The sequence below is a fragment of the Lygodium microphyllum genome, chromosome 13 (assembly GCF_053477565.2).
Source record: "Lygodium microphyllum isolate KBCC chromosome 13, Lygodium_microphyllum_v1.1.10, whole genome shotgun sequence".
Lineage (NCBI taxonomy): Eukaryota > Viridiplantae > Streptophyta > Polypodiopsida > Schizaeales > Lygodiaceae > Lygodium > Lygodium microphyllum.
In genome coordinates this window covers 97,145,897-97,290,075 of record NC_141147.1, presented here as the reverse complement: position 1 = coordinate 97,290,075, position 144,179 = coordinate 97,145,897, and positions in this window count along the sequence as shown.

Below are 144,179 nucleotides of genomic sequence, written 5' to 3'. Positions count from 1 at the left end.
TGGTACAACTGCATCCCTCAACTTTGGTCGTGCAGGCGAGACTGGTGTGCTTATGCTTGAGAGATCATTGATCTCATATTCCAATATGGGTTCAGCATCCTTTAGGTGCTCTTGGGCTTCTTTCACCCACTCATTGACCTTTTTGATGGTCTTGAGTTGGTATTTTGGGTTGGGATACTCCCAATCTTCGCACTCCTCTTCTTGGTCGTCTTTTGCGCTGACGTTTCTGCCTCTGTGTCTGTCACCTTTTTCCTGGTAGATAGCTTTGTGGCACTTTGGATTTTTAGCGTCAACTTTGCATTAACTTTCTTTCTCCTTCACCTATGACTTTTCTTTCCAATTGAGGCTATATCTAAGTTGTTGGGTCTAGGTAATGACATGGTGGCGTGTGTTGTCTGCACTAGGTCATGACATGTAGCAGGATGGGTGTGTCCTCTCCGTTATATTTCTCAACTCCAAATAGCCCCAATGGCACATATGGTTCGTTTTTAACACTAGAGAGTGGTCTTCGTCTAGGGCATTCGACAAACAGGTGAGTGATTCCACATTCTGGGCATCTAAGATTGGCCTTTTCCTGATTAGCTTGCTCCCATTCATGGCAGCATGAGGAGATATATCCTGGGTGTCCACAAGTCCAACACGAGATTGGTTCTTAGGATTGCCCTCTAAAGCCTTTGCCTCTACCTCTACCTAACATCATAACCGGTAGTACAAGTTGATAATCCATAAGGATTGCATTGCCATATTTATCATACGACATTTAGGGATGCACATAAGGCTCTTCTCATTCATCTCCTCCATGTAGTGGATTGGAGCATCGCTCGGTGGATGGGTTACATAGGGTTGAGGTGGTCTACGTATGCATGTGGGGTTTATCTCCATCCTAGGAATGGCTGGTTTGGCATCATTAGGTGTCGAGAGAGCCAATGAGGCTCCCCTCTTGAAAAAGTTTTGTGGCATATTCACTAGGTAAGGTTGTTCGTATGGTTGTGAATACAGAAGTCTCCTCGGTAGGCTGCAATGCAGAATATTATGACCGAACCTACTGCAGTTGGTGCAAGGTTAGGACCTAGGGTCCCGACACTTGGCTGGCAGATGGTTTTCGCCATAATATATGCATTGGACGTGAGGGCATGTTGGTTGTCTCATCATTTCTTTTACTTTTGGCTAGCTTCATCTTTGTCTCTCCGCTAGCTCATGACTTGCATTAGTGCCCTTTCCTTTATCCTAAGAACTTGGGCCCGATCTTTCACTTGACGTTGAAACTCTCTTGGATTTTTTAGCATTTGTCTCCTCTTGAGTTGAGCTCTTAAAGCTTCTCTCTTTGTGATGGTTGCCCACTCTAATTGCCTTGTCAAAGACCCTAGCTAGCATGTCTCACTACAAGCTTGAATTGCCTACCAAGGCCTTATAGAGTTCCTTATTGTGTATCCCATTGATGAAAACTGTGGAGATTGCTCTTTCAGTGGGTCGCTCACTAGTTGGAATCCTCTTGAAGAGACTCCGCACGTTCTCCTTGTCCTTTTGCTTGATGTTCATTAGCTGCATTGGAAGGTTGTTCGAGTACCTAGGCTTAGAGAATCTCTTAATGAAGAGACTCTTGAGGTTGTTGAAGTCAGTCCGCTCTGCAACATCTAGACTTGTGTACTAGTCCTACCCTTATCTCCTAAGTATAGAGCAAAAGCTTGTGAGCACAGAATAAGATTGGTGAGGCCATTGGCCTCGCAGACTTGCTCAAACTACTCTACGAAACTATATGGGTCATCGTTTGGCTAGTACTTGTCTAATTGCTTAGCCACAATAGGGATTCTTAATTGGCTCTTAGAGCCCTGGATCCTGCAAGAAACAAGGTTACCATTTTAGCAGTGCTCTGCTCTGCTGATGAGTTGTCTAGCAGTTGCTTCGTAAGAAGCTTGTTCAATGCGAGATCGCCTTCTAGACCTCTTTCCCTCTTTGCATTAGGGCTTGTCCTATTTCTACTTGCTAGGGCTAGCACTCACTGAATCTCGCACATTTCTATGCTCTCCCACAAACGTTTGGCTTGTTATTCCTGATTGTAGGTCACTATGCCATGTAAATCTTCCCGCGCTAGCCTCCTTTCCTCTTTGAAGTCTGTTTTATGATATCCTCAGATGTCCTACTGTGGTGGTATGTCCGAGTCTGTAGGGCGTAATTGTTGACTAGCTGTTGGATTTCTGTCAAAAAACCTCCTAGGTCAAGCTCTTTGCCATCTCTGTGGTTAGTGCTTGACTTTGTCATATTTGTGGTCTCGTGCTCCACTAAGTTTTCGATGAGATTGATCAAGTCGGGTAGATCCACTCCTCCAATGGTGTCGGTCCTTGCAGCATTTGACTCTTGGGTCACGTGTGTGCTTGGTCCTATACTTGGGGTTCTCGATCACCCGACTATGTTTTAGGGTTTTCTCCTACTAGTGGGTCTGTTCTGATTGTTAGGTTTGAGAGAGTTCCTTATTATTTACAAACAATCCTCAGTTAAACTTGGTGTGTGTGTGCTTGCTCTCTTCAGTGCACCATGCGAAATCAGTCTTTCAGCTTTTCTTAAGTGCACTTCAAGTGTTGAAAAATAATGTGGGTATGAATACAATATGATGTTTGTAGCTCTCACACTCTCGTCAAAGTTCTCGATCTAATGGGACTTTACGCTCAATTACCAGTTGCTTTCTCTGGTCTCTATGTTGTTCAGCGTGTTCAGGGTCAAATGGGGTTTGTCGGGTAGCCTACAGCTCTAATTGTATCGAATATGCTGTTATGAGTGTTAGCACTGTGCTCGGCTATTTGATTGTAATTTCTAGGGTTAGATTTGCTTGTAAGGCTTGTGGTGAATTCTCCTCTTGTGATTTGCACTCTTTGTCATCTTAGACACACTAAATTTGTCAATTTTGATGTGTTAGGAATTTGGGCCAATTCTATAATGTCCAATTTTAGGAACCAGATGTTTAATTTTGGTTGGTCCGATCAATCGATCGAACAGTCCCAGTCCGAGTCCGAGTGGTCCCGATTTTGGATCCGATTTTGGGATTTATCTGATTCTCAGAATCGGACCGGTCAAATCAAACGGGCCAATTCTCTTGGGCCCGACAGTCGATTTTTGATGGGCTAATTTCACTAATCAGACAATCTGATTTTGTCATCCGATTTTCAATCATGCGAATCAGATGGGCTGATTTGCCCCCAAGGAAATCGACCAAGTTGATTGTCTGATTCTAGGAATCGGACGGGCCGATTATGCATGGTGATGAGTTTCCAAGGATGACAAAAATCAACTCGATTCTAATGATTCCTTCAATTTCTTGGTTCTAACCTACTCCAAATGCAACAAAAATAAAAAACAAAGAACTAAATGCTTTTTTCTACTTGTCTAATCATAAAAAAACCAAAATACTTGTTGCCAAGATAAAAAAGACAAAACTTCCTACTTATCTCAAGCTTTGATTCGGGGATAAAACCCTTACTTTGTTGCTCGATTTGGGGCGTGCTAGTGCTCAAAATTGAATTTGTTGGTCCTGGCAATGTAACCAAAATGTAGTGGGAGCTCACACTCAACCACCAAGACCCATGGACTGCTTATTGTTTCAAGCATTTCAAGCGAGCACAAATGGCTATCTCTTACCTAACCAATGCACTTTTGATCCTACGAGTGTAGTGAGCTTACATTGATACTCGATGGAGTAGCCTCTTCCCTCAAGCCCTCTGATAGCTGTACGATTTGAGATGCAAGCTCAAGCATCCTCAATCCTCCGCCTTGCTCTATCCTCCATAGCAGCGTGCACAAGATGAGAGAAGAGAAGAAGAGAGGAGAAGATAAAGAGCTTCTCCACCACGGTCTTTCACCCTCACGCACTCACTCCCTCACACTCTCACACTCCCTCTCTCAAGCACAAGGACAAGCAAGCAAGAAGAAGAGAAGGCAAGAGGAGAAAAAGAGAGCACTTTATCCACACACCAAAGTAATGAGCTCCTCATTCACTTTTCAACTTTATATACAAAACCCTAAATGCCTTTTGTGCAGTCATTCCCTTATCCCCTTTTTTACATTGGCGACCACCTAGGCCCTCTTTCCCATTGTCCTCTTATCTTCCTAGCTTACCATATGGCAAACCATAAGGCCTCAAAAGCTAAGTCAAAGGCAAAAGCGCATTTGTAAATGCAAGGATATATGGTTTTCCATGTAATGTTGCAAACCTTGATGGTCAACAAAGAAGGTAAAGGGGAAGATAATGATGGAACTTCTTTACAACAAACCATAGCTAGGCCTTTCCCTTTCATTATGGAGTAATTCATCTCTACATCTGTGAGTTGTCTACTGGTGATAATTGAGATTATGTTCACTAGGTTGACACAAAACAGCTCCCATGGTGATTTTTGATGCATCAATGTGTACATGGAATGTTATGTTCCAATCTGGGGCTTGTAGGATTGGTGCAAATCATAAGAGCCTTCTTTAGTTCCTCGTAGGCATGTTGGTATTCCTAGGTCCACTCAAATATAATCAGCAATTTGTAAAGGGGTCTAGCAATTAATGCATAGTTTAGAATGAATCGCCAATACTATCGGTGTGTCTAAAGAAGCTCTGAACTCCCTTATAGTTTTTGGGTAGTGGTAAATTGACAATGACCCTGACTTTGGAGAAGTCTGTGGCAATGCCATTCTTAGACACTACATGTCCTAGGATGCATTTGTGTTTTACCCAGAACTGACATTTCAAGGGATTTAAGGAGAGATTATATAGTCTACACTACTCAAAGACTGCACGAAGATTATCTAGGTGTTCCTTCCAATTGGAGTGGACACATAGATCATCAACGAACTCCTCCAATTCTTGCCCACACATGTCCTTGAAGATGGCACACATGAGATGCTAAAAGATAGTTGGTGAATTTGTGAGCCCAAATGGCATGACTATGTAAGAAAATACGTCCCATTTGATCGCAAATGCTGCCTTATGTCTATTGTCAAGGTGCACCTGCACTTGGTTGTAGCTTGAGAAATCATCCCAAAACCATCTAGAAAATTGTAGGCTTCTTTTTTTGCTACCCTTTTGAGCATGTGCTCTGTGTAGGATAGTGGATAGTTGCCTCTCTTAGTCACAACATTAACAATTTTATAATTCACACACACTTGAATCTTTCCATTCTTCTTCAAGACAATTACTATGGGTGACACCCAATCCATGTGCTTGATTTCATAGATGAATCTGGCCTTCAACAACTTATCTATCTCCTCCTTAATGGCATGTGCATGCTTCAGATTCATTGGGTATGGTTGTTGCTTAATTGGTGTCACATCGGGAGTCATAGGGATGCTATGAGTCACAACCCTCGGATCTACTCCTTGTAGTTTATCTAAGATCCAAACAAACATATCCATGTACTCTCACAAGAGAGTGATGATATTAGCCTCCTTTTTTCTTAGTTAGGTTGTCTCCTATGAACATGGGTTGAGGCTTTTTCTCTTTCCCTACCAAGTTAACTTCCTTGACCTTAGTAGGCCCTTCTATTGGTTTGCGTGTATGTCCTTGGCTCTTAGATCCTAGTAAGATCACTACCATGTCACCCTTTTTGAGCTTCATGAAGCGCTTTGATAGATACTGGGGATTTCTTTGCTCTTCGGCTTCTGACTCCTTTGACTACCTCCTCTTTTCCACCTTCAACTGACCGCACCTTAGGTGGATTGGCAGGTCTCCTTTGGTTTGTTTCGTCTAAGGATGTCGGGGTATTTCCAGATCACTTCCAGAGCTCAGTTCTGACTTAGAGTTAAACTCACAATCTTCATTAGAAAGAAGGAGTTTCCCCTGGTGGTTGTAGCTCTAAGGTCGATTCAGTTCTAACGAGTGGTGTGGTACTAGATTGAATTAATCCAGCTTGCTCATAGTTTATGACACCTAGATGATCCAACCAATTACAATCATATTCCATCCTAAAGACTCCTCTTTCAATCCTAAAGATATTGGCTTTTGTGGCTTGGAGTCTACTTGTATCTGTTCAATCACTTAGCCCCGTCTGTATTGTACTCTATTGTCTCAGCTTCTTCCTCACTTTCCTCATTTGTAGAGTAGTAGTCTTTGTATTTCTCCTTTGAATCATCATATTTTGACTGCTTGTCATTTCCTAGGCTTCCACTCTTATCCCTCTTCTCATTCATGATTAGTGCCCAATTGTACAATAGGTTCAAGTCATGCACTTTGGTCCACTGCCACTTTGGCTCCTTGATGAGGTCCTTGAGGGGTTTGAGATTGGCAGCTTGGTTACCAATTAGTTCTCTCAACAAGTGTTCAAGAATTCCCTAGATTTTGAATTTTTTAGATTGAACGTGGAAAGGGACAAGTGTGATTGACTATTAGAGCTTCCGCCGATCATGTAGAGTGCTATTGATGGTAGGGTCCTACTCTTTGGCAGCTATGGTGGTGTAGCTTTGTGGGACTCATTGGCTATCCTCATAGCTTGCTTATAATCCTCCTCATCATTTGAGAATGACAAAATGATGGTGGCTAGCACATGCATCCAATCTCGCTTATCCTCGGGGCAAGGGATAGACTTCGTTAGTGGCACGTAGAATTTTTGAACTTGTGAGTCTCCTTTAAAGATGGCAGAGATGGCTTTGCGGTCGATCGACATAGTCTTCTAGGTGTCTATCTTGACTCTTACAACTTTCGATCTATTGCCTAAGAATATTATATTGTTATCCCAATCTTCTATCACTCGTGCGTTTCGTATCCAGGGTCGGCCTAACAGGATGTTATAATCCACTCCCTTCATGACTATGAAGCTCACTAAGAATTGAGCTCTTGCTATCTTCAAGGACCAATCTTTTAGTACTTCAAATGGTCTAACCTTTATTCTGTTAGTTAGCACAACATTAAACCTTGTAGGCTCCACAGGTGGGTTACCCTAGGCCTACAAGACTGCATGGTTGAGCACACTGACTCTTGCTCCCATATCCACGATTCCCTTTCTTGTGGTGTCTCCTAATGCTATGATAGGTAAAAGCGTGTACATTTCTGTGCCTTCTCAAAAAGCATTTATACGCAAGGAATTAGGCATTGAGTTTAGCATTAATCTTGGTAATTGTGTTGCTATGTTGTGGGCAAGCAAGTCAGTTGGTCCAAGCTCATCAGGTCCTTTTGTCCAGTGCTTCAACACTTGCCATAGTGTTGGGTTTTGCCTAAGTAGCTCTCCTAGAGGTAGAGTCACATGGAATGATATCAATATCATGAGTAGATTTCCAACCACTTGCTTTTCATCAAGCTCTATGCTCTTTTGCCAATGATTTTGGGCGGTTTGCTTGCCTATGGCATCTAGGCTTTGTGTAAGTAGTGCTACATGCGATGCAGATGCATCTCTCGATCTTATCCGCATAGGTGAGATTGGTGTACTCATGCTAGAGAGATCATCAATCTCATCTTCAATGATGGGTTCAACATCCTTTAGGTGCTCTCAGGCTTTTCTCACCCACTCCCTAACCATATCTACTACTTCTAATGGGTGCCTCAGGTCAGGATACTCCCCAATCTTGGCACTCCCCTTTTCTACTATCTTAGGAGTAAATGTTTCTACTTCTCCATTAGTGACTTGCTTTCCCTTGTTGGATAATGTGGTGGTACTATCTACCTTGAGCATAACCTTCACCTCAGCTCTCTTTATCCTTCTCCTACGGCTCTTCTTCCTCCCTATTGAATCTATGTCAAGGTTTCTAGGTGTCCGAGTAATGAAATACTAGCCTATTTAGTTTGTGCTCTGGTCATGACATTCAAGGGAATCGATGTGGCCTCACCATCAAGTATCTCAACTCCAAAGCCCCAATGGTACAGATGGCACGATTTCCAAAATAGTGGAGGTTTTTTTCTTAGGGCATTCAAGTGTGCGATCCCACACTCTAGTTCTCTAAGATTGGTCTTGTCTTGATAGGCTTGCTCCCTTTCAGGATAGCAAGATGAGATATGCCCTAGGTGACCACAAGTCTAGCATGCGATGGGTTCTTGGTTCTATCAACCTAGACCTCTACCTCTTCCCCCTGTGCCTAACACCATCACTAGCATTGGTCTGAAGTCCATCAAGATAAGGTTACCCTATTTGTTGTATGAGACAAAAGGGTTTACGTACACTTTGTCCTCATTTGGCTACTCTACGAAATTTATTGAAGTGTTGCTCAGTAGATAGGTCACAATGGATCCAGGTGGCTTGGGTATCCCTGTAGGGTTGATCTCCATCCTAGGAACCGTTGGTTTTGAGTCATTGGGTGTAGTGGCCTATTCCCTGGGTATAATGGTTGATTGTACAGTTGCGGGTATGGGAATCATTAGACCACTATTGGAGCATTTGGGGTTGAAAGTCTACAAGGGGGTAAGAGACAGTAGGGTAAAGGGAGATTTAGGGAGAAGAGTAGATAGAAGAGAAGGGGTTTAAAGAAATAGAAGGTGTAGAAGAATACTCATTGAGTTGAAGCTTGTCAATTTATTTTTGCATCCTGAGAAGATAAATCTTTTATAGAAAAAAAATGTGCATAAAACAATAGCTTTCTCTTTGTTGCTTAGACCACCAATCTGATACCTCCATTGGCTCCAAAAAGGGGGGTAAAATACCAAGATACTTGGTCAGAATTCTCCCAGATCACTCCTTCTTCTCCCATTTAAGAGTGCTGTTTGCTATCTATAAACTACGATTGCGCAGTTTCGCCAATCCTTTCTTTTGCATAAAATCCCCCAAAAATGGTTGAAAGCCACTTGGATTTTTTTTTACATGTCATCCTATTCTAGAAGTTGTCTACAACTTTTGGATATTTACAAGAAATCATATCCAAAATATAAAAAATAGGCTAAACTTGTCCAAAAATCTAGAATTTTTGAACCATCCACACTATGGACACTGACACTAATGACTAATATGGCATTGACTCTCTAGATCAATAAGATGTTAGATATGATCAATGCCCCACCCTCATTAGGTGCTACCAATGATCCATGGTGCTCAAAGTTGTAAGGCCCCCATTATGAGAAGAAGCCAAATGTGAGCCCGGACATTGGTTGAGTCCTGACTTGTATATCAGATGAGGTCTATGTGACCGGATGGCAAAAAGGTGACTGTTGTGGGTCTAATCTTTGGGTTAGACGGAGTGGTTAAGCTGGTAGCAACTCGAGGCACATTGCATTGAGTTGCGTGGTAAGGGAGTTAAAAGGGGCCCCTATTGTGGGGTCCGGGGGCCGCGGAAGCGGCCCCTGGCTGGGGGGTCCCAGGGGGGCCAGCGGCCCCCCTAGGTGGGGTCCGGGGGCAGCGCCCCCGGCCCGATGGTAAAGGGAATATTCCCTGGCCGACTAGTGGAGGCTCATATGGTAGGTCGGTCAGTAGGCCGACCTAATGACCTTCGCGGGCTATAAAAGCTAAACCCCTTCGCAGCCATCTCTCACTCATCTTTCACCCAGTCAGAGTTGTTGTTCCAGCTAGCCTTAAGCTCTTCACCTATCTTCTGTCTAGATCGCCATCTAAGCTTCACACAGTGGAAGCGCACGGGTGGACAGAGCCATCTTTGTATCAGTTGTTTGGAGTTAAAGAATTTACTGATTCTCCTCTTATCTGTTGTGTACTCTCTATCTCTTTCTCAGATTCTGTTCGCTGCACCGTGTAATATTTTACATAAGAATGCTGAATGATGATGCACTCTACAGTTTTTCACATTGTGTCCGTGTAGCAACATGACATCCACCCCCTCTTAACCTACACATCCTCTGGCATGTGCCAAAGTCTTATGGATCTACATTGTCATAAGAAGTATCCTCTGCCATGTCAATGTCTTCATCTTCTACCTTTTCTTCTTGCATATTCTCATGTTCATGCTTAGTATCCAACTCCTTCAACTCATATGCTAAAGATTCCCTATGTTTAAAGAGCTCGATACGTTTTCTAGCCATTGGATTCCTTAGAGATATCCCATCCATCTCATTTAATGCATAGATAGCATTGCTAAAAACAAACCTTCCCATATATGGACCAAACCACCCCTTTGCCATCTTTCCACTGGCGCAATGCTGATTTTCCAAGTTGCTGTCATAAATTAGCACCCAATCCCCTTCTTGTATAGCTCGTGGTCAAAGCTTGTGTTGCTTGTCAAACCTCTTCTTATTCTTGATCCTGATAGTCTTCAGCTTTTTCATGGCTGTCTCAATGTCTTCAGGACTTCTTTCTAACTGTCTAATGTATAGGACTAGCAACTCTTCTCTATTCAAAACCTCTTCCCATGGTAGAACAGTCCAAGTAGCAACAGTCTCCTCAATAGGCATGATTGGCTATTGTCCATACATTAATTCAATGGGTCCTATCATCCCATAAAGCAAAGGGTAAAATTCTTGGCCACTATTTCATCCTGCCCTTGCATGAATTTGCTAATGCCTTAATGATAAGCTGATGATCTCTTTCACTTTTGCCATTTTCTTCATGATTTAGGTTGAAGTTAAAGCCAGCCTAATACCCAATCAAAAAAAGAAATCACGAGTCTCATTCATATCAAATTCTCCTCTATTTGCAACCACTTTACCAACACAACCATATTTGCAAAAGCTCGATGATTTGTCAAGTCTTCTCATGCAAGGACAATATATCTCATATTCCATAAACCTGCCAGGAAAGTGCTCCAAGTGCCAGACTTCGGACCAGGAGTCTGCAAGCACTTTTTTTTCAAAAAAATAATACATGGTAACCAAATCAAGTACCCATTTGTAATGCATAGACAATGGATAGGTTGGTTGCAACCTATCTCTATGCGTTACCATGGAATACATCTGACATTCACTGCATGATTCCACATAATGCTCCACATCTTTATACATGTTCTGCCACCAATACTTCTCTTTGATCTTGGAAAATATGCCGCAAACTCCTCTATGTCCATCCCACAAACTTTCATGAAACTCTTGCATCACCTGTTGTTGAGAAGTGTTATCTCCCAATACACGTACTAGAGCTCCTCTCTTTTTCTTTGCATACTTCCATAAATATCCATCTTTTAAGAAAAACCCATAAGCTTTTCTTTTAATTCTTTTGAATTTAGCCTCAGACCAGTCGGCCTTCTTTGTCATGAGACTGAGATATTGGCCTATTTTTAGCCAATCATCCTTATACAATTCCGCAAAAAATTGTGTTCTCATTGAAGCATAACACTGATGATGCTTTCTCTCTATTGTCCATCTCTTCTCCATGGATGTATGTTTTTTTCTTACTGTTGGAATCCCTTTTACAACAATTGTATACCTAATGTATTTGCTGTTATGACACTTGTACATGTATTAATGTCAGTTGTCCTTATGGTTTTCAGATTTGTACATGTAATAACATCACCTGCATACTCATTTCTTGCTGTTATAAAGTCATTTTTAGCACCTATCATGTCATCCTCTTCATCTTCCATCAGCTCCTCTTCATCTTCAAACCTTGCTCGTGAAAGCATAAGGGTTTTCTCTACTTGCAATACGTTGAAAATCTGGGTTAAGTGACTTTATGTATGCAATCCATCGTAACATGGAAATATCGTGAGTTAAGCAATTTATTGTCATGCCCAATAGAGATAGACAATGAGTCTCTACCACTACATGAGCTCCCATAAAGTACTCCCTATCACATTAAGGGCTGTCACTACACCCCAAAGCTCTCTTTTGACTTGAGAATACCACTGTGGCCATCTATTAAGAACCTTTTCTCCAAACCAAATGGCATACCTATTCCCATTAGCATCATCTTGACCCACTGCCCAACCAATGCCGATTGGGCTTGTATCCATGGTGAGAATAATAGATTGCCCATTCTCATAATTTTCTCTCTTTAGTGTTGGGGTTGAAATCAATAAGCTCTTTAACTTTTGAACTGCCTTTGTATGTTGTTTACCCCACCATAACTTTTGCCCTTTTCTCAAGAGCTGATATAAACTTTCAACCGCATGAGCAAAATGCGGAATCCATATCAACTAAAAGACACAAGCACCCAAAAATCTTTTCACCTCGGATACATTCGAACATGTCTCCCATATCTTGCTTATGGAATCAATCTTTATTGGTGAGGGCTTTCTCCCATAGGTCCACACATGTGCCCAACAACTAATACTTCCTCCACTCCAAAAACTGACTTTTCTCCTGATAGAGTCAAATGCACTTCTTCAAGACGGCTCAAAATCTTGTCACAATTAGCAATATGATCAGCCACAAATCTTCTATATCCATGCTCATTCAACTCTTCATTTTTCTCATAGATATCACATCCTTTGATTAGCACATCATCAAGAAAGGGTAAGGTCAACTAAGGAATATACTCCCTCAAAATTTTATGCATAGCATTCATCATATGTGCCATTGAATTGGTTGCTCCTTGTGGAAATGTACACATCTTAACCAATCCAAGCGGTGTCTTCATGGTAGTGATATCCCAACTTTCTAATGCAAGCTAGAATTGATCATATCTTGAATATAAATCACCCATAGAGTAAATTGCATTGCTTACAAATGCTTATGCAAATTCATCCACTATCGGGCCTAATTCAACATTCCTTATGGTGACTTTATTGATTGGTTGTAAATCCTGTATAAACCTTAAAGCACCATTCTTCTTTGGAACAATAAACCATTGATTCAAATATGGAGCTGAAGAAGGCTCCAAAATCTACATATTTTGATCTTCTCGTTCAAAAGATCCAGTAGCTTAGGCAAATATACTCGGGGCACTAGAATAGGGTTTAAATTCCATGGCACATGAGGTACTGTAAAGATCACCATAGGTGCAACTATGGTCAGATCAACACATCCAATTTCATCATGTTGGAACGCAAGGGCTTTCCCATGCCTTGCCAACATTTGGAAGAAATGAGCTTTTTCTATAGGCAAAAGGAAGCTTGTATCACCAATTTTCAGCTCTTGTAAAGTTTCATCTATAAATTTATGTTCTACCCCATGTGGATCCCGTAAACTAGGCTATTGGGTCACTTTTTCAGTCAACCCATCACTTTTAGGTAGTAAAGGAAAAGCCATAGGCTTAACCTTCTTTGCAACTATTTTGTACTTTGTATCCACCCTTGCTTCAGTCCTATTTTGTAGCCCATAACATTCATGCTCAATAGAATCTTGAATGACTTTATACATATCTAAAGTGTCAACATAAATAACCTCATTTTTTGCTTTGTTTTCAACATTGCTACAAAAATTTTAGCCACTGTATCAACATCAACCAACCCTTAAAACAACCTTGAAATACCTTTATTTTTAGCCATCAAACCATATGTCTTCAGCTCGTTTTAAACCCATCCTACATATTTCTTTTCAGCCCTGCACATGGCTAAAATTTTCTTTTAACTACAAAGACTACATGTTGTCCATTCCTACAATCCATACACAAACACAATTTTCCCCCTTCTTGGAGGCATAATTATCTTCTTAGAGGCATTGCTATAGCCTCCACTTATAGCAGTGCTGTCTAAAAACCCTTAAACTCTCGTGCATTAGGTGGCATGGGATTATTCTACAGCCTATCTTGATTGTGGGGATGATTCACACAAATAGTGAGAAATTGTACAGCCTTTCTATTGTCTTTACTCTGAACCCAAGCATATGAAGAACCATCATCCAAGGCTTTTGTTTCCAGCCTTGATTTTGAAATATAGGGATGCCCCAAAATCAGTGGATAACTACATGAATCGTGCACAAAAAAATGATATTCATCCCTAACATCTCCAATAGTCACGGGTACATTCAGACAAGTCGCACAAAGATTCCATGCTGAATTGTTTGCTACCCACACATGCCATCCCGGATCTACATCAATCGATCAACCTCTATTCTCATACAAGTTGCGTGTCATAATATTGATTTTGAGACCATGATCCAAGAGAGCTATGCAAAGCATCTCTCTTTCTCCCACTTTAACAATTGTCTCTATTCTAGAGAGCATGAACCCAATGCGTCCGTAAATAATGACTACTTGGAATAAAATAAGCATCTTCTTCTTGATGTCCTTGTTGACAGACATCCTCATTATACATAGCCTTCTCTCTATGCTTACTGCTACCCATAAGACTAATTTCAGCCACAAGCTTGCTGTCTACACTCCCATTTAACCCATTTTCAACATCAACCTACTCCAAATCAACATTACATGCATCATAATATTCCCTCTCAAGTTGTTTCTCTATGTCTTTGACAACCTGCAACAATGCTTGCAAAACTTCACTATCAAACTGTCATTTTCTTTTCAGCATATCAATGATTGTATTATGAAATTCACGCTTTGCAATTCTAAGAACTTCGCCATGTGTGAATTCCACTCTATTGCCAAGTGTGTGATCTTCCAAGAACTTTTTAAGGTTTGTGGGAGCCTCAAGATCCAATTGGAACATGTAATTGGGTTGCTTGCCCCTTTTCTTCCCTTCTTGTTTCTTCTCTTGAGATGCATCCTCTATAACATGCTCAGGTATGGCTTTTTCAACCTCTTTCTGCTGTTCCATTTTACTTTGTGTTATGCTCAAGTATGGCTTTTTCAGTCTCTTTTTGCTACTCCATTTGGCTTTGTGTTATGCATTTAGAAGGGCCTGAAGAGGAAGGACCAATAGTGTCCTCATCTGTTTTTCTCTTTTCTTCCACAAGAGCTTCTTGATTATGAACCTCAGCCAAATAAGCATAGGTTGAAAATGAACTCACTGGTGCACTCCATCATATTCTCCCTCGTATAATCTGACTTGCATCAAGCAATTCAGACTTTGTTGTTTTACATTTTTCCATGCAATCTAATGCTTGCATCCAAATACAAGATTTTGCTTTAGCCATGTCTCCTTTACGAGCTTCATCATTCCTTTCAATTCTCAACCCATATGTGGCTACATCTATGGCAACAAATGCTTTCCTTGCTGCCATCTCTTCCAACCTCTTCTGCATGCCACCATTTCCAAAATTTGCCTCTATTGGAAGACTAGTTTTTGTTGCATGTATTTTTCCATATTTCCAAAAGACTAACCTTTTTGCTTCTGCTTCACTATAGGTTGTATAGTCTCACTTTTTATGATGTAAATTGTCACACCAAATGCATCTCCTCTTGTATCCTTCTTTGTATGGCCTTTGGGCTGTTGCTTGACCCTTTTCTTCTATCTTAACATCAAACTTTTTGACCTTTGCATAGATTTCTCTCAAATTCAGCCTCAAATCATGTATGCCTTTGATTAATTTATCCATAGCACCACCTTTAAGAGCCGAATCAACAGGTATAGCTGATTGTTCTGCCATAGCCACAAGCACCTTGGTTGCAATTTTAGCCCCCTTCTCAGCACTAGCAAGTGTGATGCTTATACCCCATCTTAATTTCATCCGCTCTCTCTTTACTAACATATGCACTGCCTCACTTACATTAGCCCAATCTAATTTCAGTCCCATTTCTAAAAAGGCATCTTTTAAATGATCAGTTAGCTTCTCTTGCAAGATAGGATCCGCAGCCTTAAAAACAAATCAATTTTTTGACTCTCCAATGATTGCTACTCATTGGCATCCAACTGCGCATACCGACTTTCAAATTCACAGAGCAAAGCTATAGCAACCAACCCTTTCTTGGGTTTTTCAATCCAATCTATAAATGTATTTTTAGTTACCAATCTTGCATCTTCCAAGAAAAACTCTTTTCTCAAAGCTTTCTTAAAAGCTGCCCAATCAGCATCTCTTCTATGTAACTCATCAATCCGATCATGCAATGTATGCATGGCCAAATGGGAGAAATACTGATTCCATGCATACTGCGATACCCCTTGAAACAACATCTTTTCTTCATACAACTGGATGAAGGCTGAAACATTTTGACCCTTAAAATACTTCAATTCTGATCCCACTACCTGCAATGGATTCACAATTAAGGAATCAATTCTTTCTGCTTCCTACCGAATTTGCATCTACTGTTGTAACAATAACTGCTATTGTTGTTGTTGTTGCAACAAAGCAATCATCTGTTGTAAAGCATCACCCCACTTGAACTTGTAGAATCCCCCATCTTTACACACTTGTTTGCTGACTTTTACATTGAGTTTACCACTGTTGGAGTGTTTGGGGTCAAAATTATACCACAGGGGTAAGAGACAGTAGGGTGAAGGGAGATTTAGGGAGAGGTAGATGAAAGAGAACGGTTTTAAAGAAATAGAAGATGTAGAAGAATATTCATAGAGGTGAAGCCTATCAATTTATTTTTGTATCTTGAGAATATAAATATCTTGTAGACAAAAAAAGTGCATAAAACAATAGCTTTCTCTCTTCTACTTAGACTGCCAATCTGATGCCTCCATTGACTTTGAAAGGGGGGTAAAGTACCACGACATTATTCAGAATTCTCCCAATCACTCCTTCTTCTCCCAGTTCGTAGCGCTGTTTGTTGCTTGTAAACTACGATTGTGTGTCGCGCGATTTTGCCAATCCTTCTTTTTGCATAAAATCCCCCAAAAATGGTTGAAAGCCACTTGCTTTTTTTTTTACATGCCATTCTATTCTAGAAGTTTTCTACAACTTTTGGATATTTACAATAAATAATATCCAAAATATTAAAAAAAGCCTAAACTTGTCCAAAAATGTAGTATTTTTGAACCATCCACACTATGGACACTGACACTAATGACTAATATGGCATTGACTCTCTAGATTAATAAGAAAGCCGAATGACGATGTACTCTAAAGTTTTTCACACTGTGTTCGCATAGTGGCACAACAACGTGCTTTTTGGTAGAAGCGTCGATTATATAGCATGCTTTGATAGAGGGAAAAAAGGTAGTTATTTGGACATTGTTTTTGCAAATGCCATAAAAGAAGGTGGATGATGATGAAGGCAAAGGAGTTTCTATGGATGAAGTGATGGCCTACAAGTCATTAAAGGACAAAAGCAAATAAAGAATCTCAAGGCTTTTCTAAAGCCTAAAAGTTAGAAAAGATAGCTTTTAGAATTTTAACGTAGGAAAAAACTATATAAGGATATGAAATTAAGGAGTAGGGTCCCTTCTTTTATTTTTTGCTGAAGTGATAAATGTGAGGAGAGGAGGGTCATACCCAAGCTTTTGGAGAAGAGTTTATGATGTTCAAATTTCAACATTCAAGGTGTGAATAGCTTGATGTATCACAACCATAGAATTTTGAGTGTGTTATGCTATCAATACATAGAAGTATTTTGGAATTATGAAAGTGTCTTGGTTATATCTTATTTTTGAGACATGTTTTAGCTGAACAAGAAATATTTGTGGTTATTTTCCAAACTCAAGCTCTTTTGTGGATAGTTGCTCTGCATTGTATGTGCTCTGAGGCTACAAGAGGTATAGTAGTTGTTTTTTGAGGATAGGGTTTGCTGGTATTTGGCCATGTTTTGTTAAAGCTTGAGTAGAGTTTAGAAATTAGACAAAGTCTTTCACTTTAGTGGCACTCCTTGTTGTCTCATTTTTGGGTTGTGTGTAAGGGGACAATCCTCGATCACCCTTCATGAAACAACAAAACTTCCTCACCTGCAACCAAGTACCTCTCATGCCTTGACTATCTTTGTATGCTCTCTTTGCTTTTAATACAAACCGTGGATCTCAAGATGGGCCCTTGTTTTTTTACATCAAGTTCACTTGTTGTATTGAATACCATGCTGTGTTACGTTTCCGTGAGCCATTGGGACCGCTGGGTATTGGGTGATACCTCATGAGGGTTGTTCCATGGGGCATGCCACCCTTGGCGACCTATAGGTGGTTTTTCACACTTGGTATTAGAGCAAACTCCTTGGTGGGTGCACAAGAGCCTTGGGGAGGGAGAGCTGTCTAAGGAAAATGCCCCCTATGAGAAAGTTGCATGTTGAAAAGTTGAAAACTGAGATTGAGAGGATGTATATAAAAAAAAGGAATCTTCTCCACGATCATTATGCCATGGAGATAATCAAAGGGGATATTGGAGAAATGAGGTGGACTTGTTCAACGGCAACAAAATGCCCCTTGAAATGGCGCTGTCAGAATTGGACTACCACATAGAATGGATCTAAGAAGACCTTCAAAGGATAAAAAATGGTCTGAAAGCTCTAAATGTTGAAATTGAAAATTGGCGTGATTAACTCATTGAATAGGATGACTTAGATACCTTGGAATATGAAAGCATCCTCAAGCGAGGGCTTGCAAAGGACTATGGTGTAGAGATTGTAGTTGGTGCCGTGCTTGCAAACCCTGCAAGTTAGAAGATATATCAACCCTCAAGCGAGGGCTTGCAAAGGACGATGGTGCAAAGATTGTAGTTGGTGCCATGCCAGGCCCTACAACTTAGAGGATATATCAACCCCATCCAAGTGAAAAGCATGTGACTAGGTTGACCCCAACTTCCCCCATGGAGTCGCATGCTACCCCCCACTGCAATGAGTTGTAGATGTGAGTGAATAAAGAAACTGAGGCCATACGATGTCTACAATGGCACAATGAAGAGATTGTGGCACGCTATGAATATCTACAAGCTGAAATGGAGAAAATCACTAAAGCCATAGAAGAGCTGGAGGAGCTGAGGGAGGAAAGAGCTCACGGTACGAAAGAGAGGTGGAGAAAATAATCCAAGAGGCTGCCACAGCACATGAAGAGTAGCAAAGGATAAGGATAGAAATGGAAGATCAAGAACAAAGGCTGACAGTGCTAGCTCAGAGGCAAGGGGAAAGCCTCGAAGTTATGAATAGGAGTGCAAAAGAATGGGCTAATCAGAATGAAAAAGAGTCAAAGCCTTGGCACATCCTCTCGCCCAAGTCAAAAAAGAAAAGGTACTTGCTAAAAGTAGAGCAAAAGCCACCCAAATGAGCTTTCAAACCCAGCGACACGCCTTCTTGGATACCCTATTTTACATCACCCAAGCAGAGGAGGGAGAGTCCACTGAGGCAATGAAAAAGAAACTGGAAATGGCTCATAGGGAGCCAAAAGCTGGACTGTAGATGCTGCCACAACCTAGTGGAGTTGGCCCAAGCCTAGAAGAGCAATGCCATTATCTCCTATTGGCAGGCCTAGCCTTGCAGGAAGTGGACGCACTCGAGTTCTTCAAAGAAGAGCAACATGAGCCAAACCAAGAGAGGGAGGTGGATGTGAACTTTGAAATGAGATCATACAAAGAAGAGCTTGTCACACCACCTCCTTCCCTGTGGACTGAAGAGCAGCAACACACAGATATATCCGCAGAAAGAAAGGTAGCACTGAGAGAAAGAAGAAAAAAAATGGTGGAGGACATAACGAGAAAATGGAATGCCAAGGGAGTGAGGGCACCCTAGGAACCTATCCCACCATGTGAGGATGATGCCCTAGTGAGCTTCCACGCTGACCTTATAATCTAGGAGAGGTAAGAAATGTCCAGGAGTCCCTTGGACTTTAACTTCTAGTTTCCCACCACCTAGCGTAGGGTTTTGCCCATCAAGGTGGTGGAGGGAGTGATTAACATCGGAAGCAGGCTCGAATAGAAATGGTGAGAGGAGAGAGAGAAGAATCCCACCTTTTGGGCCACTGAAGATGCTGAATTTTGACATAATAAGGTTTTTGAAGTGCCAAGGTCAGTGGCCGGCTACGAATGTCAACCTCAACACTCCACCCTTCGAGCGGAATGACCCAACCTTTATGCCTTACCCTTGAAGGGTGGGAGTGGATTTTGACTCTAGTGTCCACGGCTGCTACGAATTCCTAACCTTTATGCCTTACCCTTGAAGGGTGGGAGTGGATTTTAATTCTAGTGTCCACGGCCGCTACGACTTCCCTATAACCTATAATCCTCATTGTACTACATATGAAGAGGCCCTCATCTTCACTTAAGAGAACTTGTATGATACTCTAATCCAATTCACTAATGAATTCTCTTCATGCCCTGATCCTGCCTTTATTACTACTTGTAATTACCTTAGGCTGCTCAGGATACTCCTTAGGCAAGACCCCACCCTGTAGGAGCGCAGCCTTCTAGTGCCCCATTTTGATCCTAATGCTATAGATAGTTGCGCGATGGCCCTACTAATGATGGGAGTTGCTCTATTACCTTCATTTTTATTAGCCCTTCTAGAGGACATGAAAGATAGCTGATTCACCGGCTACAATAATCCATTCCTCTCCACCACCACCCTTCGTCCACCTAAACCTCAAGGGGTATCTCCAAAGCCACCAGTTTCTCAACAAATCTATTAAGCCCCCTTCTCCACCTCACTCTAATATGAAGAAGATTAACCTCTGTCACGACTATGTAACTTTAAAAAAAGAAAAAAAGAAAAAGATATCACACTTAGACACCGCAAGCTACACATCGATCACAGTCCTCATTGGACCTAGGGGTCCTCAAGTTAGGTTCACTCAACAGTCTCGGTCGGCAAGCTCTGTCCCTAACCCCCTAGCCTCATTTTGATTCCCCACTTCATGCTTAGGGCACATCAAGGGAAGGACACAACTAGCTAGGTAACACTCACCTATGGGTAGACTTGTCACCCTAAGCCCCTTGCACTGTCACGATTGTGGGAGAGAAGGAAGGAGTCTCACTTGTGGCTTTCTTGCTTGCACAATGGGGGAAATACACACAAGGATGGAGGCTGAAAACAATTTTCCTCTTCTTAGTTGTGTAAGCCAAAAATAACTCAAGTACATAGAAATAGAAGAACCCTATATATGGGTCTCAAACCAAACTCAACTAACTAAGGTGGCATACTAATTGAGCCATGAACTAGAGTAGATAAGGATAGCTATCATCTAGCTATTATTCATAGGCGGTGTACCAACCACATCTGCAACTGATAAGTCGGTGACATAAATGCACAACGGTCACCTTGGCATATCACGAGTGGAGCTCGATATCTCAACACTCCCCCTCGAGCTCAATCCCAATTCCTGCACACCAAGCAGGTCTCTGAACTTGCGCAGCTTCTCTGTGCCCAATGCCTTCGTGAATATGTCAACTACCTGATCCTCTGTGCTGACATAAACTAGATCAATAAGACCTAGTAAAACCCTCTCTCGCACATAGTGATAATGCACCTCAATGTGCTTTGTTCTAGCATGATAGATTGGGTTATTTGCCAAGTGTATACTACTCATATTATCACAATAAATGACAACTGGCCCATCTATAGACTGATGCATATCATAAAGTAGCTTATGCAACCAAGCTACTTCACATGCAGCAATGTACTTCACATGCAGCCATTGCTGCACCCCTATACTCAGCCTCTGTGCTCGACAAGGCAACTATAGGTTGCTTCTTGCTTCTCCAAGTGACTGCAGCACTCCCAAAAGAGAACACATATCCACTGGTAGATCGTCTATCAGAAATACTACCAGCCCAATCAGCATTAGTGTATCCATGCAATTGTATCTGAATTCCAGTCTCATAAAATAGTCCATACTGCAATGTGGACTTCACATACCTGAGTATGCATCTAGCCGCATCCAAATGTGGTTTCCTTGGAGCTTGCATAAATTGACTTACCAATCCAACAACATAGCTCAAATCTGGCCTGCTAATAGTCATATAAATCAAACTTCCTACTATGCGTCTGTACATAGTAGGGTCTTCCAGAAGCTCACCTGCATGTGCGCTCAGCTTCACATTCTGCTCCAAAGGAACTGAAATAGGCTTACAGCCTGTCATCCCATATTTGGACAGCATGTCCAATCCATACTACCTCTGCAAGAGCCATATCCCACTTGGTGATGTAATCACCTCAATGCCCAAGAAATAACGCAGCTCTCCCAAATCCTTCATCTCAAACTTCTGCTTCAATAGCATTTTCACATGAAGGATATCTTCACCATTATCACCTGTGATAATCAAATCATCAACATAAATGACAAGTAGCATAATACCTTTCTCTATTTTTCTCACATAAAGTGAGAAATCTGCCTTGGAAATCTGAAAGCCAATAGTGACAAGATATTGTCCTATCTTGTCAGACCATGCTCTAGGTGCTTGCTTCAAGCCATACAAGGCTTTCTTCAACCTGCAAACAAACTTAGGATAAACATCATGCACATAACCTGGTGGCTGCTCCATATAGACCTCTTCTTGCAAATCACCATGCAAGAAGGCATTCTTTACATCCATCTGATGTAAAGACCATCCCTTTGATGCAGCCATAGTAATGACTGCTCTTACGGTTGCCATCCTTGCAACCAAACTGAATGTTTCTTCATAATCAATGCCATATGTTTATGCATACCCCTTGACTACTAATCTTGCCTTGTATCTATTCACAGAACCATCTGCATTGTGTTTCACCTTATAAACCCACTTACAACCAATTGCATTTTTATCTTTAGGCAAAGGTACCAATTCCCATGTAGCATTTGCTTCCAAGCCATCTATTTCTTCATCCATGGCTTTCTCCCATTTTTCTTTTCCCATGGCTTGCTCAAAAGAAGTGGGTTCTGGTTCCTATATCACTTTGACCATATATGCATAGTGAATGGCTGTAAATCCATCATATTTCAGCCTATCCACAGGATACCTAGCTCTGGTAGACCTACGCAAAGTAGGTGCACTCCTAGGTGCTCTCAAAATATCCCTGGTCTTCCTTACTCTAGGTGTAATAATAGAAGGAATACCCAACTCATCATCAATGCTCTGTTCTGAGCCACTGGATTTACCATCCACATAAGAGTGACCTACATTCACATCAAACATGGGCTGATCTACCTTCTCTTTTCCTTTTCGTGATACTTGCATACCACTATTTGAATTCTTTGAGAAGATTCTCCTGATCTCAATCTGCCTGTCCATGGCGAAGAATATGAACCACTGCTAGAGGACGCTCCAGGTCCACTAATATCTTGTGACTGCTGCTGTGAATTCTGTGCAGCATTACCATTTTGTGCATCTACATTATCAATCACATTTACTGGTTTATACCAGCTACTCATCTCATAAAAAACAACATCTCTGCTCACTATAAACTTACAAGTAGAAGGGTTATAGCATCTATACCCTTTCTGCTACAAAGAGTAACCAATAAAGATGCACTTCTCAGATTTTGGATCCAACTTGGATCTCAACTCATCTGGCACATGAACATAGGCAATGCAACCAAAAATCTTCAAATGAGAAATATCTGGTTTCCTACCAGTATACCTCTCCTGTGGAGTTATCCCATGTATTGCTGCAGTGGGAGTCCTGTTTATTATGTAGACTGCTGTAGCAACTGCTTCAGTCCAGTAAAAATCTGGTAAGTCTTTTTCGTTGAGCATGGCACGAGATACCTCTCCAATATGCCTATTTTTCCTTTCTGCAATTCCATTTTGTTGTGGGGTATGACTGCATGAATATTGCTGCTTTATGCCATGCTCCTGCAGGAACCTTGCAAACTCATTTGAGAGGTACTCTCCCCCTCCATTTGACCTTAAGCATTTTATTTGCAGGCCTGTTTCTTTTTCAATCATAGCTTTAATAGTTTTGAAATGCCCAAAAGCTTCACTTTTCTTTTTCATAAAATACACCCAAACTTTTGTGCTATAGCCATCAATAAAAGTGACAAAATAATGACAGCCTCCAATAGATGCAACTTTAATAGTCCACACATCAGAGTGGATTAATTCCAATGGCTTCTTACTCTCTTGAACATGTCTAGGAAATGGTTTCCTTGCCTATTTTCTAAATTGGCAGGCTTTACATACCTTATGCATTTCTACAACCTTGAATTTAGGCAATCCTGCAATAATATTTTGGGCCTGCATTGATTTAAGTCGTTGTACATTAACATGACCAATGCGTTTATGCCAGATATCAATATCTGTAACTACATCGGTCCCATGTGCAAACATTGCTGCACTCAATTCAGACATGTCTGCATCCAACGTAACCATTCTGCCCTTCTTCTTTCCTTTTGCTATCAAGCGACATTTATTTTTCATATCCTCAACAAAGCATCCATGAGGATTAAATCTGACCTGCAAGCCCTGCTCAACCATTTGACCAACAGAAACTAGGTTCTTGGTGATATTTGGGACATGAAATACATCTGACATGTATTTCTTTTTCCCATCCTGCATAGACAAGGGAAATTTTCCAATCTACACAATAGGATGTGCAGTATCATCACCAGTCTCCACAAATCCTGGCTTTTCCATTTTCCTTGCATCCTGCATCCATTCTGCATGACTTGTCATGTGGTTTGATGCACCTGAGTCAACATACCACACATCGTTGCTTTCTTCTGCACTTGTCACAGAATTGGTCATGTGCTGCACCATAAACAAATGCTCATTTCTGTCATCACCCTGTCTACTAGAAGATGCATAATTTCCTTGTTGCAATTTTCCATTCATGATGTCATTCTGCTTTTTATAGCAGCCTTTAGCCATATGACCCATTTTACCACAGTAGTAGCATTCAACATTGCTGTTTGCATTTTGGCCTCTTTGCCATCCACCACGACCTCTTTGGCTCCCCCTGCCTCTAGAGTTACCACGTCCTCCTCCATAGGACTGGTTTTCTTGAGTTTGCTGCATATTCTGATTTCTACCACGGCCTCCAGATCGGCCTCCTCTACCTCTGCCTCTACCTCTTCTAGTATTTGAGTAGAACACAGCTTCTTTTGAAGTTCCTCTTGAAGAAGATGCACCACCATTTCTCTACTCCTCAGAAATTAGAAGAGCAATCAACTCCTCAAAATCAGAAAATCTTTCACGGACGGAAATGGATGTTCGGAACTGTGCATAATCCTTTTGTTGAGATGACAAGCTCAACACATGTGGACATTGATGATGGACCGCCTGGTTAGATGGGTCCACACGTCTATACTTAGTACGTCGGTGGTCATTATGACTCTCACATGGCCACTGACTCATTACTTATTATATTCAGATTGTTACACCTATTTACAGCTGGCATAGTTATAGCGCCAGTCGACTAGTGTAGTCGGTTATGCATTGTTTGACTTAGTAGGCCACTTTTCTTTTATCTTGTATCTTATCTATACTTTGTGTACATTGTAAAGAGTGTGGAAGAAGAAGAAGAAGAAATCAGCAAGGAAATGTTTTGGCCTCCATCTCTCTTCTTGTCTCTTGAGTGAGCTTCTCCTTGTGCATTCTGTGTGTGTTCGGCGCAGCATCTTGAGCAACCCCCTCCACCACGCGATTCTTGACATGGTATCAGAGCCGCGCCATTGAGAGAGGCTGATTTCAAAGGTTGAAGCAAAGGAGAAGAAGCAAGGTTCGAGCAAGCAAGCTACGGGTAAGAATCTCTCCCATTCTTCCACTCCTTCTCTTAGATAGTGCCTGTGAAGGCACCGGAAGCAGGGCAGAGCAAAAATCTCAGACTGCAGTGAGATTTGGTGTGCGCAAAGAGCACTGTATATTCTGCAGATAAGCCCTTTAGGGCTTGCCGCAGTTATTTTGGGCATTTGAGGCCGTTTCAGGGCCCGTTTTAGAGCCGCAAGTTGCGGACAACAGTTTCAGGGTACGCTGTGACTTCAACTGTATCGACCGACAGTGGGTGCGCAGGTTACAGATTTCAGATCTGTAAGATTAAAGGTGTTTACAGTGAGTAAACACGAGGTTTATCTGCAAATAGGTTGCAAATTGCATGTATTGTTGAGCAGACAGTGAAAAAGGTTGTCTAGTGTATTGCTGTGCACTATAGGTCGAGGATTGCAGAAGATTTGCTTGCTGTTTGGTATTATTCTTGTGATAATGGTAGAGAACAGTGGAAGCCCCATCATTGAGAAGCTTGACAAGAACAACTACCCTTCATGGAAGTTTCGTGTCACGAACTTTCTTATTGGAAAAGGCCTCTACGAGTTCGTTTCAGGTGAAGAAAAGGAGCCGGAGGTGAGTGATCCTCCAACTGCAGAAGAGATAAAGGCACGAAAGGAATGGAATGCAAAAGACAAGAAGGTCATGTATTGGTTGTCTGCAGTAATTGACAATAATATGTTGGGACACATTAGAAATGCAGAGAATGCATATGCAGCTTGGACCATACTTGAAAGTATGTTTTCTGTAAATACAAAGGCACGAAAGATTCAACTCAAGCAAGAGTTGAATACATTGAAGAAAGGGAAGATGTCTATCAATGAGTATGCATTGAAGGTAAGGAGCATTGCAGATGCATTGGCAGCGATTGATGCAATGCCCGATGATGATGATTTGGTGTCGTCTACCTTGGGTGGACTTAACAATGAAAAGGCTTGGAAGTCTTTTGTAACTTCCGTATATGTCAGAAAGCCATTTCCAGATTTTGATGAGTTGGTCTCTCTAATGATCACTGAAGAAATCAACATGCAGAGTGAGACATCTGAAAGAAGTGGTGAACAGGTCCAGACTTTCTACTCTAGTTCAGGAAGGGGACGTGGTAGGTTCTCTTCAAGAGGCCGTGGTACAGGACGTGGTAGTGATAACCAGCAAAATAGATTGAATCCGCAATTTGGCGATATGCAGGTTTCAGGAGGTCGTGGTAACTTTAGAGGCAGGGGGAGCTTTAGAGGAAGAGGTGGATGGCAGAACATAGGTTCTAACAACTCTGGTATTGTGTGCCACTACTGTGGCAAAACAGGTCATATTGCAGCCCAATGTTATGCCAAGAAAGATGATATTCGGAGTGGTAAGTTGCAGCAAGGAAACTATGCATCGTCTTCACGATAGAATGAAGACAAAAATGAACGTTTGTTTGTTATGCAGCATATGCTGAATGCTGTTACAGGAAAGGGAACACATGAAGATGTTTGGTATGTCGATTCAGGTGCATCCAATCATATGACCAGCCATGCAGAATGGTTTGGAGAGATGCAGGATTTGCAGAATGTAGGTTATGTGCAGACGGGTGATGACTCATGCCACCCAATTTCACACATTTGAAAAGTTCCCTTGTCCTTGCATGATGGTAAGACAAAGAGTCTTTCAGATGTATTACATGTGCCATCTATTACAAAGAATTTGGTGTCAGTCGGTCAAATGGTAGAGCAAGGGCTGCAAGTCAGATTTAATGCAAAGGGCTGCTTTGTAGAAGACTTCAATGACAAGTGCAGGTTGGTAGCAAAGGGAAGTAGAGTTGGACGTATGTTCACTCTAGATGCCGGAATCCCTACTATGAATGCTGCTATGTATGCCAAAGGAAAAGGTGTTGTTGCAGACATTGAAATTTGGCACAAACGCATTGGACATGCAAATGTACAAAGGCTGAAACTAATGTAGTCCAAAGGGTTGGTTACAGGTTTGCCTACATTTAGAGTTGGAGAATTTCAGAAGGTATGTGAAGCATGTCAGTTTGGTAAGCAGGCAAGGCAACCCTTTTCACATGATAGAGATGTAAGCAGAAATATTCTTGATGTTGTACATACAGACATTTGGGGGCCTACACAAAATGTATCTCTTGGAGGCAGTTCATACTTTGTCACATTCATTGATGATTGTTCTAGAAAGCTGTGGGTATATTTTATGAAGGAAAAGAGTGAAGCATTTGAGCACTTTAGAACTTTCAAGGCTGTAGTTGAAAGAGAAACATGCTTGAAAGTAAAGTGCCTGAGGTCAGATGGAGGGGGAGAGTACCTCTCAAATGAGTTCAGTGATTTTCTGAAGTCTCATGGGATAAAGAGACAGTTCACATGCAGGTATACCCCACAGCAAAATGGGGTTGCAGAAAGGAAAAATAGGCATATTGCAGAAGTTGCACGCACCTTGATGGCTGAAAAGAATATGCCTAAGCATTTTTTGTCTGAGGCTGTTCATACTGCTGTTTATATTATGAACAGAACTCCCACAGCTGCAGTTCATGGTATGACCCCCAAAGAATGTTTTACAGGTAAGAAGCCTGATGTTTCACACTTGAAAGTATTTGGCTGCATTGCGTATGTTCATGTGCCAGATGAGTTGCGGAAGAAACTGGATCCAAAGGCTGAAAAGTGTGTCTTTATTGGATACTCTTTAGAGCAGAAAGGGTATCGCTATTACAACCCTGTCACATATAAGTTCAGAGTGAGCAGGGATGTCATCTTTGATGAAATGAGCAGTTGGTATGCATCTAGTGGTGATGCATTGGATGATGATGATGATCATGACACTCATGTGCAGGCTGAAAAGAAAGAATCACAAACTCTTAGTGGACCAGAGACATCATCTGGTAGTCCTTGGTCTGGGAGACTAAGGAGTACCTCTACATCTTCGGGTGCATCTAGTAGCACTACAGGTAAAGACAAAGGAAAGAATAAAGTGTCAGAAGGCATTGATGCAGTTCTTGATGGAGACTCCAGTGGCTCAGAGAGCTTAGATGATGAGCTTGGCATTCCTTCACTGAGGACTCCAGGTGTGCAGAGAGCACGTGTTAATGCAAAGACTCCATTGAGTGATCCAGTGGTACGCAGGTCTAGCAGGGTGAGATACCCTGTTAAAAGATTTGGTTTTGAAGGTTATGCAGCTCACCATTATGCTTATATGGTGAAACTAGTTGAGGATGTTGAGCCCACATGTTTTGAGGAGGCTGTTGGTCATGCTCATTGGGATGCAGCAATGGATGAGGAGATGGCTGCATTAGAGGCCAATAAGACTTGGGATCTAGTATCATTGCCAAAGGGAAAGAAAGCTATTGGATGTAAGTGGGTTTATAAGATTAAGCACAATGCAGATGGTTCTATTAGCAGGTACAAAGCTAGGCTGGTTGCAAAAGGCTATGCCCAAACATATGGCATAGATTATGATGAAACCTTCAGTCCAGTTGCTAGGATGGAAACTGTCAAATGTGTGATTGCTTTGGCAGCAACCAAAGGTTGGAGGTTGCAACAAATGGATGTAAAGAATGCCTTCTTGCATGGTGATTTGCAGGAAGAAGTGTATATGGATCAGCCAGCAGGTTATGAAGATTTAGAGCATCCCACGTATGTGTGCAGGTTGAAGAAGGCACTCTATGGGCTCAAGCAAGCACCAAGAGCATGGTCTGATAAGATCAGAGAGTATCTTGTCAATATTGGCTTTTATGTTTCTGATGCTGATCACTCACTTTATGTGAGAAAAGGAGATGCAGGTTTGGTCATCATAGTCATCTATGTGGATGACTTGATTATTACAGGTGATAGTGATAGTGGGATTGCTGAAGTCAAGGGCTATTTGAAGATGAAGTTTGAGATGAAGGATTTAGGTGAGCTAAGGTACTTCCTTGTCATTGAGGTGATCAGATGTGATGATGGTATATGGCTGTTCTAAAGACAGTATGGCTTGGATATGTTGTCCAAGTATGGTATGACTGCATGCAAACCACTTTCAGTCCCGTTGGAGCAGAATGTAAAGCTGAGTGCTGATGTTGGGGATGAGATAGAAGACCCTACTATGTTCAGGAGGATAGTGGGGAGTTTGATCTACATGACCATTACAAGGCCAGACTTGAGCTATACTGTTGGTCTTGTGAGTCAGTTTATGCAAGTACCTAGAAAGCCACATTTGGATGCAGTCAGACGCATATTGAGATATGTGAAGTCCACATTACATTATGGATTTTTCTATGAGGCAAGTACAGATGTACAGGTGTTTGGATACACAGATGCAGATTGGGCTGGTAGTATGTCTGATAGAAGATCTACCAGCGGATATATGTTCTCTCTTGGTAGTGCAGCAGTTGCATGGAGCAGCAAAAAGCAATCTACAGTTGCTTTGTCGAGTACAGAGGCTGAGTATAGAGGTGCTGTTGTTGCAGCATGTGAGGTAGTATGGCTGCAAAAGCTATTGGCTGATTTGGATGTCCAGGTGGAAGGTCCAGTTGTCATTTATTGTGACAACATGAGCAGTATACAGTTGGCTAGGAACCCTATGTTCCATGCCAGGACAAAACATATTGAGGTACACTACCACTTTGTGAGAGAGAAGGTACTAGCAGGTGAGATTGACTTGGTGTATGTTAGCACACAGGATCAGATAGCTGACATCTTCACGAAGGCATTGGGTACAGAGAAGCTTCAAAAGTTTCGAAGCTTACTTGGAGTTGCAGAGATGCAGTTGAGCTTGAGGGGGAGTGTTGAGATGACAAGCTCAACACATGTGGACATTGATGATGGACCGCCTGGTTAGATGGGTCCACACATCTACACTTAGCACGTCGGTGGTTATTATGACTCTCACATGGCCACTGACTCATTACTTATTATATTCAAATTGTTGCACCTATTTACAGCTGGCATAGTTATAGCGCCAGTCGACTAGTGTAGTCAGTTATGCATTGTTTAACTTAGTAGGCCACTTTCCTTTTATCTTGTATCTTATCTATACTTTGTGTACATTGTAAAGAGTGTGGAAGAAGAAGAAGAAATCAGCAAGAAAACGTTTTGGCCTCCATCTCTCTTCTTGTCTCTTGAGTGAGCTTCTCCTTGTGCATTCTGTGTGTGTTCGGCGCAGCATCTTGAGCAACCCCCTCCACCATGCGATTCTTGACACCTTTCCTAGACCATTCAAGGTCACAAAAACTAAATCATCATCTTCCACTGGCGACCCAATGGAAGCAAGTGCATCTGCAATTTTCTTCACCTTCATGTGGTAGTCATTGATGCTCATATTTTCTCTTTGCACATTATGCAACTCTTGCTTGAGCTGCATTTTCTTGGCTTGCGTATTTGTGCTATATATTTTTGACAAAGTATCCCATGCCTCCTTTGGCATACTTGCATCTTGAATATGCATAATCATAGAGTCTGAAATGCTGATAGAGAGCCAGTACATAACTTTCCTGGTTCTCTCATGCCATGCTTTAAATGCCTGCATTTGCTGTTGATTGGAGACATCAGGAAGAACTGGTTCTTCTTCATTTCCTGCAACAAATTCCCAATATCCTTTTCCCATAAGGAAATTCGTCATTCTAAACTTCCATGCTTGGAAGTTGTTTTTGTCAAGTTTTTCAGTGACAATCTGTGAAAGAGAATCAGACGCCATTACAGAACACTGCAAAAAAATTTGTCACTGCAAAGAACACAGCTTCAGCCTCACAAGGGCAAATCTGCAAAACTGACGAAAGTGGTATTTGACCACACAGTCACTTCCTAGTGACGATTTTGCATCAACAAGCAACAAGGATGATTCTCTATCTTCCAATGTCTTTGTGCACAGGCATACGATGCAATTTCTACAGTAACTTTTCACCAATCTGTAGAATAGTGGTCGCACAGCATAAAACTGGGCCTTTTCCTAAGTGTGTGCAGAAAACTTACGCCTCCAAAACAGGCCCCGAAATGGCCTCAAATAAAAAAAACAGGGTCACTAAGGGCTAAAGCCCTTACCCGCAGCATATACTGTCCTCTTGCTTCACCGCGAAGGGCGTCTAAACTTGAGACAATGCACTCTTGCACTTTCCGGCTGTGCTACCTGTAGAGACTTGCTCCCAAAACAGAAGAATGAAAGCAACACTGGTCCTCTTACTAGAACACCGCGAACTTGGCTTGCTTTCTTGAGCTCCTTACCATGAACAAGGCTCTGATACCATGTCACGATTGTGGGAGAGAAGGAAGGAGTCTCACTTGTAGCTTTCTTGCTTGCACAATGGGGGAAATACACACAAGGGTGGAGGCTAAAAACAATTTTCCTCTTCTTAGTTGTGTAAGCCAAAAAGAACTCAAGTACATAGAAATAGAAGAACCCTATATATAGTTCTCAAACCAAACTCAACTAACTAAGGTGGCATACTAACTGAGCCAGAACTAGAGTAGATAAGGATAGCTGTCATCTAGCTATTATTCATGGGCGGTGTACCAACCACATTTGCAACTGACAAGTCGATGACATAAATGCACAACGGTCACCTTGGCATATCACAAGTGGAGCTCGATATCTCAACATGCACTACACCTCCCTTATGTACAAATTCGGTCCTCAAGTATGGGACATCACTGCGGGCTTGCCCAAGGTTAGATCCATCTCCCACATCCGCAAGTGTGGGACACCATTACAGGCTACCCATCTCCCAGATCCACAAGCATGGGCACCACACACTCCATGGTAAGGCAAAAACACCCCCCAGGTAGTGCGTCTTTCTTTTCTTTCTAGATACAAACAAAGATGACCACCAGATCCACAGACCCCATCATCCATGCAATGCACTCCCCCATCTTATGCAACGTGCCACCATGCAAGCACAACAAAGCAAGGGGGATGTGATAGCCCCAGTCAAAAGTTGAATGAAGAAGCTCATTTGGAACAATGCAAGAGACGACAAGCATAGAGGGCCAATAGAGGGATCCGTCCAACACGATATTCAATTTCAGTCCCATAAATCCCTCTAGCAGGTCCATAAATCCCTCCAACACCATGGCTCATTCCAAACTCGAGGACCTTTCAGTTCCATAAATCCCTACAGCAAGTCCATAAATCCCTCCAACACCAGGGCTCATTTTAAACTCAAGGACCTTTTAGTTCCATAAATCCCTCCAGCATTAGGGCTCATTCCCAATGCAAGGGCCTTTTAGTTCCATAAATCCCTCCAACAACAAGGCTCATTCCAAACACAAGGGCCTTCCAGTTCCATTAATCCCTCCAATACACTTTCCAACAAGGCTCATATACACACTCAAAAAGCCACATGGCTACCCTAGCAACACCGTCTGACTCACCACCCAACATAGCCATGGGACTGGCACTCAACTAGGAGGGGGGTAATGTTTACTACAAAGCGAAGGAAACAGAAAATGAGGCATCAATAGAAAAAGTGCAAGGTGGAAAAATGGAAAAGGTGCCCTACAAGAGAGTGGGCCTAGAAGAAATCTAAAAGCATGGAAACAACCATCAGGAGTACAAGACGCAACCATGGAAGCTGCAAGAAGCCAAAAGCAAGAAGAAGCACCTTTAAATATAAAGCGCAATCAAAACCTTTGTAAAAGAGCACCGGGTGCAAATTGTAAAGGTAGATGGGCAGTAGGAAGAAAGCTAGGAAGATAGGAGAACAATGGAAAAAAGGGCCTAGGCCATGGCTAGCCATGTACAAAAGGGGATAAGGGGATGACCGCTCGAAAGGGATTTAGGGTTTTGTATATACAGTTGAAAAAGTGAATGAGAGCTCATTATTTGGTGTGTGACAAAGTGGACTCTTCTTCTTCTCTTCTTCTCTTCTTCTCTTCTCTTCTCTTCTCTTCTCTTCTCTTCTCTTGCTTGCTTGCTTGTGAGTGCTTGAGGGAGGGAGTGAGAGTGAGCGAGGGTGAGAGATCTTGGAGGTGAAGCCCTCCACCTTCTCTTCTTCTTCTCTTCTTCTCTTCTCTTCTCTCATTTCACGTGTGGCTATGGAGGATGGAGCTTGAAGGATGCTTGAGTATGCATCACAAATCCCGGAGCTAGCATAGTGTTGGAGAGAGGAAGCAACTCAATTGGGCATTAAGGTAAGCTCACTACACTCGTAGAGAGGGATAGCACATCGGCTATTTGAGAGGTAGCCATTAGTGCTTGATTGAAATACTTGAATAATAAGCAATGTGTGGGTCTTGGTGGTTCACCTCTACACTTTTCACCAACATTTGAAATGTAAGCCTCTTTTTTGAATAAACTTGTACTTTGATAGACCACTATTATAATATGTCAAAATCCTAAGCTACCCACTTCTTATTAGCAAAAATCCATATACTTTTTACTACCAAAAATAGGCCACTAATACATACTTTCACCCCTAGCTCTTCTTGCTCAATACTAAATAAATGTGATTAATTCTCTCTCTTGCTATGTTTTTGCACCCACCTTAAATTCCTTTGGCTTTATTTTCTAAACATGACTTCTAAGAGTCTATCACATTTCTAAATGAGGATATTAACATTCAAATATATTTGTTTCAACATGGAAGAGATGCTCATAAAACACAAATAGAAGCTTAAACAATTAGCACAAACAGAATCCCTATATAAGAAAAAATGAAAAATTACACGATGAGATAGAATAGTTCATGTATACTCAAAGCTAAACATGTGTTTAAAGTTCAAAAGAATGCATGTCCAAATTTACATTTAGACACTCATTATAGTACACATACAAAGACCCAAAAAACAAGAATTGTAAATATAAAACAAAATCAAGAACCCTAAACAAAAAAAGACAAATCATAACCTAGAAAACCATGGATTCTTAAAACATAGGAAGTGAAGCATATAACTTAGATATGTTGACAAGAGGATTCTCTTGGCATTATAAAAGCCCTTGCACCTTAGATCCAAGCTTCAATACCTTGCACATGTGCGTGCGTGTGTGTGTGTGTGTGCGCGCGCGCGCGCACATGCACACTTGTTTACTATGTGTTTACCTTAAATGTCCTCTTTTTGCTTTTGGGAAATCATAAATTTGAGGCGGTGAAATATTTCAAAACAAGACTATCTAAAAGCACATTTAAGAGGGCATCTAAGGTGAATATTTTCTATGTGTTTATAGACACATTTAAAGGCATATGTGTTATCCTTTAACATCCCCAAATTTAAACACTGTTTCAGATGTGGTGTTAAACACACTTTCTAATATGCATCAATCACATCTATGCTTCCATTCTCTTATAGTGCCGGTATCAATGGTCAATTGGGATTCTTGTTGACTTGGGACTATCATATTGCAGCCATCTCATGCCTCTCATTTCAACACAACTTTAACCACTATATAACATCCTCACATAAATTCACCTCATCATGATGTTTTTGCCAAAGCACTATGTGATGACCTTGAGGAGAAATGAAATGATTGCAACATTACCAAAAATGTCTTGTGATGGCCTCCTTTGACAATAAGTGATTGCATACTTCACCCTTTCTTATTTGCATTGCCCATCCAAAATTTTGAGCATGCACTTAGAAAGTCCCACTTCAGCTAGTTATTGGAGTTGGTAATTTCTCATTTAAATTATTGGGCACTCATGTATAAAGGTGTTGACAATCCCAGTCAAAAGTATATGCAATTACACACACAATTGAATCCTCTTTGTTAACCCCTTCCAGCATGGAAGTGACGAAAGAAAGAAAAGTACAATAAAATTTTATGAAGCACAAGAGCAAGAGTTTGAATTTGACTGAACAAGGAAAATAATTCAAGTTGTATAAGCACCAGGCTTCCTCCTATGCAAGTTGTAAAATCAAAAAGTTCACAATGACATGTAGAATAAATTTTGCTTCATATGCTTAGAAAGAATACAAGACATGTGTTGAGAAAGGGCCATTGTTGGACCAAATGGTGGGTGGATGCCCACCAACGTATATAAGCCAAAAAAAAAAAAGCTAAGCTGATTCATGGAGTGTACAAACTTGTAGCTCTCTTCTTACTCTTATATCTATCTTGTTGTGGGAGAAAGGGAGAGAGGGACTATGAGAGAGGGAGAGTGTGAGTGAGAGTGAGGGATCCACTTGGAGAAGCTCTTTCTTCTCTTCTCCTCTTCTTATTCTCTTCTCTTCTCTTCTCATGATGAGCATGATGAATGGAGCATGGAGATGGAGCTTGCTGAGTTCATCCCTTGGATCATGGAGCGATTTTTGTAGCTAGACTACTATGAGTGGATCTTAGCCACTAGCTCTTAGTCAGTAAGCTTACTACATTCGATTTTGGAGAGTGTGCATTTGCTATGTTAGAGATAGCCATAGTTTGGTTGCTTGAAATGCTTGAATCAATAACTTGGTCCATATGCATGATAATGTTGTTCGCGAGAGCAACAATATTTTGGTTCCATTGTTGGACCAATAGATTGAGCAACTAGGTGGGTGGGCTTTAGATCGAGGAGCAAAATAAGAGCTCACACTCTAAAACATTGCATTGATTAGTGTAGGATGGTGAATTGAGAGGCAATAGATTCATGTTTGTGTGTTGGATCTTTCATTTTTGCCACATGGATGATTGGTTTCAAATGTAGATAGGTTTAAGATTACATGTGAACACAAAGTTTGGGTATTAAGGTGCAAAAATTTTTTCAAATAAAAAAACAAAAGAAATTTTAGTGTTTGTATAGTCCATAGAGTTGCAAGCAAGAGGAAGGGGCTTGCAAGCAAGGGGCTTGAGGGAGCTTGTGACTTGGCAAGGTTCTTTTTTTCTTTTTCCCTCTTTCTTGCTTTTTTATTAGATCTAGTGTTAGAGTTTTGAGTTTGCTTTTTGATTTGATGTCCACGTTTTCTTTTGGTAAAAAGATTGTATAGTAGGAGAACTATAAGAGCAAGGGGGAGATAGAAGAGAAGGCATCATTTGAAATCTTGCATTGGGGAGGGGAGCAAAGATGATAGAAGAAATTGTGAGCTTAACAAAGGCCGAGTCATGGCTTCACACATCATGCATTATGTTTTCCCTTAACATGATTAGTACTTCAATCATAGTAGTTCCATGTGTGGGGCAGTCCTTAGCCATGACTTCACACATCATGCATTATGTTTACCCTTAACATGATTAATACTTTAGCCACAATAGTTCTATGTGTGGGGTAGTCCTTAGATGCCTCATGCAATTATAGATATGTAGGAAATTTTCAATATGGGCTAAAGAGGTATTGATAACTCCTTATTTTGTGCCATTTTTACACTATTTTTTGGAAAAATTAGAGAGTTTCGGCTCTGTATTATGTATTATTTTTCATAAACTTTAATTGAAAATAGGGATGTAAAGCCGTATTTGAGCAGTGCTGGGGGAGGATTTAGAAGTTGAGAGTTAGGATATTTTTAGTGGAAAATTTAGGGAACGAAAAAATATTAAGTGGTAGAAGGCGGATGCGGGAAATTTTTAAGTGGAAAGTGTAGACAAATTGGAGATAGGTAAAAAGATGCGTATAATTTAGCATGCATACACAAATTTTGGGTTAAGAAGCTGTGGGCGGGGGACAAATTAGGTCTAGAGATGTGAAGAGATGCAAAAAGAAACTAGTTCAAGTGGAAAATGGTCAATTTTTGAAGTGGGAAATGGTCAATTTTTTAAGAGATGCAAAAAGAAACTAGTTCAAGTGGAAAATGGTCAATTTCTAAAAAGAAGTTGATCAAGAAGTTATGTGGAGAGTGTCTTGTGAAGAGAGAGGTTGAAGGAAGGGAGAAGAAGACACAAAAAAATAGGCATCATCATGCAAGAGTATGTTGATGATTTCTCCGATTTCTTTGTCTCATTTCTAGAAATGCATGTAATATACCCCCCCCCCCCCCCCCCCCCCCCGGTACCTTCCCCATAAGAACCCCCCCTCCTTAAAAATTTTTAAATCTAGCTCAAATTTTTTTTTTCTCTCTCTCTCCCCCCGACTGCATGGCGGGGAGGGGGAGAGAGAGAGAGAGAGAGAGAGAGAGAGAGAGAGAGAGAGAGAGAGAGAGAGAGAGAGAGAGAGAGAGAGAGAGAGAGAGAGAGAGAGAGAGAGAGGATTTGGAGGGATTCCTTTTTTTCCCCCCTTAAAGAGAGGTCACACACGCCTCCAATATCTCTGAAAATACACCCCTCCCCTTCATTATCTTTTCTCCATTCAAGGAGAGGCGGCGAGAATTCTATCTCTTGTCCATACGTCCTTGAGTATGGCCCCAAAGCATAGTTCCACAAGGATAGTCAAAAACCCCGCAAGTGCGGATGGCGGTTCGAATCAAGATGGCACCGCAACCGCGAACGGTTTATCAATCATAAATACCACTAGAATCTAGACATCACTCCAAACCCAAGTTGCTCTATTATTAAATCATAGATTATAATTATCATGGTGAAAATCATATTCACATGCATCACATTAATTGCGTGATTGATAATTTCCTAGGTATGAACTTAGTTGTGATGTATGTAACAAACAAGATAATTTTCGTTGTAAGATGACTTCACAATAGGTGAAATTGATTAGATAATTGCATCATAAATTACCAAAAATGTCTTGCATGAATTCTTGCATAAAGTGCATTTCTCCCTGCACAAGTTCTTGCAAAATACATTTTAGAGGACATCAAAAGAAGCAAAGTGTATCTCCATATCGCAAGATGGATTCTAAGGTACATGTAATAAACTGCAGAAAATATTAGAGTGCAGCTAGACTCATACAATAATCACATTAAGTTATAAAGATTAGATCATTCAAGAAGGTTATAGATCATGCAAATAATTACATAGAGGATAATGTTAAGATTGCATGCATAGAAAGTACCTTCCCATGTGTGGCATAAAAATATCGTATGGATTATATCAAAATTGTAAGCATTGAAATGAAGGCATGGCATTACGTCGCATGCATTAAAGTTGTTGGGAAAATTCAACATTGTTTGTAATTTACCAAATGGGACTGAGATCCATGAGTCCCATGTCAAAGTCCTTGGTAACTTCAAGAGGGATAGGTAAAAGCTTAGTGCATGTAAGCATTATTGAGAGGGCTTTAGAAGATTATACTTAAGACGGAGTAGGAACTGTTCTAAACAGAACCATCTAGACCAACCCTAGTCAAGGGGATAGACAATCTTGACCAATTAAGATCAAAGATAAAGGTACATAGGTACTTCAAGGGATTTAGGAGATAACCAGCAAGTTGACCAACCAAGGACGATGGGGTCATCCATGATCTATTTCACAAGGAGACCTAAGGTAAGGACAATTAGGGTCGGTAGGGTACAAACACTAACCCAAAGAAAAAGGGGAAACAAGCAACCTAGCTTGCCAAGCCCCTGGAATCTTGCCAAGTCACAAATGATCCAGGAGCGAATGTTGGGAGCATTCGGGAAGAAGGAATCACACCTTAGCAGTTGGTCATACGAACGACCATTGAAATGATCATGATTGTACACTTAGGTACATTGTTTGAATTTCTTTGCTCAAGGAACTAATTCAAGGAAAAACACTTAATGCTTCAGGTTAAAGGCATGGAGGGAGAGGCAGGTTCAGTTACCTCCGACTGCCTACGTGGCCCTATCCAAGGGGGTTGTTAGCTGCACTGGGTATATGGACCGAACCCGCCGCGAGAGGTCTCTTCGTGGGTGCTACTTGGAGCGGGAGGATGCTTGGGTGCTAGGGGAGGCTCTGGCTGTAAATTCCTTGCCTTCAGATCCCGCACAAGAGGCCGACGTCACTCGAGATGGGATCTCGAGGCCCGTGTACTAGTCTACGGGTGGAACTTGGAGCAGAAATCCTGTTGATTGCTAGGATAGCCTTCGGGCATGATACTTGCTTGATGTATTCCAGGACTATGATAAATAAAGATCGGATATTTGAAAAAGGAACTTTCTTGCCATTATTTTTGTGTTAGTGCCTAAGTTACATGAAGGAACCCGTGTTTAAATTGATTAATTAAGGAAGCTACTTTTGCATGTCAAACATAATGTGGTAGGTAATTAGATAACTAAGCAAACCGAGGAAAGTGCGGTGGATGTGACTTGGGTCCATCCTATGGAAGGGTGGTCCCGGTTAGTTGGGAACTTTTCTCAAAAGACATGATAAAAAAACTGTGAAGACCTAGAGTCAGTAGAGTTAGAGTCCCGATTTATGCTATTTTAGGGGAGCAAAATGGGACTATGCCTTATGGGCAGAGAGGTTGAGCTTCGCATCCCTCTCATTTCCTATTCTCCATGAACCAAGTGTAGCATAAATTTGCTTTGACTTTGTTGTTTCCACGCAAAGTGGTTCATCTGGAGCTCGACACTAGCTACTCCCTAGAGACTTGGTTGATAGGAAAGAAACCTTGACTTTAGGTCAGTCCTAAGTGGGAACGGCTGGATACTTCCGCTTCAGGGCAGACTCGAGAAGACCTAGATCGCAAACCTTGTGACATTCCTTGTGAGTGCCGAGAGGCGCTTTCTAGACTCTCTTCTCAATGGGCTCCTAAGACGTGTCCCACAAGTGGACAAGCGGACATATTACATTTGGTATCAGAACAAACCAACAAAATCTAAAGATTACAAGGGAACTTAATGGAGGAAAATAAAGGGAATAAGGGGATAAACGGGGGAAGGTGAGTAGAATAGAGCAGTGTTTTCTGTGGAAAACATTTATTTACTCACTTATGAATGCTGTGTTGCAGAGTCACGAAGCATGGAGCAAGTTCTTGGTGTTCCAGGTCATGTTCATGACTACAATGCATGCTTCAAATTATCGTCAGAGGCTTGGCATGATGAATATTCTAGACTGCATCTATAATCCTTTGCCCCTGTATGTGAAGCGGAGATGGATGGGAGACTCAGGAATATATTACATAGCAGCCCACTGACTCGCGTACCTTCAGAACAACTTGAAGAGAATCAAGTGGATGGAGGATTTAAAGATCGTGAAGCTGTTTATCTTTGTTGAAGCTTGCGTAAATGCAACCTTGCATGTTAGCGGTTAGAAAGCCAAGCAGAACAAGTATGTCTATGAAGAAGTAACCCGGGTGATCTCTGCTGACAGAATCAAAGTGTTAGGGCACTACGAGAAGAAAGGGTATCAAAGGAAGGGATACCCCAAGCTTCCTATGACTTACCATTTCCTGAAAATCCATGACCCCACTCCATATTATTATTCTGTCCCTATAGCCGATTGTAACGCAATCCTATTTTCCCCAAACTGATGTATCAATCAGCCTATCCTACTTATCCAAAATAAATGTACTCAAAGGGTTATGCCCTCATGAATAAATAAGACTTTTTACAATTGTCTATCTTGATCATAAATGTTAGCTATGGTGTTAAGTGATTAAATCACTTAGCTAAAAAGTTGTGCTATTCATATTAACGTAATATGGGAACGTATGATAAGATGTTAACATAAAGAATCTTATTGTTCAGACGCAACCCCAAGTGTAGGTTTCAAATCCAACTCCTGCACTAAGTCCAGCTGGCTCAAGAGAAGAAATTCCTTCTCAAACAAATTAAGCCACCCAAGTTTGATGGCAAGGGAAGGACTGTTCAAGCTGACGCCAAGATCTAGATTGAGTCCATGGAGGACTATTTTGAGGCAGCAGGAACTGCACCTGCTAACCAAGCCATGCTCGCCAAACTCAAGCTTATAGGCAAAGAAGCGAGACTTTGGTGGAAACAATGGTGCAGAGACTAAGCGATCTTGGAGGGATAGTCACTTGGAATAAGCTTGAGGAAGCTGTGCGAGGGAGGTATCTGCCACCTACCTATTGCACACAAAAGATGAATGAATTCTATGACTTGAAGTAGCTAGGATTATCCTTGGAAGCATATTATTCAAAGTTCGTTTCACTCCTAAAGTATGCACCCCCAATGGATATGACACAACAGGTGTCAAAATTCTGTGTTGGGTTGAATCCACCCACCATAAACACTTGATTGGAATCAATGCGCCCAACGAACCTACAAGATGCACTCATTCAAGCTGCTCCAATAATACAGGAGGTGTAGACCAAACCAAGGAACGTCAGGATTTGGCCTTACAAAGATCAGAGTAAGGGTATGTCTAAGGCTCAGACTAAGAGAGCACTGGGTCAGAATCAGGGCCAAAGAAAGAAAGTTAGGGTCAATTCTGTCAACAACTTTGTTCCAACACAAAGCAATGATTGCAGCCCACGACGTTTCCATTGCAATGAGCACGGACACTTCAAGAGGGAGTGTCCCAATCTTGGCAAAGGACATCGTTAGGGGCGATTCCAAGGTCAAAATAGAGCTGCTCATGGCCAAGGAAACACTGTTATGGCCAGAGGGAGAACCTCCAGTGTTTCCAACAAGGAGTTGGACAATGAAGAAGATCCATCCATGGATGCTGACATGGAAAGGGCAACGGTTCACGCCACTCTTCACAAGAAGGGTCCAAATCACCAATTCTCAATGATTCAAACTCCATCAGAATATCAAGGTAAAAGCTTCAAAACCTTGATTGACTATGGCAGTACACATCCCTTCATTTCACCAATCTGTGTAAAAAGATTAGGGATAACCAGAATAGATGCACCTACTTTACTTGTGGAATTAGCAAATGGTCGTGAAGTCACTTGTACTAGGCAAATTGCTGAGGTAAAATTTCTACTAGGTGGGAAGCCAACTTCTGTGAGATTCAGGGTAATGAGCCTAGGTATCCATGAATGTTTACTCGGAATGGATTGGCTAATACCCAATGATGTCCACATCCATTGTGGAAAGGGCCAAATCTCCTTCCAAAATTCTGAAGGGGAACTAGTCACGACTAAAGGTGAGGCCGGTAAGCCAAAAATACAGTTGGCAAAAGCAACACATATAATAAAAGGTGTTCAAAAGGGTCTACCTATCTATCTGATTAAACTGAATAAGCTAGATCAGAATCAGGATTCTAGAGAAGAACCTTCATGGTTAATACGCAGACATATTCCCTAAAGATCTGACGGAACTTCCTCCCCAAAGGAAGTCGACCATGAAATCAAACTTGTGCCAAGAGCTGCACCGGTCGCAAAGAGGCCGTATAAGATGTCCATTCTGGAAGCTATCAAACTAAAAGAGAAACTCAAGCAACTATTAGATCAAGGCTACATTCGACCTAGCAGTTCTCCATGGGGAGCTCCAGTGTTGTTCCAAAAGAAGAAAGATGGAACACTTCACCTATGCATTGACTATAAAGGGTTGAATCAAGAAGCCATCAAAAATAAATACCCCATTCCAAGAATAGATGAATTACTTGGCCGTCTTCAAGGAGCGAAGATCTTCTCAAAGATAGATCTCAGATCTGGATATTATCAAATACGGATCAAAGAAGAAGATATTCCCAAGAATGCATTCAGTATAAGGTATGGACACTTTGAATTCCTAGTGATGTCATTTGGGCTGATGAATGCTCTTCCTACCTTCAATAAGTTAATGCAGGATATCTTTAGGCCCTATCTTGATGACTTCGTACTCGTCTTTTTTGAGGACACCCTAGTCTACTCAAAACAAGGAAAGGACCATGAACCCTAGCTTTGCATTGTTCTTGAAACAATAAGAGCACACAAGCTTTATGCCAAGAAGAAGAAGTGCGTATTTTTCAAGTGACATATTGAATATCTAGGATTCATTGTATCTGTAGAAGGAATTTCAGTAGATCCAGAGATGTTCTAGAATGGCCAACGCCAACTTCTGTCAAAGAAATACGAAGTTTTCTTGGGTTGACAAGGTGGTACAGAATTTTCATCAAAGATTATGCTTTGATTGCAACCCCTCTGACTGATCTACTAAAGAAGCAAGTAGCAATTGCATAGTCACTTACTGAACAGACCAGCTTTGACAAACTAAAGCAAAGCTTAGTATCAACACCCATCCTGAAACTTCCTAATCTTAGTAAGGAGTTTGAAGTGGTAAGTGACGCTAGCGCACTTGCTTTAGGATGTGTACTTATGCAAGAAGGTCATCTCGTAGCATATTCTTCAAGAAAATTGAAGAGCCATGAAAGGAATTATGCTACCCACGACCTAGAGATGTTGGGTGTCATCCATGCTCTCAAACTTTGGAGACATTACTTGCTAGGTAATAGATTTTCCTTAGTAACGGACCACAAGTGTCTTAAATGGATTTTCACTCAGAATGAGCTCAATATGAGGCAATGTCGATGGATCAAAGTGCTGGAAGAATATGATTTTGAAATCAAATATAGGCCTGGAAAAGAGAATGTAGTTGCCGATGCACTCAGTCGCAAGGCATTTCTAAATTCTCTCATTTTTCAAGATCCATCAACAGCAAGGTCTCTAGCCACAAAGTTATCAATGCCAAACAAGCCGAATCTTGAGCTTGAAAAAGAAGTGGCATATCATGACCTAGTCTATCAAAAAATGCTAAGGGAGATCCCCATCAAGGATCAAGACCCGAAGCTAAAGACGAAGTATCAAAAATTCTCCATCAGTAGTGGACTTGTCTACTTTAGGACAATATTATGTATCCCTGCAAGCCAAACTCTCAAGTAGAAGATACTTTGGGAAGCCCATGACTCCCCTTTCTCAGGGCATCCTGGTTATACCAAGACCCTTAATACGGTCAGGAAGAGCTATTATTGGGAAAGGCTCAAGGGAGACATACTCAAATATGTCACGGAATGTTTGTCTTATCAATGCATTAAGGCAGAGCATGTTAAAATGCTCAGGAAATTGCAACCACTTGACATTCCACAAATGAAATGGGAGTTCATTAGTATGGACTTCTTTGTTGGCTTACCTCAAGTTCAAGGAGGATATAAATCTATTATGGCTGTAGTAGATATGCTCACCAAGGTCACACATCTCATCCCTATCAAGACAAACTATAAAGCTTCAGACATCGCAAGATTATTCATCAAGAAAATATACAAACTTCATGGGTTACCCAGAAGAATCATTAGTGATCGTGACTCTCTTTTCACATCACACTTTTGGAGGGCTATCTTTGAGGCTGTTGGAACTCAACTTTGTTTTAGTACAGCTTACCATCCCCAAATTGATGGTCAAACAGAACGAGTCAATCAAGTCATTGAGGATATGCTTAGGGTATACTGCTGTCGCGAACCCAAAAAGTGGATTCAATACTTACCACTGGTTGAGTTTGCCTACAATGCTTTGTACCAACAGAGTATTCAGATGACCCCTTTCCAAGCATTGTATGGGCATGATTGTCGTACACCTTTGAACTTCTGGAATCCAACCTCGAGGGTAGAAGCTTCTAGAAAGATGTTGAAAGACATGGATGATCAAATCAAATCAATAAGACAAGACATTCTTAAGACACTTAAGTGTCTTCACTCTGACAATGGTGGGGAGTATGTGTCCAAAGCCTTTCAGGTATTTTGTGACAGCAAGGGGATAAAAGGGGAGCTCACTGCTCTTCAACCCACCCCAAAATGGAGTTGTAGAGCACATGAATCAGACCATACAGGATAAGGTCCGTATGATGTTGTCTCATGCTGTGCATTAACCCATGGCTTTTGGATAGAGGCTATTATGACAACCATTCATTTGATTAATAGGTCACTAAATAGGTCTTTGGGGGGAGAGTCCCTCAAGAAGAGTGGTCACGCAAGCCATCTTCTTATGCTCATTTGCGAGTGTTTGGTTGTGAGGCGTTTGTGCACATACAAAAAGAATAACGCAAAAAACTAGAACCAATGTCGTGTAAATGCATATTCTTAGGATACATTGACGAGGGTGAGATGGGGTATAGACTTTGGAAACCCAAGAAAAGAAAGATAGTATGCATCAATGATGTCATGTTTCATGAAGATTGCATAATAAGCAACCTAAGAAGAGTGAGGAAGTTAGGAGGGTTGTTTTCAAGGAGGATGTACCTTTTAGTCAGTTGTTTGTGCCCAGTGGACATCAGTGTATACCTACTATAAATACTCCTAAAAATGCAAGAAATGGTACTGGAAATGACCAGTAAGGTATTGCCCATGATACATCACAACTTCAGCCTAAAAACATGCAGTTAGGATAGGCTGAACTGTCAGGACAAGATGCTAGAATTTCAAGATAGCAACCTGTACATGCACAATTGTAGGCTCATATTTCAGGATAGCAATATGTACATATATAATTACAGGCTCATAATTTAGGACAACAACTTGTAAATGCAAATTTGTAGGCCTAGCAGCTAGCAAATGCATAACTTTCATTGCGTAGGTCACCCAACATTCAAGACAGCGAAATAGGTTAGTTCTTGGTACATAGTATGATGTAGATTATGTCATGGTTACTGATTGTGGTGAGCCATCATGCTTCAAGGAAGCAATGACTAGATTGGACATCAAGAAGTGGTTCAAGGTCATGCTTTTGGAAATGGAATCACTTGATAAGAATGGCACTTGAGACTTGGTGCAGCTTCCTAAAGGGTAGAAAACTCTTCCACATGTAAGTGGGTTTACTAGATGAATGTCACTTCTGGTTCTTTGCCAAAGTACAAAGCACAGTTAGTTGCAAAGAGGTACAAGTAGGAACATGGAATTGACTTTGATGAGATCTTTTCTCTTGTGGTCAAGATGACTACTCTAAGAACCATTTTGGACTTGGCTACTGCGAAAGATATGGAGCTCATACAATTGGATGTAAAGACTGCATTCTTACATGGTGATCTGCATGAGGACATATATATGCAACAACCTAAAGGTTTTGTTGCTAAAGGCAAAGAGACGATGGTCTGTCAACTGATATGGAGTTTGTATGGACTGAAACATGCATGAGGAAATGGTATCATAAGTTTGATACTTTCATGTAGTCTCAGGGCTTTGAGAGAAGTCAAGTTGATCATTTCTTGTACACTAAGAAGGCAGTATATGGTAGCCTTATTATGTTGGTTCTATATGTTAATGACATGGTGATTGCTGATAGGGATACTCATGCCTTGGATTCATTGAAGCAAAGTCTTCATTATGGCAGCTTTGACATGAAGGATCTTGGTGATGCCAATCAAATTCTTGGGATGTAGATACTCACAGATAGATTGAAGGGGTTACTCTATCTCAGTAGGGCCATGTATCCAATATTTTGTAGCATTTCAATATGGAGGGGGGGAAAGCAATCGGAGTTCCATTGCCAATCAAATTCTTGGGATGCAGATACTCACAGATAGATTGAAGGGGTTACTCTATCTCAGCAGGGGTATGTAAGCAATCAGAGTTCCATTGCCTCCATATGTGAAACTCAATGCAGAGGACAATCCTACATTTGATGATAAGAAGACTGAAATAGTCAAGATTCCGTACGCTTTAGTTTTTGGCAATTTGATGTATGCTATGGTTGCTATACATCTTGACATTGCCTTTGTAGTGGGAGTGGTTAGTAGGTACATGGCAAACCCTAGCAAGAAGCATTAAGAAGTAGTGAAAGGTATTATGAGATACCTCAAGGGCACGAAGGATTTGTGCATCTACTTTGGTAAGCAGAAGGCATATGTTGTTGGCTTTACAGATGCAGACTATGCTGGACATGCAAACTGCAGAACTCCACTATAGGGTATGTGTTTAACTTCACAGGGGGATCTACCTCTTGTATATCCAAGCTATAGAAGTGTTTTGCACTGTCTACTATAGAGGCAGAGTATGTGGCTGCCATTGAGGTACGCAAAGAGGCCTTATGGATGTCACGTTTGGTTTTTGATCTTGGGATTAGTAAGGTTCCTTTCCTCCATTGTGATAGTCAGAGTGTTATCATGTAAGCACGGAACCCTGTATTTCATGCAAATACAAAACACATATAGGTGAAGTATCATTTCATCAGAGAGGTACTTGACAGCAAGAGTATTGAGCTGGTCAAGGTGCACACTGATGATAACCTTGTAGAACTTCTCATGAAGGGTCTTCCAGTAGAGAGGGTTTCCTATTCCTAGGAGATTATGGGTATTGGATAGGTGTAGTCTTTTCAGATTTGTACATACTTAGAATTAGTTGATTCTTTTCCTCTACCTTTGGGCACATTGCCTTTAGGAGGGAGGTTGTTGGGATAAAGGACAGTGCTTGTGTCTGCCCATAAGGGCCAAGCTATACATAATACATATACCTATCTAAATCATTATTGAGGTACACTCTTCAATACTACAAATTGTGTGTCTCTATCTCTTCTCTCTCTCTCAACCTACATCTCTACGCAAAAGCTCCATTGCAGCTAACTCAAGAACCAATTTTTGTCTACCTTGTCATCTAGCTCTTTGATCTTTATCATTTACTTTAATTCTACCACATATAAATGTATGTTTGTAGAAATCCTTGAGAAATACTTTTATCAACTTGTACCATAAAATTAACCACTAAATATGAATTATTTATTGAATTGAATTACTTTTGAGACACAAATGTATTGTAAGAAACTTTTACACTTATACCTTTCAAAAGATTGATATCAATTATATTTGTTCTCTATACACTTCAATATCAATCATTGTTCACTTAGGCATGCATGTCCCTTTGTCTTCAAAAACTAGAGGAAAAAACACTAAAGTTGAAATGTGTACATGACTAGAAAACCAACACTAGTACAATAATAAATGGACATAAATAAATAACAGACACAACAGTAGACAAAATAGAAATTTGGCATTCCATTATAATGGAAATTGTGCATTAAAAAAGAAGATACCATGAGACGATATGCTATAAATCTTCAAAGAGAGCTAAATAAGACTTTTTAGGAACTTTGGTTTGGGATGTTTAATGTTAGAGTATTTATAGTTATTATATTGGGGGTAAAGGCACCTCTGCCTAACTGCTAGTGTATTACTACATTGACAGTACTCGCCACTGTATACTGCAGGTGGTGGGCACCTATCACCATCACTTTATTCTTTATTATTTTAGTGGCAATTTGAATAAAGGAAGGCCCGGTCACACATTGTGATTGTTGGAATTCCCACTTGGTCTCTCTCTCTTTCATACTCTTGCTCTCTTGCCATAGCTCTTCCGAGAAAGCTTCGATCCTTCTCACCTTTCAACTGGTATTAGAGTATGGATTCGTGATTACTCGAGCTTGGTTCGTGGCATCTTTAGCTTCCTATTGATTACCTACACTCATTGAGTCTCCTTCCTAGCAGCGATAGCCGACTCTCTCGAGCTCTTGTCACTCCGTGTCTTCTGGAGCACCTTCCCAACCCCCTTGGGCATCCTCAAGGCATTCCAAAAAAGATATTCACTCACTTGCTTCAGGGTTTCATTGAAGTTTAGAGGTACTGTAGGGTTTGCAAGATCAGGGGCAACCATAGCTCCCACCATTGGAGCTTATTCACATCATATCTTGCATTAAGCCTTGCATGAAGTCTTTATAGGCTAGCTTTGGGCTTGCACTAGGCCTTCATTGGCTCAAGGTTGATCCCTCTTCCACTTGGTATACCCTCAGTAGGAGTAGTAGAAGACATCAACAAATCAACGTGATTTGCACATGTTTCCCCTGGATAGCTCCTCTGCTCTTGCTGATGATCATGCTTGGACACTTGGGCATTGTGGCACTACTTGATTGATCCCTTGTTGAGATATCGAGCTCCACTCGTGATATGCCAGGGTGACCGTTGTGCATTTATGTCACCGACTTGTCAGTTGCAGATGTGGTTGGTACACCGCCCATGAATAATAACTAGATGACAACTATCCTTATCTACTCTAGTTCGTGGCTCAGTTAGTATGCCACCTTAGTTAGTTGAGTTTGGTTTGAGACCCATATATAGGGTTCTTCTATTTCTATGTACTAGAGTTCTTTTGGCTTACACAACTAAGAAGAGAAAAACTGTTTTTAGCCTCCGCCCTTGTGTGTATTCCCCCATTGTGCAAGCAAGAAAGCTACAAGTGAGGCTCCTTCCTTCTCTCCCACAATGTTGACATGGTATCAGAGCCTTGTTTGTGGTAAGGAGCTCAAGAAAGGAAGCCAAGTTCGTGGTGTTCTGGTAAGAGGACTAGTGTTGCTTTCATTCTTCTGTTTTGGGAGCAAGTCTTTGCAGGTAGCATAGTCGGAAAGTGCGAGAGTGCATTGTCTCAGTTTGAGACACCCTTCGCGGTGAAGCAAGAGGGCGGTATATGCTGCGGGAAGGGGCTTTAGCCCTCGGTGACCCTGCTTTTTTGATTGAGGCATTTCGGGGCTTGTTTTGGAGGCGGAAGTTTTCTGCACGCACTCAGGAAAAGGCCCAGTTTTATGCTGTGCGACCACTGTTCTACGGGTCGGTGAAAAGTTAATGTAGAAATTGCATTGTATGCCTGTGCGCAGAGACATTAGGAGTTACAGAATCATCCTTGTTGCCTGTTGATACAAAATCATCACTAGGAAGTGACTGTGTGGTCAAATACCACTTTCGTCAGTTTTGCAGATTTGCCCTTGTGAGGCTGAAGCTGTGTTCTTTGCAGTGACAGAATCTTTTGCAGTGTTCTGTAATGGCGTCTAATTCTCTTTCACAGATTGTCATTGAAAAGCTTGACAAGAACAACTTTCAAGCATGGAAGTTTAGAATGACGAATTTCCTTATGGGAAAAGGACATTGGGAATTTGTTGCAGGAAATGAAGAAGAACCAGTTCTTCCTGATGTTCCCAATCAACAGCAAATGCAGGAATTTAAAGCATGGCATGAGAGAGCCAGGAAAGTTATGTACTAGCTATCTATCAGTATTTCAGACTCTACGATTGTGCATATTCAGGATGCAAGTACGCCAAAGGAGGCATGGGATACTTTGTCAAAAATGTATAGCACAAATACGCAAGCCAAGAAAATGCAACTCAAGCAAGATTTGCATAATGTGCAAAGAGAAAGTATGAGCATCAATGACTACCACATGAAGGTGAAGAAGATTGCAGATGCACTTGCTTTCATTGGGTCACCAGTGGAAGATGATGATTTAGTTTCTGTGACCTTGAATGGTCTAGGAAAGGATTATGCATAGTTTCGGACATCCATTTCAGTTTGTGAAAGATTTCCTGATTTTGAGGAGTTGATTGCTCTTCTAATTTCTGAGGAGCAGAGAAATGGTGGTGCATCTTCTTCAGGAGGAACTTCAAAAGAAGCTGTCTTCTACTCAAATGCTGGAAGAGGTAGAGGCAGAGGTAGAGGAGACCGATCTGGAGGCCGTGGTAGAAATCAGAATATGCAGCAAACTCAAGAAAACCAGCCCTATGGAGGAGGACGTGGTGACTCTAGAGGCAGGGGGAGACAAAGAGGTCGTGGTGGATGGCAAAGAGGCCAAAATGCAAACAGTAATGTTGAATGCTACTACTATGATAAAATGGGTCATATGGCTAAAGACTGCTATAAAAAGCAGAATGACATCATGAATGGAAAATTGCAACAAGGGAATTATGCATCTTCTAGTAGACAGGGTGATGACAGAAATGAGCATTTGTTTATGGTGCAGCACATAAACAATTCTGTGACAAGTGCAGAAGAAAGCGACGATGTATGGTATGTTGACTCAGGTGCATCAAACCACATGACAGGTCATGCAGAATGGATGGAGGATGCAAGGAAAATGGAAAAACCAGGATTTGTGGAGACTGGTGATGATACTGCATATCCTATTGTGCAGATTGGAAAAATTCCTTTGTCTATGCAAGATGGGAGAAAGAAATACCTGTCCGATGTATTTCATGTCCCAAATATCACCAAGAATCTGGTTTCTGTTGGTCAAATAGTTGAGCAGGGCTTGCAGGTCAGATTTAATCCTCATGGATGCTTTGTTGAGGATATGAAAAATAAAGGTCGCTTGATAGCAAAAGGAAAGAAGAAGGGCAGGATGTTTACGTTGGATGCAGACATGCTTGAATTGAGTGCAGCAATGTTTGCACATGGGACCGGTGTAGTTGCAGATATTGATATCTGGCATAAACGCATTGGTCATGTCAATGTAGAGCGACTTAAATCAATGCAGGCCCAAAATATTGTTGCAGGATTGCCTAAATTCAAGGTTGCAGAAATGCATAAGGTATGTGAAGCCTGTCAATTTGGAAAATAGGCAAGGAAACCATTTCCTAGACATGTTCAAGAGAGTAAGAAGCCATTGGAATTAATCCACTCTCATGTGTGGACTACTAAAGCTGCATCTCTTGGAGACTGTCATTATTTTGTCACTTTTATCGATGACTATAGCAGAAAAGTTTGGGTGTATTTTATGAAAAAGAAAAGTAAAGTTTTTGGGCATTTCAAAACTCTTAGAGCTATGGTTGAAAAAGAAACAGGCATGCAAATAAACTGCCTAAGGTCAGATGGAGGGGGAGAGTACCTCTCAAATGAGTTTGCAAATTTCCTGCACGAGCATGGCATAAAGCAGCAATATTCATGCAAGTCATACCCCACAACAAAATGGAATTGCAGAAAGGAAAAACATGCATATTGGAGAGGTATCTCGTGCCATGCTCAATGAAAAAGACTTGCCAGATTTTTATTGGGCTGAGGCAGTTGCTACAGCAGTCTACATAATGAACATGACTCCCACTACAGCAATACATGGGATGACTCCAGAGGAGAGGTATACTGGTAGGAAACCAGATATTTCTCATTTGAAAATTTTTGGTTGCATTGCCTATGTTCATGTGCCAAATGAGTTGAGATCCAAGTTGGATCCAAAAGTTGAGAAGTGCATCTTTATTGGTTACTCTTTGTAGTAGAAAGGATATAGATGCTATAACCCTTCTACTCGTAAGTTTACAGTGAGTAGAGATATTGTTTTTGATGAGATGAGTAGCTGGTATAAACCAGTAAATATGATTGATAATGTAGATGCACAAAATGGTAATGCTACACAGAATTCACAGCAGCAGTCACAAGATATTAGTGGACCTGGAGCATCCCCTAGCAGTGGTTCACATTCTTCGCCATGGACAGGCAGATTGAGATCAGGAGAATCTTCTCAAAGCAATGCAGATAGTGGTATGCAGGTATCACAAAAAGGAAAAGAGAAGGTAGATCAGCCCATGTTTGATGTGAATGCAGGTCACTCTCATGTGGATGGTGAATCTAGTGGCTCAGAATAGAGCATTGATGACGAGTTGGGTATTCCTTGTATTGTTACACCTGGAGTAAGGAAGACCAGGGATGTTTTGAGAGCACCTGGAAGTGAGCCTACTTTGCGTAGGTCTACTAGAGCTAGGTATCCTGTGGATAGGCTGAAATATGATGGATTTATAGCCATTCACTATGTATATATAGTCAAAGTGATACAGGAACGAGAACCCACTTCTTTTGAGCAAGCCATGGGAAAAGAAAAATGGGAGAAAGCCATGGATGAAGAAATGGATGCCTTGGAAGCAAATGCTATATGGGAGTTGGTACCTTTGCCTAAAGATAAGAATGCAATTGGTTGTAAGTGGGTTTATAAGGTGAAGCACAACGCAGATGGTTCTGTGAACAGATACAAGGCAAGATTAGTAGTCAAGGGGTATGCACAAACATATGGCATTGACTATGAAGAAACATTCAGTCCAGTTGCAAGGATGGCAACCGTAAGAGCAGTCATTGCTATGGCTGCATCAAAGGGATGGTCTTTACATCAGATGGATGTAAAGAATGCCTTCTTGCATGGTGATTTGCAAGAAGAGGTCTATATGGAGCAGCCACCAGGTTATGTGTATGTTGTTCATCCTGAGTTTGTTTGCAGGTTGAAGAAAGCCTTGTATGGCTTGAAGCAAGCACCTAGAGCATGGTCTGACAAGATAGGACAGTATCTTGTCACTATTGGCTTTCAGATTTCCAAGGCAGATTTCTCACTTTATGTGAGAAAAACAGAGAAGGGTATTATGCTGCTTGTCATTTATGTTGATGATTTGATTATCACAGGTGATAGTGATGAAGATATCCTTCATGTGAAAATGCTATTGAAGCAAAAGTTTGAGATGAAGGATTTGGGAGAGCTGCGTTATTTCTTGGGCATTGAGGTGATTAGATCACCAAGTGGGATATGGCTCTTGCAGAGGCAGTATGGATTGGACATGCTATCCAAATATGGGATGAGAGGCTGTAAGCCTATTTTAGTTCCTTTGGAGCAGAATGTGAAGTTGAGCGCAGATGCAGGTGAGCTTCTCGAAGACCCTACTATGTATAGACGCATAGTAGGAAGTTTGATTTATATGACTATTACTAGGCCAGATTTGAGCTATGCTGTTGGATTGGTAAGTCAGTTTATGCAGGCTCCAAGGAAACCACATTTGGATGCGGCTAGTCGCATACTTAGATATGTGAAGTCCACATTGCAGTATGGACTATTTTATGAGATTGGGGCTCAGATACAGTTGCATGGATACACTGATGCTGATTGGGCTGGTAGTATTTCTGATAAACGATCTACCAGTGGATATGTATTCTCTTTTGGGAGTGCTGCAAACACTTGGAGCAGCAAGAAACAACCTACAGTTGCCTTGTCGACCACAGAGGCTGAGTATAGGGGTGCAGCAATGGCTGCATGTGAGGTAGCTTGGTTGCATAAGCTACTTTATGATATGCATCAGCCTACAGATGGGCCATCTATCATTTATTGTGACAACATGAGTAGTATACACTTGGCAAATAACCCAGTCTATCATGCTAGAACAAAGCACATTGAGGTGCATTATCACTATGTGCGGGAGAGGGTTTTACTAGGTCTTATTGATCTAGTTTATGTCAGCACAGAGGATTAGGTAGCTGACATATTCACGAAGGCATTGGGCGCAGAGAAGCTGCGCAAGTTCAGAGACTTGCTTGGTGTGCAGGAATTGGGATTGAGCTCGAGGGGGAGTGTTGAGATATCGAGCTCCACTCGTGATATGCCAGGGTGACCGTTGTGCATTTATGTCACCGACTTGTCAGTTGCAGATGTGGTTGGTACACCGCCCATGAATAATAGCTAGATGACAGCTATCCTTATCTACTCTAGTTCGTGGCTCAGTTAGTATGCCACCTTAGTTAGTTGAGTTTGGTTTGAGACCCATATATAGGGTTCTTCTATTTCTATGTACTAGAGTTCTTTTGGCTTACACAACTAAGAAGAGAAAAACTGTTTTTAGCCTCCGCCCTTGTGTGTATTCCCCCATTGTGCAAGCAAGAAAGCTACAAGTGAGGCTCCTTCCTTCTCTCCCACAATCTTGACATCCCTACCATGCTTTGAGCCTTGTAGAGGCTTTGGGGTAGTGACATTCAGCTCCAATTTTATTGTGTATACAATAAACCTGCTGTTTATGTTTGTCACTGACCTTTACATGAAGATTGGAGCTCATCTACACTTCTCTTGATGCCCGTATGCTAGGCCACTGATGCTTATTGGTTGGTGGATGTAATAATAGTGCTTTGCCATGCCTTTGGCTTGATCTAAGGGTTGCAAATAATCACTTCTAAGCAATAAATCATTGTTGTATAACAGTGGGATGAAGCCTATTACTTCATGTTTGCTTATGCCTCTTGGAATCGGGACATGCTTTGGAAATATACATTGATGTATTGATCATCGGGGATTGACTTTGAGCTTGATATTTCTTTGGATCATTGGTTGAGCTTGAGCTTGCTTTGCATAGCATTTGGATCTCTATCTTTGATGTACTTATGGCATGTACTTTCCTTATGTTTGACCGGTCTTGACATGCTTGGCCTATGCTACTACTACATGCCCGTTACATTGTCTAGAGTTGGATGCTACTGAGCCTTGCTTTGGCTTGACATTTGATTGCTCGAAGCTTACTTTGGCTATTTCTCAGCTTGCCAGAGTTACAGTTTGGATATACTTAATGTCTATAGATGCTATGTACGAATACTACACGGCCTATATGCTCATGAGGTCTTATTGATGCTCGATCTTGGATCTTTTGGTGGCACTGTTACTATCATATGCCCTTGTTGAGATTCTTTGCTTGATATTTACAGATTTTGTGCTAGTGGGAGTGTCTTTGGATGCTTGACAGACATTGATCAAGGGGGTTTATGCTACTTGAGCATTCGGATACTTGAGATAGGGATCTTCACTTGGATGCTACATGGTTGATATGCCGTGGTCCTCACAAATATACTTGGGCTGATTTGGGCTTTTCTCTCCCTGAGCATACACCTATTTGTGTTAGGTCTTTCCAGTGTTGGGTACACATTGACCTATTATACAGGGGGTGTGTTGCCTGGCTGATGGGTTCATTCCACATGGTTGGGTGTTTTCTTGATATTCGTATGAATGTCACATGCTGATTTATGCCCGTTTGATGCTGGTAACGTTTTGATAGTCAATGGTTGACTTGGTGCATTCATTTTGCCTACAATTTGCTCTCATTGTACCTGGCTGTAATTTGTTACAGCAAGCAGTTATGCATGGACAGATGTGGAATTTTCATGCTGAATCATCTTGATTTTATGTACTTTTGATGGTACTTGGTAGACAACATCATTAGCTATCAGTTCGTGGTCATTTTACCTTGGTTTTAGTGGTATTTTTTGGCTGTTTACAGTAGAAAACAACAAGCAGTTTTGAACTGTTTGCACGGTTTTGGACTGCATTATGGGTTCTTCTTCCACTGATAGTGCTATCTTCAACATCACTAAGCTTGATAGTATGAATTATGCCTATTGGAAGAGCCAAGTTTGGCAGGTATTGGTGCAGAAATTGCAGATAAAGCTAGTAAGGATGCATGGCAAGCAACCTGAAACTATGACTGATGACGAATGGGATGAGCTTGATGAGTTATGCAAGTCCACCCTCATCTTGTCTCTCACTAAATAGGTGCATTACAATGTGGTTGAGGAAGCACAGAGTGCTTGGCAGCTTTGGGATAAAATTAAGAACCTCTATGACAAGAAAAGTCCAGCAAGTCAGATGTATTGGCTGAAGTAGCTTATGGACCTGCGCATGAAGGAGAATATGATGATGTTTGCTCATTTGAGCCAGTTCCTTGCTATTCTCAAGAACTTGACTTTGCAGGGCATTAACTTCAATGATGAGGTTACTTCATTGTTTTTGCTTGGGACTCTGAGTGAGCCATGGAATGTATTCCCACTGCCTTATGTGCTCCTGCCACTATTCTGAACTTGCCTAATGTAGAGAGTGCTCTTTCACAGGAAGAGATCAACCATAAAAACTTGGATGCCTCTCGTGTGTCACATGCTTTGACTGTTAGAGGCAGGGATAGTACTGGAAAGAATGACCGTGGGTATGGGAGAGACTCGCATAAGTCTAGGTCTATGTCACATGGTAAGTCATGGAGTTAGTCTCGTGTGCGAGGAATGCGAATGTGATATGTCATCATTGCGACAAGAAGGGTTATATACACCCACAGTGTCATGAGTTATGCAATGAGAAGCGCAAAGAGAAGGGGAAAGAAAAAGTACAGTAAAAGTCCTTTGATCGCAACATAGTACTTGCGAAATCCAATGTGAAAATCAAGGAGATAAATGTCATGCAAACTGATGACTCCAATGGGGAGTACATACTTGTAGCCGGTTCTTGTGATGCTATGCCATTGAATTGATCGAGGTTCACTCTATGTATGTGCAGTGTTGGCTTTTGGATTTTGGTGGTTCGTTCCATGTTACCCCATGCCATGAGTGGTTCCATTCCTACCGCACTGTCTCTGGTTCAGTTTGCTTGGGTGATGACAAGTCACTTACTATTGTTGGCATTGGGGATGTACGACTGTAGTTCTCTACTGCCAGTACTTTTCTATGATAAATGTGATGGGAGTGAGGAGAAGAAAAGTAAAAATTGTGGATATGAATACAACTAGATGAGGAAAGAAATCATCTCATCTTACGACCATCATCTTTCCAAGTAAGACATAATGTTCCACTGGGAGACTTTTAGTGAGCAGATCAACGAGATTCTCATCTATAGAGATCTTGACAAGCTTTACGTATTTGATCTTAATCACATATGTGATAAAGTGATAACAAAACTCAATGTGCTTGGTCTTTGTACGAAAGATTGGATTATATGCCAACTAAATGATACTCATAGTCTAAATGTAGTATAGGAGTTAGAGAAGTGGTACTAAGATCTACAATCAAATGGCCTAACCATAGAGCCTCTCTATAAGCCTCAGTGCCGCAATGTACTCTACCTCAGTAATAGACAAGGCAATACACTTTTGCACTCTAAACATTTAAGAAATAGCACCTCCAAAAAAGGTTAAGACATTGCCAAAGGTGTACTTTTGATTGTCTATATGTCTTGCATAATTTGAGTTAGTGGAGCCCATGACTAGTATCCTAGCTACCATAGTAAAGGAACGAGTCTACAATGCCCTTTAAGGTAACTCATGATATCCTTCATGGCATTCAAATGTTGCCTACTAGGTGTCACCATATACCAATGTCATGAGAACATGGTATGAAAGAAAAAGGAAAGTAGTATCTTGATGAGTTCAATAGATACAAGACATGGACTTGGATGAGAATGTGACTAGAAGTTCTAAAGTGACAAGTCACTTTAGAACTTGGATAAGTCTAGGTTTTCATGTGGCTTGAGATAGGTGCAAAAGAGGGACTTTAATGACAATCTTTGGGAGCCTTTGGAATAGTTGAGGGGAATCATATTTAACGGGAGGCTATTGATGTGGAAAATCTAGTGCAAGAAAATATAAGGATAGGAGTGCATGATCAAGAGAAAAATGGGGGGACTTGTGGCTCTTGAATACTCAAGCTTCTTGATGACATCTCAAGGTTTAATCTACTACACACCTTCATGTATGATATCCATATTAAAGAGAGGAGTTTTAGGACCATTATGAAGGGTTTCCAAGCAACCAATTAGGACCATTATGAAGGGTTTCCAAGCAACCAAGTAGAGGACATGAGTATTGAAGCTATTCTTCTTCAATCTTGATAGGAAATTGTTTGCTTTATCATTCAAGAATTGGATTGATTGTTCCCTATCCTTTAGGGATGAGTTGGCTATGAGGGATTTGAAGCTTTTTCAGGCTATAAATAACAAGGTACAATAGTGAAAAGAACAGAGTAGCTTGCTGTTCATAGGGTTTTTGAACTCTAACTATGATTTCAAGGTCGTATCTTGGGTGAATATCACTCATATCATTGGGTAGTGCTTTGGCCTTGTTTGAGACCAAGTTTAAGGAGGATTTGGAGTAGCATATGAGGTTTAATTCTTCTTATTTCTTGGTATAATGCCCTAATGGTAGGAGCTACCTCATGCCATATAGATGCATGAATAAAACATGAATTTTGAAGCCTATGTGAATGCTTAGATCTTATATATAGTAGGGAGATCTTATATATAGTAGGGATTTGATCTATAGAATGGTATTTTCTAAGCTATTAATGTAGAGGGTTTGGACAATTGTCCCATCATAAGGATTTGTAATGTTACTTGCAGTGCATGCATTTGGGCTTGATCTATTGACAAGATATCAATCAAAAGGCTCTAATTTGGCTTTGATTAACATGTTTGGGCTCTGGCACTTCATAAATTATCTTTCTCTTTTATTCTTTCTTTCCCTACTCTTTAAATCCCTTCTATTATAAACCCTTGTGGTTAGGCTTTCAATCCTATATGCTTCAACATTGGTGAACCCCATGCTAAGGCCTTTAAAAGGAATGTAGAAATGGGATATTCGTCAAGTGCTAGTTCTTTTACAAGTAGTGATGATATGAGACAAGTGCTAGATGACAAGGCTTTAATAAGCTTGATACTTCCACCCATAAATGCTTCGTAGACAGCTGAGCATGAATTGAGGCAATTTGATTGTCATAATATATTGGCTTATTTGTAGGTATATGTAGCAAAAATAGATTTTTTGGGAGTTTTGCAGTATGCATAGAGCCGACATTTTGCTCATCTTGCCATGTAGCATTGAAAGATTGACTTGCAGTTTTATATAGAAAATATTCAAATCAAAGTGAATTTACAAATGCTTTGAGAGAAGAGTTTTTTCTTGAAGACATTGATTTGGTCATATGTAGGACATTTCTAGATTGGGTTAAAAGACCTAGCAAAGATCTCGTAGCTCTACTGATCTATTGTGAGATTTTGAAATTTGGTATGCACAATTGGATACTATTGAGTAACAAGATTTAGATGTTAGAAAATTGAATTGTTTTTAAAGTTGCATATCCAACCTTATAGAAAATATTGGAGAACCATTTGGAAGATGGGACAATGGAAATAGGGCTGAAAACTAAGTGATTGTATGTAACATATGAGCTATGAATATGATTATTAAGAAGGAAATAACAAAATTGAGATCGGATACAGGGGCTATACATGTCGCCTTTGGGAAAGCACTAGAAATTAAAGCTAAGCCATTTGTTTCTATGGTTTTTCATCTAGTTATGCCTAGCTGTCTAACTATAAACGAGAAGGTTTTGGATGAGATAGTGAAGGGAATGCGTGATCTTTAGCTAAAGTTGACAAAATTGGATGAAAAGGTGGAAGAAAGGGTCTAGGAAGTAGCCCAAAAACCTACATGAGAGGTGTTTATATGTAGGTGTATGGTGTGATAGCCATCAATATGAGAGGTGGGATTCTGCATCTTATCATAATGCACAAGCCAAAAATTTGATCTTTTGGAAGGATTGTAAGATCTATTCAAGAGAGAGAGGTTTTCCGCTTGAGCCAAGCTTTGGCAAAGGAAATATGCAACAGAGACTTAAGGAATTGAAAGTAAGTGATTTGGGTTTTTACAAACCGGATTTCTACCACAAAATTTTGCCAAAACCCCAATCAAGAGCCTTACTCATAGCTTACACCCTAAGATGAGTGGGCTGCCTCTTATCCGCCCAGCCTCCAATCCTCACTAAGAGAGCTAAAGAAGGGCACCACCTAGCCAAAAGGAGGATGGGCTAGGCCATCCCTTTCCTAAGAGAATGGAAAGAACCAAAACACAACTTTACAAGAGAGAATTTGTAGCCCATCTCAAGGAAAATGAAGATGATGGAAGGTTAAGAGAGGTGATGGCTCCTAATATCTCCCAAGAACATATATATAACATGAGGAAATAAGGATTCCCCACCAATAGAGCATACAAAAAGTCTTACTTAATAATTTTAAGTATGAATGTAGAGGGAGAATTAGAAGAGAGTACATATGATTTGGGCACCATATGATCTAGACGTCATATTAGAATATGAGTATGAGAGAGAGAGAGAGAGAGAGAGAGAGAGAGAGAGAGAGAGAGAGAGGAGGAGAAGAGGTAGAGGAAGCTTGCCATTATGTATTCATGGAATGCTATATTAAAAAAAAAAATCTCACTTATAGCTTACCTCCAAGAGATGGACTAGCATGAGGGTGTTGCATAATGTGCTCTTAGTTGCTTCCCTTTGGGCTTGGTGTTCTAGAGTGCTCTCATGTACTTGTGATTGTATTTCTTTACATCTCCATGGGCACCTTATATAGTCTCCATAAGAGATTAGATTAAGATAATCTTCTTAATTAACATAATCCTAGATGATGTATGGCATCTTTGATAATATGGAGAATAGTGGATGGGACAAGTCCCCACCTTGGTCATCATGCAAGAAGCCAAGAGTGGTGGTAAACAAGCTAGAGAAAGAGAGCTAGATTACAAGAGGTGGGTGCCTGAAGCACATTATAATAATATATTTATAAGAAGCATAAAATGAAAAGTTGATGTGATAAGGGTGAAAGAGAGAAGAAAATTGCCTACAGCCAGTAGTCTGTGCCTTTGTAACTTCAAATCGGTGAAGAATCTGGAAAACATTTCTTCTGCAAGGTAAAAACCGGTTGGTAGCACTAATTTTTTTTGAAATTCGATTTTCCTTGGGATTTATTAAAATGATTAAAAATGGCTTCCAAAAGATGCTTTGACTTCAATTTTATATATATATATATATATATATATATACATATAAGCATGTGACAGAGGGGATCCATGCTTATAAGCTTTTGTATAAGATCCAAATGACACCATGATGTGAACATTGACTTGTGTACAAGGGTGAGGTGTCCTCTAATGATGGTGATAGATCTCAAATCTTGGTGATGCAGGTGGAACCCAAGTGTAGTTGGAGGTTAGTCATTTGAAAAAAATCTATGCACTCACTCAACTCCTAGGTGTAATCCATTTCCATCTTCATTAAGATAACCCATCTCTTTTACCCTTTACATTGACATCCCCCCTAAGAACTTGTTTCCCCACTTGCTAGAGTTATCATAATTGAGAAGTAATGTAGCATTCCTAGTGCTTGAAGAGTAAACCCAAAGTGATAAGATGTAGGGTTTAAGCTATGGGTAAGGCTCTCGATAGGGGTGTTGGACAAATTTTGTGGTGAAAATCTAGTTTGTAAAAAACCCGGATCATTAGCCCTCCCCTTAGGCTAGAGGCATTTATGTCTCTAGCTTGCTAATGATGGTCCAATAGAGCAGAGAGGACTACACCCCCTCATTGGTGGCTCTTTGTCGAATGACTGCTCTAAAGTGTCCCTAATTCTTTGAAAATAAGGCTTGAGTCGCCATCCATTTACCCTAGTCTTATGAACCCTCCCATCCATGTCACCTAGCTTATAACTACCATTTGGATATCTCCTTATGACCATGAATGGCCCTTTCCACTTTGAACACAAGTTTAGCATAGTTTCTGTTATCAAAGCATAGCACAAGTGATCCTTCCCTTATGTGCTTGCTAGTTAGCTTCTTATTAAACGTCTTCCTCCTCTCTTCAGCCTGCATAGAATAGTGTTGGAGTGCTGCTCCTCTTTCTAACTCCAGCCTCTTTAGATCCAAGATCCTTTCCTCTAACTTCTAATCTTGATTCTTCTCTCGATTGGCTACTAAAACACGTAAGATGGCCAGTTCCACCTCTATAGGAAGCAAAGCCTCTTGGCCATAAAAGAGGTGAAATGAAGTATAGCCAAGTGAGGTTTTGAATAAAGTCCTGTAGGCCCAAAGAGTTGCAGTCAACTTTTTATCCCAGTGATTGGGATGCACGTGCACTTGCTTGGTAATTATCTTATAAGTCAACCCATTCACCTTTTTGACCAAACCATTACACTGTGGGTAGTAGAGAGTAGAATGTCTGTACTTGATTTTTAGCATTTCCATTAGCTCCCCCACTAGATTAGCCCTAAAACCAGGATCCTAGTCAGAGATAATTTCTAAAGGTGTGCCAAACCTGCAATAAATATTTTTAAACATAAATTTCTCCACTTCTTGGGATGGTTGCTGAAGCCTCAGTCCACTTGTCATGTAGTCCACACCCATTATGATGTATTCCTTGCCAGACTGAGTTTGGGGGAGTGGCCCTATTGTATCATTCCCCCATTTCTCAAATGGGCCATATAGTTATGGGATTTTGTTCCTCATGCACTAGCTTCCTTGGTCTAGCCTTTTGGAAATCATCACAAGTGTGGCACCAATGTTGCACATCTCAGTGCAGAATAGGCCACACAAAACCGTATTGGGGAATCTTTATGTTGGTTGTTTCTTGAGCAAAATGTCCACCACAAACCCCCTCATGGCAGCTCTTCATCACATCCATAATCTCCTTTGCTGTTGGCACCCTTCTAAGCACTGCATCCTTTCATTTGCAATATAACACATCATTTATCAAGCAATATTTAGTGGCCTTAGTAGCCAACCACCTTTTCTCCCTCTTAGTCATATGTGTAGGTGCCTCACCATGCTCAAGAAAATAAATCACATCTTGTAATTGAAACTTACCCTAAAACAAGGGGAGCTTTACTACAATGATGCCCACCATTACCTCTTTCAATTTTTCAGCTGAGCATCAGCGCCACCGTTTGTGCACCTTGGCACAAAATAAATTTGGGCTATCTATAGCTTCCTCATGAGAGTTTTAGATTCTCTCATTTTCACGGCTAAGTTATCATTTTTACAAGCCCAGATTCCTTTCATTTGCTTAACAATTAGCATGGAATCCCCAAAAACATTAAGTCGAGTGATACCATGTGAGAGACACCACCTAAAACCTAAAACCAAGGCTTGATATTCAGCCTCATTATTAGAATGGACATCCTCTAGGCTAATACCTTCTCCATAAAGTTTGTCACCTTCAGGACTGAACACCACTTTTCTTTCTGCCGCTCTATCTTTAATATGCTTGTAGTCCCCATCAAAGTAGAGGGCATGGGCATTCTCCACCCGTGGCGGGTCCTCAAGAGGAGGTGTCTCCTCTTTTACCTTTCCCTTCTCTTTTTCCTTCTTTTGATGGCATCTATGAGTTAACAAATCAGTTAGGTAGGCCTGAGTAGAGTCCTCCACCTTGAAGGTATAGTCAAACTCTTAGAGTTGTATCACCCACTTAGCGATTCTGGCTAAAATATCCATGTGCTGTACAGCATAGGGAAAATGCTTTTCTGTCGTGATCACTGTGAATGGTCTAGGGAGAAGATAAGGATGAAACTTACTTACAACAAACATTAGAGACAAAACCACCACCTCCACCATCTTGTACCCTTGTTTTGATGCTGTCATTACTCTGCTAGAAAAGTAAACCAACTTTATCAAGCCAATTTTAGCATCCTTTTGTATTAGTGTTGCCCTTAGAGCATCTTCCCCAAAACTTGAGTTGACAAAAAACTATTTATCCCAGTAAGGCTGTAAAATTATGGAAAGGGTTATGATAACTCTAGCAAGTGGGAAAGCAAGTTCTTAGGAGGGATGTCAATGTAAAGGGTAAAAGGGATGGGTTATCTTAGTGTAGAGGAATCTCAGTACCCTTTCCATAATTTTACAACCTTGCTAGGATCAAGAGTTTTTTGTCAACCCGAGTTTTGGGCAAGATGCTCTCGGGGCAGCACTAATACAAAAGGATGCTAAAATTGGCTTGATGATGCAGTTTTACTTTTCTAGTAGAGTAATGACAGCATCAGAATGAGGGTACAAGATGGTGGAGGTGATGGTTTTGTCTCTAATGTTTGCTGTAAGTAAGTTTCGTCCTCATCTTCTCCCTAGGCCATTCACAGTGATCACGACAGAAGAGCATTTTCCCTATGCCTTACAACACATGGATGTTTCAGCTAGAATCGCTAAGTGGGAGATACAACTCCAAGAGTTTGACTATACCTTCAAGGTGGAGGATTCTACTCGAGCCTGCCTAGCTGATTTGTTGACTCATAGACGACATCAAAAGAAGGAAAAAGAGAAGGGAAAGGTAAAAGAGGAGACATCTCCTCTTGAGGACCCACCACGGGTGGAGAATGCCCATTCTCTCTACTTTGATGGGGCCTACAAGCATATTAAAGATAGAGCGGCAGTAGGAATAGTGATGTTCAGTCCTGAAGGTGACAAACTTTATGGAGAAGGTATTAGCCTAGAGGATGTCCATTATAACAATGAGGCAGAATATCAAGCCTTGCTTTTAGGTTTGAGGAAATGTCTCTCACATGGTGTCAACCGATTTAATGTTTTTGGGAATTCTATACTAATTGTTAAGCAAATGAAAGGAATCTGGGCTTGTAAAAATGATAACTTAGCTATGAAAATGAGAGAAGCTAAAACTCTCATGAGGAAGCTACAGAAAGCCCAAATCTATTTTGTGCCAAGGCACAAATGGCAACGCTGATGCTCTAGCCAACTGAAAAATGGAAAGAGGTAATGGTGGACATCATTGCAGTAAAGCTCCCCTTATTTCAGGGTAAGTTTCAACTACAAGATGTGCTTTATTTTTTTGAGCATGGTGAGGCACCTACACATATGAATAAGAGTGAGAAAAGGTGGTTGGCTACTAAGGCCACTAAATATTGCTTGATAAATGATGTGTTGTATTGCAAAGGAAAGGATGCAATGCTTAGAAGGGTGCCAACAACAAAGGAGATTATGAATGTGATTAAGAGCTGCCATGAGGGGGTTTTTGGTGGACATTTTGCTCAAGAAATAACTAGCAAAAAGATTCTACAAGCCAGTTTTGTGTGGCCTAGTCTGCATCCAGATGTGCAACATTGGTACCGCCCTTGTGATGCTTGCCAAAAGGCTGAACCAAGGAAGCTACTACATGAGGAACAAAATCCCATAACTACATATCGTCCATTTGAGAAATAATGGATTGATGCAATAGAGCCACTCCCACGAACTCAGTCTGGCAAGGAATACATCATAATGGGTGTGGAATACATGATGAGGTGGACCGAGGCTTCATCGACTAGTAGGATCACAGCCCAAGAAGTAGGAAAATTTGTGTTTGAAATAATTTATTATAGGTTTGACACACCTTTAGAAATTATATCTGACTGGGGTCCTGGTTTTAGGGCTAATCTAGTGGGGAAGCTAATGGAAAGGCTAAAAATCAAGTGCAGACATTCTATTCCCTACTACCACAGTGTAATGGTTTGGTAAAAAAGGTGAATGGGTTGATTTGTAAGATAATTACCAAGCAAGTGCACGTGCATCCCAAGCACTGGGATAAAAAATTGAGTGCAACACTTTGGGCCTACAACACTTCATTCAGAATCTCACTTGGTTATAGTCCATTTCACCTCATTTATGGCTAAGAGGCTTTGCTTCCTATAGAGGTGAAACTGGCCAGCTTACGTGTTTTAGTAGCCAGTTGAGAGAAGAATCAAGATTGGAAGTTAGAGGAAAGGATCTTGGATCTAAAGAGGTTGGAGTTAGATAGAGAAGCAACACTCCAACACTATTCTATACAAGCTAAAGAGAGGAGGAAGACATTTAATAAGAAGCTGGCTAGCAAGCAGGGAAAGATCACTTATGCTACGCTATGATAACCGCTTTAATAACAGAAAGGATGCTAAACTTGTGTTTAAGTGGGAAGGGCCATTCATGGTCATAAGGAGATATCCAAATGGTAGCTATAAGCTAGGTGACATGGATGGGAGGGTTCACAAGACAAGGGTAAATGGATTGCGACTCAAGCCTTATTTTCAAAGAATTAGGGACACTTTAGAGTAGTCATTTGACAAAGAGCCACCAATGAGGAGGTGTAGTCCTCCCTGCTCTATTGGACCATCATTAGCAAGTTAGAGGCATGAATGCCTCTAGCCTAAGGGGAGGGCTAATGATCTGAGTTTTTTATAAACTGGATTTCTACCACAAAATTTGGCTAAAATCCCTATCAAGAGCCTTACTCATAGCTCAAACCCTATATCTTATCACTTTGGATTTACTCTTCAAGCACTAGGTATGCTACATTGCTTCTTAGTTATGATAACTCTAGCAAGTGGAAAAACAAGTTCTTAGGAGGGATATCAATGTAAAGGGTAAAAGGGATGGGTTGGAAATGGATTACACTTAGGGATTGAGTGAGTGCATAGATTTTTTTCAAAGGACAAACCTCCAACTACACTTGGGTTCCACCTACATCACCAAGATTTGGGATCTATCACCATCATTAGAGGACACCAAGCAAGTGCACATGCACCCCAAGCACTAGGATAAAAAATTGAGTGTAGCTCTTTGGGCCTACAAGACTTCATTCAAAACCTCACTTGGCTATACTTCATTTCACCTCGTTTATGGCCAAGAGCCTTTGTTTCCTATAGAGGTGGAACTGGCTAGCTTATGTGTTTTAGTAGCCAATCGAGAGAAGAATCAAGATTAGAAGCTAGAGGAAAGGATCTTGGATCTAAAGAGGCTGGAGTTAGAAAGAGGAGCATCACTCCAACACTATTCTATGCAGGCTGAAGAGAGGAGGAAGACGTTTAATAAGAAGCTAACTAGCAAGCACCAAGATTTTGGATCTATCACCATCATTAGAGGTGTCCTTATGTGCTTGCTTACACAAGTTTAGCATAGTTTTTGGATATCCACCTACATCACCAAGATTTTGGATCTATCACCATCATTAGAGGACACCTCACCCTTGTACACAAGTCACTGTCCACATCATGGTGTCATTTGGATCTTACACAAAAGCTTACAAGCATGGATCCCCTTTGTCACATGCTTATATGTATTTATATATATATAAGGAATTGAAGTCAAAGCAGATTTTGGAAGCCATTTTTAATCATTTTAATAAATCCCAAGGAAAATCAAATTTCAAGAAAATTTCCACCATGTCAAACCAGTTTCAACCTGGTCTACAAAGTTACAGAAGAAATGTTTTTCAGATTCTTCACCAATTTGAAATTATGGAGGCATAGACTGGTAGCTGCAGGCAATTTTCTTCTCTCTTTCACCCTTATCACATCAACTTTCCATTTTATTCTTCTTCTAAATATATTATAATAATATGCTTTGGACACCCACCTCTTGTAATCAAGCTCCCTTTCTCTAGCTTATCTACCACCACCCTTGGCTTCTTGCATGATGACCAAGGTGGAGACTTGTCCCATCCACTATTCTCCATATTATCAAAGATTCCATACATAATCTAGGATTATGTTAATTAAAAAGATTAGCTTAATCAAATCTCTCATGGAGGCTATATAAGGTGCCCATGGAGATGTAAAGAGACACACAATCACAAGCACATGAGAGTACTTTAGATCACCAAGCCCAAAGGGGAGCCACTAAGAGCACATTATGCAACACCCTCATTCTAGTCTATCTCTTTGAGGTAAGCTATGAGTGAGTATTTTTTTAAATATAGTATTCCATGAATACATAATGACAAGCTTCCTCTACCTCTTCTCCTCTTGTCTCCCTCTCTTCTCATCTCTCTCTCTCTCTCTCTCATATTCTAATATGATGTCTAGATCATATAGTGTCTAGATCATATATACTCTTTTTTAATTCTCCCTCTACATTTATACTAAAAATTATTAAGTAAGACTTGCCATATACTCTATTGATAGGGAATCCTTATTTTCTCATGTTATATATATGTTCATGGGAAAAATTAGGAGTCATCATCTCTCTTAACCTTTCATCATTTTTATTTTCCTTAAGATGGGCTACAAATTCTCTCTTGTGAAGTTGTGTTTTGGTTCTTTCCATTCACTTAGGAAAGGGATGTCCTAGCCTATCCCCCCTTTGGCTAGGTGGTGCCCTTCTTTAGCTCTCTTAGTGAGGATTGGATGATGCTGGGTGGGTAAAAGGCAACCCAGTCATATTTTCAGATTTCATTTTTGGTGCCTCCGCCGAGGATTAAACTCAAGACCTTCAGTTTTACTCTTCAAGCACTAAGGAAAATCAAATTTCAAGAAAATTCTCATGTACCGCGACCGGTTTCAACCTGGTCTACAAAGTTGTAGAGGAAACTTTTTTCAGATTCTTCACTGATTTGAAGTTACAAAGGCCCAGATTGCTGGCTGCAGGCAATTTTCTTCTCTCTTTCACCCTTATCACATCAACTTTCCATTATTCTTCTTCTAAATATATTATAATAATATGCTTTGGACACCCACCTCTTGTAATCAAGCTCCCTTTCTCTAGCTTATTTACCACCACCCTTGGCTTCTTGCATGATGACCAAGGTGGAGACTTGTTCCATCCACTATTCTCCATATTATCAAAGATTCCATACATAATCTAGGATTATGTTAATTAAAAAGATTAGCTTAATCAAATCTCTCATGGAAGCTATATAAGGTGTCCATGGAGATGTAAAGAGACACACAATCACAAGCACATGAGAGTACTTTAGATCACCAAGCCCAAAGGGGAGCCACTAAGAGCACATTATGCAACATTCTCATGCTAGTCTATCTCTTTGAGGTAAGCTATGAGTGAGTCTTTTTTTTAATATAGTATTCCATGAATACATAATGGCAAGCTTTCTCTACCTCTTCTCCTCTTGTCTCCCTCTCTTCTCATCTCTCTCTCTCTCTCTCTCTCTCTCTCTCTCTCTCATATTCTAATATGACATCTAGATCATATGGTGTCTAGATCATATATACTCTTTTTTAATTCTCCCTCTACATTTATACTAAAACTTATTAAGTAAGACTTGCCATATACTCTATTGGTAGGGAATCCTTATTTTCTCATGTTATATATATGTTCATGGGAGAAATTAGGAGCCATCATCTCTTTTAACATTCCATCATTTTTATTTTCCTTAAGATGGGCTACAAATTCTCTCTTGTGAAGTTGTGTTTTGGTTCTTTCCATTCACTTAGGAAAGGAATGTCCTAGCCCATCCCCCCTTTGTCTAGGTGGTGCCTTTCTTTAGCTCTCTTAGTGAGGATTGGATGATGCTGGGTGGGTAAAATGCAACCCAGTCATGTTTTCAGATTTCATTTTTGGTGCCTCCGTTGAGGATCAATCTCAAGACCTTCAGTTTTACTCTTCAAGCACTAAGGAAAATCAAATTTCAAAAAAATTCTCATGTACCGCGACCGGTTTTAACCTGATCTACAAAGTTGTAGAGGAAACTTTTTTCAGATTCTTCACCGATTTGAAGTTACAAAGGCCCAGATTGCTGGCTGTAGGCAAATTTCTTCTCTCTTTCACCCTTATCACATCAACTTTCCATTTTATTCTTCTTCTAAATATATTATAATAATATGCTTTCGACACCCACCTCTTGTAATCTAGCTCCCTTTCTCTAGCTTGTCTACCACCACCCTTGGCTTCTTGCATGATGACCAAGGTGGAGACTTGTCCCATCCACTATTCTCCATATTATCAAATATTCCATATATCATCTTGGATTATGTTAATGAAGAAGATTAGCTTAATCAAATTTCTTATGGAGGCTATATAAAGTGCCCATGGAGATGTAAAAAAACACAATCATAAGCACATGAGAGTACTTTAGATCACCAAGCCCAAAGGAGAGCCACTAAGAGCACATTATGCAACACCCTCATGCTAGTCCATCTCTTTGAGGTAAGCTATGAGCGAGTCCTTTTTTTTATATACCATTTCATGAATACATAATGGCAAGCTTCCTCTACCTCTTCTCCTCTTGTCTCCCTCTATTCTCATCTCTCTCCCTCTCTCTCATATTCTAATATGACGTCTAGATCATATGGTGTCTAGATCATATGTACTCTCTTCTAATTCTCCCTCTACATTTATACTTAAACTTATTAAGTAAGACTTGCCATATGCTCTATTGGTGGGGAATCCTTATTTTCTCATGTTATATATATGTTCATGGGAGAAATTAGGAGCCCTCACCTCTCTTAACCTTCCATCATCTTTATTTTCCTTAAGATGGGTTACAAAATCTTTCTTGTGAAGTTGTGTTTTGGTTCTTTCCATTCACTAAGGAAAGGGATGTCCTAGCCTATCCTCCCTTTGGCTAGGTGGTGCCCTTCTTTAGCTCTCTTAGTGAGGATTGGATGATGCTGGGTGGGTAAAAGGCAACCGAGTCATGTTTTCAGCTTTCATTTTTGGTGCCTCCACTGAGGATCAATCTCAAGACCTTCAGTTTTACTCTTCAAGCACTAAGGAAAATCAAATTTCAAAAAAATTCTCATATACCGCGACTGGTTTTAACCTGATCTACAAAGTTGTAGAGGAAACTTTTTTCAGATTCTTCACCGATTTGAAGTTACAAAGGCCGAGATTGCTGGCTACAGGCAAATTTCTTCTCTCTTTCACCCTTATCACATCAACTTTCCATTTTATTCTTCTTCTAAATATATTATAATAATATGCTTTGGACACCCACCTCTTATAATCTAGCTCCCTTTCTCTAGCTTGTCTACCACCACCCTTGGCTTCTTGCATGATGACCAAGGTGGAGACTTGTCCCATCCACTATTCTCCATATTATCAAATATTCCATATATCATCTTGGATTATGTTAATGAAGAAGATTAGCTTAATCAAATTTCTCATGGAGGCTATATAAAGTGCCCATGGAGATGTAAAAAAACACAATCATAAGCACATGAGAGTACTGTAGATCACCAAGCCCAAAGGAGAGCCACTAAGAGCACATTATGCAACACCCTCATGCTAGTCCATCTCTTTGAGGTAAGCTATGAGCGAGTCTTTTTTTTAATATACCATTTCATGAATACATAATGGCAAGCTTCCTCTACCTCTTCTCCTCTTGTCTCCCTCTATTCTCATCTCTCTCCCTCTCTCTCATATTCTAATATGACGTCTAGATCATATGGTGTCTAGATCATATGTACTCTCTTCTAATTCTCCCTCTACATTTATACTTAAACTTATTAAGTAAGACTTGTCATATGCTCTATTGGTGGGGAATCCTTATTTTCTCATGTTATATATATGTTCATGGGAGAAATTAGGAGCCGTCACCTCTCTTAACCTTCCATCATCTTTATTTTCCTTAAGATGGGTTACAAAATCTCTCTTGTGAAGTTGTGTTTTGGTTCTTTCCATTCACTAAGGAAAGGGATGTCCTAGCCTATCCTCCCTTTGGCTAGGTGGTGCCCTTCTTTAGCTCTCTTAGTGAGGATTGGAGGTTGGGTGGGTAAGAGGCAACCCACGCATCTTTTCAGCTCTCAGTAAGGAATGCATTTGCAGCCATAGATGTTGTTTCTTATGGTTTACAGATGGAGAAATCTCGTAGTTCTCTTGGTATGTGCATGGTTGACACATTTGAAGTACGGTCAGATGCTTTAGATTGTGCAAAAAAGAGAAAGTCTTTTAAGATTGAATTGTCACATGCCAGTCAGAATATACAGAAGATGACATGTTGGGTTACTTTGGTTGAGTCCTTTACAACCTATGCGTACTTGGAAAAAGTGCAAAATATTGATGTAGTTGTGGAGAAAGAGAGGATAAGAGATGATGATGTTGCAAGTACCTTAAAGAGGATGATGTGGAGTAAATGAGAGTAGTATAAGGCTACTAAAAAGCCACTTCTAAATACATAATGGAAGATATAGTGCAAAAAAAGAAGTAAGAAGTAAAGAAGAAAGCCAAGTAGCCTATGTATAAATTGCAGTTTGACATAGAGGCTGCCATTAACATTAAGAAAGTCCTTTAGGAGATGATTCTTAATCGCAAGTTGGAGTTTATGCTCAGTGAGGTATTGAGAATCTCTACGTGCAATTTTCATGATGAAATTATAGATATTATTAAGAGAAAAATGCAGTTTGCGGGAGAGTCGACTCAAGCACTAATGTACATTGAAGAGGGGATGGGTTTGCAACAAGGGATATAGTTGGATTTGCATAGGTGATTCTAATTCTTGGGAGAGGGGGTTTAAAGTCTACCTATAGCCACCTGTAATATACATGTATACAATACTCATATACATGTACATTACAGGTGGTGAGTACCCATCACTACCTCTTTATTCTTTATTCTTTTAGTGGCAATATAATAAGGAAAGGTGATCACACATTGTGACTATTGGAGTTTCCACACATTGGTCTCTTGCTTCTTGCTCAAACCTCCATAGCTCTTGCTCTCTTCTTGCTTATGCTTATGCTTCCATCTTCCACTCCACTTTTCACCCTTCGATGGGGGGTGATAAATTTTGCAACCCCCATGTGATGAAAAAAGTTTTGAGAGACTATATCCCATAGCTTACTATGTCGTTCCTTGATGATGTGTTGATTAAGGGCTTTGTAGTATATGAGAAAATGAGAAGTTGGATGCAAATGGTTGTATGTTATTTGTCACCAATCATACTAAAATAAATTGCAAAAATATTTTGATTTGATTATAGGAAGTACATTTAACTCTATCAAGTCAAAAGTTTGTATTTGGTATTGAAGAGGTGTTGATTATAAGTTACATGTATGGACCCAATAAAGATTGATGGTATGGATGGTAGACTATAGAAGACATGGTCCAATGGGTCAACAACAATCATGAGGTTTTTATGCATATGTGACAGATGATTTTTGATGCCGAGAAGTGCTTAAAATTAGCCAAAAATTTCAAATTTTAGGGGAAAAATAGACTTCGTCGAAGGCGGCGATTGCAATCAGTACGATTTTGAGCGGCAATGCCCGAAAGTGCTTAAAAGACCCACTCGATGACAGTTGGTAAATTTTCATAATTTTTTGGCATGCCAGACGAGACCCTGGGAGATGCCTAGTAGTGGAGGACTTCAAGATGGATGCCCAAGATTTTTCAGACTTCAATTCGGGTACTAGATGATGAAATGGGGATGCCCGAGAGGCCAAGACCCAAGGTCAAGTGGGAATGGACTTTAAAAGTCCCAAACGAGGTGAATTTTGGGGGCTCCCTTTGGGCCCCCCTCAAATTTTGGGAATCGTGGGGGGGGGGGGGGGCATTTTTTTCAGCGTGAGTAGAAGGAGGGCACCATTTTCTTCATGCTTTATGGAGGGGGCTGTAAACAATCCCCAACTGATCGGATGGCTGATATACATTCAATCTTTGCTCCTCATCGCTCCAGACTATGCGTGGAATGGCTGCTTGGTTGTGGAGATGCAAATCTAGTCTTTCTCTCTCCTCTTTCTCTCTCCTGCATAGAGGCACTTCATGTGGCAAGATTCAAAAAGAGAATCGGGTGATGGATGCTTACTTAGGAGGCACCGGATTGTTCCAAGAGGCCGAGGAGGCTGAAGGCTGAAGTTCTATGTAGAATTTATGGTTGGTTGGTCGATACACAATCCCAATTAAATATTCAAAAAACCTGAAACATGTAAAAGGCGGTATGCTCTATTTTATAAAAGAATTTTACTTGTTTTTGATCGTTCATGATCTAAATGGTGTGCACATGGGCTGAAATTTTATTTGAATGTTTCCTACATTATGTTTGAGGGCTGCAATTACTGTTATGCAGAACCCATATTGATTTACAACATTATAAAATTTCAAAGCCCGAAAAATATTAATTTTAATGAAAATTGATAGTTTCTTTGATTTTGAGTGGAGAAAAATGAGTGGACATGGGATAAAATAAGAAAAAATATTGAGTTTTGGTTCAAATGATTAGTCATAAGAAAAAAAACCAAAAAATACATATTTTCTATTAAAAATAAATAGAAAAAATAGAGAAAAATGGAAAAAAATAGGTTTCTTGCGTTCCAAAAAATTGGAAAAATAAGATCTATGTATGTGAATGTCTAATGGGACTGAAGAATGAGGTTAAGCCTCAGTTTGGTCCTTGTCCTTTGTGTTAAAGTGCGTATTTATTGGTTTTAAATACAGAAAATGACATAAACGAACCTCTACATCTATGCACCGTAGCAAAATTTAAACGGTGAGGGGGAGGATGATGTTATACAATAGTTTAAATGCTGAAATAATAAAAAGTCTGATTGGTCTCTTTATGCATAACATTTAGGATGCGGTTTATTTGAAAATAATGGATCTAGGAGTACGAGGTTTGCCTTGGTGCTAGGTTCCTACAATGAAGCATTACGCATTAGTGAAAATTCATTCAAAGGGTTGTTTTTGCACGATATGTAGACTGATTTCAAACCCTAATTATTTGTGCACGATAAAGCATTCACCATTGCATGAATCATATATACATGGTATCTATTCCTGGCATGCATAGCAATTGGTTGAAGTATAAATGACCCACGCTGGAGAGAGTAAGGCACCCAAGCTGTAGGTCTAGACGGTGGGTCCAAGGGGACAAGTAAGTGAGGACTGGTACCTTCTTGGAATGATATAATATTGGTACCAAGAGTGGAGTATGTTTCATATGTGTTATATGTGTTAGTGACACATCGAGGGGCGAATCCCCAAGGTGAAGGAAGGTCGCAATGGGGCCGTGACAATCAGCCAAGGGGTGCCTTCTATGTTGTTCTACGTGGTAAATTACACCAGAATGTGTGGGGTCTCTCTCTGAGAGTCTGAGAAGGTTAAGGGTTAGACTACAAAACACGATACAAACACAAAATGTACGTATGATGGCAGGGCAATGTGTCCTGTAGATGCTCCTGACCGCGAGGCCATGGGATTGTATTGTGCATGTCAGAGGTCTCGACGAGTGCTATAGCCAGTGCTGGCCCATTTTAGGTCCCATCAATGGTGCATCTGTGCTGGAAGTTACCAACAAGTGGTGGTTCTCGAATCTAGGGTTTTTAGGGACCAAATAGTTGGTTTATGTTTGCTGACAAGAACTGTCAAGCCAAAATACAAAAAGCAAAATGTGTTGAGAGGGCTAGATGGCGGTTGGAGATTGTAAGACACTATTCTCCTCAAAGAAGTAGCCCGCTACAAATAAGTGGCAGTGGTTCTAGTAACCTATGTGTTACGAGTAGCTCTTCGAGCGCAAGTGGAAGTCTTGGGTGTAGTTGCACCTACACAAACTTCCGTTGTCAATCCGATTGTAGCCATGGCACAGCCCATCGCAATTCTAGCAGGTACACCAAATTTGCCGGTACTAGGAGCACCTTTGCCCATTTTCCATGGGTTAGCAGAAGAAGATGTAGAACTCCATATTAAGGAGTTCCAAATGCTTATTTTCAACTATCGAATCCAAGACAAGGGACATCTAATGATGTTCTTCAACATGACGTTAAAAGGAAGAGTGGCAGTGTGGTATTACGGTCTAGAAGTTGGAACCATAACTAGCAGTGCCTAATTCTTTACGGCTTTCTGTAGAGAGTTTGCTCCTGAGAAGGGTGGACAGTATTGGTTGCGTGTCTGGAATGTAACACACCAAGAACCAAATGAGAATGTCCAGGCCTATGCCAAGAAACTAAAGCAAGTTCTTCGCAAACTTAATACTTATATTCCCATTCCAGCGGCTGCACAGTTGGAATATTTCCTACATGGATTGGATTTCAATATCCAAGTGCAGCTTAATACTTATATTCCCATTCCAGCGGCTGCACAGTTGCAATATTTCCTACATGGATTGGATTTCAATATCCAAGTGCAACTTAGTAGTTTCTCTTTGACCAACATTGACATTGCTATTACCCAAGCAGAAGGAGTAGAGTCACGCTTGCAAGCGGCTTATGCAGCAAGGATAAATTGGAATGGTAATAATTTGGCCTTGACCAATGGGAGTCAAGGGGACCCCATGCCAAACGTGAATGGGAGAGGGAGTATCATGCAGAATTTTCCTATGTTACTAGTCCTCCTAGTATGACTATGCCTATGGCTAGTCAAACAGGGCCCACTAAGTGGTGGAAGCCAAACAATGAATCCTAATGTTATCCCAATAGGTCAACGGCCAATTCCTAATCAAGTGGTTAGGATGATTGGATGACACATAGATGATCGCGGCTATAAGTCGAGTTCGTCTAATGTCCTTGGTGAAGTTAAGGACATGATGAAGCACTATATCAATATGATTTCTAAACAATACAGACAAATAGCTATGGACATCAATTTTCTTAAGAAGCGGCAAAATTTGATAGGGAGTCGACACCCTGAGGAGGGTGCCCCCTCAAGATTCAGTTGTAAGTTGTGTGGTGGCCAATATTTCCCTAGGAATTGCCCGAATGTCAAATGCAATATTTGTGAAAAGTGTGGCCACTTAGATGCTACCTGTTGGAGTAAGATCAGTTCTCTCCAACAAGGGAGTAAACACCCAAGTCCAGTTAACCATTGTGCAGGAGGGAATAATCTCCAGCAAGATGAAGGACCAAGACAAATACTGCAGTGAGGAAAGGCTACTACAGAGGAGTTGCCTCATGGCAATGGAGTGAGTCTTATTGAGGCCGTACGTGTCAATGATGCTGAAACTTCTAATCTACGAGATGTAACAAGAGGTCAAAAGACCAAAGAGGGTGACAAAGGAATTGTAAAACCTATCAAGGGAAGGCCTAAGCAAGATGTTGGGGAAAAGTGAGTCCTGAATTTTGATATGGAAGGTGGACCTTTAAGACCTATTGGTAGTAAAGTTGATCCCGAGAAGGATAAATGATTTCAAGAAAGAAGGTAAAGGCTAAAAAAGAGGCACCAAAGCCGATTGAAAGACCAAAGGAGAGAATGGTTTGGCGGGAGAAGAGAACTTTGGCTAACTACCACGACTTTGACCTAGCAAGTTCTCTTTGCGAAGTTAAACCGGACGTAAATCTCCTATAATTGATTAAAATTTCTCCAGGAGTACGCAAGGAATTCAAGAAGATCCTGCATATAGGGTACATTGTAGAACCTTTGGGCATAGCTAGAGTGGGAGAAGATTGGTTCGATCATGTTGAAAAGCATTGCCCTAGGGTTCCAGCGTATGTGGATGGAATATTAGTGGAGCACGCTATCGTGGACAGTGAATCCTCCGTCAATATCATAAGTTCAGATTTGATGGAGAGGTTAGGTTTAGAGATCCAAAAAGACGGCTCCACACTTCTTAGGATGGCTGATGATAGTCTAAGACAACTGAAAGGTTGGATCACTAAAGTCCACATTATAGTTGTGAGTGTGGAATGCTATCTGGACTTTAGGGTGATAAGGTTTGCAGGACGTCTTAGCTATCGAGTTTTTCTAGGTAGGCCATGGATTCTACAGACAGACTGTTAAGTCGATATACCCACTAGTCGAGTGATTTTAGGTTGAGCTGCCCATTGTGTAATAGTGGATGCTTACCCTGAGTCTCCTTAGAGTAAGAGAGCTCCGTTATCCCCCATTGAGCTAGAAATAGTAGATGATCCATTTGGTAGTGAGATGTCATCAAGCGATGGATCTAAAGAAGGGTCCACTATAGAGGATATTTATCAAATAACCTTGAATGAGCCGATAGAGCCTCAAGATTGAATAAGAGATGTGTACGTTATTGAGTTGGACCCTGGCACGCCTAATGATTCGCGGCCAATCAAATTAGGTTCCATGCTCAGTTCGGAAGAGAGAGAGGACTATGTCTCCTTGATTTAGGAGTTTCGCGATATCTTTGCTTGGAGTTATGACAAACTTAGGGGTATTCCTCCTAGTCTGGCTGTGCATACCATTCATGTAAAAGAAGGTACCCGCGCTGTACATCAGAAAGTAAGGCTTATGTCTTTTGAACTAAGGGACGGGCTGTTTGAAGAGCTTCAGAAGTTGCGGAAGGCAGGTTTGATCTTCCCAGTACAGCATATTGAATGGTGTTCACCAGTTGTTATTAGAAAGAAGAATAATAATCAAATTTGTCTTTGTGTAGACTTTAGAGAGCTAAATAAATAAACTGTTAAAGATTACTACATGTTGCCGTTTATTGACCAAATTTTGGATCAATTGGCAGGCAGGGAAATATATTCGTTCATGGATTGCTTTGCAGGGTATAACCAAATGGCGATTGTTGAGCAAGACAAGATGAAAATGATATTTATCACTGTCTTTGGTACCTTTGCGTACCATGTGATGGCATTTGGGTTATGTAATGCACCTAGTTCATGGCAAAGAATAGCCGGCAAGACCTTTGGTGACATCTCCCTAGAGGAGTTGAAAGTATTCATTGATGACCTAGGGGCAGCCACTGTAAGAGAAAGGCAGTTGATTATTTTGTGGAAGTGTTTCGAGTGTTGCAAACAATTTTTCATAGCTCTCAACTCGCGAAAGTGCATCTTTGGAGTGCCTTATGGACCATTGTTAGGCCATGTGGTTAGTTTCATAGGGATTGTGTCTGACCTTGAAAGAATCAAGGTCATAGTTGCCATGAGTCCGCCACGTACTCCTTTGAAGGATGTGCATAGCTTTCTGTCATCGGTAGGGTGTTATCGGAGGTTTATCAATGCCTTGGCAGAAAGAATGTTGCCATTGACAAACCAATTGTCCTTTAACTATCAGTTTGCATGGAGTGATGCTTGCAAAGTGTCTTTTGAAGATGTGAAGCAGGAACTTCCTGGAGCATCTATTTTAATAGCACCTAAAAGGGGCAAAATGTTCTATATATTTTTAGCAACAACCATGTATAGTATTAGCTACTGTTGCTTATCCCAATTTTGGGAGGAGAAGTGGTACCATCCGATAGCTTTTACTAGTCAGAAGTTGGGTATATTGGAAATTAACTACACCTATATGGAGAAGTTGTGACTTGCGATGATATTTGCGACCAAAAATTTCAGGCACTACATTCTTTATGAGAATGTGGTTTTTTATACGAAGGCGAAAGGACTTCGATTATTGTTGAATAAGTTACAACCACCTGATCGTTTAGCAAAGTGGTTAATCACTTTGCAAGATTTTGATTACAAGATTAAGAGCAAGCCGCCGAAGCTTTAGGGTATTGTAGAGTGTCTTGTGGATTTCGGAGTGCCAAAAGAGGTCTCGACTCAAGAAAGTGACATGGAAACCTTGTTCAAGATTCATACGACATCTATTCCCTCCTAGTATCCTGCTATAACGCACTATCTTTCTATGGGAGAGACTGGAGCTACTTTATCAAAATCGGAGAAGAGGAAAATTAAATAGTACGCATTGAAATTTTCCTTTATCATAGGAACACAATATTGGGATGGTATTGATGATATCTATCGCCGATGTGTAATGCCTGATGAGGTTCCATTTATATTGGAAGAGTGCCATGACTCTGCTTGTGGAGGGCACTTTGCTGGGCGGTTAATGGCACAGAAGGCTTTAAGAGCTAGATATTGATGGCCATCCATCTTCCAGGATTCATTTGACTATGTCAAGAGATGTGATACATGTCAAAGACATGACAGTAGAGAGAATAGGAAGCATCCACTTATGTCAATTATGGCTACCCTTCCATTTGAGAAGTGGGGCATCAATTTTGTGGGACCTATTACCACGTCGCCTACTACTCAGAAGAGATACATTATAATAGCAACTGATTGTTAGGATTGTGGGAGAGAAGGAAGGAGTCTCACTTGTAGCTTTCTTGCTTGCACAATGGGGGAATACACACAAAGGTGGAGGCTGAAAACAATTTTCCTCTTCTTGGTTGTGTAAGCCAAAAGAACTCAAGTACATAGAAATAGAAGAACCCCATATATGGGTCTCAAACCAAACTCAACTAACTAAGGTGACATACTAACTGAGCCATGAACTAGAGTAGATAAGGATAGCTATCATCTAGCTATTATTCATGGGCGGTGTACCAACCGCATCTGCAACAACTGACAAGTCGGTGACATAAATGCACAATGGTCACCCTGGCGTATCACGAGTGGAGCTCGATATCTCAACACTCCCCCTCGAGCTCAATCCCAATTTCTACACACCAAGCAGGTCTCTGAACTTGCGCAGCTTCTCTGCGCCCAATGCCTTCGTGAATATGTCAGCTACGTGATCCTCTGTGCTGACATAAACTAGATCAATAAGACCTAGTAAAACCCTCTCCCGCACATAGTGATAATGCACCTCGATGTGCTTTGTTCTAGCATGATAGACTGGGTTATTTGCCTCACATACAGCTTATGCAACGAAGCTACCTCACATGCAGCCATTACTGCACCCCTGTACTCAGCCTCTGTGCTCGACAAGGCAACTGTAGGCTGTTTCTTGCTGCTCCAAGTGACTGCAGCACTTCCAAAAGAGAACACATATCCGCTGGTAGATCATCTATCAAAAATACTACGAGCCCAATCAGCATCAGTGTATCCATGCAACTGTATCTGAATCCCAGTCTCATAAAATAGTCCATACTGCAATGTGGACTTCACATACCTGAGTATGCGTCTAGCCGCATCCAAATGCGGTTTCCTTGGAACTTACATAAATTGACTTACCAATCCAACTGCATAGCTCAAATCTGTCCTGGTAATAGTCATATAAATCAAACTTCCTACTATGCGTCTGTACATAGTAGGGTCTTCGAGAAGCTCACCTGCATCTGCGCTCAGCTTCACATTCTGCTCCAAAGGAACTGAAATAGGCTTACAGCCTGTCATCCCATATTTGGATAGCATGTCCAATCCATACTGCCTCTGCAAGAGCCATATCCCACTTGGTGATCTAGTCACCTCAATTCCCAAGAAATAACGCAGCTCTTCCAAATCCTTCATCTCAAACTTCTGCTTCAATAGCATTTTCACATGAAGGATATCTTCATCACTATCACTTGTGATAATCAAATCATCAACATAAATGACAAGCAACATAATACCTTTCTCTGTTTTTCTTAAATAAAGTGAGAAATCTGCCTTGGAAATTTGAAAGCCAATAGTGACAAGATACTGTCCTATCTTGTCAGACCATGCTCTAGGTGCTTGCTTCAAGCCATACAAGGCTTTCTTCAACCTACAAACAAACTCAGGATGAACAGCATGCACATAACCTGGTGGCTACTCCATATAGACCTCTTCTTGCAAATCACCATGCAAGAAGGCATTCTTTACATCCATCTGATGTAAAGACCATCCCTTTGATGCAGCCATAGCAATGACTGCTCTTATGGTTGCCATCCTTGCAACCGGACTGAATGTTTCTTCATAATCAATGCCATATGTTTGTGCATACCCCTTGATTACTAATCTTGCCTTGTATCTGTTTACAGAACCATCCGCATTGTGCTTCACCTTATAAACCCACTTACAACCAATTGCATTCTTATCTTTAGGCAAAGGTACCAATTCACATGTAGCATTTTCTTCCAAGGCATCCATTTCTTCATCCATGGCTTTCTGCCATTTTTCTTTTCCCATGGCTTGCTCAAAAGAAGTGGGTTCTAGTTCCTGTATCACTTTGACCATATAGGCATAGTGAATGGCTGTAAATCCATCATATTTCAGCCTATCCACAGGATACCTAGCTCTGGTAGACCTGCGCAAAGTAGGTTCACTCCCAAATGCTCTCAAAACATCCCTGGTCTTCCTTACTCCAGGTGTAACAATAGAAGGAATACCCAACTCATCATCAATGCTCTGTTCTGAGCCACTGGATTCACCATCCACATAAGAGTGACCTACATTCACATCAAACATGGGCTGATCTACCTTCTCTTTTCCTTTCCGTGATACCTGCATACATTATTTGGTGTGTGGCAAAGTGGACTCTTCTTCTTCTCTTCTTCTCTTCTTCTCTTATTCTCTTATTCTCTTATTCTCTTCTTCTCTTCTCTTCTCTTGCTTGCTTGTGAGTGCTTGAGGGAGGGAGTGAGAGTGAGTGAGGGAGAGAGAGTGTGAGGGTGAGAGATCTTGGAGGTGAAGCCCTAAACCATCTCTTCTTCTTCTCTTCTTCTCTTCTCTTCTCTTGTCTCATTTGTGGCTATGGAGGATGGAGCTTGAAGGAAGAGGCTTGAGGATGCTTGAGTGTGTATCACGAATCGTGGAGCTATTGAAGTGCTTGAGAGAGGAAGCAACTCAATCGGGCATTAAGATAAGCTCATTACACTCATAGAGAGGGATAGCGTGTTAGCTATGTGAGAGGTAGCCATTAGTGCTCACTTGAAACACTTGAACAATAAGCGGTTCGTTGGTCTTGGTGGTTGAGCTCGCCTCTACATTTTGGTTCCATTGTTGGGACCAATAGATTCAATCTTGAGCACTTGTGCGCTTCAAATCGAGCATCGAAGTAAGGGTTTCATCCCAAAACCGGAGCTTGAGATAGATAGGAAGTTTTGTGTTTTCTAATTTGTGCTACAAGTAAGTATTTTGGTTTTTGGTGACTGGTTAAGTAGGAGAAATCAGTTCAATACTTTGCTTTTGATTTTTGTTGCATTTAGAGTAGGATAGGAGGGAGAAATCAAAGTGGGAAGCTTAAGATTTATTGCTGTAAAATAGCCCTGAACAGGGTAACAACAGGGAAAAATGGAAAAAAAAGAGTGCTCAGATGCCTCGGAGTTACAAGTGGAGTGATCGGGAAGGCTAAGGTGCTGCCAGCAAAGGTTTAAGGTCCTGAGTGACCAAGGAAGGCCTCATTTGCAGTCCTAGCTTTGTGAGAGAGAGAGAGAGAGAGCTTGCAGGTCACGAGACTACATCGAATTGATCGAAGCGTGTCGGAGCTTTTGGTGAGATTCAAGTATAGGATGCCCTTGGCCTACACCACTCCTTGATTCTTGGAAGTCCTTGTAGGTGCTAGCAACATTTAAGTGAAGATTTTTGGGAAAAAAACAATTGACACATTTTTGACAGGAAGAATTGGATGTTTTCCATAGTGTTCGATTCCCAGAATTGGACCCAGTGACTAGAATTGGACTCGGACAAGCCCATTTATTCCGATCCGACGTGCCCATTTGATTTTGAAAATCAAACCAACTTTGAATTGGACTAGCTCCAAATTGGACCAGTCCCTAATCGGATAGACCACCTCTGTCCGATTCCGAGAATCGGACGAAAAGGAATTTGACACACTACCTCGTTTGACGGACGCTTGGCTATTTGATCGCCACAATCAAACCACTGAATCAGATCTAGTATCAGGTGCGATTGGACATACATTCAACCGGACCAAGCATCCCTAAGAGAATCGCACGTATCCTAATAGGACCAAGTTGAGCTATCCTATCGGACACACCTTGTCCGATTGTGAGAATTGGGCCCGACCCTGTCCGATTCCTAGAATCAGATAGGAGACTGGTAAATCAGACGTCCAATTTTCAAAATTGGACATTGGTAAATTGGACACAGCTTGAGAAAGAGAATCTAGAAATTTGACAAACCTCGACTAATGAGAAGCATGACCCATGCTGGAAGAACCCACCAAGTGCCACATAGGTAGTTACAAACCTAGAAATCATGGCCGAATAGTCTAGAATAGTGTCTGGTGTTGTGGGCTGATTGTAAGACCCCAACTCGACCCGAGCGCAATGGGATAGTGCAATGAAAAACCCGAGAAGTTGATGAGAACAGCTAGAAATTGAACACATGACCCTATCAAGCCAACCCATAGGCAAGAGCGCCAAAGTTGCACACACTTTATTTTCTCACTCACTCTAGCTTCCAGCACTTGAAACACAATATACTTGCATGTACACACACGGAGTGAGGGTAAGTTGAGAACTGGTTGTGATTAACAAGGAACTCACCCAGACTTAAGAACTTGAAGGAACCCACTAGTAAGAGAAGACCCAAAGACATAGAAGGGTGTTTGAATCCCCAAAGGTAGGCCCAAGCAAAGAACACAGCCAAAAAGCCAGACGCAACAAGGACAAGCACTATTGTGGAAGTGGATCTACTTGGCCTTATCAACTTGATTAAAAACTTGGAAGAACATGAAGCTTTGGACATGGAAGAGGGCAACTCAGGCCGTAGAAGTGTAATAAATCATAAACCACCTTAGTATAGACTAGGCTAGGGTTAAGTATAAAAGGTGGGGATGTAACATGTGAGGGATTTTTTTTTCATTTCAAGCAATATATGCTTTGAGGATCCTTCATCCCACCAACTAAGAAGGTGCATGCTCTTAGCCACCAAGATATGGGGTACATACCATATCCCAACTTGACATGAGGTGAGTATTCATGTTGCAGCTTACATCTATGATTCTTAGCCTTCCATGGCAATACTATTTCATGCCTAGCTATCTCGGCTATGGCTTCCTTGCAAACATGGTGTATTTATTGTATTTCTTTACAAGTATGGTGTAATTGATAAATTTCCAGCTATTTGGCTTGTTGTGAGAACTAATATATTACATTGGTATCAGAGCACTGACTTTGATCCATGGGAAGAGTCATTTTCATGGAGAATCTAGTCACAACATGGTTATAGGGTGACTGGGAGCCAAAAATTTAGTCACAAGGGTTGACACAGTTCAAATCGTGACTAGTGGGAGTCTTCTACAGCAAGTCAGGACCAAACTGGTGGATCTTGAAGAAGGTAGGAGGAAGAAATGGCAGATTCAAGGTCATTTTAGCAGCTCCATTTGAGGGTCATTTTGGGGGTTCTTGATCCTAACAGTGGTCTAACCATGGATTAGTGGGACTGAACCCTGTATTACTTCTTGGAACAAGCCTCTTTCTTCTTTCTCAAGCTTTCTTCTTCAAGCTGCCATGGAGGAAATTACTCATCTCTCTCTCCCATTGTTTCTATCATCTATGCAACCTATATAGGATCAAAGTAGGCATCCTAAGCTTGAGATTAAACACCTATATGCTTGGATTTAGTGAAGTATCCATCATGTGGTTGAAGAAGCATGCTAGCAGCATTTTGTGCCAATTTTCTAGCACACTGCCATTTCATCAAACGTTTGAAGATTGGAGGCTACAAGCTCTTCCACAAGGTTATTTGGATCATAAAGGTAATGCAACACGCATCAATGGCATTCTTCCTTCTCTTCCCTTCAAGATTGAAGATCTCTTCAAACCCTAGCCATGGCTGAATATGTACAGCATGAAGAATCCTTCAAATTTTTGAAGATTTGGCCTCTTCTTGACTTATTCTAGCTTCTTAATAGCAAGGGCAAGTATCTACGTCAAGCATTGAACCAACATTGAAGATTTCTTATAAGGTGGGAGCATTCTCTTCTCTGAATTTGGGCAAAACAAGGCAGCTACTTGATTCTTCCAAATTTTTGGACTTTGAAGGATGGAATCATGGGGCTTTTGGTTCTTAGTGCCTCCTAAGGCTTCTATACATAGGATTTTGTCAAGACTTAATGGTCTTGCTTCAATATTGCAAGAATAGGACTTCTTCTTGGCATTGCAAGTGTATGGGCAGCATATGCAAGCTTATGTGCTTCAATGCAAGAGTTATCTATCAAGGATTGAAGTCTTCTACCCTTTTGGATGCTTATCATTGATTCTTTTTCAAATTTCCAGCCACATTTGGGCTACAAGGATCACTTCTATCAAAGATTTTGGATATTGGAGCTTTCTTGAAGGAAAATTGGAGTCTATGAGCGACATATTCATCATGGGGATTGAAATTTGAGGATATTCTTGGCTATATCAAGTGGGAGATCAAGAATTTCAAGTATCAAATGGTAAATGGGAGCTTCCATACTCATCTGCTCCAACAATGAAAGAGGTATTTCTAAATTTCACTCTTAATCCCTTTAATATCTAATTGCTTAAGCCATCCAATTATTGAAAAGGGAGAATTAAGAGTAATCCCATTTAAGAATTACCATTTGATTACATTTAGACCCAACTTAGGGCTAAATGATGTTGTGTTGAATTTTTTTCATCCATCTCAATAAAAAAAATCAGAAGCTAATTGTTAATAATCTTCTCCATTTGTTGGAAACTTTATGCCTAATCCTAACCTTGATTTCTTGATGTATTGAATGAAATTTGGCTAAGAGTAGAACCAAGTGGTAAGTGGAATAAAATTGTAAAGCAGCAAGTCACTACTGTAAGTATTCCTTATCCATACTCATTCCATTTCAACCCTATTTCATATAGATTCTTGCATATCATGAAATTGCAAGATTTTGATTCAACCATGCATCTCATGCTTTGATTGATATAATACTAGATTTGCCATGTATATTTCGATCAAGAAAAAAGGTTGAAGCCAAACGAGATAGCAAGACAATAGAGAGGTGACCCTCCCTTGCTATTTAAGACTCCGTAGGGGTACACAACTTGGCCCGAAAGGAACTTTGCACACCTTCTGGAGTTTCAAAACCCATTTAGGTGCTCATCTTGCCATTTTATCCCTCACCACATGTGGTGGACCATGGAAGACCACTTGGGAAAGAGTGGATGAAGAGTTGAAGACTAGCAGTACCAAACATGGCAGTTTATGACATCCTTGAACATATATACATGTCTTTCCAATAGGTTCCTATCAATTGTAGGTGTTTCCTAGATACCTACAAGTACCCTGCAGCCCATCACTAATCTGTTATTTGTTTTCGGGGTCTATAAGTACTACATGATCCATTTCAGGGTGATATAGGGTTTCCATAGGGTATTTATAGATTGCAGGAATTCACAGGATTGGTTCATAGTTTCTTTTACATGAATTTCTATCATGATTTGATTTGGGAGCTTGATAACTTGATTTGAAGAGGGGATATCAAAATTTGATTTGAATAAAAAATTCCAGTAATCGGACTCCAAGAGAAAAAATCATAGAAATTTTTTTGACAGTGGGTCTAGTGGGACTGCACACTAATAGGGGTGTACTGTTTCAGGTTATTTCACCCATATACCCTATTGTAAGCTGAGATCTTGCTAAATCTAGAGTACCCCTACTATATAAAATTCCTTTGGATCAAGAAACCATTGGCATTGGTCCAATACTAAGCAAGTTATTGATAGCTTTCTTCCCCACAGTCATTTTGATAGCACGTATCCATAATGACCAAAAACAAAAGAAAATATCAAGTCATGGAGACCATTCAAGAAGACATCAGAGAATATATCAATGATCAAAACAATGATAATGAAGCCCTCAACCATGACTAACAAGATGATGTTGTAAGCATTGGTAATGCTCATAGTGCATGAATGGGTAATGATGGAAATCCCTTATCTCATGAACCTTTTGAAGACTATGCTTTCAAGAGAGATGCATATGTTGAACATTGGGATGCATGATCATTATCAGCAACTATCCAAATCCTTGGAAAAGGTTGAGAACACATCCAAAAAAGTGGATGAAGGACTTCAGTAGAGCTGGTCAATTTTATGAAGAGTGGATTTGAAGATGTAGTAGCAGCTATCAAGGACTCGGAGACTCAAACTACATCTTTCCCACCAAATTTACCCACTTCTCATATTGAAAATGCTTTATCCCTCCAGCCCAGTCCTCCAATATGAAAGGAAAGGGGATTGATCAACCTATAATCTCAACCTTTGAGAAGGGAGAGCCATCAACATTGAAGAGTGCTCATTATTAGCCACCAATGTCATCAAAGCATCATACCCATCCTCAATTCAATTCAAGATGTGGGATTGCTTATGAAAAAGAGGAGGACTTAAGAGAAGAAGAGAATGAGGAGTTTCATGGATGCGACCCCTTTTACAAATCTTTTCCCTTTCAATCTACCATTAAGCAAAAAGAATTGGATTTTCATGATAAGAGTGGAAGATTTGATGAAAGAAGGTCATTTCATGATATCACTAACAAAGACAAGTCATTTCATGGTCAGCCCACAAATGGACATCATCATTCTTTTGGATTGGGACAACCGAATCATGGTGGTAATACTTCTAGACCAAACTCTTTTGAAAGAGATTCAATGAATAGAGATTCTTGGAGACAATCAACTCTTGGGTAGCACTCCAACAATTTCCAGCCAACATATAATGAAAGGGAGTACAAAGAAAAGATGATGCCAGGAGGCATATTCCACGGTGGATTCCGTGAGGTTTTACGGTGGATTCCGTAAACTTAGATGACCGGGGCTCATACACAAAGAGGATTCTTTGTGCGAGAAGTTGATGGGGACGACTGTCCTTTTCGGGCGTTTCATTAATTTAGTGTGTACGTGGGTGATTCCATAGCGGCTGATTCCGCAAAATGCATATTAAATTAATAAACATTTATGAGTTTAGAGTGCGCACTCGTAATAAATTAAGGTTAGGATTTATTTCTAACTAGTTGATTTATTTATGTAGCTGAAGACTGCTAGGTATTCACTTTTGTCGGTTTAATTGTATTATTTTACTAACGATTGTGAATGCTTCAGTTGATGTGTAGAGATAGCAGTAGTGGCGGAGGAAAGCATTGGAGTTTAGCGAGTATTCGACCTTTGGATTATATTTTGATAGGCGCCATGCCTATATTTTGTTATGTCTATTGAGACATCGATTATTGATTATTATTTTGTATGCGCCTATGCGCACGGATATGTTATTTCTATTTGGGACATTGTGTTGGGCGTGCCAGATTTCATGGGCACCGTCCATTAGCTTTATTTCCTATTTTTGTAGAAAGTAAACTTAAAAGCTAAAAGCTTGTCATATTTTTGTAAATTGGGCTATTATTGAGCATGAAGATGGAAATATACATAAAATACATGCTTTGTGAAGCACTCACACAAGGCATGGGGGGAGATTGAACCCAATTGATCTCTTGCTTCTTGTCGTTCATGCTTTGACATTGTTTTTTGTGCAAAAAGGTAGAGTTCATTGTTCTTGGGGACCTTTCGGGATTCACTACGTGAGTATACTGCGACCGATCTGCGCACTAGTGGTATCAGAGCTTAGCTGAGATCAAGAGCTTCCAATCGCTACCCATCTCGAGCGAAGGCGGAGCTCCAGGAACGATCGGGCTCTACAGTCAATCTCATCGCGAACCGTCGATACAGTCAGACTTCTGGCGATCAAGAACCCCTGTTTCTACTCTCAGATCGCGAAGGACCAGGCTGTGCAGGCGGAGGACCACGCATCCATCTCCTTCATCATCGTCAAGAAACAGTGAGGAAACTTATAATCCATCTTTTCAAAAGCTTAATTGTAAAGCTTATGAGCTTTAAAGAAGCTTAATAGCTTCAAATTTCTTAATCGAGGTCTCAGAGGGGCCTCCGATTTTTTCGCGCAGCAAAAAAAACGCCCCCCCTCCCCCCCCACGAAATCAGATGACGACTGATCATTAAGCTTTTCAAGCTTAATCTCCCAAGTCAAAGCTAAGCTCTGCAAGTCACACAGGGCAAGAAAGTCACCAAACTCCGGGTCCTGTGCATCAGAAGTCAAGTTCTGCAAGTCACCTGGAATCAAGTCCTGCAAGTTCATCAAGTCAGCCTAAGTTCTGCAAGTCTGTAACTCTGCAAGTCGGCTAAGTCTACAACTCTGCAAGTCAGACTAGTTAACTGGAGTCAGAACTGACTAGTGCTCAAAACTCCTAAAAGGCTTGTTCCTGCGCAAAAACTCTGAACTGGAAAGTTGTTCGTGACAAAGTATTCTACCTATCTACAGGTTCACTGAAGTATTTTCAGCAAACGAAGAAGGAAATATTGCAGATTTTTTGAAAATTGAGGAAGAAATACCCAAAATACATAGCCTTGTAACCCTAAATTTGAGCTACGCTCATCCCGCTAACCTGATTTTGAGTGAGAAAGGTCTTTTGAGTTTTATAGGATGGTGACCCCACATATGGATGATCCTATGGCTGAAGACGACCTACCTGAGCCTACCATGGAACAAAAGCTCGATCTAATCATGCTGCAATTGGAAGAGAACGAAGGGCTAGGCAAGCATTGCAAGCGCAATTGACAAAATTACAAAGAGTGTCTATCGACAAAGAAGAACCACAAGCTGAAGATTTGATTCGACGTACCATCGACGCCACTCTTGAAGCACAAACCATTCGCAAGGAATCAAAGATAAGTAAACAAAGTTTCAAATTTCGCACTTTCAATGGTATACGAGAAGGAAAGACTGTTTTATCATTCATTAGCCAGTTTGATGACTATTTTCATGAGGAAACTTATCGCGAAAAAGACAAAATCAAGTGTGTTACTAATCATTTGGTAGACAGAGCATCACTTTGGTGGACTGTACTACGCAAGAGCATAGAATGTCCTGCTACTTGGGAAGATTTCAAAAAGAAGTTCATGCAGAATTTCCTTCCACCGCAATTTCATGAGAAGGCTATCAAGCAATGGGATTTACTTCAACAACGGGATCGTGAGCCTATTCCACGGTATACAGAGCATTTTTGGAATGCACTCCTACAGCTACACATGCTTGAAGACGTACCAGAGACGACACATAAGCGGAAGTATATGTCTGGACTTCTTGGACATTACTATGCTGAAGTGAACATGTTCAAGCATGCTACCCTTGAAGACGCCATCTCACTAGCTCACGACACTGAAGATAAGTTATGCGGAAGAGACAGACGACCACAGCAATTCCAAGCCAATGGTAATTATGGATCTAAACAATTCAATTCCAATTTTAGAAGGTTTAATCCAAGTCGTTTCTCATCACCATCTTTCCGCAAGAATTGGGTTAAACCACCTGCATTACCATCCAATGTCAATCCAAATCCTAAGCCTATTCCACAAGCAAATCCAAATGTACCCAGACTTCTAGCCATTGCAAATAATGTAACCAAAGCCAAGCCAATAGTATGCTATAAGTGTCACCAGCTGGGGCATCTCGTAGCAAATTGTCATTCAAAGAAGCCACCAGCACATATCAACTATCTTGGAGCCATGGACGAAGATGAGCATGAGGATATACCTGATTTCACTGAAGATGATGATGATACTACTACTACTTCCGACACTTTACCAGGTATGCCTACTCCACATTCATTATTGACAAACCATGTCGCATCTCAGAAGAGGGTAGGCCACCACAGCTGGAACTACAACACTTTGCAGGCTGTCGCGTCTCCACTGAAATGTCCTCCTGTGATTCAGTTGTGTGCCTCTGTCAGTACATCATGCATTTCATACTCACACATGCATCTGCGCAGTAACCCATCTTGTTCCAGCCTATAAAGTTGGCCTGCTTATCAACTGATATGGTTGGATATTCAAGATAAGCCACCTAAGTTGAGCTTTTTCTATTGGTCATTCTGACAGTCCATGCTCAAGCACTTGAACTATGTCATCTGCCCAATACGGCATCATGTCAACTCTCAACAAATCTTTTTCACTGGATAAGTGGAATAGATGTGCGTTTGGTAGTTCATCCACAATGCCTTTTCCAAGCCACTTCTCGTGTGGGGATATGAGAAAAATGGTCAGCCATGTAATGCTTCTTCCCTTTACGCACCATCCAGCACCTGCTCTCCTCAAATTTTCTCTTCTTTAAGAGAACTTTGAATATGAATTGTCACACCATTTTGGTTATCACTAGCCTCCATGAGATGAATATAAGGAAGATGAAGAGGCTAATGAAGCCATACAAGGTCTGAGTCTACACTTTCAACACATACTTGCAAATTTATGAAAGAAGAAAGGCTTGCAGTATGAACATGTCGAACACTAACTATATTGGTAATCATTAGGCTTCTTGATCCTTGTACCATCAAGTTAGAGTGAACTTTATGGCAGTGGGAATTTAGAGAGAGAGATTAGAATCAAAATCCACCATTGAAGCTCACAAAAAAGCTTGAGAGAGATGAGGAAGAAGAAGATGAACCCTACTTTCAAAAAGTAGAGGTAACTTTAGTCCCCTTTAGTCTCCCATAGCTCTTCTTTTAACAAATGTCCTTCAAAATAAGACAAAATATGATGACGACCTGCTAAAGTAGCTATGAACCTCCATCTTGCCCCCACGTCTCTATCAACAAGCACTAAAATAACCATAGTTTGAAGTAGTACAATCTAATTATACACTGTTACCAAGAAACCAAACCATGTAACTATGTGTTCAACTCCAGTTACGCTGAAATGATGTTTGTAACTAGATCTTCCATGAAAATGACCTCCCCAGCTAGATCATAATCATGAAAATGATGGAGATGGCATCTAGGTCAACCGGTTCAATTTTCCAAGTGTCCATCTCTACTCTCATAGCCTCTGTTTGATTGCCTAAGATGATGAGACCGTTTTCCCAATCCTCTATGACTCTTGCGTTGCGCATCCAAGGTCAACCTAGCAAGATGTCGTAATCCACTCCCTTCATGAGTATGAAGTCAACAAAGAATTGGATTTCAGTGATCTTCACTAGCCAATTTTTCAACACTTTGAATGGTTTCACCTTCATTCCGTTAGCCTGTGTGATGTTGAACCTAGCAATCTTGACCGGTGGGTTATCCCAAGTTTGGAGTACCAGATGGCTTAGCACACTCACTACTACCCTTGTGTCCACAATCCCGTTTCTAGTGATGTCCCCTAGTGCTAAGACTGGCATAACTGCATGCATTTTTGTACCTTCCCAAAAGGCATTAATATACAAGGATTTAGGTATGGAGTGCAGCATCAAACTTGGTATTTGAGTTTCTGCATCGTGCTCAGAAAAGTCTGTGGTAATTGGCTCATTTGGTTCTTCAACCCACTACTTCATCTCTAGCCATAGCATTTGATGCTACTTAAGCAATTCACCTAAGATTAGAGTTACAAGGGTGGTTACCAGTGTATTGAGGAGGTTGCTAGTCACTTGTCTCTCTCCTAATTCTGTGGTTCTTGCCCAATGGCCTTGACTGGTTTGCTAGCCCGAAGCATTTAGAATTTTTCTAAGAGTTCCAACTTATGGTGCCATCGCCTCCCTTGATCTTGGTTGTCAGAGAGAGATTGGAGTGCTTATGCTTGAGAGATCATCGATCTCATCTTCTAGTATGGGCTCAGCATCCTTTAGGTGCTCATGGGCCTCCTTCACCCACTCTTTCACCTTCTTGATGGCTTTGAGTTGGTGCTTTGGGTTTGGATACTCCTTGATCTTAGCACTTTCCTTTTCAATCATCCGTGGGGCCAACATTTCTTCCTCTATGTCAACGACTTTCATTCCAACCGATAGTGTTGTGGTACTTTCAGTTTTGAGAGTGACCTTAGCATTTGGTCTTTTCTTCCTTCATCTTTAGCTCTTCTTTCCAATTGAGGTTGTGTTTAGGTTGCTAGGCCTTGGCAATGATATGTCGTCTTACTTTGCCTGCGTGTGGGTCATGACATGTAATGGGATAGGTATGGCCTCCCCATTGAGTGTCTCAACACCAAACAACCCTAATGGAACCAATGGCTTGTTTCCCAAACTAGAGGATGGCCTCTGCCTAGGGAAATCGACAAAGAGGTTAGTGATTCCACACTCAGTGCATTTCAGGTCAGCCTTATCTCTATTTTCTTGCTTCCTCTCGAGGCAGTGTGAAGAAATGTATCCCCCTACCTCTCCCCCTACCTAATGCCATCACAATCATTAGTCAGTAGTCCATAAGGATTGCATTGCCTTCCTCGTCGTACAACATATATGGGTTTACATAAGGCTCATCGCCACTAGGCTTGTCCACATAGTGAACTCACTCAGTGGGTGGGTTATATAGGGTCGAGGTGGTCTAGGGATACCTATAGGATTTATTTCCATCCTAAGGATGGGTGGCTTAGCATCATTAGCTATCGGGAGAGCCAATGGGACTCCCCTTCCAAAGAATTGTGGTGGCTTGCTCTCAAGGTAGGGTTGACCATAAGGCTGCGAGTATAGGAGTTTCCAAGGTAGTCTACAACTCATGGCGTCATGGCCAAACCTACCAAAGTTAGTGTAAGGTCATAACCTAGGGTCCTGGCACTTGGCTGGCAAGTGGTTCCTACCACATGCATGCATTGGACATGTGGGCGCATTCGTCATCTCATCATCTCCCATAGTTTGATAATGTCCATCCTAATCTCTGCTAGCTCTTGTCATGAGTCAGTGCCCTTCCCTTTGTCCTGCGCGCTTAGGCCTACTCTCTCACTCGGTGTTGAGGCCCTCTTGGAACTCCTGGTACTAGAATCTTCTTGATTTGAGCCTCTAGAGCTTCTTTCCTTGAGCTTGCCATCCAGTCTAATAGCTTCCTTGAGCTAGCCAAGGCTTTGTAGAGCTCTTCATTTTGTATTCCGTTGATGAATACTGTGGATACCGCTCTTTCTATTGGTCTCTCACCCATTGGGATTGTCTTGAAGAGGCTCCTTACATGGGTCACGTAATCTTGAATATCCTCTTTCTCTCTCTACTTGATATTCATGAGTCCCACTAGCAAGTTATCAGAGTACCCAGGTTCAAAAAATCTCTTAATGAAGAGATGTTTCAAGCCATTGAAATTGGCACACTCTACAGCATCCAAACTCATGTACCAAGTCCGGGTCCTTGTCACCTAAGTATAGTCCAAAAGCTTGGAAGCATTGAGTAGGATCGGTAGGCTATTGGCCTCACAGACCTACTTGAACTATTCCACAAAACTATATGCGTTGTAGTTTTCTTGGTATTTGTCTAGCTGCTTTGTCACCACAAGAATTTTTTATTGGTTCTTGGAGCTTTGGTTAACCCCTAACCCTACTAGTAGTGATGTTGCTAATGTTGCAGTGCTTTGCTCTACTGCCGTGTTATCTAGCAGTCGCTTCCCATCAGAAGCTCGCTCAGTGTAAGATCTTCCTCTAGCACTCTCTCACTCTTCGATCAATTTCTGCGTGCTAGGGCTAGCACTCTCTAGATCTCTCGCATTTCCATGCTCTAGAGCAAGCTCTTAGTTTTGCTGATCCTAGTTGTATGCAACTAGGCCTTGCAAAGCTTTGTGTGCCAGCTTCCTCTCCTCCTCGAGCTCTGTTATGATGTCCTCTACATGTCTATCTCGGTGTTCTAGCTAGGTTTGAACATCGTATTTGTGCACTAACTATTGGACAGTCTTAGGAAAATCGCCCAGGTCCAAGAGCTCTTCCTTGCTTCTTGTAATATACTAGTTGTCATAGTGATCCCGGTTTTTTAAAACCCGGATTATTACCACAAAATTTGGCCAAAGCCCCTATCAAGAGCTTACCATATCACTTTGGGTTTACTCTTCAAGCACTAGGTATGCTACATTGCTTCTCGATTATGATAACTCTAGCAAATGGGGAGAACAAGTTCTTAGGAGGCATGTCAATGTAAAGGGTAAAAGGGATGGTTATCTTAGTAAAGATGAAAATGGATTACACCTAGGAGTTGAGTGAGTGCATAGATTTTTCAAAGGACTAGCCTCCAACTACACATGGGCTCCGTCTACATCACTAAGATTTGGAATCTATCACCATCATTAGAGGAAACCTCACCCTAGCACACAAGTCAAATATCCACATCATGGTGTCATTTGGATCTTACATAAAAGCTTACAAGCGTGGACCCCTTCTATCACATGCTTATATGTATTTATATATATATGGGGGACTAAAGTCAAAGCAGCTTTTGGAAGCCGTTTTTTATCATCTCAATAACTCCCAAGAAAAAGCGAATTTCAAGAAAATTCCCACGATACCCAATCGGTTTCGACCTGGTCTACAAAGTTGCAGAAGAAACTTTTTTCAAATTCTTCACGGAATTGAAGTTACGAAGGCGCAGACTACTAGCTACATGCAACTTGCTTCTCTCTTTCACCACACTAACTTTCCACTCTATCCTTCTTGTAAATATATTATAATAATATGCTTTGGGCACCACCTCTTGTAATCTAGCTCCATTTCTCTATTTTGTCTACCACCACCCTTGGCTTCTTGCATGATGACCAAGGTGGGGACTTGTCTCATCCACTATTCTCTATATTTTCAAAGATGCCATACATCATCTAGGATTATGTTAATCAAGAAGATTAGCTTAGTCTAATCCCTCATGGAGGCTATATAAAGAGCCCATGGAGAATGAAGGGGGGAAGAAGGACAATGACAAGCCCATGAGAGCACTCTAGAATACCCTCATCTCTTTGAGGTAAGCTATGAGTAAGTTCTTTTATTATGTAGTATAATGGCAATCTTCCTCTACCTCTTCTCCTCTTGTCTTCCTCTCCTCTCATCTCTCTCTCTCATATTCTAATATGGTGTCTAGTACATATGTTCTCTCTTGTAAATTTGTGTTTTGGTTCTCTTGATTCTCTTTGAGAAAAGGAATGTCCTAGCCCATCCTCCCATAGGCTAAGTGGTGCCCCTCTTTAGTTCTCTTAGTGAGGATTGGAGGTTGGATGGGTAAGAGGCAACCCGTTCATCATTTCAGCCCTAATTTTTGGTGCCCCCATTGAGGACATTCTCAACCACAATTCTCCACCTCCTTATGTGGGGCGATACAACACATGGTGGTGCATCCTCTACAACAAATGCCCCAAGTGGCTCTTCTCCAACGCATTCACCAACTTTTTTTGAAGCTGGTTGAATTTCACGACTCCCACAATGGTCTCCCAAGGAAGCCCAAGTGGAGCCCCGAGAGGAACACCAAGGAAAAATGAATTCTCTTGCAAGAAAATCTATGTTGTAACATCAACAAGCTTGTTTATCATGTTTCATATGATCACAATGAAGAAAAGAACACCAGGCACAACAAATCTTCATGCAGCATCATGTAAATCTCCCACGGTTTTTAATAAAATCAACCATATTCTTCAACATCTTCATAAAATCCATCAATAGAACAAAGAAAGCAAAGAAATACACCATCTTTGAATGGAAATACATCACATAGTATTCATCTTCAATATCTTCATAGTCTTCTCTCTCAATCTCTCATATACAATCACTCTGTTGAGTAGAATTGGCTATATCTGACTCTCTCTCTCTCACTCCATCAATAATACATCATGTCCTCACTACAATCTCTCAAAAATTACTCTCAATAATCACTCTTAGGTCGTGGATACCCCTCCCAAGAGGTATGTCTGATATGAAGGGTCACCAGAGCCACTACAGTGTCTCTTCACAGCTCACTACTGTCACTTCACTCTAGTCTTCTCTTGAGTCTTCAGCAGCTACTTCTTCCACTTCTTTCAGCTCTTTCGCACTTGTATTCACTCTTTCCAAGGCTAGAAAACTTTCCCCAAAGTCACACATACATTCCACAGAACACTTACAGAAGCATACAGAACAGTACCAGAACAGCTACAGTACAGAACAGAACAGAAACAGAACAGAAACAGAAACTCTACAGAAGACCTACAGAAGGTTATCAAAACCACATAACTCATTCTCAAATCATTCCAAACTCTCACAAAACATTCACTAAGCTTTCACAATATCTCATTCTTCATCAATCAATACTTCATCCCTCCTTGCAGAAGATAATCAGAACAAAACAGACCAAAACAGAGCAAAACAGAAGGTATACAGAACCATTCAGAACCTATCACAACATCACAGAACCATCAACAAACATCATGAACTTCCAAAACACAATCATTATCATCCAAATCACTCTCAATCCACTTCTAAATCAACCAATCATCCCATAAAATCAATCATTCAGCTCTCAAAAACAACAAAAATCAACCAAAAAAAAAGTCATTTCAACACTCAACATATCCCCACACTTAATAAGGAAGCGTCCTCGCGACCCAGGAAAAAGGGAATACAAGTTCATTGAAAAGCTTCACTTTGATCTTCATTATCTTTTCAAAAAGAATCCATCCACCACGACCCCAACTTATAACCTGTTTCTGATATATAAAAATACAAAGAAAGGAAAACTCGTTTGAAATTAACACCGCTTATTAAACTAAAAATCACAACAAATTTGTAAAGGATATAAGAGTTTGCTTCTTCTTCATCATCTTCATCTTCAACTCTCCAACCACAAATCTCCAAAACATAGCTCGTACACAATACATGAACTCACAACACAAACACTAATACACAACCATCTGAATAACTTCTTCAAAAAGAAGAGTTTGGCATTAAAAAGCTTGCACCATACATTGGAAAGGCATCAATGAAGATGATCCCTCTTAAAAGATTGATGTTGTCGGAATCGATCCATAGATAAGGATTCATCTACAAAGTTTTTAGGAGGATTTTGAAAAAATTGGAGACAACACATCCTTTCCAATAGGACCAAGTATCTGCTAGGCAAACAGAGGGCATGAAAATACAGTATCTTCAGCTGTTGAGAATCAATGCTAACATTGACATTCATGCACAACTTTGGAATAGGCTTTGAATCAGTATGAGAGTGCCTATGCATATACGCCAGGTACCAAGCAAAGTGAGCAGTTAATCTCACTGAGGGATCTGCAGACTGCGAATATTGTTGGGCAAAATGAACATAGTTTTGATAAGCTTGACTGGAAGCTGTCCATTCCCCTGGAATTACTGGCCAATTAATCTGCGGTCCTGTAAGGCAATCATCCGAACTCCATCCCCTTCTTCTGGAAATCTGAGTATCAAAACCGTCACAGTCACTAACCAACTGAGGTGGTTGAGAGATGGAAGTGTTAGGAGAGGGTAATGGAATAAGAGAAAGTGGATGTAGGGAAGGATAGGAAAAATCATAAAAGGAAGAAAAGGTTAAAGAAGGAGTGGCAGAAATTTGTAAGGAATCACTAAGGAACGGTGTTAATTGATAAATAGGAAATGTGGAGGGTACATTAATGAGGGGTGAAGGACAGGGTGGAGAAGGGGAAAATACCCTATCCTCAATAAAGGAACAGTAAGTGAAAATAGGAATTTGAGGGAAATTGGAAGGTTGGAAAAGAAGCGGTAAAATTACTGTGGAATTTGTTTGACAAAGGGAAAAATATATAGCATAGCGGTGAGCCATTTGTTGGTAATAAAGGAGGGTAGGAACAGAAGGTCCTAAGAGAGATCGTCTATGATAGGCATCAAAGAAAATAGCATCAAATGGATTATGTTTGGAAAGATAGGTTAAGAGATCCATCCTCAGTTGGTTAGTACTCTGTACAAAGGTAGGAGCTGTGTTTTGTCTTTGATTGAGGACCACCGAATCAATCATGGGATGCCACGAATTATCCTGACAATCAGCTACTTTGGAGGAATAACTCTGAAACATATCAGCTATGCACAACTCCAAATGATTGACATATAGAACAGCCTGTAAGACCACATCCCCCACATACCATGCCATATCTATCTCATCTGGAATTAACAAATCTCCTCGGAGATACATGTATGATATCAGCATGGTGTCTGGCGTGACAGAATCTTCAAAGAGCATTCTGACTACCTCTGTCAACAACTCAGTAGACCAAGCCCCACTCCAGCCATCCTCTGGAAAAGGTAAATCCATCGTGGAAAGCTTCATATAGAAGACCAACTTTTGCAAGTGGTAGTGGACAAAGAAAGAATGGTCTGGTAAGACAAAGTCCTGAAATTGCTCAAAAGTAGACCATAACAAGTCCATTCTGGACTGCAATCTTTCCACTTTGTCTTGGAATAGAGGGCACAAAGTAGCCTGTCTCTGTAGGGCAGCCAAATCCTGCTGTGAAAAAGAGGGAATTAATGGAACAGGAGGGCTTGGAGGAACAGAGCGGGACTTTGCAAGCTGATCTTGCAACTGCTGGATTTGGGAGGCTTGGGTGGCCACTGTGTCATTAGCCATCTGTAAAGCTGAAAGCTTGTCATCTAAAAGAACTTGGAATTATTTCGCTTCGCTGGACATCCTCTCCTTCTCTGCTGAAAGGCTAGTAACCTGTGACTGAGCCTCGAATAACTGGGTTTTCAATGAAGAAATCTCATCACTTTGAGTGGCAACCAGTTGGGTTTGCTGTTCCATTTGCTTAAATAGATCTGCTAGGGTATCCTTAGCAGAAGCTAACTCAGATGTTGCCTTATGCAACTGGTCTTTGGACTGCATGAGCTCTTCATAGAAAGATGCGTACAGCTGCTGAACACAGGCTGTCACTGACAACTCAATGGAACTTTGAATATCCTTGCAGAGGAAAGGAATGGCATCTCCTGAGACGAGACTGTTCAGGGAGGGAACTGAGATCTCCAAGGATCCTTCTCTATGTGCTCTGAACAGGTTATTGCAAGTGAGATACCCAGGGAGTTCACTGCCAGAAGTAGCAGGGATAGACACTGAGGGAAGTACAGCAGGGGCTTTGTCCGCTACCCTCTTCAAGCGTTTGCGCTGTATGACCAGGGGAGGCGGAGAATCATCATCCTCAATGTCAATAGGTGCTGACTCTTCTGAAGGTGGAGGAGGAGGTACTGGATCTGATGGAGGAGGTGGAGGCACCGTCTTCTGTAAACCTGAATAGGTCAAGAAGGCAGACAAATATGATCCATAGGTAACATTGGTAACATTACCCCTCGTGACTTTAACAAAATGCTGATCCATTTTAGTAAGGAGGTATGTGCTCCAATCAATGGCAACTCCTTTTAGCACCATCCTGGAAGCTGTGAAAAGCTCTTTGGACAAATAGTGGGATGGCGTTTTGGCAGGCATGAACCTGTCCTGAAGGAACTGACACATCGTCTTCCAGACGGGATCAGTAATCATAGAAAACGAAACTCCTGAAGAGTTTATCACTTTCTTAATATCAAGGACTTCCCGTGTCTGCTTCTGCAACAGCTTGAGAATCTCTTCATTAGAGAAGAGCTGACGAGTGGTCACAAAAGGTTCTCCTTTGAAGGGTAAGGACAGAGCCTTCCCTAAGCCGCGAGACGTCAATGTCATAGACATGCCTTGGACTACTCCTGTCTTCTTGCTGTAAGAGGCCAGGAACTCATCACATACGGACGGATCCTCTGGAAGTAATGGAAAAGGAGTGGCCACAAAAGCAACAAGTCCTGCCTTCGTGAGGGGCTCAAAAGTAAGTAGGGACGAGTAATCCCTACTAACTAGTGGGACGTACTGGATAGGGGGAGGAGCATGAGAAGGCGCCATTCAGATGGTTACACACACACCACGAACACAGACAATCAAGGTGAATGCCTGCAAACCAACAGACAAAAAAAAAAAAACAAGGATAAGAGAATTACCAATCAAAACGTGACCCGACCTACTAACCCCAAGCAAACCACATCCTAGAAAAAATTTGACATGACCTCGAGACAAATGCGACCGAAAGCTTCATGCGATGCATCAGACAAACACCCTGAACCCCGTATCAGGCAATAAAAGAAAAAAAACTACATACCGTACCCGTAACCGTAACTAAGACAGGAAACCAAAACCATACCATATCCGACACATATCAATACGACATCTATGATAGAACCAAGACTGGACCATGGAAAATAACACTAAGAACTGCGCATACCCATCCCACGAAACGGTTCATTAAAAAGGGGAATTAAGTGCAGTGAGGGGGGAATTAATTTAATGAAGGGTTGATTTTAATCAATTATTAAAAATGGGTGAAGTTTTATTAGGTGATAAACCTTAATAAGAAAACGACGGTTCCTTATTATAAATTTATTTACCAATTATTAGGTTAAGCGGTGCAGTTATGCGATTCTCGGACTTCGATTCCCGACTGGGTCTCTAAATGCAATTCATTGATTACAAATTAAGGTGATGTGGAGCGCTTTTTTGCCAACGCGTGCTTATGTGACGGCTGGTTGATTTTATTTAAAAATTTAAAGTGCCTCTTTAGCGCACGTAGCGCGTGCTAAGTGAACGGCTGGTTGATTTTAATTAAACAAAAAAATATGTGTGTTTAGCGTGAATGCGCGTGGAAACGGTGGGTGAATGAAAGAATGTATTTTAACAATTAATTGTGATTAAGGGGGAAAATAAAAATAAATAACATAAAATAAATACCTGGAAGGGGTGTGTATGTAATGCAGGAATGCGCACGGAAGAATTCCCGTAAAGGAAAAGGAAAGAACACTGGTGAAACAACAATGACAACACCTTAGCAGATGTGTTAATTTGGTTTATGGTGGTTTTGTTATTTTTATTTATTTTATTTTATTTTTAGTTGTGATTATTTATGTTTGAATAAAGGGAAAATAAGCAAGGGAGGTGAGGAAAATTTTTTAGAATGTTTTTAGAATTTCTTAGAATTTTTTTACAATTTTGAAAATGATTTTCCTATATTTATTGGCAATTTATGGGTAAATTTAGGAAATGTGGAATTTTCAGAAATTATAGGGTAGGCAATTCCTAGCAGACAAATTTCCAAAAATTGGCAAAAGGCACAAGGAATTTTTAGAAAATTTTCTGAAAATTTTTTATGGAAAAATTAATGTAGTGAGTAATTAAGTCACATTAATCACATAAGTCACCTAAGCATAAGTCAACTAAGTCAAGTTAGTGGGATAAGTCAGGTTAGGCTACCTAAGTCTAGTCAGGTAAGTCGACCTAGGTCTAGTCAGGTAAGTCTACCTAGGTCTAGTCTGATTAGTTAAGGTTGATTAGGTTAGGTCGAACTAACCTAGTCTGGTTAGTTAAGTTTGATTAGGTTAGGTCTAACTAAGTCTAGGTGAGACTAACTAACCTAGGGTTAGTTAGTGGGGGGAAAGACTAACCTGAGGTAGGTTAGTGGACTAACTATAGTTAGGTGAGAGTTAACCTAACCCTAGTTAAATGTGTTATTAACCTAACCCTAGTTAAATGTTGACTTAGGTTAGTGGTTAATCAAACTAAGGTTAGTATCTAACCTTAGGATGGGAGGAGGAGGAGGTGGGGGTGGTGGAGGAGAAGGGAGGTGGGGGCGGTGCAGGCGGCTCGCGACAACCAGGCGTGGCGGCGGCGGAATCGACGGCGACGGCGACGCGGTCGAAGGCGAGGTGGCGCGGGCGCTGCGAGGGCGCGGGCGGCGGACGACGACAAAGGGTGGCACATGGCGGCGTTCGCGAGGAGGGAGGCGGCCGACAAGGGCGTCCAGGAGGCGGGCCGGACGGCAGACGAAGGGCGGGACACAGCTGGAGCAGGCGGCTCGTCGGCGAGGAGGAGGGCGTCCACGGAGGCAGCGCGGGTGTCGCACCGGCACGGGGAGTGCTCCACGGCGGCAGAGGCAGGGGTAAGGCGTCTGCAGGCGGCGAGGAGGCGTTGCAGAGGAGGGTGAGAGGGAAGGAAGGGGAAGGAAAGGAGGCGACGGCGGGGGAGGAAGGGAGGAAGGACGACAGAAAGCGGCGGCGGTCAGAGAGAGAGGGAGAATGGGGGCAGGGCGACGGACGGGGGAGGAAGGGAGGAGGAGGTGGTTAGGGAGGAAGAAGAGGGATGCAGGAGACAGAGGGAGGAGGGAAGGAGGAGGGGAGGGGAAGAAATGGAGAGGGAGGTGAAAAGGGAGGGAGAAGGAAGAGAAGGAGAGGGAGGTGGAGATGGAGGGAGAAGAGGGAGGAGGGAGAGGAAGGAGAGGGAGGTGGAGATGGAGGGAGAAGAGGGAGGAGGGAGAGGAAGGAGAGGGGAGGGAGGGTACGCAAAGAGAGAGAGAGAGAGAGAGAGAGAGAGAAGAGAAAGAAGAGACGGTTGGCGGGAGGGGGTGTCCGTTTTGTTTTTTGTTTAAAAAAAAATAAAAATAAATAAAAGGTGGGCGGGCAGGTTGGGGTGGGCAGGGTCTAAAAGGGGGCGAATCCCCGTCCCGCGCACGTGCGCGGGGCGGGGTAAAAAAATTTGCCGTGACGGGATTGGAATGGCGCGAGGAAGACGGTACGGGTTACGCGGACACGACTGGGGCGCGTGGAGATTCGTAAAATAAAAAAAGGGCGCGTTCACGCGCAAAACGGGTGTGAGAAAAACGTAAAAATAAAGAAAAACTAATAACTCCCAATTCGGATGTCAAAACGAAATAGTGTAAAAACAAAAAGTGGGTAGGACGACAGGGGGGAAACAAGAAAAATACGGGACGGGGGTTCCGGGAGGGGTAAAGGGCGGTCACGTGCAAAAACACAAAAAACGAACCAAAAACGTAATTTAAAAATTAATATCGAAAGATCCGTGCATCGAAATGAAGTGCAGAAAAAAGGAAAACTGTGCAGCAAGATGTGCCCGACAATCCTATTATGTCAAAACATAATTCCGACTGAGATAAGACACGTTCACATGGGAAAAACCCAAAAAATAAACCCGAAAATGGGATCGGAAATTAATATCTGACAAACCGGTCACCGGAATGACATACAGTAAGAAGGAAAAATGTCCGCAGAAAGGAGTGGCACAGGGTTATCATGTTAAAACGCAATTCTGGCGGAAATAGGAGGGGTTCACATGTGAAAAACTCCAAACATACTCCCGAAAACTCATTTAAAAATGAATAAGTAAAAATCCAGAAGTCGAAAAAGGGTGGAGGAAAAAGCAAAAAGGTAGGGGAAGGCACGGGGGACACTGTTGTCAAATCAAATTGGAATTCCGAGACAAATAGGGCAGGTTCACATGGAAAAATGTCAAAAATACACACGAAAAAGTCGTGAAAACCCCGGAAAATTAATAACGGACAAACCGTGTATCGGAAGGATACGGAATAAAAAGGAAAAATGTCAGGGAAAAAGCGTTGGTCAGGGCTATGATGTCAGATCACGGTTTCGAAGCAAGAAAAGCGCGTTCACATGGAAAAACCGGCTAATTCGCGCAAAATGCTTCAAAAATTAATAACTCAAAAACCGTGCATCGGAACAGGGGTAGGTAAAAAGGAAAAATGGTCAGTTCAACGGGAGGAACAGGGCTATAAGGTTGGATTTGGACTTTGGTGAACGTAGGACGCATTCACATGGCAGGACCGCAAAATCAAGGAATGAAGGAAAACTGCAAGGGAACAGCCCCCAAGGGTGGGTGGAACATAACCGGGAGGGTGGGAAGGGATCCCATTAGGGTAAAAGCAAGTCATGGTATATATGCATGAGCAGGGTAAGGCATATGCAGAGGGGTATGCAATATAGACGCGCAGGGACACGTCCCCACACTTAAGACCTTAACGGATAGGGTTAACCGAACAACAGGGACCTAGGACCATGCCACAGACCATCCACTAACTTCCCCACACTTAAAACATGACCGGCACGAAAAAAACCAAAGTGTAGGGTTAGAAGAACTTGGCCCATTTCGTCAAGAATCAAGGTTGAATATCGATGGCACGTCCAGTGTTGTTGTCGGCGCTGGAGGGACCAAGGCATCTTCTTGGCACACGTTCGACATGGCAGGGACCACGCGACCGTACCCAGGGAGGTAGCTGATGGAAGGAATCGTAGGAAATTCGTTGTCGATGATGAGGGATACTACACTCAACTCACAATCACTCAATTGGAATGAAAGAACAGTCATTCGCCCCATGACTAATATCACTCAAGGAATAAGGATTGAAACCCATATCTCATACCCGGTTGAGGAATCAACAAGGGGGAATGGTGCAGAAGGAGTATGCCAGGGTGCACAGTTGATGGTGCAGCAGTGCGTCCCACCCGTCTGGCATAGGTGCAAGGAGGAAGGCAAGGGAGCCTTACAGTGCCGTGTACAGAACAGGGTGATGTGTCTTGTATTGACAGTAAAAACCCATCCCGTGGGTGCATAAGGAAAGTGGAACATACCTGACTCCAAGTGTCGTAACGTCCCTCAATCTCACCTCTCGGTAAATGATTGAAGAAACTCCAGTCACACTCAACCCACCCTCTGTCTCACTCTCTGTTGAGAGATACAAGAGGGCAGCCTTTTCCTGAAACCCATTGATGTAATCCTCACAATCACTTGTGCAAAGATTGTATGCCTTGTGCGCATTTGATGGTGCAACTGTGTATCCCGCCCTGTGCCGGCATACGGTGCGAGAATGAAGGCCAGGGAGCCTTATGGTGCAGTGCACAGAAACAAATCGTGCTTTGTGCTTTGAGAGGCCCATCCCGTGCGTGCAACACTCCATTCACACTTCTCACCTCTCATTTGATTTGAAGGGAAAAGACTGGTCTCTCGCCCCACCCTCTGTCTCACTCTCTGTTGATAGATACAGAGGGCAACCATACTCACTTCCCCATCCGGTTAGGATGAAAGCTCACATTACTCAAGGGGTTGTCGATGAAGATCGCGTCATCAGTTGTTGAGGAGGCGTACCCAGGGAGGTAGCCATCAAATCGAATGTTGTGTTGGATAGAAACATGTGGTCTGCTAGAGGACAGTTAGTCACTTTGTAGAGAGACCCAGGACACAGCGTACCAAGGGAGGCAGCTTCGGAATTGGATCCTAGGGATATCAATCAATGAATCCGCGTTCTGGACTACTGGGTGTTACCACCTTTCCCACAGCCAGCTTCTCGCCCAAGGGTGTTTACCACCTTTTCTTGGAACGAGGCCTGCTATGACAGGGAATTGCTTCCTTTTCTCTCATAATAGGTTTGTTTTTTTTTTTTTTTCTTCTTCTTTTCTTTTTTTTCCCTATTCCCGAGGGTGTTTCCACCTTTTCTCGAAGAATAGGTCGGCATGACAGGGACCTAAGTCCTTTTCTCCCATGACCGATATGTTTTGTTTTTTTTTTTTGTTTTTTTTTCTTTTTCTCTTTTCTTCAAATTGAACAAGGGAATGGTAGAAAGACCATGTGTCAGAACCCACCTCGCCACTGTCGCTGGTGGAAAATAGAGGATAAGAGATCAAGGCTGGAAGGGGGGTTTGAGGGGACAGAGGGTTGCGTCCACTTCATCAGGAGTGATTGAAGAACGGCTAACAGAAGTAGCATCATAAGAAGTACAGTGCCATGCCAACGAGGGAAAAGATCAAGTGTCCGTAATTGTCAAGATCCCCAAGGAGGGAAGTGCTTCTTCAAGCGATATCCATTAATCAGAAAGGGATAATCAGAGGCATCAACGGTCTGCACTTGGACAGAACCATTAGGGTTGACTGCAAGTACCTTATAGGGGCCCATCCACCGCTGTTGGAGCTTGCCAGGAAACTTGCCAAAGCGTGAATCATAGGCTAGGACCAAATCACCTTCTGTGAACTCTTTGTGCTTGATGAAGCTGTCATGGTAAGCCTTACGTCGAGCTTGCGTGGCTTCCATGCACTGTAGAGCCATCCGACGAATTTCGTCCAAACATTCCAGGTGCAGGAGACGGCGTTGCAGTGAATCATCATCCCCCAAACGCTCTTTGATAGCCACTCTCAAAGAGGGTAGTTCCAGTTCAACAGGAAAAACAGCTTCTGTTCCATACACCAACTGGAAAGGTGTCTGTCCCGTTGCTGCTTTATGGGAGGTTCTGTACGCCCAGAGGGCCTCTGTAAGTCGATCGTCCCAATCACGACGATGTGCAGCAATTGTTCTTGTCAGAATCGAGCAGAGGATGCGATTCGTGACTTCGACTTGGCCGTTGGCTCTGGGGTAATAAGGAGTGGACTTGCGATGGCGGATCTTATACAACTCTGTCAACTCTTCCATGACTTTGTTAAGGAAATGAGTGCCTCTGTCGCTTACCAGCTCTAAGGGACTGCCAAAACGGGTGATGATATTCTCGTACATAAACAGGGCCACGCTGTTACCATCGTCCCGCTTTAGGGCTTTAGCTTCACACCACTTTGTGACATAATCTGTACATACGAGGATGTATCGGTTCTGTTTCCTTCTAGTGGGAGGATCAATCGGACCTACGAAGTCAATGCCCCACTTCTCAAACGGCTTCAACGGAAGGATAGGTTGCAATGGCATGGCACTTGTCTTCGTGGGTTTCCCCATTCTTTGACAAGCATCACATCTTTTACAGTAATCATAGGAATCTTTGTGGATGGTAGGCCACCAATATCCTGCTAGCAGAGCCTTCCTGGCTGTAGCTTCTCCTGCAAAGTGACCTCCACATGGCTCGTCGTGGCAAGCCTTCAAAACAATCCCAATCTCATCTCCTGCAACACATCGTCTAAGCATTTCATCTTTGCCCTTCTTGTACAGTGCACCGCCTAGCAAGGTGTATGGGGCTGATTCTAGCATGAGCTTCTTCCTTTCCCGACTAGAAATACCAGGAGGGTACTGTTGGGTTGCCAGCAGATTGGCAATGTCTGCATACCACAGAGTTACAGTTTCTACCAAGAATAGGGAAGCATCAGGGAGGTCTGGATCATCTTGCTCCTCGTCTGCAGTTTGTGGGATACGCGACAGATGATCAGCCAGAACATGGGAACGACCGGGCTTAGTAATCACCTCAAAATCAAACTCCTGGAATAGAAGGAGCCATCTCATCATTCGTCCTTTCACATCTGCTTTGTTCATTAAGAAGGACAGGGCCTCATGATCCACATAAAATTTAAAGTGGGTAGATAGGAGGTAATGGCGAAACTTCTCCAGGGCAAACACCATTGCCAAGCACTCCAGCTCTGTCACTGTATAGTTCCGTTCCCTATCAGTGACTTTTCGGCTTGCATAATAGATCGGTTGATCCAACTTCGAGGAGCCCTTTTGGCAAAGGACAGCACCTAAGCCTTCAATTGATGCATCAGTGTGTACGTGGAACTCTTTCGTCCAATCAGGAGGTTGCAGAATGGGTGCCTCTATCAGACACTGCTTCAGAGTGTGAAAGGCTTTGTCACATTCTTCCGTCCAAGTAAACTCTGCATCTTTCCTCAAGAGCTTGTGCAAGGAAGTTGCCTTTGTTGCAAAATGGGCTATGAACCTTCTGTAGTAACCCACATGGCCTAGGAGTCCCCTCAACTGTTTGAGGTTGGTGGGTGCTTGCAGAGCTGCGATCTTTTCGATCTTTGCAGGGTCTGTTGATATCCCTTGTGCAGAGACAATGTGGCCCAGCAGAACTCCAGAAGAGACCCCAAAGATGCATTTGTCGGGGTTGAGGGAAATCCCATACTCCCGGCATCGGTCAAAGCATTGTTCCAGGTGGTCCCAGTGTTCACTGATCAAACTATAGACACAGAAGTCATCCAAATATACTTCGATAAAGTCATGCAGATGATTTTGAAATGCAGCCATGATGACTCGTTGGAAAGTAGCAGGGGCATTGCAGAGCCCAAATGGCATCACTCGGTAAGCGTAGGTCCCCCATTCTGTGGTGAAGGTTGTTTTGGACTGGTCTTCTTCTGCGATCTGCACTTGGTTGTATCCGCTGAATCCATCCAGAAGAGAATAAAGTTCATGTCCTGCCACTGTGTCCAACAGTTGGTCTGTGAAAGGGATAGGAAAGTGATCCTTCTTTGTCTTGGAATTAAGCTTTCGGAAATCCACACATATTCCCAATTTGCCATTCTTCTTGGGTACAACCACGATGGGTGAAACCCATTCACTATTTGCCACTGGATAGATGAACTCGGCCTCCAGAAGCTTTAGCAGCTCCGCTTTCACCAATGTGGAATAATTCGGGTTCATTCGCCTCTGTCGTTGCCGTACTGGTTTGGCATCAGGCTCCAAGTCAATATGATGTTGACATATTGTGGGATCAATCCCCTTGAGGTCTTTGTAAGACCACGCAAACACGTCCAAATTTTCTTTCAACAAGTTGTACAAAGTTGACAACTCCTCTTCTGGGAGACTGCTACCCACCTTCAAGTGGCGTTCAGTGCCTTCTGAATCCACAAAGGTTAATTGCCTTTCACCTTCTACTTCACGAATGAAGGTCCCACGGACTGCTTCTGGATACAGATCCGACTCCTTCAAGGGAGTGATGTCCTCTTCTGATGTCCCACTAGAACCAACTTCTTCTTTTGGTGGAGACTTAGGTTGCTCCTTAAGACGTTGGAATGGGATAAGAGCTGTTTCGGGTTTGGTTTCAAGATTAATTACGTCTTGGCTTGAAGACTCATCTTCTGATAATAACTCCAGGAACGTCACATAACAGGGACCCTCTGATGCCTGTTGGGTTTGTGGGACTGGTGCTTGTTGGCACGGTGCATCATCATCATCTTTCTTTGGCAAGGATGGGTTAGGACGGCATGAGCCACTGCTGAAAGACGGCTTGCTCTTCTTAATCCATTTCTTATAATGGTTTTGCATATGAGAAGATCCATTTACCAGACCAAATGGTATCATCGCCATTCTGTCCCGTAGCATGAGCTCATTGGCTTCGGATGCTTCTGGAACTTCTTCCTCAATTGTATCCTCTTCAGGTGGGATAGACCCCGCTGGCTCACTTTCATCATTCTCTTCGTCCATATCATATCCATCCTCTTCTGTCTCTGTCTCTGCTTTTGCTTTTGCTTCTGTTTCTGCTTCTGCTTCTGCTTCTGTAGGAGCTCTGTAACAGAAGAATAGATTCTCTAGTTCCTCTCCTGTCTCTGTCTCTGCTTCTGCTTCTGCTTCTGCTGTGGCCATGTAACAGGGAGAGCAGTACATCCATGCTTCTATCTCACTGTCAGAAGTGATTTCAGAAGTCATGCCTGGTTCAGGCAGGAAGTATTCACCCATTGATAATGGCTTTGCATCTTTTGGAAGTCGGCTTACAGTATCCACTGTTAAGGAATGTGCCACTGTTTTCTTGGGAAGGATCTGTTTTACAGCATCTTCGTCTGCTGATGTTCCATCTGTAGCCTCGTTAGGGGAATCAGAAGATAATTCCAAGGAGGTGGATCCATGTCCTTTTTGAGAACCATACAGTTTCAGCACCACTTTGTTGGGTCCTCTACCCAAGGTCAAGGTTCCTTTAAACCAATCCGTCCTTGCTCGGGCTTCAAAAAGCCATGGTCTGCCTAGTAACAAAGGATAGGATGTACCATAAGAGTTTGGCTTCACCACCAAATAGGTCAGCCAATAATCTTTTCCAGCCACTGTAGTCTTCACATATGGAAGAATGCCCAAAGGCTTGATTCTACTCTGATCCGCCAGTCTGATGAGCCATTGGGTTGGTCGCACACCTTGTAGGCCTAGATCCTTCATTGTCACATCCGTCATAATGTTCACTGATGAACCACCATCAATTAGTGCATTTGCGATGAAGCAACCTTCTATCCATACGCCAGTCTCTGGAGTACCCGGATCGAGGAAAGCGTTAGCCACGTCCACTTCTTTTACAGGCTATGGAGCCTTGTTGGACTTTGTCACTATTGAGGGAGCAATCCTTAAACCACGTCTTCTTGTCAGTATACTTTTGAATCTTTTTCGGCAACTGGGAGACAACATCAATAATTGTCGAAATGTGAGGTTTGGTCTAAAGGTATCTAGATCTCTAACTAGATCGTATTCCTTAATAGGATCCACTGGCTTCTCTAACCGGTTAGGGAATGGGGCAACACCCATTTTCATTTTCCCTCTTTCTTCCATCAGAGGAATTACAGGAGCTTCTTCTGCCACTTGTGGCACTTCCTCCTCTTCTGTATCCTGGACCTCTGGTCCTGCCTCTGTAACTGTCTCTGTAACTCTCTGTGGCACTGTAGGGCTCTGTACGGCACTGTTAGGCTCTGTTCTGTTCTGTTCTTCTGGTGGAAGATTGAACTTCACTGTTCTGGCAGGAGGGTTATTTTCTTTCTGGATAGGTGGTTCCTTCTGCTTTGCACGCGTGATGGCAGTAACTTCCAATTCTACCAAATTGGAGGTAGGCTCTTGGGCCTTGGACGGACTATCAGTAGCACTGTTTTTCACTGGGGCTGGGCTTGGACAGTCTTTTGCAGTGTGGCATTCTCCTTTGCATCGACTGCATAAGGGCTTGTAATCCACTGACCTTCGAGGATTTGGACAATTTGGTGAGATGTGGCCCTTTTCTCCGCATCTGTAACACTCCACTTCTGATCTCTGACCACCGCCAGACTGTCTACCTCTGTAACTTTGAGAAGGAAATCTTCTGGGTCCGAAATTAGGACCAAACTCTCTAGGCTTGGGTCCAATATCTTGTGTTGTCATTTTGGATTCCAACAAGTTAAATCTTGCGTCTTCTTCCTTTCTTCTCCTATCATGCATCTCCTTCAGAGAGCAAATGTCCTCTGTATGATTCTTCCGCAAACAGTAGGAACAGAAGGCTCCAGGGATGGTTGGTTTCCGTGTACATTCAGTGGCTAAATGGCCTGCTTGATGACACTTACCACACCAAGTATTTGACCGCATCACATCTCTTCCTGCTCCTGCAACGTTGGATATGCTTGCGGTATTTACTTTCAGCGTCTGTAGTTGCTCTGTAATCGCATCCATCAACTCCTTTTTGATGTTTGCAACTGAGTTGGATAAATAATCCTTCAAGCTTTCTCCTCCTGACGTACTGGCAGGAGGGTTTTGAGGAGTCTCTGTAATCACTGCATAAACGGGTTGAGCTGGTACAGAGGGGTCTCTGTTCTGGTTCTGATTCAGAGCTCCTGTTTGAACTGTTGGCTGTTGGCTCCAGTTGGTAGGGTTCCACTGTTGCTGCTGATTTTGCATTGAGGAACTTGGTTGAGACCATTGTTGTGGTGGTTGGGCCATCATTTGAGGCATGGATTGTGGCCACTGTGGATTTGGTGCACTGTACTGTGATACCGGGGGCATCTGTTGGTAGGGATAGGGAACAGTCCCTGGGACTGCATTTGGTGGGTACATCATTCCTGGCACCAGAGGAGGTAGGACTCCTCTTCCTGTATTCATTGCTAATCTAGCTTCCACTTCATCGTACAGTCTTGCACCTTCTGTTGCAGCTTGCAGGGTGGCTGGTCTTTGTAGCTCCACAAACTTACGAACTTCTGGTTGTAATCCTCTGAGAAACACTCCCTTCTGAATGCCATCATCTAGATTATGGTTAGTCCATCTCTTTAGGATGGATTCCATTCGTGAGACATAGGCTTCTACTCTTTCTCCAGAGGACTGACTTAGGTTCATAAATTCCTCTCTCATCCGCTCTTCAAAACCTTCACGCCTGAATTTAGTGAGGAAGGCCAACTTCAGGTCGTCCCATGTGCCAAAAGTTCCTGCTGCTTGTCTCTCATACCACTGAAACGCCGCGCCCTTGAAAGTGGTGGGGAATATTGCTAACCAATGCTCAGGGGTTCTGGCTTTGTTAGCCACACATGCTACCATAAACTCTGCTACATGAAGATCGGGGTCTTCATTGTACTCTCCCTTAAAAACTGGCAATGGGACTACATTCGCTGGTCTGTCATCAATATTTCCAGGACGGATCTGGCTTGGAAGTGGACCTCCAGCAGGAGGAGGAAGGGCTTGATGTGCCATTGGGACTTCTGTAAAGAGTTCCGCAAGGGCGTCAAAGGCGGCTTTTGCTGCGAGCTCGCTCTCGGCTCTGATTCTTGCTTTCTCTCTTCTCACGTACCTCTGGACTCGTTCCAACGCTTGCCTTTTTATTGCGTCATTCATCAGGGGGTTGACTCCACTATGTTGTTAGTGCTCCACAGAGGGTTAACAGAAGGCTTCAGTCTCTGGAGGACTCTCTTGCCAACATTTCTTCTACTTCTTTCCTCTCAACGTCCCTAAATTCTGCTTTCATGCCACTGCACAGAGGAAGGTATTCGGTTCTGAAGGTGTCAAAATGCATACGTCTGAGCATTGTGGTGGTGCCATCATTATAGTAATGCCAGCTTCTGATGGTTTCAATAGTGTATGTTGTGAAAAACACTCTGTCTACCAACTTCCAGTGGGTTGCTAATTGAACAAATAGAAGATTATCAGTACACCAAGCATCCCATGTATCTTGATGTTGAGCATCCACGAACAAATTCCAACTCTTTTCCTTCTTGTCCCTGTGAACCTCTACAGACCAAGACTCCTGAAGCTTCTTCACAATCTTCCACTTGATGTTGTCTGGAAACTTCTCAATGAATGCCAAATCTTCCATGGATGTTCATTCTCTCTGTTTCTGCTCTTTAGTTTGTTCCCAAACAGTTTGCCACCAAGATGCAAGTTTCTGCTGCTTCAATAGGAAGAGGAAACTGTCCACCACATAGAGCATGCATCATGATGGTGATGTGTTTCCGCCATTGTGGGATGAACTTCTTATGGAAAGTGGCTTTGATTATGAGGAATTCCAATTCTTCAGTAGAAGAAGGAACTTTACAAACATCCATTGAATTCTTCTCTTCTTGGCAATGCCATTTCCTTCATTTTCAGCCTCTTTTGGTGCTTGTTGATGGCAAGTTTCCCCGGCTGCGCACAAAAAACATGGAGCCCCGAGAGGAACACCAAGGAAAAAGGAATTCTCTTGCAAGAAAATCTATCTTGTAACATCAACAAGCTTGTTTATCATGTTTCATATGATCACAATGAAGAAAAGAACACCAGGCACAACAAATCTTCATGCAGCATCATGTAAATCTCCCACGGTTTTTAATAAAATCAACCATATTCTTCAACATCTTCATAAAATCCATCAATAGAACAAAGAAAGCAAAGAAATACACCATCTTTGAATGAAAATACATCACATAGTATTCATCTTCAATATCTTCATAGTCTTCTCTCTCAATCTCTCATATACAATCACTCTGTTGAGTAGAATTGGCTATATCTGACTCTCTCTCTCTCACTCCATCAATAATACATCATGTCCTCACTACAATCTCTCAAAAATTACTCTCAATAATCACTCTTAGGTCGTGGATACCCCTCCCAAGAGGTATGTCTGATATGAAGGGTCACCAGAGCCACTACAGTGTCTCTTCACAGCTCACTACTGTCACTTCACTCTAGTCTTCTCTTGAGTCTTCAGCAGCTACTTCTTCCACTTCTTTCAGCTCTTTCGCACTTGTATTCACTCTTTCCAAGGCTAGAAAACTTTCCCCAAAGTCACACATACATTCCACAGAACACTTACAGAAGCATACAGAACAGTCTACAGAACAATACCAGAACAGCTACAGTACAGAACAGAACAGAAACAGAACAGAAACAGAAACTCTACAGAAGACCTACAGAAGGTTATCAAAACCACATAACTCATTCTCAAATCATTCCAAACTCTCACAAAACATTCACTAAGCTTTCACAATATCTCATTCTTCATCAATCAATACTTCATCCCTCCTTGCAGAAGATAATCAGAACAAAACAAACCAAAACAGAGCAAAACAGAAGGTATACAGAACCATTCAGAACCTATCACAACATCACAGAACCATCAACAAACATCATGAACTTCCAAAACACAATCATTATCATCCAAAACACTCTCAATCCACTTCTAAATCAACCAATCATCCCATAAAATCAATCATTCAGCTCTCAAAAACAACAAAAATCAACCAAAAAACAAGTCATTTCAATACTCAACACCAAGAAAGGAAGTATGCCTATCAGATGACGGCACGTATGCGGGTAAAAGGTGTTTACCTTAGAAATTCCATTCTCTCACAACGGAAAAAATCATGTTGCCATCAATTGCTAGGTTCTCATAATTGTGGTGAGTGTTTTGCAAACAAAGTGAAGGCCCTTCCGAGAGGTCCTCGTCTCCAAATCATCAAATCCCTCTCTCTTTGGCCTAATCCACATCAAAGGAGGACAACTATGCATGAACGGTGTGGAGTTTTGTAGAAGTGCAAAGTATGGAGACTACCTTCAACTGTTGTTAGCTCGAAGGTTGGGTGTGGTTGAAAAGGTGGCCATCATACCTTATGACATATATGTCGCCGAGGATGGACACACTAAGGCAAGAATAATCACTGGTGAGAAAATTCTTTGTATAGCAAAGTTGGTGGGTTCCAGAAATCTCTACTCATGAATAATAATAATGGCCCAGATTTCTACACCTTCCACTCTATACAAAACATCCGAGTTAATGTATGCATCAGTAGGAAGATTTTCTTCCAGCAGCGTCTTGTCATGTACTTTGGGGCTGAAAGATTAAGGGAGATTCTTGTATCACCAGAACCTATAATCTTCCCAATGCTAGACTACAATGCATCCTTCAATGTACATGTCTTTATCTTATTATAATAGTTTCTCATGAATCAACATGAGTTGTATGGACCTATCCGTCCACTTGCTATGCAAACTGTGCATATTGTAGCCAACACAAAGCTTAGATTCCAGGGCATTATTAGAAGCATACTGGGGCCTAGATGTCTTGCTGAAATCAATGCATCTGTGAACTCATTCATCCTTCCCCTCATAAAATACAACTTAATTCTAGACGTTTTCATCTTTGTACTCTACTAAGACAACATGGCATTTCCAAGTTTTTTTGGGCACAAAGGGGAGAAAGCTCTAGACATTTTTGATGACTTAGAAATGGCCTTCCTAGTCACAGGCCGGAATGATGAAGTAACCAAAGTATGGGCCTTCTCTTTAGTTCTAAAGGGTGATGCTCGAGTGTGGTATCAAGCTCTCCCGGAGGCTACAAGGGGTAATTGGAAGGATCTCAAGACCGCATTTATGCACAAGTACCAAGATATAGAGCCACCTGAAGATATTTGGAGACAGCTCTTAGATCTTCACCAGACCGTAGTAGGGGAGTACCAAGCCTATGAAGGCATGTTTATAAAAATTGTGGGATAAATGGACAACCTCCTTAGCCAAGGGAGAAAGAGTACCTGATTGCCTTAAGAAAGATTGTTTTCTAGCCGGACTTCATCCTCTACTAAGGGAGAAGGTCAAAGGAAAGTTTCCCACATCCTATGAAGAATCAGTCACTTATGCCAGGGAGAAAGATAGAAAATTGAAGTATCAAGCCCAGTTGAGGGGGGGAGTTGAGCCCATGCAGGTTTTACCAACCATGCCAAGGCCTAGAGAAATAGCAAAGGCCCCACCTGAACCAGAGATGCCACAGCAAGAGCTTCTACAATGCATTACTAATCAACTTGAAAGCCTTTCGTTAAAAATGGTGCAAGGAGTACAGCCCCCTCCCCTCATAAATGAAGGTAATCGAGGTCCAAGGAGACAAGAAAGAGAGTATGTTTGCTATAATTGTGGGGAGACTGGCCATGGTATGTACTTTTGCCCTCATCCTAGGCGTTTTCCAGGAAATGGATTCCAACCAAGGAGGGGACAACAAGTGACACCACCTAGGGAAAGGTTTGTTCCACCGAATCCAGGGCCTCCACCACCGGTCCAAGTTCTCCAGCATCCTCGACCACTTGCAGAGGTGCCGCCCTTGCTTGTCCAGCCGCCAGAGAATCATGATGTCATGATAATTAGTTTAGATGAGAGTGATGTCAAAGGGAAGGCCAAAGTAGTAGAGGTTGAAGCAATGCCGGTGAAGAAAGCCCGTAGAATTGAGAGAATGGAGCCTACACCACCAAAGGAGGTTGAAAATATGGAAGAGGAGGTAGAGTCATCAATGGCTACAAAGACATGCAACAGTAAAAAGAGGAGGGCTTGCTCACGCCGACACATTGAGCTAGATGATTTTTCCCTGGGTAAAGGTACTAGAGCTTATGATTTTCTTGCTGATGTGAGGAATCAAGGGCCAAAAATTTCATGGCCACAATTACTACATCTATCTCCAACAGTGCGACGACAATGGTCAAAGATGGTAAGCATTAGATCTATGAAGAATAGACATGTGAATGCAATCAAGACTAGAAAGATGAAAGATATTGTGCCTCTAGTGGAAGCCGAAATCAATGGGAAGAGAGTGTCAAAGACATATGTGGATGGAGGTGCAGAGATTTGTGTCATGACGGAAAAGTTGATGCATCATTTGGGATTAGAGGTAAATGAAACTACTAAATTTGGGGCCAAAATGGCTAACAATGTAGTATTAAATTGTTTGGGAATTATAAAGAAAGTCAAGGTAAAGGTGTGTGGAGTGCAATTGGAGCTTGACATGTATGTGATGCCAGTGAAGGGGGACGGCTATCTGCTCATTCTCGGGCGACCATGGCTAATGGGAATGAAAGCCAGACAAGATTGGGAGACAGGGGCTTTAGAGCTAAGGCCACAAAAGGGGCTGCATAAAAAATGGAAGAGCACTATCTACAACATGAAGGAGGGCCGACAGGAGGATCTTGTGTTAGAGACCACTGCTGATGAATGGAGTTCCAGCGAGGGTTGGTCATCTATGACAAAGGGAGAGTCTTCTAATGAGGAGGAAGAAAGCTCTCTAGAAGTGATGGGGATTACATTAAAAGGGCCTTCTAGTAGTAAAATTCTCCAGCAGCTTCGAAAGGTCAAAAAGGAGGGGTTAGAAAAAATGTTGGCTAAGGATCTATTAGTTGAGGAGAAGGTAGCCTACATGGAAGTGGTGATAAAACACTCTGCACTTTTTATTTCTGATTATGAACACATCACAGGTGTGACAGCAGTACAACATCACATTAATCTAAAAGAGGGAGCACGGCCAGTGGTGCAGCGACTACAACGATTGGGAGAAGTTCAACAAAATGCTCTACTCACTGAGGTGCAACGACTTTTGAAGGCAGGCTTCATCTATTGTTGAGATATCGAGCTCCACTCGTGATACGCCAGGGTGACCGTTGTATATTTATGTCACCGACTTGTCAGTTGCAGATGCGGTTGGTACACCGCCCATGAATAATAGCTACATGATAGCTATCCTTATCTATTCTAGTTCGTGGCTCAGTTAGTATGCCACCTTAGTTAGTTGAGTTTGGTTTGAGACCCATATAGAGGGTTCTTCTATTTTCTTTGTACCAGAGTTCTTTTGGCTTACACAACTAAGAAGAGGAAAACTGTTTTCAGCCTCCACCCTTGTGTGTCTTCCCCCATTGTGCAAGCAAGAAAGCTTCAAGCGAGACTCCTTCCTTCTCTCCCACAATCTTGACATGGTATCAGAGCCTTGTTCGTGGTAAGGAGCTCAAGAAAGCAAGCCAAGCTCGCGGTGGTCTGGTAAGAGGAGCAGTGTTGCTTTCATTTCCTGTTTTGGGAGCAGATCTCTGCAGGTAGCACAGCCGGAAATTGCAGGAGTGCATTGTCTCAGGTTGAGACGCCCTTCGCGGTGAAGCAAGAGGGCAGTATATGCTGCGGGCGAGGGCTTTAGCCCTCGGCGACCTTGTTTTTTTGATTTGAGGCCATTTCGGGGCCTGTTTTGCAGACGGAAGTTTTCTGCACGCACTCAAGAAAAGGCTCAGTTTTATGCTGTGCGACCACTGTTCTACAGGTCGGTGAAAAGTTACTGTAGAAATTGCATCATATGCTTGTGCGCAGAGACATTGGGAGTTTCAGAATCATCCTTGGTTCCTGTTTATGCAAAATCGTCACTAGGAAGTGACTGTGTGGTCAAATACCACTTTCGCCAGTTTTGCAGATTTGCCCTTGTGAGGGTGAAGCTGTGTTTTTTGCAGTGACAGAATTTCTTGCAGTATTCTGTAATGGCGTCTGATTCTCTTTCACAGATTGTCACTGAAAAGCTTGACAAGAACAACTTCCAGGCATGGAAGTTTAGAATGACGAATTTCCTTATGGGAAAAGGATATTGGGAATTTGTTGCAGGAAATGAAGAAGAACCAGTTCTTCCTGATGTTCCCAATCAACAACAAATGCAGGCATTTAAAACATGGCATGAGAGAGCCAGGAAAGTTATGTATTGGCTGTCTATCAGTATTTCAGACTCTATGATTGTGCATATTCAGGATGCAAGTACGCCAAAGGAGGCATGGGATACTTTGTCAAAAATGTATAGCACAAATACGCAAGCCAGGAAAATGCAGCTCAAGCAAGAGTTGCATAATGTGCAAAGAGAAAGTATGAGCATCAACGACTACCACATGAAGGTGAAGAAGATTGCAGATGCACTTGCTTCCATTGGGTCGCCAGTGGAAGATGATGATTTAGTTTCCGTGACCTTGAATGGTCTAGGAAAGGATTATGCACAGTTTCGGACATCCATTTCAGTTCGTGAAAGATTTCCTGATTTTGAGGAGTTGATTGCTCTTCTAATTTCTGAGGAACAGAGAAATGGTGGTGCATCTTCTTCAGGAGGAACTTCAAAAGAAGCCGTCTTCTACTCAAATGCTGGAAGAGGTAGAGGCAGAGGTAGAGGAGGCCGATTTGGAGGCCGTGGCAGAAATCAGAATATGCAGCAAACTCAAGAAAACCAGTCCTATGGAGGAGGACGTGGTAACTCTAGAGGCAGGGGGAGCCAAAGAGGTCGTGGTGGATGGCAAAGAGGCCAAAATGCAAACAGTAATGTTGAATGCTACTACTGTGGTAAAATGGGTCATATGGCTAAAGACTGCTATAAAAAGCAGAATGACATCATGAATGGAAAACTGCAACAAGGGAATTATGCATCTTCTAGTAGACAGGGTGATGACAGAAATGAGCATTTGTTCATGGTGCAGCACATGAACAATTCTATGACAAGTGCAGAAGAAAGCAATGATGTATGGTATGTTGACTCAGGTGCATCAAACCACATGACAGGTCATGCAGAATGGATGGAGGATGCAAGGAAAATGGAAAAACCAGGATTTGTGGAGACTGGTGATGATACTGCACATCCTATTGTGCAGATTGGAAAAATTCCCTTGTCTATGCAGGGTGGGAAAAAGAAATACCTGTCCGATGTATTTCATGTCCCGAATATCACCAAGAATCTGGTTTCAGTTGGTCAAATGGTTGAACAGGGCTTGCAGGTCAGATTTAATCCTCATGGATGCTTTGTTGAGGATATGAAAAATAAAGGTCGCTTGATAGCAAAAGGAAAGAAGAAGGGCAGAATGTTTACATTGGATGCAGACATGTCTGAATTGAGTGCAGCAATGTTTGCACATGGGACCGGTGTAGTTGCAGATATTGATATCTGGCATAAACGCATTGGTCATGTTAATGTACAGCGACTTAAATCAATGCAGGCCCAAAATATTGTTGCAGGATTGCCCAAATTCAAGGTTGCAGAAATGCATAAGGTATGTGAAGCCTGTCAGTTTGGAAAACAGGCAAGGAAACCATTTCCTAGACATGTTCAAGAGAGTGAGAAGCCATTGGAATTAATCCACTCTGATGTGTGGACTACTAAAGCTGCATCTCTTGGAGGATGTCATTATTTTGTCAGTTTTATTGATGACTATAGCAGAAAAGTTTGGGTGTATTTTATGAAAAAGAAAAGTGAAGTTTTTGGGCATTTCAAAACTCTTAAAGCTATGGTTGAAAAAGAAACAAGCTTGCAGATAAAATGCCTAAGGTCAGATGGAGGGGGAGAGTACCTCTCAAATGAGTTTGCAAAGTTCTTGCAGGAGCATGGCATAAAGCAGCAATATTCATGCAGTTATACCCCACAACAAAATGGAATTGCAGAAAGGAAAAACAGGCATATTGGAGAGGTATCTCGTGCCATGCTCAATGAAAAAGACTTGCCAGATTTTTATTGGGCTGAAGCAGTTGCTACAGCAGTCTACATAATGAACAGGACTCCCACTGCAGCAATACATGGAATGACTCCAGAGGAGAGGTATACTGGTAGGAAACCAGATATTTCTCATTTGAAAATTTTTGGTTGCATTGCCTATGTACATGTGCCAGATGAGCTGAGATCCAAGTTGGATCCAAAAGCTGAGAAGTGCATCTTTATTGGTTACTCTCTGCAGCAAAAAGGGTATAGATGCTATAACCCTTCTACTCGTAAGTTTACAGTGAGCAGAGATGTTGTTTTTGATGAGATGAGTAGCTGGTATAAACCAGTAAATGTGATTGATGATATAGATGCACAAAATGGTAATGCTGCACAGAATTCACAACAGCAGTCACAAAATATTAGTGGACCTGGAGCGTCCTCTAGCAGTGGTTCACATTCTTCGCCATGGACAGGCAGATTGAGATCAGGAGAATCTTCTCAAAGTAATGCAGATAGTGGTATGCAGGTATCACGAAAAGGAAAAGAGAAGGTTGATCAGCCCATGTTTGATGTGAATGCAGGTCACTCTTATGTGGATGGTGAATCCAGTGGCTCAGAACAGAGTATTGATGATGAGTTGGGTATTCCTTCTATTGTTACACCTGGAGTAAGGAAGACCAGGGATGTTTTGAGAGCACCTGGGAGTGAACCTACTTTGCGCAGGTCTACGAGAGCTAGGTATCCTGTGGATAGGCTGAAATATGATGGATTTACAGCCATTCACTATGCATATATGGTCAAGGTGATACAGGAACCAGAACCCACTTCTTTTGAGGAAGCCATGGGAAAAGAAAAATGGGAGAAAGCCATGGATGAAGAAATGGATGCCTTGGAAGCAAATGCTACATGGGAGTTAGTACCTTTGCCTAAAGGTAAGAATGCAATTAGCTGTAAGTGGGTTTATAAGGTGAAGCACAATGCTGATGGTTCTGTGAACAGATACAAGGCAAGATTAGTAGTCAAGGGGTATGCACAAACATATGGCATTGACTATGAAGAAACATTCAGTCCGGTTGCAAGGATGGCAACCGTAAGAGCAGCCATTGCTATGGCTGCATCAAAGGGATGGTCTTTACATCAGATGGATGTAAAGAATGCTTTCTTGCATGGTGATTTGCAAGAAGAGGTCTATATGGAGCAGCCACCAGGTTATGTGCATGCTGTTCATCCTGAGTTTGTTTGCAGGTTGAAGAAAGCTTTGTATGGCTTGAAGCAAGCACCTAGAGCATGGTCTGACAAGATAGGACAGTATCTTGTCACTATTGGATTTCAGATTTCCAAGGCAGATTTCTCACTTTATGTGAGAAAAACAGAGAAAGGTATTATGCTGCTTGTCATTTATGTTGATGATTTGATTATGACAGGTGACAGTGATGAAGATATCCTTCATGTGAAAATGCTATTGAAGCAGAAGTTTGAGATGAAGGATTTGGGAGAGCTGCGTTATTTCTTGGGCATTGAGGTGATTAGATCACCAAGTGGGATACAGCTCTTGCAGAGGCAGTATGGATTGGACATGCTGTCCAAATATGGGATAACAGGCTGTAAGCCTATTTCAGTTCCTTTGGAGCAGAATGTGAAGCTGAGCACAGATGCAGGTGAGCTTCTAGAAGACCCTACTATGTACAGACGCATAGTAGGAAGCTTGATTTATATGACTATTACCAGGCCAGATTTGAGCTATGCTGTTGGATTGGTAAGTCAGTTTATGCAGGCTCCAAGGAAACCGCATTTGGATGCGGCTAGACGCATACTCAGGTATGTGAAGTCCACATTGCAGTATGGACTATTTTATCAGACTGGGGTTCAGATACAGCTGCATGGATACACTGATGCTGATTGGGCTGGTAGTATTTCTGATAGAAGATCTACCAGTGGATATGTGTTCTCTTTTGGGAGTGCTGCAGTCACTTGGAGCAGCAAGAAACAGCCTACAGTTGCCTTGTCGAGCACAGAGGCTGAGTACAGGGGTGCAGCAATGGCTGCATGTGAGGTAGCTTGGTTGCATAAGCTACTTTATGATATGCATCAGTCTACAGATGGGCCAGTTGTCATTTATTGTGACAACATGAGTAGTATACACTTGGCAAATAATCCAGTCTATCATGCTAGAACAAAGCACATTGAGGTGCATTATCACTATGTGCGAGAGAGGGTTTTACTAGGTCTTATTGATCTAGTTTATGTCAGCACAGAGGATCAGGTAGCTGACATATTCACGAAGGCATTGGGCGCAGAGAAGCTGCGCAAGTTCAGAGACCTGCTTGGTGTGCAGGAAGTGGGATTGAGCTCGAGGGGGAGTGTTGAGATATCGAGCTCCACTCGTGATACGCCAGGGTGACCGTTGTATATTTATGTCACCGACTTGTCAGTTGCAGATGCGGTTGGTACACCGCCCATGAATAATAGCTACATGATAGCTATCCTTATCTATTCTAGTTCGTGGCTCAGTTAGTATGCCACCTTAGTTAGTTGAGTTTGGTTTGAGACCCATATAGAGGGTTCTTCTATTTTCTTTGTACCAGAGTTCTTTTGGCTTACACAACTAAGAAGAGGAAAATTGTTTTCAGCCTCCACCCTTGTGTGTCTTCCCCCATTGTGCAAGCAAGAAAGCTTCAAGCGAGACTCCTTCCTTCTCTCCCACAATCTTGACATCTATCCAATAGGAGACTCAGAGTGGGTTTCACCTGTGGTGGTGATGCCCAAGAAGAATGGAAAATGGAGGATTTGTGTGGATTACAAGCCGCTAAATGCTGCAACTAAGAGAGATCACTTTCCTCTTCCCTTTTAGGATGAAATACTCAACGAGGTGGCCGGGCATGAGAGATACATTGTTTGTTATGGGTATTCAGGTTATTTCCAGATCCGAATAGCTGAGGGGGATCATTAGAAGACCACCTTCATTACACCTTGGGGTTGTTTTGCTTACAAAGTAATGCCATTTGGATTAACAAATGCCCCAGCTACCTTCCAGCGATTCATGAATTATGTCTTCCATCCATATCTTGGGAAATCCATTAGGGTCTTTATTGATGATTTTTGTATTTATAGTTCTAAGGCTCTACATCTAGGGAAGGTGGATGAAGCTTTCAACCGCCTCACACAAATGGGGGGGCAATTAAACCATGAGAAGTGTCGCATTGGCGAAAGTAGTGTAACTTTGTTAGGGCATGTCGTAAGTGAGAGGGGCATTGAAGCAGATCCAAACAAAGTTAAGGCCCTATTGGCGGTGCCATCACCATCTTCTGTGAAGCAACTAACCTCTTTCATTCAGAAGGTGCGATATATGGGACGGTTCATTCATCTCCTCTCCCAATTAATATTTCCAATGCAATAGTTAACCCACTCTGAGGAGCTTCTGTGGAGTGACGAAAGCGAAAGGTGCTTTCACAAGGTGAAGAAGGCTCTTAGCACCCTTCCTATAATTTTATAGCCTTGCTGGGATCAGGAGTTTTTTGTCAATCTGAGTTTTGGGAAAGATGCTCTAAGGGCAGCACTAATACAAAAGGATGCTAAAACTGGCCTAATGAGACCGGTTTACTTTTCTAGTAGAGTAATGACAGCATCAGAATGAGGGTACAAGATAGTCGAGGTGATGGTTTTGTCTCTAATGTTTGCTATAAGAAAGTTTCGTCCTTATCTTCTCCCTAGGCCATTCACAATGATCACGACAGAATAGCATTTTTCCTATGCCTTACAGCACATGGATGTTTCAGCTAGAATCGCTAAGTGGGTGATACAACTCCAAGAGTTTGACTACACCTTCAAGGTGGAGGATTCTACTCGAGCTTGCCTAGCTGATTTGTTGACCCATAGATGCCATCAAAAGAAGGAAAAAGAGAAGGAAAATGTAAAAGAGGAGACACCTCCTTTTGAGGAGCCGCCATGGGTCCTGGTTTGGCACACCTTTGGAGATTATCTCTGATGGGGGTCCTGGTTTTAGGGCGAATCTAGTAGGGGAGCTAAAGGAAAGGCTAAAAATTAAGCATAGGCATTCTACTCCCTACTACCCACAGTGTAATGGTTTGGGTCGAAAAAGTGAATGGGTTGATTTGTAAGATAATTACCAAGCAAGTACACATGCACCCCAAGCACTGGGATAAAAAATTGAGTGTAGCTCTTTGGGCCTACAGGACTTCATTTAGAACCTCACTTGGCTATACTCCATTTCACCTCGTCTATGGCCAAGAGGCTTTGCTTCCTATAGAGGTGGAACTGGCCAGTTTGCGTGTTTTAGTAGCCAATCGAGAGAAGAATCAAGATAAGAAGTTAGAGGATAGGATCTTGGATCTAGAGAGGCTAGAATTAGTTAGAGAAGCAGCAGTCCAACACTATTCCATGCAGGCTGAAGAGAGAAGGAAGACATTCAATAAGAAGCTGGCTAGCAAACACATAAGGGAAGGATCACTTGTGCTACGTTATGATAACCGCTTTGATAATAGAAAGGATGCTAAACTTGTGTTCAAGTGGGAAGGGCCATTCATGGTCATAAGGAGATATCCAAATGGCAGATATAAGCTAGGTGACATGGATGGGAAGGTTCACAAGATGAGGGTAAATGGATGGTGAGACTGAAGCCTTATTTTCAAAGAAATATGAACACTTTGGAGCAGTCATTCAATGAAGAGCCACCAATGAGGGGGTGCAGTCCTCCTTGCTCTATTGGACCATCAATATCAAGCTAGAGGCATGAATACCTCTAGCCTAAGGGGAGGGCTAATGATCCCAGTTTTTTACAACCTAGATTATTACCACAAAATTTGGCCAAAGCCCCTATCAAGAGCTTACCATATTACTTTGGGTTTACTCTTCAAGCACTAGGTATGCTACATTGCTTCTCGATTATGATAACTCTAGCAAATGGGGGGAACAAGTTCTTAGGAGGCATGTCAATGTAAAGGGTAAAAGGGATGGTTATCTTAGTGAAGATGAAAATGGATTACACCTAGGAGTTGAGTGAGTGCATAGATTTTTCAAAGAACTAGCCTCCAACTACACATGGACTCTGTCTGCATCACTAAGATTTGGAATCTATCACCATCATTAGAGGACACCTCACCCTAGCACACAAGTCAATATCCACATCATGGTGTCATTTGAATCTTACATAAAAGCTTACAAGCATGGGCCCCTTCTGTCACATGCTTATATGTATTTATATATATATGGGGGACTAAAGTCAAAGCAGCTTTTGAAAGCCGTTTTTTATAATCTCGATAACTCCCAAGAAAAAGTGAATTTCAAGAAAAGTCTCGCGATACCCGATCGGTTTCGACTTGGTCTACAAAGTTGCAGAAGAAACTTTTTTCAAATTCTTCATGGAATTGAAGTTACGAAGGTGCAGACTGCTGGCTACATGCAACTTGCTTCTCTCTTTCACCACACCAACTTTCCACTCTATCCTTCTTGTAAATATATTATAATAATGTGCTTTGGGCACCCACCTCTTGTAATCTAGCTCCATTTCTCTATTTTGTCTACCACTACCCTTGGCTTCTTGCATGATGACCAAGGTGGGGACTTGTCCCATCCACTATTCTCCATATTTTCAAAGATGCCATACATCATCTAGGATTATGTTAATTAAGAAGATTAGCTTAATCTAATCCCTCATGGAGGCTATATAAAGAGCCCATGGAGAATGAAGGGGGAAAAAAGTACAATGACAAGCCCATGAGAGCACTCTAGAATACCCTCATCTCTTTGAGGTAAGCTATGAGTAAGCTCTTTTATTATGTAGTATAATGGCAAGCTTCCTCTACCTCTTCTCCTCTTGTCTTCCTCTCCTCTCATCTCTCTCTCTCATATTCTAATATGGTGTCTAGTACATATGTTCTCTCTTGTAAATTTGTGCCTTGGTTCTCTTGATTCTCTTTGAGAAAAGGGATGTCCTAGCCCATCCTCCCTTTGGCTAGGTGGTGCCCCTCTTTAGTTCTCTTAGTGAGGATTGGAGGTTGGATAGGTAAGAGGCAACCCGTTCATCATTTTAGCCCTCAACAGCAAGTCAAATAACCAGAAATTTATGAATTACACCATACTTGCAAAGAAATACAAGAAATACATCATGTTGCAAGGAAGCCATAGCCAAGGTAGCTAAGCATGAAATAGTATTGCCATGGAAGGCTGAGAATCATAGATGTAAGCTGCAACATGAATGCTCACCTCATGTCAAGGTGGAACATGGTATGCACCCCATATCTTGGTGGCTAAGAGCATGCACCCTCTTAGATGATGGAAGGAAGGAACCTCAAAGCATGTATTGCTTTAAATTGGCAAAAAGATCCCTCACATGTTACATCCCCACCTTTTATACTTAACCCTAGCGTAGTCTAGACTAAGGTGATTTATGCTTTATTCCAAGCCATCCCAGTCTAAAAGAGCTTTGTCCTCAAAGCTGAATTGTAAAAAAAGTATAAAGATGATTACATAGATGGCTTGAATCATTTGGAATAATGCTATAATGAAGCTCCATGTTGATGAAGATCAAAGAAGTTGATGAAGAAGGATCATATAAATGGAACAGACTGATGTAAACTGTCCAAAGCAGGCTGTAGTACAAAATTGGCCATATCTTGAGCTAGAAGTGGCCGATTTTCACATGCAAGATATAGAAATGTAGAGAAAAATATATAGTATCCAATCATGCCTTCAAAATCAAATTTTGATGTCGATGAAATAATTTAATTTCACACAAAAATTTAATACAGCAAGGTGTTTACTGCCCTGTTTATGAACAGTCCTCTTGCTTAAGCCATGGAAATTGTTCCAAATATGATGCTTGTTTCCATGAAGACTCTTCAATAGGCAAACCTTTCCATTTGACTAGGTATTCCATAAGAATACGGTTCCTTAGAACCTTCTCCCGCTTTCCAATAATCTTCTCAGGCTCATATATGATCAAACCATCATCATCCAAGGGATGTAGTTCTTCAAGAACTTGAATTTGAGAACCCACATACATTTTAAGCTGAGACACATGAAAGACATTATGGATTCTTGTGTTTGAAGGCAAATCTAAATGATAAACAAGATCCCCAACTCGCTTGACAATACGATAAGAACCATAAAACCTATGAGCAAGTTTGTTGTATCCTCCTTTAAGAGAAGAATGACGTGACTTGGGAACCTTCAAAAATACCCATTCATCTTCCTCAAACTCCACATGTCGTCTTTTCTCATCTACATAGACCTTCATTATCTCTTGAGCTTTGAAAATGTTATCCTTGCATTGCTTCATAAGGGCCTCCATCTTTTCCAACTCCTCACGGCCTTGTGGATTGTAATATTTCCATGCAATTAAAAGCTAGTTGGTTAGTTTGAAAGTTAATTAGTTAATTAATAAGTTAGTAAGGTTACTAACTAAGGTAAAAACTAACTAACATTAATAACTAACCATTTTTATTTAATTAAAAATATTTTATTTAAAAATTGAGAGTCATAAATTTGATATATTCCTTGGATTAACAAGGACCATAGCCACCCTTCATAGAAGTTACAAATGTGAACAAGAGCTATGAGCCATATTAATCACTAGTGTTAATATGTATAGTATAGATGGTCCAAAAATATTAGATTTTGGGCAAAACTAGCATATTCTAGATATTTTAGATATTATCTTAAAAAAATATGGATATTTCTAGAAGTGAATATCATTCAAAAGAAAAGACAAGTGATGTTTTAGTTAGTTTTGGAGATTTTATAAAAAGAAAAAAAAAAGAGAGAGATTTGCAAAATCGCGCACGTCGCGATCGCAATCTACAAGCAGTAGACAACACTTTGAAGAGGGAGAGAAAGGAGTGATTTGAAAGCTTTCTAACCAAGAGTCTTAGGGTTTTACCCCCTTTTGGAGCCAATGGAACCATAAAATTTATGAGTTAAGCATTAGATCATTGAGTTTTCCAAGAGTCCCTGCACCAAGAACTCTTGTTCTCAGCCACATCCAATCTTCTCTAACTCATTATAAACATGAGGCATAGGGAGGCACAAGGAAGTACAAGGAGACCCCGAGAGGCTGCGAGAGAGGCTGAGAGAGAGAGAGAGAGAGAGAGAGAGAGAGAGAGAGAGAGAGAGAGAGAGAGAGAGAGAGAGAGAGAGAGAGAGAGAGAGAGAGAGAGAGAGAGAGAGAGAGAGGGAAGGTTCTTCCTCCCTTCCCCCCTCCTTAGAGGGTGGCCACACGCATTCTCGCTTTTCCTTTTCCCCAAGCTGATTTTTCCCAATTTCCCCCCTCTTGAGCAAGTGGTTGCCAAATTCTTGTGTGAGTTGTGTTTAAAAGAGAAGAAGATCATGGCCCCCAAGCAACCCCTCAACATGCAACGGAGCCTTGGGCAAGGGCATCACTACCAATCCAACCACGGTTCCAGTTGTAAGTAATATATTTCTAAATTGATAGATGTTTGCTTTGATTCTCGCATGAGATACATTAGACTCCATACTATGATGTACAAGAATAGGTCATGGGAAGGGATAGACCTCTTCTCACATATTCAAAATATGGAGTTTGCAAAGTGCATGTATCAAGGGAAGTTAATTGCACTTAGTTACGTATGACTTATTCATTGATAGAGCAATCAGTCAGGGGTTATGAATAGCGTAATCGTAAAAAGAATAACATTAGAAATTGTGCATACAAGTATTAAGTAAATTTTGCATAGAATCGCTCTTTGATCCCAAGTGGGAGAGAGAATATGCGATGGAATTATTATCACGTCTATTCTTGTATTGTTTGGAAAAAAATACAATTAGTTTTTTTGGTTGATTGAACAACACCCTAAATAATTTTTACAATCAATTGATTGTTGCATTGTGATTTGGATAAATATTCCAAGTGCTTGTGTTTGATGGTAAAAGCATGGCGAAGGTCAGTAATGATAAGTAGCCATGGGAAATAAAGGAATGTTTCACTAGAAGATGATATTAGGATGATTGTATTGATTCATGGATTACCCTGAGAGAGCACTGCTTCAAGATCGAGAGGGCACCGTGGATCATCTCCAAGATCGCACTACAGATTACCCTGAGAGGGCACTGCTCGATTCATAAGCCGTAGGTCGAGTGGTGAAAAGGCCAACCATGGAAGTTGTGTCTCACTCCCAAGTCGCTTGGGGTTAATAGAGCTCTAGACACCCCTTGCCTAGACCGGAACGGAATTGTAGACTACCATGCGCCCAACATCTAGGGCCTTGGTGGAAGATCCTATTCTAGATAAAGGATGGAAATTTTGGTGCCATGTGATTTGTATCAAGTACTTCTGTTGGACAGAAGGGATACATAGTTTTCCTGTATGGGCAGGAGACTAAGATTAACTTGAAGATAAGTTAAGGAACATGTTTGTCGAAAGGACTGCTTGTTTTGTTTTCGTGTCTGTGCTGTAAATTATGCAAACAAACCCTATTCCCTAAAAGGATTAATTAATGAAGCTGATTTTAAATGTGGTACATAAATGTAGTATGACTTAATTAGAAAACTAAAGCTATCAAGGGAAGCGGGTGGGCGGAATCCCCGATGGATTCGTCCTATGCCAGGGTGGTCCTAAAAAACTAGGAGGCTTCTCACAAGGTTTTAGTGACATTTGACCTTTAAGAATTGTTAGATTAGAACCTTAATTCATGTTGTTTTAGGGGACCAGAATGGAACTATGCCCTATGGGCAGAGAGGTCAAGTAGCTCATCCTAGGTGACAATCCCCGAAACATTCCACGGGAGTGCCGGGCGGTGATGCTTAGATTCGTTTCTCGATAGACTGCTAAAAACGTACCTGGACAGTCGATAGGCAAGCATGTTACATGGATTTACATCTTCATGAAACAATGTAGAGGATACTTGTACTTTGTAGCCATATAAATCTTCAAAAGGAGACATTCCAATGCTCATGCGATAACTATTGTTGTAACAAAACTTCGTAAATGGAGCCATTGGCCCCATGCATTTTGTGTCTCATGGCAAAAATGCCTCAAATAAATTTCTAGCCATTTGTTAACTCTTTTGATTTTCCCATCCATTTGTGGGTGATATGCGGTACTAGGAGTCAAAAGAGTCCCCATTGAAAGGAACAAAATTCTCCAAAAGCTACCCATAAACTTAGTGTTGCGATTGGACATTATCTTCATTGGTAAACCATGAAGCTTGAAAATACATTCCATGAATTGTTGAGCCACTTGCATTGCTTTAAATTGGGCCTTAGTAGGGACGAAATGGGCTCATGTAGTCAACCGATCAACTACACATAAATGCTATTTCATCCATGCTTAGTTGTAGGTAATCCCACAATAAAATCCATAGAGATATTAGTCCACTTGCCTTGAAGAATAGGGAGTGGCTAAAGTAAGCCACTGGGTACAAGAGATGTCTTTATTTTGTTGACACAGAAGACATTGCATCACTTAATCCTTGACATCCCGCTAAATTCCCTTCCAATAGAAGCTTTTATGGATATTTTCAAATGTTTTGAATAGCCCATGATGACCCACTAAAGGTGAAGAGTGTATCTAATGCAAAATACGGTCTTTAAAAGAGGATTGTGGTATCAAGTAGACTCTACCATAATACCATAAAAGACCTTTGTGCCAATTGAAATTGGGATACTCTTCTCCTTTTCCTTGTTGAAATTCCTTCATCATCTTTGATGCTTGCTCATCAAGCAAATATTCTTCTTGGATTTCATGAATCCAATCCTTATGTACAATTGAAATTGAAGATTAAAAACATGCCCACATATGTGATAAAGCATCTGCTACAACATTATCTTTTCCAGTCATTTAGGATATTTCAAAATCATAGCTTTGAAGAGTAGCTAGCCACCTCCTTTATTTAGGGGAAAAATTTGGTTGGAAATGAAGTATTTCAACACAGGATGATTTCTTTTCACCTTGAAATGGCTGCCATATATATAGTGATGCCACTTTTTGATAGCATGCAAAATTACCAACATCTCTTGTTCATAGACATGTAGTTGACGCTCCTTCTCATCAAGATTGCGACTTTCATAGGCTATAACTCCATGGTCTTGATACAAAATAGTCCCAACTCCTCTTCCATTAGCATCCGCACATATAATGAATTCCTTAGAGAAATCCAGGCACAGAAGAATAGGTGCTGAAACTAATAGATATTTCAGCTCATTGAAGCTCTTGTCGATTATGGAGTCCCAAAAGAAAGCCTCTTTCTTCAACCTATCGGTCAAAGGAGCTGCCACATGAGCATATTTTTTTATAAACCTCCTATAGAATAAAGATAATCCAAGGAAACCTCTCAAGGAAGTAGAATTCATAGAAGTAGGCCACTCTTTAACACATTTCACCTTGTTAGGATCCATGCGAATGCCTTGCTCTCCCACAATGTGACCCAAGTATTCCACTTCATCTTCCATGAAAGAACACTTTGACATTTTGGCAAAGATTTATGTCTTCGTAATGTGTCAAAGACCTCTCGCACATGCATTAAATTCTCATCCTTGGATTTTCTATAAATGAGGATATCATCAAAGAATATAAGGACTGTTTTGAACAAGAAAGGCTACAATCTCTTATTCATGAGTGCTTGAAAAGTATGAGCCGCATTTGAAAGCCCAAATGGCATGACCAAGAAGTGGTATAACCCTCTTTCAGTCCTAAAGGTTGTTTTATACTCATCCCCTTCCTTCATTCAAATTTGATAATAGGCCGAATGAAGATCAATCTTGGTGAAGACCTTTGCATCTTTGAGCTCATCCAAGAGGTCATCAATGCGAGGAATTGGGTATCTATTCTTCACCGTGGACTTATTAAGCTCCCTATAATCAATGCACATACAAAAAGATCCATATTTTTTCTTAACCAAGAGCACAAGAGAGGCAAACGGAGATTGACTTGGCTGAATTAAAACCATTTGTAGCAACTCTTTAACTTGTCTTTCCACTTCTTCCCTTTCAAACTTTGACAAGTGATAGAGAGGTTTGTTGATGGGTTTTGTGTTGGGTAGCAAGTCAATAGGGTGGTCTACCTCTCTCTTTGGAGGCAAAGATGATGGTTGCTGAAATAAATCTTTGTATTCCTCCAATAGCTCTTCCATTCTTGGATCCTTTTGCTTTGAAGAAGATGATAGCTTATTTTGGTAACTTCTCTTCATCCATTTTCGCAAGCAAAAGAGTGAATATGCATGATTTTGCATTGATTTCCTTACGTATCTTCTCCATAGAGATGAGTTCCATTTGCTTTTGACCAATGCTCTTCAATATTGTAGGCTATCCATTCCATTGGAATTCCATCATCATGTTTTGCAAGTCCAAATAAAAATTTCCAATGGTTTTCAACCAATCACAGTCAATGACAATATCTACGGGACCTATTTCCAAAGTGATTAGGTCCACTTCCATAATACATGAAGGAGATAGAGTAATAGGAGTGTGTAGGCATACTTCATTACTTGATTCATAAGCTCCATTAGCTACCTGAATCTTCAACAGCACTTGCATTTATTGAGGAAACAATCGCAACCCATGCAAAGATTTTGTATTAATGAAGCTATGGGTGTTGCTTGTATCAATCAAAAGGTGAGCCATTCTACCATTGATCAGCCCCTCAAGTCTAAGGGTGTTTTCTCCTTTACAACCGGTCTATGCAACATGAGAAATTACACGTAAAGAACCACCCGGATCAAAAGGAATACTATCCACAATATCATAAAATTCCTCATTATTTCCTTCATATTTGTCATGCATTTCTTCAACCATAGGGTTTGCTTCCACATGAAATGCATTTCCCTCTTCACTTTCATCCTCATCCGGCTCATCGATGATGACAAAGTTAAGCTTGTTATTTTTGGATTTGCATTTCAGTCTATGGTCTTGTGTCCACTTTTCTCCTCACTTGAAACATAACCCTTTGACCCTCATGTCTCTAATTTGTTCATTTGAAAGAACTTTGTTGTAAGTGTTGTTCTGATATTCCTTTTGTGCATTTTCAGCCCTTGCAAAGCTTTGTTTTGCTTCAGTCATTGGTCTATAATCATTTCCTCCACTTGGTTTTGATCCATAGACCGTTGGATATGTAGGCAACTTGCTATAATTACTGCTGTAGGTACTAGTTCCCTTGCCTTCTTGCCTATAAACATCCCTTTGTTGGCTGAAATGTGCTCCAATCCTTGAAGGCTGATTAGGTAATGAATACCTTGCACTTTTTGGCTGAACCCCCATTGATTCTCTTCTATATTTATGCCCATACCTTTTAGCATATAAAATGGCTTCATGAATTATCTTGGGATGCATTGCACCTACTTATGAAGAGAGGGATGAATCTAAACCAAAGATGTATTTGTTTAACTTGGCCAAATCATCAATCCCTTCAATGTACATAGAAAGATTAAGGAACATATTAAAGTAATCACGAATGGACATGCCCCTTTGTTGAAGACCATACTATCTTCTTTGCAATATTTATTTCTCCATTGGAGAGAGAGACACTTCCAACATCGCCTTCTTAAAATCCTCCCAAGAAGCAAAATTGCGACCAACTCTTTGCATATATCTCCACCATGTATGCGCGTAACCTTCAAGATGGAGTGTTGCAAAATAGACCTTGGGTTCATCATGGCGAGGGAAAAGTGTGAAGTACATCTCTGATTTTTTTACCCATTCTTCCCACTCCTTTGGAGATGCATTATCCCCCTTAAAGTTGGAATTGGTAATCTTTTGGTGCACAGATCGGTCGCAGTATGCTCACGTAGTGAATCCCGGAAGGTCCCCAAGAACAATGAACTCTACCTTTTTGCACAAAAAACAATGTAAAAGCATGAACGACAAGAAGCAAGAGACCAATTGGGTTCAATCTCCCCCCATGCCTTGTGTGAGCGCTTCACAAAGCATGTATTTTATGTATATTTCCATCTTCATGCTCAATAATAGCCCAATTTACAAAAATATGACAAGCTTTTAGCTTTTGAGTTTGCTTTCTACAAAAATAGGAAATAAAGCTAATGGACGGTGCCCATGGAATCTGGCACGCCCAACGCAATGTCCCAAATAGAAATAACATATCCGTGCGCATAGGCGCATACAAAATAATAATCAATAATCGATGTCTCAATAGACATAACAAAATATAGGCATAGCGCCTATCAAAATATAATCCAAAGGTCGAATACTCGCTAAATTCCAATGCTTTCCTCCGCCACTACTGCTATCTCTACACATCAACTGAAGCATTCACAATCGTTAGTAAAATAATACAATTAAACCGACAAAAGTGAATACCTAGTAGTCTTTAGCTACATAAATAAATCAACTGGTTAGAAATAAATCCTAACCTTAATTTATTACGAGTGTGCACTCTAAACTCATAAACATTTATTAATTTAATATGCATTTTGCGGAATCACCCGCTATGGAATCACCCATGTACACACTAAATTAATGAAACGCCCGAAAAGGACAGGCGTCCCCATCAACTTTTCACACAAAGAATCCTCTTTGTGTATGAGCCCCGGTCATCTAAGTTTACGGAATCCACCGTAAAACCTCACGGAATCCACCGTGGAATATGCCTCCTGGCATCATACACCCGGGGTGGGATAGCAATTGACCTCAATTGCTATTAGCTCAATGTGGAGCTAACAGAGTGGGGAAAGCATTTAAGTCTCTAGCGTGCATCCATTGTGCTTCCTCTACAAGATGGTTCTTAAATTTTACTAGATATCTAGAATACCTTCGGCCAGTTCTAGTGGTCATGTAGTCAGTTTGCATTTATTACAGTTTGCATATAACAATACACCACTTCAAAAGGTGCTTTCTTTGTTTATGTGTGTGGTGTATTGTTATATGCAAACTGTAATAAATGCAAATAAGTGTCCCATGTCTGAGGTTTAGAGATAGTATATGCACGTAAAAGATCTAGAATGGTGCTGTTTGTGGCTTCTGTTTGTCCATTTGTTTCTGGATGAAATGCAGATGAGAAATCAATCTTTGTGCCTAGATTTGCAAATAGTGTAATCCAAAAATTGTTACAAAATCTAGAATCACGATCTGAAATAATCACTTTTGGCAATCCATGGTTAGTGAAAACAGTTTTCAAAAATAATTGTGCTGCTTGTGATGCTGTTAAAGTTTTCTTATATGGAATGAAATATGCTTGCTTACTAAATCTATCTACAATTGTCCAAATCATATCATGGTTAGATTTAGTATTTGGTAAACCAGTAATGAAATCCATAGAAATATGTTCCCAAGGTTTAGATGGAATAGACAAAGGCATTAATAATCCATATTGTTTACCATGATGTCTCTTTATTCTTTGACAAATCAAACATTCATAAACGAAATTAGATACATCTGCATCCATATGCGACCAATAAAAATCTTCAGTTAACATGCGTAATGTAGAAATGATACCTCTATGACCTTGATATGGGGGACAATGAATTTCATTCAAAACAAAAGATCGGAATGGAATAGTAACACACAGTCTCTTTTCATAAAACATAAATCCATCATTATATGACAATGAATCAACAGGAATGAAATTGTTTTGAACTAATTTTTGCCAATCAGAATGAAAAGTAATATCCTGGTGATATGTATCTTTCATAGCAATCAAAGAATCAAAAGATATGGTAGAAATATTATGAATTGCAGGTCTTCTACTCAATGCATCAACAACTACATTTTCTTTTCCAGGTTGGTATTGAATGATAGGATGAAAACTTTGAATGAAGGAAGCCCATTTGATATGATGGTCAGAAATTTGGGGTTGGCTAAGTAAATGTCTAATGCTTTACTGGTCAGTCTTTATCATGAATTCTGAACCCATTAAGTAGTGTTTCCACTATTTTAATGCTTGTACAACTGCTAATAATTCTTTGTCATAAGTGGAATATTTCAGCTCAGAGGGTTTCAACTTAGAACTAGAATATGCTATTGGATGATTGTCTTGCATTAGTACGGCTCCTATTCCTGATCCGCTAGCATTGGTCACAACTAGAAAGAATGGTCTATTAAAGTCAGGCAACTGTAGAACAGGGGCATTGGTTAATGCACGTTTCAGTAAGTCAAAGGATTTCTGCTGAGTTTCAGTCCATTGATAAACAATTCCTTTCTTGAGAAGTTTTGTTAATGGTAAAGCAATTAACGAAAAATTACGTACAAACTTCCTATAGAAACTAGCAAGACCAAGGAATGAGCGTAACTCATGCACGTTTTTAAGAACATGCCAATGCAATATTGCATCAATTTTCTTAGGATCAACTTTAATTCCTTCTTTTGATACAATATGACCTAAATACTCAATTTCTGTCTTAAAGAATTCACTCTTTTCAGTATTTGCAAACAATTGATTTTCTTTTAGTAATTGAAAAACTAATTATAAATGCTCATAATGCTCTTTCTCACTTTGATTAAATACCAAAATATCATCAAAGAAAACAATCACACAATACTGATATTTCAAAAAGATACGGTTCATCATTCTACTGAAAGTGGCAGGTGCATTAGTCAATCCAAATGGCATGACTAAGAATTCGTAATGGCCAAACTATGTTCTGAATGCAGTCTTAAATATGTCAGATCTATCTAGCCTCACCTGATGATATCCAGACTTAAGGTCAATTTTACTAAATATAGAAGATCCTTGCAGTTTGTCCATAAGGTCATCAACTCTAGGTATAGGATACCTATTCTTTACAGTGATCTTATTTAAAGCTCGGTAGTCAATACACATACGATAGGTATTATTATTTTTCTTAACTAAGAGTACAGGTGCACCGAATGGAGAACTGCTAGGTCGAATTAAACCTCTATTTAGTAATTCTTCAACTTGACTCTGGATTTCTTTTTGCTCTATTTGATTGTGCCTATATGGTGCTTTGCAAGGTGGTTGTGTGGCAGGGATTAAATCAATCTTATGGTCTTCTGAACATGAAGGTGGTAAACCTGGTGGTAGGTCTTCTGCAAAACAGTCCTTAAAATATGCAAGAAATTCCTTATGCCTAGGGTGCATATGATTTTCCTTTGCTTGCAATTCATTCACCCAAATGAGATATGATTTAGTACTCTTGCGTAATGCACGTTTTGCTTGAGTATGCGAAAGCAGTGGAAAAATATTAGATGAATGCATACCATATAATGTAATAGATTTTCCTTGAAAATTAATATTCATTGTGTGCGTAGAATAATTTATATTTGGATTATGCTGGTGTCTCCAAGGCATTCCTAAAATAATGTCGCTTGACTGTAATGGAACAACTAAGAAATTTCTTCTTTCAATATATGAACCAATTTGAATCTCTAAATCTTGTACTTCTTGTGTGCCATTGTACCTAGTGCCTAAAAATGCAGCTTTTATGCGATAATGCGTAGGTACAGTCTGTAATTTCAATTCCTTTACCAATTTTTCTGAAATAAAGTCATGAGTACTACCACGTACGAGTTGCCACTATCATTGAGATGGATGATGAGGATGAGGAACTGGTGAAACTGGCTTACCTAAGTATGATAGTCACTGCTAAGCACACATGAATCATCATCACTTTGATCGATGAGGGGGCTGATTTAAATGTCTTAACCCATGACCATTGGACCCAAATTGGCAAACCGCAATTGCAACCCACTAATGCTAAGCTTAGTCCTTATGAAGGCAAACCCTACACACTTTTGGGAAAGTGCAAGGTTGCTATTTCTATCGAATCTGAAAGCATGCCGGTAATCTTGAATGTGTTACCCAATGCTAAGAACCTTTAAGAAGCAAGCTTGCTGCAATGTTGACTATGAGTCCCAACGTATCCACCTAGTCGTGGGCAACACACGCGTAGGTACACCTTTCAGAAGGGAGGCATGCTTCCTTCCAAGTCTGCAAAGCCACTGATAGAGAAACCTACCATCAAGTCTAAGGAGGGGGGTTGTGACTCGTCACAACCTGCCAAGCCTCAATGCTAGCAACCTACTGAAACCAACACTGAAGAACATGAACCCTAGTTCAAATGGGTACCTAAACAATGAGCACCACCTAGGAACAAAAACCCATGGCCTCGCAAGGCTAATGACCCACACTCAAAATCTAGGAAGCCAAGACGAAACCATAAACATCGATGTACGATCCCCAAGACCTTATTGCAAGCGCAAGGCTACTATGTGGGTAACACCACGATTTGGCTACCTAAAGCCCAAACAACCAAAGGCCCTACTCAAATGCCACGCTCAAGCTAACCACACAAAACATCCCATCAAAGACACTCAAATCAAAAGAGAATCAGGCCGCTAAGTCCATGGAACCTCCAAAGCTTAGCTCAATAGGGCATAAACCAATCTATCGCCCAAAACCACAACCTGTTACTAACAAACTGACCACATCTAGTCCCGCTGATGCCCTTGAGATCTCAGAAGCACCTAGTGGCATGTCAACCATAGCTACAACCAAGCCCATCAAACATAAGGCCAAGCTACAACCTTAGGAGCAAACCAAGCAACAAACATTAGCTGCTGAACTCTCTAGCACTGTCAAACCTCAACCACCTAGCCAGTCTTAGACCCTCTTATGAGTGATGATCGATTCCAACCTTGACCACAAACTTAGCTAAAAATACTGGGGGCGACTTGGTTGCTAGCCTCCGATGCTTGGACGCTACTTTCATGACATTGGCTAAAAGCTACAATCGACTAACTTAGGCCTCTTAGAAGAACCTCTAGCAAAGGAAGTATGAACACTCCCTTGCTCTTGGGATGAGTTGGGATTTGTATTCATTAAGGCTTTTGAAGCAGCTGAGGCATTAATTGCAACTGAGATATCCAAGGAACAAGCAATCAAACAACGCCTCATTACGTCGTATATAGCAAGAACGATCATGGCCACAAACCAGGAGATTGAGAAGTTGAAACAGCTTTGTGACGATAACTCCTCCTTTTTGTGAAAATGGTATGCTCTACGAGTGCAATGGGAGCTAGAGTGATGCCAAATAATGACCCACGCTAAACAACAATGCGCAATCAAGGCATCAAAATAAAACCCAACCTATGTAGCTCCAATTTCCTTTAGGGTATTGACTACCATTTGTGATAATTGACCCCTGGAAGAACACATTAAGGGACATCCTTATTTAGATTGTATCCTCACTAAGGAGGAGTTGCATGTTGCTAGGCGAGTGGACTTTGGTGACTTCTTGCTTGATGTCCTCACTTACATTACGCATGTATCCATATGACCTTTTGATATGGATAGCTATGCTAATTTAGAATGTAATCCAAATTTCTACACCTGGCTCATGCGCAAGTAAAACACTAATATTATGTGCTGAAGACCCTTCATCCTCTAACCCTTTAATCCTAGGAAGGATTCTTCTCATTTCAAAAGGGGGAGGGGATAAGGTGAATCAAACCAAACACATAAGGAAAACAATAAAGGAAAAGCACACAGGAAAACAAAGCACATAGGAAAACAATAAATGAAAAGCACACATTGCAAGGGTAGGATGCAACAACTTGTATTTGAGGAAAATGACAATAAAATTTGAAATCAATAGACTACAAAAAAAAGTCTACTTTTGCACTCAAGCATTTCAGTTTAGCAAGTATGTAGTCAGTTCATGTTGCCTGTAATGTCTATCAACCAATGCCAAGAATTTTTGAAACCTGTCAAGCACTTCATCCTTGCTACAAATAGGGTAAACCCAAACCTTCCAAGTAGAATCATTGACAAATGTGACAAAGTATTTCTTTCCTCCTAGAGATAACCCTAGCATCTAACATACATCAAAATGTACTAACTTTAGAGGCAAAGATTTTAGTGAAAGAGATTTTTTATGAGATGTCAGCACATGCTTACCATAAACACAATGATCACAGTGCTCAAAATCAACATAACAAAGACAATGCAAGTAACCCAAACAAGAAAGTACTCTCATTCCTATTTAACTTATGTGTCCCAACTAACCATGCCACAAGGAAACACTTGGTTGCTCAATCACGACAACAACATGATCACGCACACTAGATACATGGAGAGGATACAAAGTATCGCTCTTTGAGCCTCTAGCAATAACCCTAAATCCTCAAATCTTCCATTTCCCATCGCCAAAGGTGGTATGAAATCCATCGTCATCCAATACTAGTCAAGCCCTTCTTGAGCTGAGGTACATGCCTTACATTCTGAAGAGTGGAGATAGATCCATATCAACCTCCTATATAGTCTGTAAACCACTCATGGTGAGGGATGAAATGAAAAGAGGCACCTAAATCCAAAATCCAAGTATGCATGTCATCATCCGTAATCAGCCATCAAAGAATGTGCAATGAAACATGAAGAGACAAAGAGTACATCACTCCCATTGTCTCTCTCATGGCTAACTACATTCACCTCTTCGATCTTTACACTACTCTTCTTAGCAAGCTGACTCTCTTTCTTCTCTTCCTTGCTATCATCCGTCGTCTTGCCCTTCCCTTTCTCTTTCTTCCATTTATAGCTATCATGTTTGAAGTGACCCTTCTTGCCACAGTGATGGCATTCAACATCCTTATTATGTGATTTACTGCATCCCTTCTTGCTATCAGATTTCCCTTTTTGCTGTGATCTACCTCTAGTATGCAAAGTAGAGGAAGAATTACTAGATGCATTGTTCTGCCAATTCATTTCTTCCATGAGTAGAGCACTCTCTGCATCAGCATACAAAAGCATAGCATTAGAATTGCTCATAGCATTCCTGAAGGTATCCCAGCTCTCTGGCAGAGTACAAAGCAAGAACATACATTTGAACTCATCATCAATAAAAACTTCAAAGCATCAAGCTAGCTAAAAATAGAGATAAACTCAATAAGATGAGTAGACATTGCAGTACCCTCTATCATACACAAATGCATGAGTTTCTTCAATGTAATGTATCCACCTAGGACACGTCTTAGCAACCCATTGGAAAGAGAGTCCAGAAAGCGCCGCCCGGCACTCCCATGGAATGTCACGAGGTTTGCGATCTACGTCTTTCCGAGTCTGCCACGTAGCGGAAGTATTCCGACCATTCCCACTTAGGATCGATCTGAATCAGGGTTTTCCTAATGGTCAAGTTCCTAGAAAGTAACTAGCGTTGACAAACTACTTTACGCAGAAATGTTAGGGTCGAAGCGGATTCATGATGCACTTGGTTCAAGGAAAATGGGAAACGAGAGGGATGCAAAGCTCAACCTCTCTGCCCATAAGGCATAGTCCCATTCCGTTTCCCTAAAATAGCATAAATCGCATTTCTAGCTTCCTAGATTCTAAGTCATAGTAACCTTGCTGTCAATTCCGTTGAGAAAAGTTTTCGGCCAATCTGGACCACCCTTCCGTAGAACGGACCCATGGTCACATCCACTGCACTTTCCTCAGGGTTGCTTTGGTTATCTAATTACCTACCACATTTAGTTTGACAAGCAAAAATAGCTTCCTTAATTAGCCAATTAATTAATGGTTCCTTCACGTAATCTTAGCATTGACATAGAAAAACAATGCCAAGCAAGTTCCTTTTCAACAATTGATCTTATTTATCAGTATTTGGAATACATCATATAATCCAACCCGAAGGCTATTCCATAATCCAGCCCAACGGCAAATCCATAATTTGCCCGAAGGCTAATCCAGCAATCCTCACGGATCGCTATTCCAAGATTCCGCCTGTAGACTAGTATGCAAGCCTCGAGATCCAATCTCGAGTGACGTCGACCTCTTGTGCAAGACCCGGAGGCAAGGGATTTACGGCCAGAGCCCCCCCTGGCACCCAAGCATCCTCCTACTCCAAGTAGCACCCAGGGAGAGACCTCTCGCGGCACGGTTTGGTCCACGTACCCAGTGCGGCTAACAACCCCCTTGGATAGGGTCAAGCAGACAGTCGGGGTAACTGATGCTGCCTCTCCCTCCAAGCCTTCAACCTGAAGCATTAATTATTTTCCAGCATTAGATTCTTTGAGTAAATAAGTACAAACAGTGCTCCTAACTGTACAAACACAATCAATCCAGTTGTCATTTATTTGGCCAACTGCTAAGGTGTGAATCCTTCTCTCTAAATGCATCCGGCATTCGATCCAGGATCGATTGCGACTTGGCAAGATCCCCAAGGGTTTCATTGTGTGTTTACCCCTTTTATCTTGGGTTAGGGTTTATACCCTGTTAACCCAACTAACAAACACCTTAGGTTCCTTAAACTCAAATAGTAAATCCTGGGCAACTTCGTTGTCCTATCTTGATCGGTCAATTTCTTGCTAGATGATACACAACTTCCCTAACTTGGCAAATCAGCCTCAAGGAAGGGCCATGTAGCAGGATGACTACTCATCCTCTTGCAAATTTGACTTGTACGTAGAGTTCGCCAACCTTGTTCTAAGGAGTGTCAATTCTATTTTGTGATTTAACACAAAACCATGCGACGTTGCAACTTGTTGCATAGGTGTCGCACCTATCTTGTGGGATCATTTTTCCCATTACACGGTATTACTTGGTCAAGAATACCTTTGGTCAAGATGTAGGGTATGGGAGTCCTCTTGACCCAACCCAACCCTAACCCTGCTAGACTGATGACACTTTGGCTCTAGGGTTCCTAAGTTCAAACGGAAGTCTGGAATTTAGTCAATTGATCCTTAGGGTCAAAACCCTATATCGTTCTTGCATTTAACTAACCGTAACATTCGGTGAATGTGGGTAGGATCCTTGGGAATTGGAAGTCTTGACTTGGCATCCCAAGTGCGATACTAGGCAGAATTTTTGACGTAACTAACCCTACCTAGCACTTTGAGGTATTCATTGTACTAACTATTTATGCTTTTATGAATCCCATGTGTTTATGCCATTACAAGTGATTTACCTAAATCGATCTACTTGTCTTGCGACAAGAAGCGATCTTTTCTTAGAGATACTAATATTTGTCCTAAAAGATGTAAATAATTGCAAGATATAGCATACCATGCAACTATGCGATTCATAGCCTTTTTCCTTCTATGCAACTATAAAATGTACAATGACCATTTCTTTTCCTTGCCTAAATCATAATGATTGACAATTTAGGGCTAACTCGTATAAAAACCTACGTTGAATTTCAACAAGGACTATGCTCATAAACCTTCCCTTAATGCATTGAATTCAAGTTTTAATATTAAATGCATCCTTTTCTAAACAATAACTTCGATAAAACAACTTCATGTATGAGGGAATACCATGAGTCCGACATTTAATTAACTCTTCCTTCAGCACTTAACTCAACCTAAAAAGCAAGCATCCTTGCATGCAACTGGCAAAGTTCATAGTTTTCTTTCCATG